This window comes from Nelumbo nucifera, chromosome 4, assembly GCF_055504915.1.
Source record: "Nelumbo nucifera cultivar China Antique chromosome 4, China Antique-T2T, whole genome shotgun sequence".
NCBI lineage: Eukaryota > Viridiplantae > Streptophyta > Magnoliopsida > Proteales > Nelumbonaceae > Nelumbo > Nelumbo nucifera.
This window is the reverse complement of record NC_142652.1, coordinates 88,118,522-88,262,700: the sequence shown is the minus strand read 5'-3', so window position 1 is coordinate 88,262,700 and position 144,179 is coordinate 88,118,522. Positions and strand designations below refer to the sequence as shown.

Genomic DNA, 144,179 nt, shown 5'->3' with positions numbered 1-144,179 from the left:
TATATATGTAGGGGTGGATTCGAGCTCGGTTTGGGCTAGAACCTTGATCTTGAGCTCGACTTGAGTTAAAAGCTCATAAACTCGAGCTCGACTTGATAAAAATGTTTTATAAAAATAATATATATATAATATTTTTTATTTGATATTTAGAAAAGTAAGAATTATAATAATTAGTTATTATTATATATAAAAATAAATATTATATATATTATTTTCTATAATTTTATTATTATTATTATTATTATATGTATGTATGTATGTATGTATGTATGTATGTATGTATGTATGTATGTATGTATGTGTGTATATAGCTATTCGAGTCGGCTCACGAGCCGAGCTTTATTAAGCTTGAGCTCGACTTGAAGCTCGATTGAATCTGAGTCGAGCCAAGCTCGAGTAGCTCGTGAAGAGCTTGATTCGTGGCCACCCCTATATATATGTATATATGTACATATACACCTATATATTAATATTTTAGAAATATGGTTGAATATGTTTGAATCTTTTTTAATAGGATTATAAATTTTAATTATTTTATTTTTATTTTTTTAAATAAAATAAAAAACAAAAGAAAAATGGTTAACATTATAAAAAATCACTGGGAATGGGGATCCCTGTGGGGATAACTTTGTCCCAGTTAACGGGGAGGGGGATGGGGAGAGGCTCTTTGTCCCCGCCCCACCCCATTGCTATTTCTAGTCCCATGACTATTTCTCAGACAATAATACATACAAACAATTCTTAATGGAAGGATGATATGAAGCTTAAATTTGGGCCTCATATTATATATATGCTTTCTTTCATAGCACATGAAACAATAGGAAGAATGCTTTCAGAGAAAAAAAAAAGAAGAAAAAACAAGGAAGAATGATATGAAGAATATCCAAATAAGTAGATGGTCTTGGTAAAAAAACACTTTAGAGAAATACTTAAGTAATTTAAAGATGGGTGTAGATATAACAGAAGAGAATTAGATTAAATGTTTTATTGTGAGGAGAAATCTTTCATTAAGATTGCGTTTGGTTTGTACCGGTTTCCTTACTTTTTCCTTCAAACAGAATATAGCCTAAGAATAAATTATACATAGATGATATATACAGGTTATTAATTTAATATGTTTAGTAATTAATTTGTAAAGTAATGTACTTATAGGTAGTGGTGTAAACGAACTGAGATACTCACAAGGTACTTGAGCTCAATTTGAAGATATTCAAGTTGTACTTATAAAAATATATTCATTTATAATATAAATAAATATTATTTTTTATATTAATTTATTTGTAGCATTAAATAAATACATTTACAAGAAAGTTTCCTAATACATTTTTATTTATAATATTTATAATATAAATTTATTTATACTCAATCCAAGCATGTATAACTCACAAATATCAAGTCCAGTTGAGTTTAAGTAGATGACTCGAAAATCGATCGAGCTCGAATCAAGTTTCAAGCTCTAAGTTTTTGAGTTGTATCAAATTCGAGTATTCAATACTTGATTTGGCTCGATTACACCCCTGTTTTTACTTGTAGGGCCGATTATTATGTCAAATTTGACTAAGGTTGCATTTGAAAATGATGCAAATAAGTGTGAATACAAATATGTAGAGTGTAAAAACAGTTCATATTAATGGCAAAATTGGGTTAGTTTTACACTGACAAGTTTACCTTCTTATCAAACAGACTTTTAGCTATAATGGATGCAAACATGAATTCCAATAAAGCATATGCCTTTTTTTTATTGATGTATTTTTACATCTTATTATCAATGTAAATATGCATTGATCTATCATTTGTCAATGCATAAATATAATGTTGCCAAATACAGGAAAAAATGAACCAGATTGCAAATTTACCCTTAACCAGAATTTACACTCTATTTGCATCATTTCCAAACGCAGCCTAATGAGTCCTACAAGTTCACTAACTTTATTTGAATCACCTCCTTAAACTTCCATCTGTAATTGCAATAAAGTCGAAGGGACCTGCAGAAGAAATTACATAGCTAATAGGTTGCTGTTAATGAAAGAATTTCCTTTTAACTCATGATTATACCTATTTTCCATTTGCGAGACAAAAACACTTGACATCAAAAAGGGAGAATTCAGTAGTCATTCTGCATTAATGGAAGAAAACTAAATGAAAGTGATGGTCTCCCAATTAAAGCATTTTGATAATATTTGACTTTGATGTCCTAAAAAAAAAGGTAATAGAACAATTAGATTCATAATGTAAGGGTTTCATTCACCAGAGGGGAATACACCCCGTACCTCCATCAAAAGAGGTTATCTATTCACCACAAACTCAGGCCATGCTTTCTGGTTCTAGGAATCTAAGATAAAATAGCCTAAGAAAAGGCTTACAGATAGTTAAGGCTTAGGCCAGAAGTCAGACAATCTTATGGCATGATAAGCATATTCTGTATATGGCACTTATGCAGTTGCCGGACAACAAAATAGCCCTATAGCTAACTTGGGCTCTTTATGATTTTTTTTTTTTTTCTTTAAGACTTTCCTTATGACCATAAGAAAAGGAAAAGTGAAAGTGGGAGAAGATGGAAGAGATCGACTTCAGTTCTCACAAGACTGTGCTCACACCATTTGCATAGCCTTTTTCGCCGGGCATTGAAAATATTTCCGTACTTATATGTTTTTTTTTTTGTCATGGAGAGATATTCTCACTAAAAAGCTGCAAAAGACTGTACGAATGGTGTGAACATGGTCTTGTGAGCAGTAAAGCTGATTTCAGATGGAAAAGGCTTCAATGAATTTGAAAAACAACCAAAAATCATCTAAAAAGTAGAAAGATTGAAAGCAATTATACTTTTGGCCATAGAGTTACATCGGAGAAGCTAATATTGTGTGAGGAAATTAAAAGAAATAGATGGGTGATTAAACCTCCAAGGGTTTTGAGGCTTGAAAGTAACTGGATGAGTTGCATAAAATCTCCTCTTCTTGCTATTTTTCTTCTTCTTTTTTTTTTAATTCTATTCATCTAGCAATATTGGAGGAGGGTAATTTTTAAGACCATGGGCCAATAGATTTCAAAAGGAGGCTAATATAGGTTGATTTATTAAGGTCTAAAATTAATTCAAGGTGTTGAGAGTTGACACCTTCCACCTACATATTATTCCTAGTTTAGATTAAGAAACTAATCAAGAAGAGTCATATTATAAACAAGAGCTTTTTTTTTTTCTTTTACTTTTTTTGAGTCCTCCCTGTCCCAAGAGAAGAAGGTGGTAGACAAGGCATGAGACATCCAGAATTTATAATTTTTTTCTTCACTACTTAACCTTGGACAATTTGCATTTGGTGACATAAATTAGGGATTCAAAGGAAAACAATTTATGAGTCAAACATATAGATGAGAAGATCCTTAATTTTCTAAGGAACATGACCTGCTTAGATTGCTATTTTCTTTGTTTGTACTCCAAGTTTCTCTAAAAATATTTGAGAAACTTAGACCAGTTGCAGTAAATAACATTGAATATAATCATGGGTGTTTCAAATTATTTTCCACTGTCCACATGATGGCAGTAGTGTATTCATCAGATGTAGTCAAACCCATCAACTTGAATTTTGATCCCTAAAAGCTATTAGGTAGGACCCATTTTAATTAGTGGTTGGTCTTGATCGTTTATTGCAACATGATCATGTAGCATATGGTAGCCAAGTCAGGAACACCCAGAGTACCAATTATTGCAACATAAGAATATAAATGCGTTCTGAAGTTCATTAAACACATTATATTATGGGGATGGCATTTCTGTAATTCTCATTTATTTTCAAACAAAAACACATCCCAAGTGTAAAACAACATAAAATCCAAAACTGTTATATGAAAAATGTAACAATAGAAATAAGGGAAAGATACTATTCTAAGGTTAAAATTGTAAAATTCCATTTACCCTTAGGAATATTGCAGAAAATTCAGGGTTATGCCTGTGACATAATTCCAAAATGCAAGAAAATGACATCCATTTTTTAATGTTTTCTTGAGCTAATTTCATTATTAGAATTAATTATTTCAATGGGTTTGAGGTTTATTTTCTAAATTGACTTAATGATATTGGATTGGTGTTGAAACACTAAGGCCCCGTTTGGTTTGCAGGAATAGGGGTCTGTAATCGGAATTGGAATGAGCTATTTCGATTTCAATTGTTTAATTGGTTGGGTGGAATTGGAATTCCATTCCCATTCTTGCTGGAATGGCATTCTCTCATTTGGGGGAATGACCATTCCCTGCCTCTCCTTTGGAAACGAAATCTCATTCCTACTGATTTCAATTTTCATTTTCATTCTTGTCTGAACCAAACAGACTTTGGGACTAGACCATTCTGATTTTGATTTTGAAGAAATTCGATTTTAATTCCGATTCTGATTCCAGCTCTGAACCAAATGGACCCTAAGTAGTTACTTTGCTATTTTGATTTATTTGTCTTAAAAAATAGGGTAGGAAGTTTGTTTTAGTTAAAAAAAAAAGAAAATTTTGTTTTACACATTGCTGTGGTAGAGGTAAGTGAGGGAATTCTTATTTATTTTCATAATACAGTTCTGTCCATTACATTACTTTCTTTATGTAGGATATGTAACTGATGATGACTAATGAAGAATGATTTACCGTTCTACTAGTTGTGTCTTGAGGAAGATAGTAGCCATTCAAAATTTTAGTTTTTAGTGCCCATTTGGGTGGGTGGTCTTTCTCATGGCGGCTTTTGGATTTATAAGGTGGGCATCATCATTAATAGTGTCAATGGACCGGTTTTGGATTGGCTGTCCAGTCTAAAATTAATTTGGACAAATTGGATGGTCTAATAAGATATATTGGATTGGATTAATCCGGTATAAAATATTTATTAGATTGGATTGAACCTAGTCCATCTATAACAAATTTATATTGGATTGGGTCGGATTAGGCCAATATCTGATCCATTGATATAAGATAAGAATATATGTGTCAATGAGCCGGATTTCAGTTGAAATCAATCTAAATCAAAATGAATTTGAACAGATTGGATAGTCCAGACAATGAATTGGACCGATCCAAATTGGTCTAAAACATTTATTGGATTGGATTGGACCTGATCCATTTATAATGGATTCACATTGGACTGGATCGGATTGAACCAAATCCAATCCAATTGACACCCCTACTCATCATGCATGATATCTTAAAATTGTGTTTGGTGAAAAACCCGAAATTACCATCTTTCAACGGAAAAATAGGTCTTTCGTCAAAATTCTTTCTAATGCCTGTTTGGAAGGGCTTTCTCATAGCGACTTCTAGCGTTGCAAGATAGGCTACTCCACTTGAAAATTAATTTAATTAGCAAGTTGTATTTGGTGAAAAACCCGAAAAGCCAAAAACATATGCACAAGCTGTCATTTAGCCGAGAACTTGACTTTCTGGTGAAGCTAGCAGTTTTGATAGCTTCTCAAACAATGCAGAGGAGGCCCTTTCAAATGGGTTAATTAATTATATCATCTCCAAAGCAGCTCAGCGAAAGCAACTCAATCCAAGCTTCAGCCTTTCCAAACAAAATGTTATTATAGGGGTAATCGGGGCAAAATCTTGAAACGAAAGTCGGTAAATATTCAATTCGATCGGATAGAACCGATCCATTGGTGTAGTGTCTTGTGCCAACTTTTTTTTCATTAATATACCATGTTAACGGAGACTCCTTTTGAACTCCAAACTATTTTGCCATGTGTCAAATTTCTGGATCTCTAAAACATGCATGAAAACAAGCATTCATGCATGCATGAATGCATTTCTGTGCAAAACATGGGCGAGAGTTCATGTCTTTATCCCTGCCCCATTCAATATGAAAAAGTAGAATTCTGATAAGACACCATCTCAACCACCAACTAGAAGGTGACAAATGGCTCCAGCCAAGGGCAAAGTGGAGAAATTACGGATGGAGAAGAAATAGGAAAGTGAAAGCTTGGATGGTCGCCATAAAAACCGACTCAAATAAGTAAACTTAGCCAAGGAGGGAATTAATTAGATCTAATTACTTGTGTGTATTTTAAATATGAGACTAAACCAAAATAAATATCATCCTACAAATTGTCCCCTCTCCCTCCATAAATAAAAGATAAACCACTAGAGAGAACCTCTGCATCCATAGCTTTCCTAGAGGCAACTTGCTCTTGCAACTTGTTGATGTGTTCCATTGAGGATAAACACACACACCTCAACAAAACCCCTCCAAAAAAACTAATATAGGAAAAAGAATCCAAACTACTTTTGGTTTGACTATTTTTATAATTTGAGATAACTATTTTTCCTTAATCATAGACTGTTTAAATATGATAGGTTCTATATAAATACCCCCTTCCCATCCCACTTAGACCTCGTGTTCTCAGCTTCTCGCTTCAAACTCCAACTTAGTTCCATCGCCTCAATTCCCCCGGGAAATTCTCTCCCTTCCTCGTTCTCTCAGTCCTCAAGTAAGCGTGGTTGCTGCAATATTTTTAAATTATACATATGCACACATAGCTTTACGTGGTGCCGACAGAGATATCAAGTTATTTATTTATTTATTTTTGTTAGAGAGAGAGAGACTCGACCCAATTTTCAGAGCACTCATTTCCATCCCGGCTTTCAGACAGCAGCTTTTCCAGCTTTTCCCTCCTACATCTCTTGCTTTTGCTTTCCTCTGTGAGCGTCAGAAGCTGTACGGGTTCTTTGATTTCTCCTCTGCTCGCCGCGTCCGGGAGATTACATTTACATTCATAGTTTCATACAGTTTTTTTTTTTCTTCTTTTTCGAATTCCAATATGAGGATTTTCATGTCGATGGCCTGTAAGCAAGCTCTTCCCTTTCTAAATTTTCCGGGCGGCGGAATGGGAATGGAGTCGTTCACCGTTCGCCGCCCGAAAGACAAGGTCGTGTTCGTCATGGGAGCGACGGGCACCGGAAAATCGAAGCTCTCGATCGACCTTGCCACTCGCTTCCCTGCCGAGATTGTGAATTCTGATAAAATGCAAGTGTACGAGGGGCTGGATATCGTCACCAACAAGGTTACTGAAGAGGAGCAGCGGGGCATCCCACATCATCTGCTGGGAGTGGTGGATCCTGACGCTGACTTCACAGCATTGGATTTCTGCCGCTCGGCTTCCCACGCCATCGAGTCGATCGTGAGTCGCGACCGGCTTCCCATCATCGTGGGTGGCTCCAACTCGTACATTCATGCGCTCGTCAACGACGATCTTGAGTTCCGGTCGAGGTACGAGTGTTGCTTCCTCTGGGTGGACGTGTGCTTGCCTGTGCTCCACTCGTCTGTGTCCAAGCGAGTGGACCGCATGGTCGAGGCCGGGTTGGTTGACGAGGTGCGGAGGTTCTTTGAACCGGAAGCTGACTATTCTCGAGGAATCAGGCGGGCCATCGGGGTGCCGGAGATGGACAGGTTCCTCCGAGAAGAAGCTTCAGCACTGAAGGACGAAGAAATCCTGGCGATACTCCTCGAGGAGGCGATCGAGGAGATCAAGGTGAACACCTGCACGTTAGCCCGTTGCCAGTTGCAGAAAATTTATCGGCTGAAGGAGCTGCTGCGGGGGAAAATGCACTGCCTCGACGCCACCGAAGTGTTCTTGAAGCACGGCAAGGAAGCGGAGGAGACCTGGGAGAAGCTGGTGGCAGGGCCAGGCACCAACATCGTCAGGCATTTCTTCTACAAAGCCGAAGACCACGCTCCCACCGCCTCCGCCGCTGCGGCAACCATCAAAGCGGCGGTCATGGGGAAGGCAGTGGCAGCTGCGACTCGGTGAGCTAAAAAAGGCTAATCAATAAATGGCTCCCTGGACAATGTTGCCACGTGGCAAGAATCTTTCATGTCACTATCAGGGAGCCAGAGTCGTTATTGCAACCAAAAATTGTGCGGCCGTACGGTTCGGAGAATTTTCCTGAAATTATTTCTCCAACAGTCCGACTGCTGGCTGTTTTCCGGGTAGAGCACTAGAGCTGCTGCTCCCTCCATTCTACATTTTCTACTTCTTATAGCGAGCGAGAATCGGTACCTGGGCCCCACCGTGCGTTGTAGTTTCCTTTTCTTTTAATTCCGTTTAACACCTTATAATTTGAGATATATAATGTATGAGCTGGTATGTTGGTTTAGTGGGAATACAAATATCTATTGAATTCAGCCAGCGAGCAACTCTTCACGGTGCAACTCTCTGAAACATATATGTATGTTTGTCAGTTGTCACTTCTTAGGTGGCGTGGGCCTCTTGCAGAATATAATGGGCCGGGGAATCCAATGCGTCCATGAGGAAGTGGACCTCTAAATCAGTCATTCATTCCTTCATTGTCTCTCACTGTCAAATCTCAAACCTTAACCACTACCATTACCATCCATTGAAGCTAAAGCATTGAAATCCTTTTTTTTTTTTAATTTTTGTCAAGAACTGAAATCTTTGGGTTTTTCTAATTTAAGAAACGAAGTAATGCTTGTAGAAAGATTAGCACATTGCCCACATCCAACGGTTTATCACCGGTCATGTATTGTCTAATGTGGGCCAGGAGTAGACTCCAATATAGACAAAGGGCCCATTTGGGAGGGTTTAAACCGGTATACTCTGTTCTCTTCAAAAAGCCAAAATTATAACTATAATATGAAACTACTCTGAATAACTTATTCAGAAGAACATATTCTGAAATTTAGAGTGGTAAGGTGACCACCGGCCTGGTTCATCCATCCATCCAGAAGCTCTGCTCTTGTCCCTATTCATGCCGCATGATTCCAAGTTCCAACCATAGAAAGAAAAATACAAGAGAGGCTTTATACGCACTCACAGCTCATATAAAAATTCCAAAGGAATCACGCTGAGAAAAGCACTTTTTTGTTTTCTACTCTCCACGCAAAAGCTTTTTTTTTTGTTTTTATTAGAAGAAAACGAAGGCTTAAGGGGAGTCAAAAATCACTTCAGCTCGCAAAGCAGATCGAATAGAAAAGTGAAACAGAAACATCTTTCCTCCACGCGTGGTGTGAATCCCTAACAATTTAACACCTTTCGGCTTTTTGCCCATCTTTCCTCCACGCGTGATGTGCTGCTTAATATGCGGCCGGCCCAGTTTGGGGGCCCAACTAAACCGTGTAAGAACTGAGAATGCTTTCTTTGGTTTTTGCTTTTGCATTTTCTCAATGATTTTACTTCTTTTTAAGAGAAGGTTCGCCTGCTTGGCCATAGAAAACGACTCCAATCTCTGAAGTCCAAATAATCTCAGTTTGGTGGGCTTCCATCTGGCAAAAGTTAGAATTAAATCAGCAATGGTTGAAGCTTTGTAAGATGATTTCTATTTGAAGGTGCCAAACGGCCAATTGACTATCGGTTGGTAAGTTTGCTGGTTTGTTTTAGTGGAGACTTGGGATCGAATTCCACATTCTATAAAGACCAAAACCAAAAATAAAGAACACACAAAGGAGCGTGTACACAAAAAATTTGTTGAAAAATAGTAAAGAAGGCAGAATGAAACTTATCGGTAATCGCTTTCCAAACCTAGAACTTGCGAAATTGTAGCATTAAAGAACTGTGAAACTGAGAACTTGTTGAGAGAATGAGGGTTGAGTCGTGCCACTTGGTCACTCTCCTTAAAACTGCATTTACCCCTTATGGTACAGTCGGGTGATTGAAAATCGGTCGCCAAGATAAAATATCCCACAGGCCACTGGTCGGCATGCACTACCTTACCAGACCTCCGCAAACCACCAAGAATGATCACAAAAACTCGACACTTGACAGAGAGAGAAAGTTGTGTTGTGTGCAATGATCTATGTTCCTAGGCCGACCAACACTCCTTTTATAGAGTGTTCTCAGTCACCCGAATGGACACAAAAGTGTCTTGCCTATTCGAAGAGACACAAAACAGAAAAAGAAAACATTTAAAAAATAAATTTTGAAATTCAAAAGTCAAACGGTTTAAACCGGTCAAAACCAAAACAATTCGGTGAAGTGTGCGTATACACACACCCACGTCCCCGTCCCACCCCGACTCAATTCGATGCGCACGTGTGAAAAGTGAGCCCAACACCCCTCCCCCATATGCATGTGAATATGTATAGTGTTTTCCTCCTATGGGTCCCTATCCATAGAGAAAGCAAATCTTTAGATATATTCCAATTCAACTCCCTTCCCAAACAATGTGGGACAAAGAATCTTCCCATACATTCAAAAGAGAGAAGAGGAAATGACAAAACTCAAAGAGTACAAGGGAGGGAGGCAGGAGAAATTCTTGAAATTTTGAATCTCCCTCCAACAAGCCAAAAGAGAAAAAAGGAGTGCCAATAAAGAACACACAAGGTTTTTAGGGGGTGATGTACAACGTGAATTGTTTTTCTTGTTGTTGATTCAAAAAACAAATCAAAACCATCTTGTTTGAAAATAGATTGTTTCTTAAAATAAGAACACAAGAAACATTTTCTTCGTTGTGTGTGTATGTTTTGTTTTCAAAACCAAAACCAAAAACATGTTCTTAAATCTGGATTCAGAAATATGTTTTCATCCGAACATTTTTGAACAGTATTTTTGTCTTGAGAAGCAAAAATAAGATGGTTTTATTTAAAAAGAAAAACAAAACACATTTTTGAAACCACCAAGATGATGGTTTTTAAAACAAAAGCAATTTTTTAGTACATCTATTATATACAAGATTTGTGAAACATGAAAAATAAAGAACCAGATGCAAACATGTTCTTTAAACTAGAAAGAGAACATGTTTTTCGTTTCAGTTAAAAAAAAAAAAAAACACAGGTATAACTAAGAACATATTTTCTTACGTTTTTTTTTAACCAATTTGTTTTCAATGCAAATGGTTTTGGTTTGTTTTTGAAACATGGAACATGAAAAGCAATTTATACTGAAGAACACCCTAAATGCCCAAGTTAAAATTTCCTCCTCATAGCTAGGGGTGTAAATGGATCGAATTCGAAATAAATCAAGCAATATCTAATAGATATTGAAAATTAATGTTCGGATTCGAATTTGGTTAAATATCCAAGTATTTGATTTGGTCAAATTCGACCAATTAATTATTTTAGGTAATTAGTAAATATATAAAATAAATAGTTAATTTATATAAAATATATAAATATATAAAATGTTTATATAATTTAAATATTATATATATTATATAAAAGATAAATAATCGATTGAATTTGGATATTTATCAAATCAATCAGGTCATATCTGAATTCCATTCGATTATATCGAATCTCAAATTCAAAATCAAATTTTCTAATACCATTGACACCCCTACTTACAACATGTTAAAGTTGCACATTAGAAACATTTCTCGTATTTGTATGTTTTTCATTTATGGGGAGGTGTTTTCAATGCACTGCTGCAAGTGCTCTGAGGTGAGTGTGAGGAGGATTCAATGATGAGGAGGAAACCCCAAATGCAAATGTCCCCAATGATAAATGGATGAATTCTCTGTAATTTATCACAGAACCCTCCCTCTTTCACTGTTGTTTTTGCTTGTAACTTGACTCTTTAGTAAAAACACTTCTCATCAATTTTCAATGCCGCATCTGACTGATGCACTAAAGCATATATCAGCATCCAAGAGTAAAATCACTTACCGGATGTGACAAACAACGCCCTTCTTAGCTCCCTCTACTAGAGCTGGTGCACCCACATTAACACTAATTGGAAGGTTGGTTTGGGATGATAATGGACTGTTTTACTGAAAGCACAGCACTATGAATTGTCCTCTTTACCTTTACAAAAGAAAAATGTTAATGGTAAAATAGAATCTAAGCCGGTGTAATGACTTGATAACAAATAGTAGATCCCACTAAGCTAACATTGGTGATTGATAATAAGGGATGGCCACACAGAGCCATATATCATGTTCAATTGTTCATCACCCAATCGCAGAAACTTTTGAAAAACCAGCTAATACATCTTTCAAATTGGGCTCACACTGATTAACCAGCTGCCTAACTTCTCCCCTTCTTGATCAACATTTTTTCAAAATTTGTTATTTCTTAAATTAGGTTGTGTTTGGATAAGCTTCAAAATCCGTGCTTTCAAAGCTCAAAGCTCAAAAATATATATATAAAACCCCAATTTCGGGCTTAAAACTGTTTTTGCAGGCCAAAATTAAAAAGCAAAAGTTCATCCAAACAGAGTGTTAGTTTTTAGGGCATGAAGTGAATAACATGGTAGGAGTAATTTGAGTGCATCATGATTTATTCAAGTACTCTTTTTAGAGTGTAGCTAGTCATGTTATAATGATGACACAATAGTTCCATTTTTCACATCAGATATGGAAGCCATAATGGAATGTTGCCTCTAAATCACTTTTTTATTTTGAGAAATCACACTATACTTAATATGGATAAAAGGGCTATTGTCAGTGCAATGGTTGACAGAACTTTGATTTTAAACAAAAATAGTTTGTACAATTCGTTTATTTTTGCTAAAACGACAACTGTTCGTCTTAAAATAACAAAACCATACATAACAAACACCCACTATGTAACCCAACCCAAAAATCTTCCATGTGATGACCATTGATTTCAATATCGGATCAGTGAATCTGTCACCATCTTGGTTTGGGTCAACCTGTAATAGATTATGTTAAAAAAAAATGGTTTAGTCAATGCTATGATGAAAACTGGTTGAATTTTTTTATCCTTATAAGCCCTAAATCATTTATAATAATCAATATTTCCAATCTGTTGTTGATCCGAGAAATTGGATCAGTGATTTGATCACAATCACAATCTCAATTGAAATCATCAACACCTAAAAAGCTATGTTATAAGAAAATCGTTGACTTGATCAACAATGTATTGATCCAAACTAAGTTATATGGTTGAACAGTTAATCTGTCTTCTCTATTTAATGGGTTACTGTTCGTTTTGTATTATTTTATATATATATTTTGAATTTTCTATATAGCTAGATGGCATCTTAGATTGTACTATTAACCCAGATGGTTGAATCTCAGACCCATTGACGTAGAGGAAAAGTTGTTCAATATAGGGGGACGCGTTAAAAAGCACAGCTCCCAAAAGCTTTCATTTATTGTCTTTTCGATCCTCTATATTGAAGATATTGTTTTCAATTGTTGTATCGTTAGTGGTACTGAAGGTGAAGGAAAGATTTAAGATACATGTATCTTTTTTCCATCTTTTAAAGTGCTTTTGTCTTATCTTATTTGTATTTTGTTTGCTAAATGGAAACTTATGAACTCTTTTTATTGTAGAAATTGGTTCGTAAAGTTAATGATTGCATTATAGAGATAAATGTGGTCTTGAGGAAAGTGACTAAGTGACATGATTTAGGACTTGCTCGTTTCCTCTTAGGGGGCGTTCTTTTTCTGGATTTTGAGAGAGGGGGAAAGTTGGTCAATGGGATTTGGTTCTCATTGACCAAAAATCCCATGTTCTTTTTTCAGATTTATGTGGAGATCAAGAAAAATTTATTTTCTTTGGTATCACTTACCCACCTTGGGGGCTCTCCTAGGTGGGTTGGGGGAAAATTGCCAACACTTGAAAGAGACAAAAGTGCCCCTTGTAATAATGGATTTTTATGCATAAAATGGTCATTGACTTATTTACATGGGAAATAAAAGAACATGGGTAAATTCACTTATCCGGGTAAATCTTTCCCGGGAACCAATTACCTGGGTAAGTGCATTTACCCAAGTAAATAACTTACCAAAATGTGAATAGGGCCTTAATTCTTATTTCTTAAGAGGAATTTTACAACTTTAAGAGGAAAATGGATGTTCGTTTTATCTTATCTCTTATCTTTTAAAGAAGAATCTTACAATTCTTTTTTTCTTTTCAATGATACCCCCAAAACACAAACAAAAATTCTCATATATGAGATTAAAATGGATATTTGATAATTTTTAGAATTCAGAATAGCATTCTCTGCATTTAGAGTTTCGAGGAAAGAAAAGTTCACTAATACCAATATACCTCTTAATATAATTATTGCACTTTCATATGTCGGACAACAAATGAAGAAGCCCTTAATCTTGTTCATACTTCCATCACTTGTTTGCACCATTACACAACCTGTAGAAATTTGTTTGTAACTTTACCATGTATTTCACACTGTTAGTTGTGTGTTTCACAATTCAACATTGGCTTGGTCAACTTCAAATTAATAAGTTCCATTCTTTTGTTCATCTACTTTTTCAACATCAATTCATAATAATTAAAATAAATTCTCTTATGTGATAATTAAATTTTTAAAAATTTCACTTGAGCCATTAGATGGTGTGCATTAATTGGTTACATGGATATCATAACCCTAGATATGGTAGATTGTTGAAAAATGAACCTAACTTAGCCAATTAAGAAACCATTTTCCTATTCTTCGTTACTTCATTGCAAAGAAAGAAAAATGAAAAAGTTAATATAATCAAGGTTTTAAGGCTCAACTCATGACCCCATATTAACCCAAACAATTGGCTCTCAGAGTAAATAACTTCTCCCTTAGACAAGTGGAGCATCTCAGAAGAGATTATTTCCACTCTCAAACAAAATCTTTCTTTCTTTACCAAAAAAAGAAAAAACAAATGTTATAAGAAAATCGTCAACTTGATTAACAATCTAGTTAATCGATCCAAACTAAGCTAGTTGAATTAGGGATGATCACGATTCGGTTGTGGGGTGACTTTTTAGACCGAACCGACCTGTTCAGTTTTTAAATTTAATTGAACCGAAACCGAACCGATGCAATCGGTTAACCGCGGTTCATTTTTCAGTTTTTTATGCACTGAAAATTAAAAAAAAAAAAGGAAAAAACCTTCCTCTTGCAGAAGAGATTGAGAGAGATGAGTGATTGGGTCTGAGATTGAGAGAGAAGAGACTCAGTGAGTCTGAGTGAGTGTCGAGTGAGAGGGTTTCTCCTCCTTTCAGTCGACCTTCTCTTAGCATCTTTCGATCATGGCGGAACAAACGGAGAAGGCATTCTTGAAGTAGACGAAGGTGTTCTTATATTCGAAGAAAACTAGGAAGGGGAAAAGGCCCAAGAAGGGTGGAAACCGTTTCTGGTGTGGAAAAGCATTTCTGGGTTTCAAGACACCGAGAGAAGTTATTGAAGACTATTCGTGCTCTCTCTCTCTCTCTCTCTCCCTCTCTCCGTCTAAGAAATGGATGCAAGAAAGAAGACAAAATAAAACCAAACAAAAAATATTTTAATTTCCTAATTACTTGTCCCAAATTAGCAAAAAAAACACGCATGCGAGCATTATTTGGTATGTTCTACAAAAGGCACGTCAGACCATCCAAAGTCTTGGTACGTTGGAGCGATCCACTGTTTGAAGTATTGGTACGTTCTCTACACCAACCAATCAGAGCATCCAAAGTCTTGACAAAAGGCATCAAGAAAAGTATTGGTCTGTTCGTATTCTCTTACATTAGAAATTGGAAAGGCGCATCATTCGAAGATTGTCAGAGTCAAATTGAGAGACTGCTAAACAGCCCAGACTGTAGTGATAGGTTCGCTTTTCGAAGAGAAAGGTTGAAAATTGAACATTTTTATTCGATTTTCAAAAAAATTAAAAATATAATATATAATATATATATACAATATTACATAATATCAATCAGTTTGGTTAACCGCCAGTTTTTTTAAATGGTTAATTGAAACCGAATCGACCAGTTCGGTTAACCAATTTTTCGGTTCGATTTTGGTCGGTTCTGTTTTTCGGTTTCTTTTGCTCACCCCTAAGTTGAACAGTTAATCCGTCTTCTCTATTCAATGGGTTATTGTTTATTTCGTATTATTTTATATATATTTTTTAAATTTTCTATATAAATGACATACTAGATTGTCCTATTAATCCAGATGGTTGAATCACAAACCCATTGACCTCGAGGAAAAGGTGTTAGATCTAGGGGGACACGTTTTAAAATACAGCTCCCAAAAGCTTTCATTTATTTTCTTTTTGATCATATATATTGAAGGTAAAGGGAAGAAACAAGATACATGAATCATTTCTCCTCTTTTAAAGTGCTTTTGTCTTATTTGTATTTTATTTGGTAAATGGGTGCATGCTTATTGAAAACTTATGAACTATTTTATCTTGAAAACTGGTTCGCAAAGTTCTAAATTGCACTATAGAGATAAATGCAGTTTCAAAGAGAGTGACCAAGTGACACGACTTAGTCCTATTCAAAGAGAGTGACCATTACACAACCTATAGGAATTTGTTTGCAAGTTAACCATGTGTTTCACACCGTTAGTTGTGTGTTTCACAATTCAACATTGGTTCGATCAACATCAAACTGATAAGTCCCGTTCTCCGTTCATTACTTTTTCAACATCAATTCAAAATAAGTAAAACAAATTCTCTTATGTGAGCATCTTTTAGAAAATTTCACATGAGCCATGAGATGGTGTGGATTAATTGGTTACATGGATATTGTAACCCAAGATATGGTAGGTTGTTGAAAAATGAACCTAATTTAGTCAATTAAGAAACCATTGTCGTATTCTTTGATACGTCATTGTAAAGAGAGGAAAATGAAAAGTAAATATAATCAAGGCTTTAAGGCTCAATTCATGATCCTATACTAACCCAAACAAGTGGCCCTTAGATTTAAGAATTTCTCCTTTAGACAATTGACATCTTAGGCCATGTTTGGTTCACTGCCCTAGGTCTCATTCTCTTAATTCAATGGGCAAGAATGAATAACATTAGAGTGTTTGGATACAAAATTCTTGCCAATAGCCACATTCTTTTTCCTCTCTTTGCCATAGTACAAAAATTGACTACCCTGCAGCATGAAAAATAATCATGCCCCATCTTGCTCATTTCATTCTTTGAGGAAACTCTATCTATAAAACTGTTGTCATGGATGCTTACTTTTGCAAAAGCACTTTTACAAAAGTACTTTTACGAAAGCATTTTTATAAAACTACTTTTTCAAGAAAGCACTTTTATGAAAGTACTTTTATGGAAGTAGTTTTACGAAAGCACTTTTATAAAAACACTTTAACGGATGTACTTTTACGAAAGTACTTTTATAAAAACATTTTTACGAAAGTACCTTTATGAAAACACTTACGAAAGTACTTTTATAAAAGAACTTTGTACTTTTACAAAAGCACTTATATGAAAGTACTTTTATGAAATGAAAACACTTTTATAAAAGCACTTTTATGAAAGTACTTTTACGAAAATACTTTTATGGAAGTACTTTTATGAAAGCACTTTTACTGAAGTACTTTTACAAAAACACTTATAAAAGCATTTTTATGGAAGTATTTTTATAAAAGCACTTCTACGAAAGTACTTTTATAAAAGAATTTTTATGAAAGTACTTTTACAAAACATCTATGACAATTGATAATTATTGACTATTGGAGACCTAGGCTGGCGGTTTGTGAATGCCAATACAATTTTTTGTTTTTTTTTTTTGAAGAATAAAAATGAGGAACATAGGACACTTGTCAATTTGAAGTGAATTCATTTTTAGGAAAAAAGTGTTTGATTCAAAGCAATATTTTCTCATATTACCTATTTTTACCCATTATTTTCCATTTTAGAATTTCATCTTGGGTAAGAATGAGAATTGAACCAAATATAGCCTTATTTTCCTAAGAAAGAGCACCTATGAAGTGATTATTTTCACTCTCAAACAAAAGTTTTATTCTTCATACATATGTCTACCTAATACCCACTCAAATGGAAATTACCTCCGAATCCAAATTCAGTCCTCACAAAACTTGTATTCACATCATCCTCACAACATTTGCAGCCCTCGCCCTGGAACATCTCCCCATGGATGAAAAAAATTATAATAACAAAGATATTCCAAATGCACGGCTGTAAGTGTTGTGAGGACGGTGTGAGTACAAATTCTGTGAAGACTAAATTCCGTCTCCTCTCAAAACAGTTAAGGATAGTTAGCTCCATTAAAAAGAGAAAAATAAAAAACAAAAGCTCATTTCAAATGATGTAGTATCCATAATGCGGGTTATTATTTAAAAATAAAACTTGACTCGATCTCTTAAATTAAAACCAAATTTATACATAAAAATCAAATTACAATAAATTAAATTTACAACATAAAAAAATGATTGCCAAACAAAATTTATTAGAATACAATAAATAAAACAAAATCAGAATATCGGCCCCGTACTTGGTACAGGGTCATTCTCGAATATGAGGACAACAATGAAAATGAAGACGCTCTCAAACTGCCCAAAGGGACGAGCTGAGCATCCATGGCACATGCCCTCCCCTACTTGTAATATAACAAATGTGCTTTTATGCAACAGAGTTGCTCTCAGAACATGGGCGAGATGGGATGAATCCATGGAGATATGATTGAACCACTTGGACCCCTTATCAGCTTCTTTTACAAGTAAAGCCAAAAACAAGCGTCACATATAACAACAAATCAATCGCCGTCTCCTGATTCTTGACAATTAGTCGTGGTTGATCCTCAAAGCATCTATCCCTCTTAATTGGCAAGCTTGTAATATTCACCATCAACAAATCTAGAGCCCTCCTCGGGTACTAGCAAAAGGACAGTACTGTACCGTTTAATGCCATCCATATAAACCAAGTCCGACCAAGCCATGAAAGCTATCGCATTCCATCTTTTGGACTCTCGGAATAAATAAAAAGTGTAGCTAACTGTGGAAGCATTCATTCATTTAGTGTGGAAGTGTGAAGTACTGTAGACTACAATGGAGTGATCGATCGATCTTGTTCTCGTTGCTTTGACCTCTTTATGAGATTCATATGTGCTAAGTTTATTTATCTTTTAATATGGTATTAGAGTAGAATTTATTTAATCAAGTGGTTTAGTGTTCAATCCATGATTTTATTAGATTGATCGATCCCATTTTCGTTGCTTTAACCTCTCATTGAGATTGACATTCTGTTAGAAAATAAAAGGCTATTCAAGATTTTATCTATTTATCTTAAGATTTTAAGCTTAACGGTCTTTCGACATGGTATATTAAAGCTTGTTTGACCAAGTGGTTTTGTGCTTAATCCACTATTATACTACAGTGATTGGTCGTACTCATCCCTTTGACCTCCCTCTAAGGTTGACATGTGTTGAAGAATAAAAACTTATTCAAGACCTGAACTAATAGCTTAGGCTCTTAGGTTGAACCGCCTTTTTAAGATGGTATCAAAATTGTTAATTTGATCATGTGTAGGGGTGGCAACGAGCCGAGCTTTTCATGAGCTACTTGAGCTCGCCTCGTGAAAAGCTTGGCTCGGCTCAGTTTCAGCCGAGTTCGAGCCTATTAGAGCTCGGCTCGTGAAGCTTGCAAGTCGGCTCGAATATATATATATATATGACATTTAATATATAATATATAATAAAATTATAGAAAATAATATATATAATAAAAATATTATAATTCTTAAGTTTTTAAATATAAAATAAAAAAAAATTATATATATAATTTTTATTTTTATAAAATATATAATAAAATATTTTTATAAAATATAAAACGAGTCGAACTCGAGCCTGATACTATTCGGCTCAGCTCGGCTCGACTCAACTCGAATCCACCCCTAATCATGTGGTTTAGTGTTCAATATACTCCTTTTAGAGTGATCGATCTCGTCCTCATTGTTTTGACCTCCCATTAAGGTTGATATATAATAGAGAATTAAAAATTTATTCAAAACTTCACATAATAGCTGGTGTTTCAACATGGTATCAAAGTTTATTTGACCAACTGATTTAGTGTTCAATCTATCTTATTATAATTGATTGAAGGTATGATGATCATAAGATTGAATGATTTTTTTTTTACATGTTGTGGTTTAATTTATTGCGGGTCTTTAGCCTACAAGAGGGAGTCCATTTCTGTGGAGGGATAAAAGCCGATGGAGTGGAACAAAAAAAGAAAATATTCCAATTGTTGACTTCCATTGATTTTCATATAGCCATATTTTATAGACAGGATGAGAAGCTAGGTAGCCCGATTCTCTTCTCGTCTAGCAAATTGAGTGGGCAAAACTTCCTAAACATAGCTGTATAATTCCCTCATTTGACTCTCGAAATTGATTCTTATTCTTGTCATTTTCCTTGGTTTCATGTTGGTCCTTGGCAGCAGCCGGTTCCCATTTATTAGCTCAGGCATTGCCCTACTCCGGATCTGATTCCTGTCCTTTTAATGAAAAAAAAATTCTGACATGCGCTTAGTTCTACTTGCTCCTGGTGAAAACGTTACTAGTTTTAATTGGTTCAAATTTGTCCGGCTATTTTCAAAACTGGTCCCAGATTTAACCAAATCCATGCATGGTTTTCAAAATCGGATTGAACCAGACGGTCAGATCAGAAAATTGGAAATTGGTCATTTGATTGGTTTTGTTTTATTTTATAATTGTTATTTTATCAAAAACCGTTGATTTGATTAATAAATTATTGATTTGGGCGATTGAACCATCCAAACCGTTTGAACCGTCCAATGGATTTAGCTGTTTTTATTTATTTTTTGTCAGAATGATGAATCATCCGTTTGGTTCAAATAGTTGGACAATTCATCCCAGGAGTTGGACCCCTGACCAGTTCGGTTTTAAAAACCTTGGACCCATGTCTAATTTTTTTTTTTCATGGGCTACACAACAGAGACAGGAATCGATCGTAGCTAAGTCTCTATTATAACCAATGAAAGACTTTGCTAACAAGCTAACTGGCATCTTCCGAAGAGGCGGGATTCATAGTTTAATTTGTCACTCAGAATCCCTCCATCCAAAGAGGCATTGGTTCAAAGTTCAAACCCATAGAAGGGCAGGCTCTATATGTATGTAATATTTATCAAAGCAGCATCTCGTGAACCCTTTGTTAATTTGGGTTAATGGGAACTGTAAAATCAGAATGAAGCTCTAGCTCCTTGGCTTTCTATGTCTTCCTTGCAAATCTGAATCGTTACATATATCGCATTTGGTTCAGTTTAATTTGTGTCTGCTTATTTGTAACTATGATTTCTACTGTTAGTTGATATCATGGTTTTTAAAATTAAATCGGATGGTCGGACCGGAAAAATCAGGAACTGTTCAAGTGATTGGTTCCATTTTTTGTTAAAATTGGATTTTGGCCAAAAAAATGTTGATTTGGTCAGTAAACCACTGACTCAGGCAGTTGAAGTGTTTAACAATTTTAACCGTTATTTTATTTTATTTTTTTGTCAGAATGGGTCAACCATTCGGTTCAAACAGTAAGACCATTCGACCCGGGAACCAGGCCCCTGACCAATTTGTTCTCCGAGTCGATTTTAAAAACCTTAATAGATATAAAATTCATACATTTTGTCTCATTTGCATTCATTGGCAATGCAAAATTTTCATCGATGCAAAATTTACACCACTTTCCTCTCTGATTTTTCCCTCATGTTAAGTGGAGGCTCCCATGTTCATCTTCTTTTATATAATTAAAAATAAAATCTTATCCTTTCTTATTTCTCATAAACAAACAATACAAAATTGAAAATGAAACAAAAGTAAACCAAAATTTACACTCAACCCATTTGCACTCCCACGCATTTACACAATTACAAATGAAATTCTCACTACAAACAGCCCTAAGAACCTAAATATATATGCCCAGACGATAACATCTTCCATTTCAAAGATACTCCTGGTGTCCTTGGAGCAGTAAGTAGTTCTGCTTCTGCTTCCTAACTCAGGGTCTAATTAAGGCGTCCGTACTCAACATTTTTCTTCCTCTTCCTCTTCCTCCTCCTTTCTTCGTTTAACTTTATACAAAAAGAAAGATGCAACCACTCTCCTCCTTTCTTCGTTTAACTTTATACAAAAAGAAAGATGCAGCCACTCTAGTCAATTTTTTCTTTATGCACACAGAATAAACAAGCTGTTAATTGAATATATATATTTTACGTGTGTGTTCCGTGCAAATCAATATCGAATTGGAATGACAAACTGATAATTATATTCGCGTGGCAACAAGATTCGAGAACCCACTCTTCCTTCCATTTTCCAAAAGCCATATTTTTCAATTGATTAGTTACTGATTAGTCGTCGACGTCAAATATATATTATTCTTGAAACGTAGAGATAGACAAGCTCCCTAGGAGCCTACTGATCTCTTTCCTGTGCTAGCTGGGTCTCAAGAAATGGCCCAGAATGGTATTGACCTCAGTCCCATCTCTCTTTATTCTGCATCTGTTTAGACTTACTTCAGTCAAAATGAAGTGGTAGCTTTAAGCTTTGTTTGGATATAAAGCCCCTGAAGTATCTTGCATTGAGAGGGGATCTTTCTATTTTGTAATTCTCTTGCATTGGTACGAGTCTGGTCTATGGACTATGGACAGATTCCAATGGCTCTCCATTAATTGGTTTATATGCTCTGGTCATACCCATATATATCTTGCAGTTCGGCCTTGCTGAACTTGTCTAGTCCATCAAGCGTGTATTTTGTTTTGTAGATGTTTCATGATAGGTGTTTATCAAAATGTCGCCATGTTGTCACCAAATCAGCATTTAGCCATCATAGTGATTCATACGTATAAATACTTACATAATTTGGCATTGATTTATGTGTGCACCTATTGTTGGGGGAAGCTTCATTTTAATGCTTCCTCCAACTGTTGGGCGTTTATTCACTGTTTTGTTGATGTGGTATCTACTTGTCATAAACGGTTGATATTATTAATTTTTTCGATTTTAAAGAAAAATCAAATACAAATGTTTATAATTAATAAACGAAAGCTCTACCAAACACATACGAAATTGGAAACAAGCTAAGTAATGAATTTAAAGGGACAAAGTGATTAGTTATTCTTCCCGTAAACTCGAAGCTTGAACCCAGGCATGTACAAAAGAGAAAAGGAGATGCAAATTTGAAACTAATCCAAGGAATGATAATGGGGTGGTGGCCTGGTGGGTAGTGGAGGACCTTGGTCTTTTTTGAACTGATGGCCTGATAATATTTCTCAATGTTTCGTTCAACTTCTAAATTTGTATTGATACTGCAGAGAATTGATTCAGAAAGCATCTGTTCAATTATTGTTTACCTTGACAAAAATTGGGAACAAATATTAGGTTAATTTTTCGGAAAATCTATAGTGTGAACTGTGCATCGCAAATGATCTAATTGGTTGAAAGCGATGGTAAGTAAAGCATAGCTTGTGAAAAGTGAACCAATGAAAAATAAATAGATTAAGGCTCTGTTTGGGAAGACTGAAGAGTGCAAATGTCGGTTCAATGCATATATTCATTCTGGTTCAGTTTGGTATATTTGCTAAGAATGCATTTTTGTATTAAAAGTAGGACAGTTTTCACCAATTTCAAGTCATGTTTGCACCTAAAGGATGTAAACTTTGCACTCAAAGCTGATTAATGTTAAAAGGGTATATTTCAATCCCAAGCCAAGTATATTGGTGGGGGGTCATTGCCCCCCCCCCCCCACACCCACTCAACTAAGTCATGATTACTTAGTTGAGTTGGGCTAAAAACATAATAAAGTGGGTCCTTGCTCCACCCCACCTCCAAAGTTTGAACTAAAATGAAAAGGATCAGTCTCCAAGTTTTTTCTTTTAAAAAAATCTGTAATAGACCCAAGCCTTCTCAGGCCAAACCTTAGTTCTTCTACTCCCTATCTCATTTTCTTGTTTGACTTGCCCCCCACCAAAAAAAAAAAAATTCTTGTCTCCACCATTGATCCCAGGATTTGTGTTTACAAATAGTTTGACAGGAAAGTAAACTTATCAATGCAAAATTAAACCAATTTTACATTTGCATGGACGAAAATGCACTCTACATATTTGTATTTGTTCTATATTTACATTCTTTTCAAATTGAGCCTAAGGTGATTGGTTGAGATCTAGATTTAAGGATAGCAATATTCTGGTTCTATAAAAAAAAAGGTCGATATTAGTTAATGCACCATAGTTACTCTATTTCTTCATCCCGTGTATATCAAGTGGAATGCATTAGCAAATAAGTCGGCACCATAAATACGATAATAGACCCAAGAAGCTGGTTTTCCTTCTGCCCATGGCCAAGTTTCAGGTCCAGGCCCACAGAATGTCTAGAGTGAGTGGGGGCCCAGTTGTTTTAACTTGTTCAGAGGATTTGAATCTCTTACTCGCTGGTCCCACCGGAGTCCATAACTTCTTAAGTTCTTTTCAAGTATCAGCTTAGACAGACAAATCATTTTGGGGATACGAATTAAGTAATGGACCCTAATCCTATAAGCATGGGCCTGGACATTTCTCCAAGTCATATAGCCCAGATCCAAAACTCTCTCTTTACTTATTATTGAGTATGAAGTAGTATAAAGTTTGGAGGGGCACTCCAATAAAAGCACAAATATGAAACAGGTTTTGATGGAATGCCCCTAGGGTTACGAGCGAGGTTTTAAACCTATACAACTGTTACTATTCTGGAGTTTAATTTCTTCTTATGAAATGATGAAGACTCCTTTTTTTTTTTTTGTATTTGGTGATACGCATTACACTAATAATCCCCCTCATCAAAGTGGATGGTTGCGGGAATTGAATCTGCATCTATGTTGAAGCAAACCAGCTAACATAACAACTGAGTCACCCCTAAGTTGGTGATCAAGACTCTATTTGGTTGCATGTAAATTGAAAGAAATAAATGATTGAAAATAGTTAAATGAACCAAAATTATCTTATATACTATCTATGAAATTTACTATTAACTATACAATTGGTCCTTTGGAATAGCAAGAACTGGTTCCAACCCAATTATTAATCAAGACACAATCCACAAAATCAGATCCGATATATTGGGTCGATCAGTTCAGTTCTATCGGGTAAATCCGACCCATCGACAGCTCTATATATGCAACCTATATGGATTAATTTTGTAGTAGAAACAACTGCGACACATTTCATATGAAATTCAAGGCAACCTAAATAAGAGATGAAATGCAACTTGATATGGTTTTAATTTAGCAAATTTTACATAGTGGCCGACCCAAGGGGAGGGGGCTGCATTCCAGAGAAAAGCCAGCTGATTGGATTTCTAACCAACATCAAAAATAGTGTTTTCAAAGAATAGAATCCTTGTTATTTGACTGTTCAGAGAAAAGCTTCAATCTTTAATTATTTGGTTGTGTTATCCAACTGAGTTGATGCTTGTGTTAAAAAATGTTGAAGATAGAGCATTTAATCTGAATCTTTGCATTATTATTACAACTATCGGTAGATATTACATCATTGATAGTAGTAAAACCCAAAGTAATGGCTTTTCCAACAGGTCCAGAAAATTCCTTTCTTTCTTTCTAATCAAAAAGGATAAAATCCTTGGGAAGAACCAAAATCATCATAATTTTGTTCTCCATCACAAAAATCTATCTTTTCCTAATGGTGTATATAGTATTGAAAAGATCAGTTACGGTGGTGGGAAGCCTTGACTCTATTGCATTGGATAACCTATTCTTTTGTCATTTCTAAGAAAATCTATTTTAACATTTTTTTTTATAGAAGTTACTTGAATATCATTAAGAAAACATTGAGCATCATCGACTAAAATAAAATGTGAGAGAATTTTTTACATTAGCAAATAGTTACTTAACTATGTTGCAAGGAAGTGTGATCTGTTGTTAGGTTTTGGGGCAAGGCGGGTTATGTCCTATTTTTCCTTTTGAGTATGGTTGTTGATTAATAAAATTTTAAGGTGATCGCCCCTCCACTTGGAGTAAATTTTGAATTTGTAAAAAAGCTTAATTAACTATGCTAAATACCCATTAACATTTGCATATAAATATATATGAAACGCACAAATTTTGTAATTTTTATACTTTGAATAGTTGAGATAAAGTGTTATAAAAAATTAGTTCCTTGTACAAAAATGACCATCATAACTTATATTTACTTGTCAACAAGAAATGTCCATTTACTTCTCAATGTAGTTGAGTAAAGAAGAAAATTGTGGAAAGAAAAAGAAAGCTCATCTTACTTAGGGGTGCGTCTTGGGTGGGCTTGGGTTGAGATTTTGTAAAAATTTGAATGGGCCTAGCCCAAAAACTTTGGCTTGATGCTAACCCCACCATGTCTCATTCCCCATTTCTTTCACAACCCATCTCTTCTTCCAGCATTATCTTTTGCTTATTATTCATCCATCAGATAAAGAGAAATGTTTGAGTTGATGTGTTATGACTTATGAATATGAAATATGATAATAATCAATGTTAAAAGAAGTTATCAGTCGCAAGGTGCCAACTGGCTAATTGGTAAGGTCTCTTTCTAGTTGTAGCGGAGACTTGAGATTGAGAAATTATCAGTCACAAGGTGGTTGCATCAGGGTTGGAGGGTTATGGGTTTGGGGATGGGCTACCCCCAACGGAGTAAACCCCATGGAGCAAATAAATAAATACATAATCAGCCACAAGGATAGAAAAATATAAAAAAAAAATGATAATCCCATCTCACTAAGCAATGAACAAATTAGAAGCAAATTTGTTAATTTAATTTGCCAATCAATCATGATGCCCATATTGAGAGCGGAACTGTTCCTCACAGTATATACCAGCACACATCGGGAACATCTTCTGTACTCACATGTTATTATTCATGGGAGATTTTCCCATTACACGGTGGGATGTGGCTGTGAGGTCAATCTAAGGAGTGCTCTGTAAGGAGCAGATCCCAATTTGCCATAGGGCAATGCTTCAGGGAAAACTCCAACAAGATGAAACATTTGTGGTTCAAAAAGTTTCAGCATATCTTTTATCATGCATAAAAACCAAGGCTTTTGGACAAAATAAATAGTCTACACAAAAACAATATTAGTTTGGCAGATTGCTAATCACGTGAGGAAGTTGACGAACAAAATCATCCACTGATGATAATCAAATGATTAAAAACAACGAAACCCAAAGAAACTGCTAAAGAGAAATTTTATTCCTGCAAGCAATGCTTCCTCCCAAAGCCATTTTTTTTGTTTTTTACCAAAAGGATAAATTCTTATATATATATATATATTAAAACTAGTCCTGCCATGTCAGCATATCTCCCTTTGAGAGAAGTTATTTATCTATTTTCTTCATTTTTTATATTTTTTCTTATTTTCTTTTCTTTTAAAAATATAAAATAGTAATCATTTAACCAATGAGATGCTCCCATTCCCCAACAATATCTTCTCCTAAAGTTTATCCTAAACTACCTCCCTCACTTTATCCTAAATCATCTCCAATTCCTATTTATCTTCTAACTTATCTCTAATTTACTAGAGAATTTCTCTCCAAATTATCTCTACTTCCTACTTATCCTCTTTAACACTTTTTATCTATATCTATCTAAAGAAATTTTAAATTAAAATTTCAAAAATTACTTAAATATTTAAACAAATTATACAATAACTTTAAAACAATTATTAAAAACACAAAAATAATTATAATAGATTTAATAATATTCATATTATTAATAGTATTATATTTCGACAAAATTCATCACAAAATTATGTACTAACAATATAAATTATGATTTTCTAGATTATTCAAATTAAATGTTATTCAAATAACTTTAAAATAATTATTTCAATATTTCAATAACTAAATATCTTAAATAATAAAATACTAAAAATAGCTAAATAATTATATATAAAATATTTAATTATTTTAATATTTTAATAACTAAATATCTTAAATTCAAATGATGAGTATTTCTTAAATATTTTAGATATTATTTAAATATTTAAATAACTAAATATTTCACATAATTATATTTTAAATAATTAAACTAACAAAGTTATAAAATAATCATAACATAATACTCAAATTAATAATAACTTATATTTCTACAAAATTAATAATGAAATTATGTAATAATAGTATAAACTTTAAAATAATTATTAAAAACACAAAAAAACAATTCTAATTGATTTAATAATATTCATATTATTAATAACCTTATATTTTTACAAAAGTCATCATGAAATTATGTACTAACAATATAAATTATGATTTTCTAGATTATTCAAATTAAATGTTATTCAAATAGTAGAATTTAACATTAAAAAATCAAATATTGTTTCAATATTAAAATAACTAAATATCATAAATTCAAATAATTTGTATTTTTATTTATTTTATATATTACTTAAATATTTAAATAACTAAAATATTTAAATAACGAAATATTTAACATAACTATTTTTTAAATAGTTATAATAAAGAAACTATGCAATAAAAACATAATATTCAAATTTATAATAATTTAATATTTTTAAAAATTAATAATGAAATTATGTTGAAGTTCGGTTTTTCCGATCCAATCCGATTTTTAAAACCTTGATATAAATCAAATGATATAAATAGGTTAAGGTTAAGCAATCAAAAAATTATTAATTTAAAAATCTACTAAAATTTCAATAAAAATAAATATTAACAATACTTAATAAATATAAAAAATGTGTTTCAATTCCATTTAAAAATCTAGCTTAACAAACACATAAAAATAAGAAATTTAACTATAAAAATATTAATTAATAGCTTTAATAATATTATTAGATAACTTATGATTTGTGACCTTAATAAATGCTAATAAAAAATCCAAAAAAAATTGAAAAATCTAAACATAATTAAAATACTAAAAATAATTAAAAAATATTGAAAATTAATAATATTTTATATTAATAAGGCCATTTACTGAAAATCCGAAATTATTGAAAAATATTGAGAATTAGTTGTATTATTATTAACTATGGTATTTATTTAGTTATTTAATTTATTTTTACTGAAAGCAAATGCAAATTAATTTTGTAGTGACTAATACGCAAAAATAAATGATGAAAATACTGAAAAATATTGAAAAATACTTATATGCAAAAATTACTAAATAATAATGAAAAAACACCATAGATTAATTAAAATTTCAAAAATTCTGAAAAACCTAAAGCTTAATTAAAATACTAAAAAGAATTAAAAAATTAAGTTAATTGTATTTTATTACAAAAAAATACTAAATAATAATGAAAAAAATAATGCATTTTAATTATTAATAGTAATATAATTAACAATAATTATTTTTAAATAGTTGAAAATTACATTTAATTACCAAAAAGTTATATTTAATTATTAGAAAATTACATTTAATTTGTTTTAGCCAAGAAATTAGCAATATTTCTGAAAATATGAGAATTTCCAGAAGTTATTGTATTTTAAATAAATACAATAATTTAGTAATTACAATATTTTAATAGATAAAATTATTTTAATAATTAATAAAAGGTAACAAATCGTTATCAAAGATATGCATCATGCCCACACATATCAAGGATAATTAGGTTCAAAGTCTAATTGGGTATTAAACTTTTGGGGTCCAATGATGGTTTTAGTGGATAGGGCACAAGCTAAACAACCCCTAATAAGCTCAACTTGGAAGTTATATGCATATATGGTAAATATTATTATATAATATTTGAATAACAAATTTTATATTAATATATATAGAAATATTATATATTCATTTATACTAGACTAGAATTAAATAAAAAATTTAATTTGTTAAAAATCATTGTTTTATAATTAACACAGGCCTCTTAATCAATAGAAAATGTGCAACCCCAAGCCCAAGCCTGGCCCGACCATCGGGCCTAGATCTTGAGTTCGAGCCTAGCCCTTATATAAAGTATGAAGTTGGAGCCCGAGCTCGAAGCCCAATTTGTAGACAAAATGTCTTATTTTCAGTATACTTTTATAAACTAATATTACATTAATTTAGTAATAATTTAATAAATTAATAAACTAATTTTTACTTCCAAATAGTAAATTGATATTTATTAATAATTTAAGAAGCATATATATATATATATTATTTATTATATATAAGTACTTTTTTATATATGTAATAGTATCTGGCCAGGCTCAGGCTTGGGCTCAAGCCAAGCTAATTTGAGAAAAGGTCGAGCTCGAGCCCACGGGCATGAAATTTTGTCCAAGCCTGAAAAATAACGAGTCAGGCCAAGTCGGGCGTCGAGCTACCCGACCCATCAAAAATCATATGAAATAAAAATTTAAACATCTTTTTCATTTTTTTTTAAAAAATGGACCTCTCACAGCTTGGCCCGGTTTGCGCCTGGCTTGGCCCATGGCACAGCTCGGGTCGTGGACCATGCTGAACCAACCCCCTAAATTATCCCAAGGGAGGGAGGCACGACCCGCACTTTGTGTGGGCCGCATGTCGGTTATGTCGTGCTGACCCAACACGACCCGATTTACACCTCTACTTGAAATCACCCAATACTGGGGACGGGGCGAGGAAGTTTGAGGATTCCTCAACCTTGATGAGGAGTGGGGTGCCTTGCCCCTGAACTCACCCAACATTAAGGAGTGGTTGCCTTGCCCTAAACCCGCATGACACTGGGGATGGGGGTAGGGGATGCGGTAGAGTGCTATGGGGCAAGGATAGGGATGGGGCGGCCGGCCTTGAACCCACCCCGTTGTCATTCCTATATAATTGTTAATTATTAGTGAAATTAATAAAAACGTTAGCTTTGTAATTATTTTTATTTATTTAAAGTTAATCAAAATTTTATTAAAACATAATAGGGAGAATGATGGTTCAACCCAACATATAGTTGGGGTAGATGCCAACTCGGTATGGATGCCAATTCACAGGCAGGTATTGGTGCATCGGGAGGGGGAATTCGCATTTTAAAATGTTGTAGATCTAAAGTGGAAATCAGAATTTTGCAGTGGGCTTATCCGTACTTTTCCGAAAATAATAAAAATAATAACAATTACTAAAATTAATATAAATTATTAATAGAACTAAATTTATTAAAATATTTATTCATTTAAGTTAACAATAATTATTTTCTGTAAATCAACATTAAATGAAAAATATAATTATTAAAATTTTAGATATTAACAATAACTTTGAATACTTTTAGTTAATTAACAACACATTTTTATTATTAATTTAATATTAATTAAAAGTAAATGAAATAATTAAATCTTTCAAAATTTTTCATGCATCGCACGGGTCCCCGCTAGTATTAATTAAACAAAGGATCTATGTACTAAAAGCAAAGAGTTTGAAACATAGGATATGAATTTAATAGGACTCATAAATCAGAACCAAGGAATACTTGGGCAAAGTTTGAAAGTGCTTATTTGAAAAATAAGTGTTTGTTCTAATAAGCAAGAGCATTTGGTGAAAAAGCACTTATTTCAAATAGGGGAAGTATTGGTATTTTCAAAATGACGTGGTGGATTAAGATAGGCTAAAAAGGAAATAAGTTTTTATTGAATAAACATTTAAAAATAAGTCAGAATTTTAGACTTCTCCAATAAGTATTTATTTTTGAACACTCCCAAACTTGGCCTTGATTGAGAGGCTTGAGAAAAAAGAAAAAGAAAAGAAAACTTTTGCATGACAGAAAGCTTTTCATGGACCAAAGTAAAGTTTTTTAGTATCAAAACGATAATGCAAGTATAGGACTCATAAACCAGAACCAGGGAATAATGTTTCATTGAAAGCTTGGGAAAAAAAACTTTTGCATCACAGAAAGTTTTTCAATGACGAAAGTAATCAAAACGATACTGTAAGTATAGCACCCATAAAGCAAAACCAAGGAATACTTAATTGAAAGCTTGAGAATGAAAAAAAAAAAAAAAACACTTTTGCATCACCGAAAGTTTTTCATGGACCAAAGAAATCAAAATGATACTGAAAGTCTTTCAGTATCAAAACGACACGGAAAACCAAAACCAAAGAATATTTAGGGTCTGTTTGCTTTACAGTCAGAATTGGAATCGAAATAGGCCAATTATACATTGCATTGAAACTTAATTAATTATAATGGGGTGGTGAAAATCGAACACTAGACGACTTGGTCAAAGTGGCTTTGATACTATCTCAATGAACCATTCAACTTAAAAGCTTAAACTGTTAAGTGAGATCCTTGTGATATGGTCAAGTTCTCAGCAAAGGGAAAGAGAGATTCAGAGTAGTAGGATAAGGAGAAGAGAGAGGGAATTCGGTTGTAAGAAAAGCCAATGCCTTTATTCCATTCTTCAGGCTATATTTATAGTCTTATTGTGCAACAAACTAGGAGTTAAGATAGGAACTGCCGCCCCATGATCTTAGGAGCTTACCAACAAGAAACATAATGAACTTATCTACTAAAACAGAAATGAAGACTTATCTACTAAACAGAATTGAAACAGAATGGCTAAGGCTTATCCAATAACTAAGAACTACTATGACCGAGTCTCCTGCTGCTATCAATTTTGACCGGGTCTTCAGCTGCTGTGCCGCCTAGTGCATGCATGCACATGCATGTATCATTTCCTCCCCCCCTGAAGGATCCTGGTCCACAAGGAAGTCGGGATATGATTTGGTGAAGCGCCATTCATTTTCCCAGGTTGCGTCCTCGGCTGGTACCCCTACCCGTTTGACCAAGATTTCAGATTTTGGACGGTATTTGCCTTTGTGAATAATACAACGATCTAAGATTGCTTCCGGTTGGGGTAGGATGGTTGAAGTACCCGAGATTGGGGATAGCTGGGTGGAAGTTGGGGTGATTGGTGCCAAATGCTTCCGTAGTAAACTGACATGGAACACATTGTGGATCTGAGAGCCAGGAGGCAAGGCTAATCGATAGGCCACTGAACCGATCTTCTCAATGATTGGGTATGGCCCAAAGTACAGTGGGGCGAGCTTCATAGAACGCCGAAACGCCACCAAAGTCTGCCGGTAAGGCTGCAACTTCGCATACACGTAGTCACCTGCGACGAATGAGACTTCACGTCGGTGTTGGTCCGCTTGACATTTCATCCAGTTCCGAGCTACCTGAAGGTTATGTTGTAACTCGCGTAGGATGATGTCCCGGTCACGCAAGTATTCATCAACTGCCCCTACTCTAGCAGTACCTGGTACATAGGTCAGCAGACTTGGGGGTGGGATACCGTAGACCGCTTCGAAGGGGGTCATTTTGGTGGAAGAGTGAGTGGATGTGTTGTAGCTGTACTCTGCCCAAGGAATCCACTCTAACCATTTCCGCGACTGGTCACCTGCAAAGCATCGTAGGTATTGCTCCAACGTTCGGTTAACAACTTCGGTTTGCCCGTCGGTTTGGGGGTAGTAACTTGAGCTCATACACAATTTTGTCCCATGCATTTGGAAAAGCGTTTGCCAAAATGAGTTGATAAATACCTTGTCACAGTTGCTAACAATGGATGTCGGATTTCCGTGTAGGCGGACAACGTTGGCAACAAATGCCTTAGCGACTGTCGTGGCAGTGAATGGGTGTTTTAAGGGGATGAAGTGGGCATATTTTGTCAACCGATCCACAATTACCATGATAACCGTATACCCATTGGAAAGAGGCAACCCTTCGATAAAGCCCATCGAGATATCTGTCCACATTTGAGTGGGTATCGGTAGCGACTGAAGCAATCCCGTTGGCCTCATGCAATCTGTTTTGAATCGCTAACACACGTCACATTGCTGCAATAATTCCTTCACCGCCCGATGCATGTTAGGCCAAAGGAAGTTGTGCTTGATACGAGAGAGGGTTTTATGAAACCCAAAGTGCCCTCCTACTGGGGATGAGTGGCAGTCCGCCATTACCTTAGAAATCAAGGTGGAGGCGGGGCTCAAATAAATTTTGTCCCCCTTGAACCACACTCCATCTCATTGAAGCAACTTGTGGGAAGGTCGCTTCTTCATCAATTCTTCATAAAATGTGTCTTGTTTGACCTCTTTTTGTAGCATCGGCCACCAATCTGCATGTGGTAAAGAGATTGACAGAAATTGAAATTTGGCCATACGCGACAAGGAATCCGCACCTTGATTTTCAACTCCTTTTTTATACTCGATCTCGTAATCATACCCCAGTATCTTTGGCAACCACCGCGTTTGTGCCAGTGTAGCTATCCATTGCTCGAGTAAATACTTAAGACTTTTTTGGTCGGTGCGGACTGTAAAAGGTTTCCTAAGCAGATATGGGCGCCATTTCTTAATGGCTTTGACAATAGCTAACATCTCCTTCTCATAGGTGGATAGTGCCAAGGCTGAACCCTTCAATGCTTCACTAAAATAGGCCACCGGTCGGTTTTGTTGCGTAAGGATTGCTCCAATCCCAGTTCCACTCGCATCGCATTCAATCACAAATCGTTGGGAAAAATCTGGAAGACATAGGATTGGTGGTGAAGTGAGCGCTTTCTTCAACTGTTGGAAGGCCAGCTCCGCTGTCTCGTTCCATTGAAATCCCCCCTTGGTCAATAGTTGGGTCAAGGGAGCTGCTATGCTTCCAAAGTTGCGGATGAACTTCAGGTAGTATCCTGCTAACCCGAGAAAGCCACGGACCCCCTTTGCCGATGTCGGTGTAGGCCATTTGAGAACGGCTTGTATTTTTGTTGGATCAACTAACACGCCTTGCTCTGAAATTATATGACCCAAGTACTCGACCTGCGAAACACCAAATCGACATTTTGACATTTTTTCAAATAATTTGTTAGAGGATAATATTGTTAGAACAATTCGCAAATGAGATATATGGGCTTCCCATGATTTCGAATAAACCAGAATGTCGTCGAAGAAGACCAAAATAAATTTTTGGAGGTATGGACGGAAGAGGTCATTCATGAGGCTTTGAAAGGTTGCAGGCGCATTCACCAAGCCAAACGACATCACTAAGAACTCGTAATGCCCTTCATGCGTTCGAAAGGCTGTTTTAGGGATGTCTTCTTCTCGCACCCGAATCTGATGGTACCCGGACCGTAGATCTAGTTTGGAGTAGAACTTGGTCCCGTGGAGCTCATCTAATAGTTCATCAATCACCAGAATGGGGTACTTGTTTTTTACTGTGATGTCATTCAGCGCTCGGTAATCCACGCAAAATCGCCAAGCTCCATCAACCTTCTTCACTAACAAAACCGGTGATGAAAATGGGCTGTTGCTTGGCCTTATCAATCCTGACTGCAGAAGTTCCTTCACCATTTCTTCTATTTCCGTCTTCTGGTAATATGGGTACCGATATGGCCTCCCACTAACTGGTCCCTTTTCGGGAAGAAGCAGAATTTGATGTTCATGTGGTCGTTTAGGTGGCAGGTTGGTGGGCGGCTCAAATACATGAGAAAACTCAGTTAGGACGTGGTTCATCTCAGGCAGATAGCAACTGGGTTGGCTGCTGTAGTTGGAAGGAACTATTTGGAAGAGGAACCTTGTACCTTGTAATCCGTTGCACTCTTTGTCGGTCAAGGCTTCGATGCTGGCGCGTCCCACTCCCTGGAAGGTGCAAGAGACTCCTCCCTTCTTGAACGTCAAGGTTAGCCGTTTATAATCCATCTCGATGGGTCCAAGAGTTTCTAGCCATTGCACTCCTAATACCAGCTGTCATGCCGCAACTGGGAGAACGCAGTAGTCAGCAGTAATGGGATGCCCTTGGATGGTGAGAGTGAGAGCCTGGCACTGCCCCACACATTCTATCTTTTTCTGGTTGGCGACCATAACTTGGAATTTTCTATCCCGGTTCACTGGTAACCCGAACTTAGAGACTATGGCTTGATCAATGAAGTTGTGGGTACTACCGCCATCAATAAGCACCGTCACGTTCTTGTTTTTCAGCTTACCTAGAACGCGTATGGTTTGTGGGTGCTCAGCTCCTGCAATCACATGGAAGGAGATCTCAGGAATCGCTTCTTGGTTCTCTGCCTTTGCCTCGTCATTCTCCGTGCCCGCCTGTATGGGATCCTCAATCATGAATAACTGTGGACGTTCGCAATGATGGCCAGCGGTGAACCTCTCATCACAGTAGTAGCATAATCCCTTCTCGCTCCTCCTGGTTGGTGAGCCGCCGGAACATTGCTGGTGGAGCGTTGGGAACCTGGTTCGTGCGCTGAGTTGGTGGAGACCCGAGAACACCTGCCATTGGGTTGGGTGACCCTCTCTGGGATACTACGGCTGGTTGGGATCGAACCTGCTAGTTTGATTTCCGCTGTAGTAGGTTCCTCTCCTCAATCAGTCGAGCAACTTCGATCGTGTCTATCAAGGTTCTATGCTGCTTAATTTTCACATCTATACGGATGTCATCGCGAAGTTCTGCAATAAAACAGCCAATGAGAAAACTCTCGGGCAGGTCGTCAACTTGATGGGAGAGTCGTTCAAAGGCTTCTTGATAAGCTGCCACCGTTGTAGTTTGCTTGAGGCGAGTTAAAGCTTCCGACGGATCCTCATAGTCGGTTGGACCAAATTGTTGTAGCACAGCCTTGGAGAATTCTTCCCATGTAAGTGGTCCGCGATGTTTTGTCAGCCACCGATGCCATTGCAAGGCGATGCCTTCCAAATGAAAGGAAGCTAGTTGCACTTGTTGGTCTGATACAATATTTTGGAAATCAAAATATTGCTTTGCCTTGTAAATCCAGCCGCTTGGGTCATCCCCATTAAATTTCGGGAATGACAATTTGACATGCTGATGAGGGTGATCATGGACGGAGTTGGAACGGGAAGTATGTGGGTGTGAGGCTTCTTCATGAGCGAAGGGGTTGGTCTCGGGAGTGGTTCATGAGGCTCGGAAGGCTTGGAGTTCGGTTAACACTGCTTGTAAGACAATGTTCACCTGGTCGAAGCTTGACTCATGCCGGGCCAAGGTCTCGTTGACCTCATTGCGGAATTCCGCATTGGTTTTGCCACGAGTGTCCATGGTCGTAACCGGCTCTAATACCAACTGATATAGTCAAGTTCTCAGCAAAGGGAAAGAGAGATTCAGAGTAGGATAAGGAGAAGAGAGAGGGAATTTGGTTGTAGGAAAAGCCAATGCCTTTATTCCATTCTTCAGGCTATATTTATAGCCTTATAGTGCTACAAACTAGGAGTTAAGATAGGAACTGCCGCCCCATGATCTTAGGAGCTTATCAACAAGAAACAGAATGAACTTATCTACTAAAACAGAAATGAAGACTTATCTACTAAACAGAATTGAAATAGAATGGCTAAGGCTTATCCAATAACTAAGAACTACTATGACCGAGTCTCCTGCTGCTATCAACTTTGACCGGGTCTTCAACTTCTGTGCCGCCTAGTGCATGCATGCACATGCACGTATCACCTTGAATAGGTTTTATTCTCTAAGATAGGAAATGGCCATTCCCTCAAATGAAAAAATGCTCATTTCAACAGAAATGAAAATGGAATTTTAACAAACAGTTGCATCACAAAAAGTTTTTCATGGACCAAAGTAATCAAAATGATAATAAAAAGCATGAGTTGCCTCGAAATTAGTTTATAGATGTATATCAAGGCCCATTTTCCAATCTGGATGTATTAACACCGTGCTTGGATATGCTACTCACAGGCCCATTTACCTTCTTTTGGTCTGAAAATTTGTGATAAGTTCTTAAAGGCTTCAGCAACTATAGATTTATCCTTGTTTCTTAAAGCATAGAAGTCGACTGTACCACATAACACATAATCCCATGATACAGCTACCTCTATACATACATATATAAATTTGGGATTAAGATTTATTTTTTCTTGATTTTTAACAATTTATAGATCTTTTGATTAAATTATCATGTAGTACCTTATTTATTATTTTTCATACCATACTTATATCCATTTGAGACTTAAAGTTAGTGTTAGATGATTTTTAAGATTTATGTGAGTTTGATATATAACATATTGATGCATATATTAATTTTTTCACCATATACATATGTTTTCAAAGTGTATCATGCGTTTTTTTAAATAGCCTTTTCTTAGGAGATTTTTTGGATTCTTTGAAGTTTGAACCTCAAATAACGATTGACACATGCAATGAAAGAAGAATACAGAGAATAATTAATTCCTCTTTTTGAATTGAGTTAGGTTTTGGAGAGACAGCCCATAAGTAATGGTTCGTTTGGTTTATAATCGGAATTGGAATTGAAATTGAAACCAAAATCCTTGAAATCAGAATTCCCATAGTCTGTTTGATTCGATAAGAATCAGAATCAGAATTGTAATAAGCTGAAATGGGATTTTATTCTCAAGGAAGAGGGAAGGAATGCCCATTCCCTCAAATGAGGAATGTCATTCAAGTAGGAATGGGAATGGGACTCTGATTTTGCCCAACCAATTCCAATTCTAGACCCTTATTCCTGTGAACCAAATGGGCCCAAAATTTATTTTCCTAACTAATAACCAAAGGTGTGTGGAATTGGGTTTTACTAGTCCAATAAGTTATTGAATTAGGGCCCATTTTGTTTATAGTCTAAATCAGAATTGGAATTGGAACAAAAATCCTTTTGGAATCAAAATCAAAATGGTATGTTGCCATAGTTTATTTGGTTCAGATAGGAATCTAATTCAGAATTGGAATAAGCTGGAGTAGGATTTCATTCCCAAAGGATGAGCTAGGGAATGACCATTCCCTCAAATGGTGGAATGGCATTTCAATAGGAATGAAAATGGAATTTCAATTTCGCTCAACCAAACAATTAAAATATTCCGATTCCAAACCCCTATTTCTATGAACCAAACAGACCGTTAGACAGTTAATTGACTAAAGACTTCCACAATCACTGAAGCTGAAACCATGCATAGACTTGAACTAGTATCAACATTTTACAGCCCTTACCGCCCAGTCTCACAAAATCACAAGTACATTTAACCATATATATCTGTAGTAGTAGTGCTAATAGTATCACCAACCTTACTAATAGTTAATGTCCCAATTAATCTAAGCCTAAACAAGAATTTATTAAGCAACAGCACTGTCACGCTCTCCCTGGGCACTCAAACTTCACTTGGCACGAGTCTTCCACCCTCACCGTATAGGTGTGCGGCGACCTCCTCAGGAACAAAGGCAGCTGAACCATCAACTGACACACACACGTCGAATCCAGCTCCCTCACCCATCTGCAGCACTCGGCGTTTGCCCCGTGATGGTGGTGGTGCCTGTGGCGATGGGCCTGATGGCGATGATGCTCATGATCGCGGTCGTGGTCGTGGTCGTGCCGGTGCTCGTGGTCGTGGTCGTGGTCGTGCCGGTGCTCGTGGTCGTGGTCGTGGTCGTGGTCGTGCCGGTGCTCGTGGTCGTGGTCGTGGCCGTGCCGGTGCTCGTGTTCATGCTCATTAACCATTTGCTGTTGATTTTCCTGATGATGAGTCCCATTCATATCTGCAGCAAGATGATGTTCGAGAGGCACGAATGCACAGGCATGGTTTGCCAGGGCGAACTGGGACATGCAGAGTGGGCGGGGGGCCGGCACAGACATGGTTTTGGTTGCTAGCACCAGCAAAAGCAGGATTAACATCGTTGTTCGAATACTTGTTGCTCTCTCCATGCTTGCTCAGTTGCGCTCTCTCTCTCTCTCTCTCTCTCTCTCTGGTGCTGGGGACCGACGGTCATCAGCTGGGATTCCTAGCTAGGTAACGGAGATGGGTCATCCTACCTTTACTTATAATACTTGACCGTGCACATTCTTTCTGCTTCCCCATTTTCTCATTGCGAGCTCGGGATCAAACTTGAATGATGAAACAAATGAGGTTAATTTATAATTAGATCGTAATGGGAGACCACTTCTCTAAGGAGTAGAGGCGTCTCATTCTCTTTGTGTGAAGTTTATTATTAGTTGTTAGGTGATATACAGTTACTCTTCGCATGTGTGCGTCTGGTGCAATTTCAGTAATATTTTGTATAATGAATCAACTTGTCTTTGACCCGGGCTAGTTGTGAAGGTTCAAATTATCATGGTTTTTGAACTATCATTGACCCGAGGCGATCAGTCTGTTTGGCCTAAAAACCGTTCAAGCAATAGTTTTTAATTTGTGAATTGTCAACCCATTCAGACAACAGTTTTGGCCGTTTTTTATTCTAACTATTTTTTTACTTTTTACTTTTTTTAAACTGCTGACCCGGTGGCTTCGGATCGGTTTTTAAATCATTAGAAATTATGGCAGTGTATCCTACTGCTTGCTAAGAATGCAAAAGGCTTATATATCCATATAAGTGCAAATTTGGTTTGGTTTTGGACAGATAAATTTTGTTTTGTGTTTGATTGTAAAATTTAAACTAGAATCTACCTGATCAACTTTGAATGCAAAAGATTACTCCCAAAAATTGAGGCAAACTTTGCTCTATTTTGAATGCAAAAGCGTAAAAAAAAAATTAATTTTATTTTATTTTGCATACAAAATTGCACTCTTGCCAAACAAGAGTCCGGATTCAGTGGACCCTTGGGTTCATGGAGCATGTGAACCCTCTAATGAGAAACGCGCACGTCGACACTTTTGAACTAACCTCATTATAACGGACATTTGCCATTATCAACTATCCGTCCGGTTGAACCGGACACTAAAAGATAAAAAAAAATGAAAAATCTTATTTTAAAATTTAGGCCCAGCTCCTGTACCAGTCCTGCAGTCCAGCAGTCCTATACCAGTCCGACAGTCCCGCCATTGCTTTGGTCATAACCATACCCTCCATCCGGCATGTAGGCAACTTGGCACCACCACCCATACCTCCAGGCATGTCACCTCCACCAACTGATTCTTCTCAAGCCAGTCCATCGTCTCATCATCAATTGCCTTCTCCATCTTCTGCTTATCTGTAGGGTTCAATTTCCCAGTAAACTTCTCATCCCTGATCGTATCCTTCATGCTATACGCATAGCTCTCTAATGCGGTAGAAATAGGCCGGATGTCGAAGTCCTCACCCCCGAATCAAACATGAAAACGTTCTTTTCATCAGACCTCAAAGCCTTCTTATTCAAACCATAAGCAATGGCTTCGGCATCCTTCGTCGCCTGCCTCTACGAATCGTTGAAATAGGCCGGCACAATGATGACAGCATTCTTGACTGTCTAACCCAAATATGCCTCCGCAGTCTCCCTCATCTTGGTCAAGGCCATGGACGAAATCTCCTCAGCGGCGAAATGTTTCTCTTCGCCCTTGAATTGAACAACAATCATGGGCTTGTCACTGGGGCCAGGAATAACCTTGAAGGGCCAGAGCTTCATGCCACTCTGTACAGACGGATTAGAAAACCGCCGACCAATGAGTCGCTTGGCATCAAACACTATGTTGGAGGGTTTCATGGCGACTTGCTTCTTGGCAGCATCACCAATCAACCTCTCGGTATCAGTGAATGCGACATACGAAGGCGTAGTCCTATTACCCTGATCATTGGCGATGATCTCGACCCTGTCATTTAGCCTCACTCCGACGAAGCTGTAGGTGGTACCCAAATCGATACCAATCGCCTTGCCTTCAGTTTTAGCCACCATCGTCGAGGCTTGTAGCCTTGAAATGGAAATGCGCTAGATGGGTTGCTTGTCTCTACTAAGGATCAACTAAACAAAGTGATTCAGAAGAAAACTACAGAAATTTACAAAGCGCTTGTGTTAAATTGATTTGGAGTTCTTGATTCCAGTCTGAGTTTTGTGAGAAAGGTTGTGAGGAATTTAAAAGCCTGTTGAGGAGATTGTTCTATTAATGTTGAATGCTCAAGAATTTTGTGGATACGTCAAAATCAATTCTCTAATTTAGAGGGTGTTTGACTTTCACACGGTTGCATTTTATGACCAACTTGCCACATCATCATTTGTGCTTAAATGGTCATAGAGGATCGATATGATGATGTGGTAATTTGGTCATAAAATGCAACCATGTCAAACAGTCAAAGTCGAAACCCTTAAATTAGAGAATTATTTGGGGGTGGCCTTCACCAAAAGCCCGCCCACAAATAGGCCTTAGGCTAATGGGTAATCAAGGGCTTCTCACATTCTACTTAAGTGGGTACATGATAAAGATGATATCAAACAAATGGGTACCCGGTCCGTTATTAATATACCTGGGCCCAAAACTATTGGGTCCAATTCAGGTCCATGTGTGAGTGGCTGAATAAGTTGCGAGATCTGTTGGAATAGGGCTGCAAGTCGGGCCGGCTTAGATTGGGTTGAGGCCAATCCTAGCCCAACCCTAATCTTAACCCAATCTGGCCTTCAACCCGACCAACCTAATCTTAACCCTAACCCAACCCAACCCAACTCAAAGCCAATTTCGGGTTGGGTTGGGCCCAATCCAACCTTCTTCCCATCCCTTAAAACCTCATAGAATTTCTCGATTTTAGATCTTAACTCAATTTTCACTACATATGTTAATCCTATGTTTCATTAGTATTTGTTTGTCGACGTTTTTTCTGTTCTTTTGATACAAAAATTCAGAAAATCAAGTGTTATAAATGACTATAGTTTATTATGAGTTATGACTTACGATAGATCCTTCTTGGGTAGCAAACAACAAAGAGGAGATGAAGAATAAAATTTTCAAAAAAAAAAGACATAAAATAATGTTATTAAGGTTTTAGTGTTTCTGATTAGGATTAAGTGAAGTGATTTATCTTAAAAGAAATACATGATGCTATGTGGTGGGGGCTATGCGAATATCATGCATCTAAACAAATCAATGTATATTATATATTACATATAACATATATTTATACATTACAAGTACTATAGAGTCGGGTTCGGGTTGGCTAAGGGGTCAATCCTAACCCAACCCGAAGTAAAGTCAGGTTCATGAATTTCAACCCTAGCACTAACCCGAACATCAACCCAACTTTTTTAGGTTGGGTTCGGGCCAACCCGACCCAAGTTGCAACCTTAGATATCTGGTAGCCTGGTTAGTTAGTAGGTAAAGTAACTATTGATTCCATTGGTCATTCTCTATTAACAAATTTGATATTTTTTTCTTTTTGTTATTTTGATTAATAAAGAAGGATAGAATTATATCAACTCTCAACAAAATTTGTGGAGATTGACGGGTATGTTTTCACTCAAGTTCTCCTACCCACATGGCCACATGACAATATCACTTTATATTTGCAACATCTCCCAACAATGTTTTCGAATGGTAGTTGATCCAAACGGTCAGACCATTCAGTTTGGGAACTGCCCAAATAATTGGTTCCATTTTATCTTAAATCCGGTTATTGGCCAAAAAACGTTGAATTGGTCAATGATTTGTTGATTCGGATGGTCGAACTGTCAACCCATTCAAGAGGTCGTCTGTTCGAACCGGACGATCAAACTGTCATCAGAACGGTTTCGATTCTAGGCCAGTTTTTAAAACATTGTCTCCCAATGGATGATCACCCTAGATCTCCTAAACTCTTACCTACAAACATTTCCCACATCCTTACCCATAGAGGTGAGCAAGAAAAACAGAACCAACAAGATTGAACAAAAAATTATGGTTTATTGAACAAATTGGTTCGGTATTTTTGAAAATTTGATGGTTAATTGGACCAACCGATATATATATATATATATATATATATATATATTATACAAATATATTATTTAATATCTTATGTATATTTCTAATTTTTTATTACATATGCATATATAAAAGCCAAAAAACTGAACCGACAACCAATTAATCAGTTGACTTTGGTTTAGTTTCAATTACCAGTTTTCCAAAACCCAGTACTACCAGTTAGGTTTGGAAATTAGGCCCACGATTCGATTGACCAAACCAACAACCAATTAACCAATTGACTTTGGTTCAGTTTCTATTACTGGTTTGGTTTGGAAATTAAGCCCACGGTTCGGTTCCCCTACCTACCCACAAGCCACTGATGCTATGTATTAGGAACATCTTTCTATGAATGACAATGACAAAGGAGACATTTCCAAAATGTGCATGTAATGTTCTTGTGGGTAGAGATGTGGGAAGCATTTGTGGATAGGAGAGTTTGTGGGCAAGGATGTGGGAACATCTCTCCATGTAGTGTGCATATAGTGTCGTGTGGGTAGGGATATGGGGAGAGTTTATAGGTAAAAAATGTCTAGTATGTTTAAGCCTTTAAGGTGGTTCTGGGCCAAGAATGATAAGCACATCTTGGGCCAACAGTTGGATTTCCTCATGTGGGTGAATGAAATTCAAATTAGCCCCCCACAAGATTGCTCCTCGCAACATCCTACAAATACATCTTTACCGTGTATTGAGAATATTTCTAGATAATAACATTACTATTTCTGATACTATTATCGGGAGATGTTTCCAATACACAGCAGAAATATGCTGTGGGAGGTTGTGGGGTGCAGTCTTATGGGGCTGATTTGATCCCGGGTGAAATGTGACCTGCAATGTATTGTGGTCAACAAATCCGGACTCGTCAACACTAGCCATGCAATATAGGTATAGGTCCAGTCCAGAGTAATGAGACCACCACCGCTAGATGAGTCTCACCCAATCTAGTTAATTCTCGCACCAAATATAGCCACGCCACGATCCGATGAATTTCAACCATCTGTTGGTTCCACTATTTTTTTTTTTTTCATTTTGTAATTTTTCATGGTTTAATCAAAATCTTTTCCACCAAATAAAGGGAAACGAGAGAAAAAGGGTTCGACTATGGACGTCCAAGACTCCAATCCACTCCCACCGAACGAGCGCATGTGGCTGTGAATGAGATTAATGGGGCCCAAGCCCATATCAAAGCCCATTACAAGCATTTCTTGTACAGTTGTACCACGTTTCCCGGTACCATTTTCAAACTCGAGTATTTAAGATCTATCCCCTCGATTCGAGTTTCGTGGTTGCTGAAATTAGGGATTTCCAATGGCTCTTGCATCCTCGTGTGTCCTATTACATCACAGATCTTTTGCATTCTCCAGATCCTCGATTTCGAAAACTCCAATTCGAAGGACAATCGTCCCTATCACATTCAAAATAGAATCAGTGAATCGTTGCAATTCGGCTCTTCCGAACATCCGATGCTGCTCGAGTTCTGGTTCTTCAGTCGAAGCCGAGAAATATTCTTCAACGAGGATCTTCATCAAAGGTAATTATTCGATCTTCATCAGATCGAACTCATTGTACGAAATTCGCTTAATGTATGCGTAATTGGACTGTTTAGTACTTTAGTTTGCACGAAGTTCGGTACTATTGTTGAAGTCTAGTGAGTAAAGTGAGCAGTAGTATGGTTGAAAGCTTTTACATTTCGCTCAGTCGGCCCCTCTAAGGATGCAATAGGGATGAGTTTCTTTATGTATGTTCATTTGCTGTTTGTTGCAAACAAGTAATGATATGGAATTTCAATTCTTGCTTTTTCTTGGCGAATGTTCTGTTTGATTCTCCACTAGGTCGGATAATTTGGTCAAATAGTTTTCTTTTTTTTTTTTTTCCGATTGTTCTCCTAAACAACCTGCTGATTCTGTTTCTGCAAGAGGCTGTTTGACGAGTCGTCAATTCTAAATTTAGTCATATCGACAGAGATCGTTGAACAAGAAGGTCCAGTGTAATTTCTGTTTGGCATGGCTATCTTAAAATTTATCATGTTGAGCTTGCTAGAACATTACAAGTCATACCCCACGTTACCTTGTAACCATATTACCATATACCTGATAACCTCTGCCAGCTGTATTCCTTAACTACCTCTGTATTGTTGGGATAATAAATCCCTTTGTAAAATCCATGTAAGCTGAGACAGTTCAATATAATGTTTCAAAAAACCAACACATATGAACTACTTCCTTTTTTCCACTATGGACAAGATATCACGCACTTACTTGTAAGCACTTTACATTTGAGGCCCTTTTCTGATTAAGGCGGCTTGAAATCCTAGGGCGTCTTGGGTTAAAATTCTCAAAGACTATTTTGGCCTCACGACTCCATGTTGTCTTAAGGATCCTCCATGGAATTGCATGGATTGGAGAGGTTTTTATCTATGTAAACTATTTACATAATAAGATTTTGTCATGGAAGTTCTATTCATTTTCCCAATTTACGATTTAGCTGGTGCTGTGGTCCTTTAAGAGTTTTGCAGCTTTTGTTCCATATGAGGATAATGATGATCTTTTTTGGCCATTTATCAAAGCAAATAGGGAAAGGTTTCAGACGTTCAATTTTGTGTATTTCTTATGCAGTGATGTTGAAGAAGACACTTGACCACTTTTTTTTGTCCTTTTTAATCCTTTGAAATTTGAAAGGAATGTATATTTTTGGAAACTTAGAAAATAATGGCCCTTTTCAAAGAAAAGGTCGCTAGGTTAAGCATGGATGGTTACAAATAGGAAAATTCTGTTGGTTTGAGTTGGTGAATTTGACATATAATAGGGACTAAAGTTCCATGTGTACTCTAGCATGGCATGATTGAAAAAAGAAGGATCTTATAAATTGCAAAGATAGGTTAATTGTGTGCTTCTCATAAAATACCACTACAGGTTCTACTGCACTAATGAAGATTTAGATATAGGCAATTACTGATGGGGGTCATTGAGGTAAAGTGGTAAACTTGCGACTGGGTTTGTAGTCAAAATATTATGCCTATCCTTGTGACAATAAAAAAGAAGCAAAGTTAATTCTATATGAAGTCAAAATTCCATGGCTAGAAACAGTTTAAAGGGAACTAGAAGAAATTGGAACTTGTGATAAATCATGAATAAACTAGTGGCTTCAAATAATATGGTGGTTTTAAATCAGGGATATGTAGTGGCAAACAAAGTAGCAAGTTGAATCGTAGTAGATGGTAAATGAACGTGAAAGATTTCGAGATTATATGATCATTAAAGACTACTTGAGAAAATTTGATGTTGACATTGTAATGATGCAAGAGCCCAATATTCACAAATTCATAGTTAAGGAGTATTTGGGTAGTGATAATTTGTGCTGTGTACTGGCATCGATGCTTTAGATGATATTGTTTTCTTGGATATTATGACGCTAGGAAGAACTACGAAGAAACTTCCATGTATTCTTAGGATTTCAAATTATCGAGGATAATTTTGAATGATGTCGCACATCAGTGTATGCCTCTAGGGTCAACTCCCTTACTTTGACAATCAGTAAATAGAAAGATAGCTCAATATTTGGGGACAAGTGGTGTAGTTGGATTTTTGGGTGTATCAGTACTTGTCACTACTCTATTCTGGTAAATGGTATGGTGAGGGATTTTTTTTCCAGCTTGCAGGGGTGTCAGGCAAGGGATCCATTCTCACCCTTCCTTTTTACCTTAGTAGCTGATGTGATTAATAGGATAATTACTAAGGCTGACAGTGAAGATGCCATTAGGGGTTGGAGAATAGGGAGACACCAAGTCCCTGTCACCCACCTTCAGTTTGCAGATGACCTAATGATCTTTTGTGAAGGAGGTTTTAGCGAAAAGGTAGCAAACCTAAAGGAGCTAATAAAAGGATTTGAAAGTATTTCTAATTTGAGAATAAATTTGGAAAAGAGCTGCATAGCGGGATAAATTTGGAGGTAGGGGAGGTCGAGGCTATTGTGGAGTGTCTTGAGTGTTCCACCTCTGCTTGGCCTATGTCATATTTAGGGCTTCCTTTAGGGGCAAATCCTAGGGAGAGTAGATTTTGGATCCCAGTGATAGAAAAGTTTGAGAAGAGATTAACCTCATTGAAGAGGAATTATATCTCTTTAGGAGGGAGAATTACCCTAATAAGAGCTACCTTGGCTAACTTACCTACATATTTTTTGTCTGTTTTTAGGATACCAGTTAGGGAAGCTAGGAAACTAGAGAAGTTGATGAGAGATTTCTTATGGGAGCCGGGACAAGAAAAAAAGGATCACTTGGTTAATTGGGAAATTGTGTGCAGAAGTAAAGAAGAGGGGGGTTTGGGACTTGGGAGGGTAACTAGAAAAAATCAAGCTCTGTTAGGGAAATGGTTGCGGTGATGGCCATTGGAAAGAGAGAGATTGTGGCATGAGATGGTGGGAAGCATTCATGGGAGGTTAGAGAATTGATGGGATGCTGGTGTATCAAGGCAAGCTAACCTAGCAGCTCCTTGGAAGGCTATTCACAACACCCTTCCTCAATTCCTCAATTTTATCAGGTATGAAGTTTGTTCTGGCAACTCTATCCATTTTTGGGAGGATATTTGGGTAGGAGACACCTTTAAAGGATTTGTTCCCTTCGCTATTTTCTGTTTCTTTGTACAAAAAAGAGGTGGTCTCAAAATTTGTCTCACCTTTGGGAACACCCTTAGATCCTACTTGGGATTTTGGGTTTCGCAGATGACTTAGGGATGATGAAATTGATTATCTTTCTGTTTTGCTTGGTTGTCTTAATCAGGTTTGTTTGGATCCCTCCAAGCCAGATAAGAGGGTTTGGACTCCTAGACCCAATGGAACATTCACTTGTGCTTCTTTCTTCAAGTCCATCTCTCAACTTTCTACTCACCAACCCTTTCCGTTAAAAGAGATTTGGTGCAGGCCAGTTCCCCCCAAAATTATGGCGTTTTGTTGGGAAGTATTCCATGGGAAAGTAAACACTCTAGATAACCTACAAAAGAGAAGACCTTTCCTCTATATTTCTCCTAATTGGTGTATCCTCTGTAGAGCTCACGGTGAGGATTGTTACCACCTATTAATATCTTGTCCCTTTTCTGTAGACCTTTGGGCTTGGCTACTTTCGTTGTTTGGGGGTAGTTGGAGTCTACCAGCAGAAGTTCACATGCTCTTCAACCATTCTACCTTTTATTGGCCTACAACAATAGGGAGAATTATGTGGAGATGTGCTCGTGCTGCCTTGATTTGGACTCTTTGGGAAGAAAGGAATATTAGAATTTTTCAAGAAAAGGAAAGGAGCAGTCAGGATTTGAAAGACTGTGTGTTAAATAGGGCAATACCTTGGATGAAGACCTTGGAAATCTTTCATCAATTCTCCTTTAATGACCTTTGGAGAAATTGGTCAGCAGTAGTGAGGTGTTCATCTCTAAAGGACAAATCAATTACAAGCTGGTCTCCTCCATCCGAAGGCTCACTAAAGTTGAACTTTGATGGAAGTAGCATGGGTAATCCAGGATTATCCGGAATGGGGGGTGCTTTGAGAAATGAGAAGGGAGAGATTTTGTTGCTCTACTCAGGTCCCTTGGGAATTGGGGACTCCATCAGGGTAGAACTTTTAGTTGTTGTACAAGGGGTGCAATTTGCAAACCAGTTGGGGGTACAACACCTAATAATTGAGGGGGATTCCAAAGTGGTGGTGGGTTGGTTGAAAAATCCTGAAGAGGCTATGTGGCGTTACAAGAATGAAATGAAGAAATTTAGTTGGTTGACAAGGAATATGTTGGTCACTGTACAATGGGTGGGGAGATTAGAAAATACTTTGTCAAATGTGTTAGGTAAGCAAGGGGTAAATAGGGAAGAATTATTTTGGGCTCAGTTGTGATTCTTGCTTTTCTTTCCTAGTTTACTTGTAAGATTCAAGGAGGGGCTGCAGCTCGTGCCTCTCGCTGGGATGTTGTATGAACTCACTCTAAATTTTCTTATGAATTAAAAAATGTATTATCATTCATAAAAAAAATGTAGAGCAATGAGTACCCTCCAATAAAACACGACTTACTATTAACCAAATGAAAAACTAAATCACCTAGCGAGTGCTTGCTTGGGTGATTTGGTTTCAATGCGTTCACATGGTCACAACGCTTACTTGCAACTCTCTAATAAAACACAAACATGCTATTAATCAAACAAAAAAAAAACAAATTATCTAGTGAATGCTACCCTGAATGACACACTAACAATTTGCCAAGTCGCCAACATATGAAAAAAAATAGAAATTGCCTCTAGGGTCTACTACCTTACTATGACAATTTAGAAATATCAAAGTAGCTAACATGTCAAGTGATTAGTTCAAATGACCATGACAATTTCATGCAACCCTCCAATAAAACACAAACATGCTATCAATCAAACGAAAAACCAAATCATCTAGTGAGTGCATTCCTAGGTGGTTTCGATTCGATGAGTTCAAATGGTCGCAACACTTTCTTGCAACCTTAGAATAAAACACAAAAATGCCAACAATCAGATGAAAAATCAAATCACCTAGTGAATGCATTCCTTTTTCCTACCCCAAATGATCAATAACAACATGCTAACATATGAAAAAGTAGAAACTACCTCTAGGGTCTACCTCCTAATTATAACAATCAAGAATTGTCTAGGCAGCCTAATATGTGTTGTGATTTGTTTACATGGTCACAATACTTTCTTGTAACTCTCCAATAAAACACTAACATGCTATCAATCAAAAGAAAAACCAAATCACCCAATGAGTGCATGCTTGGGTGATTTGATTTCTATGAGTTCACATGATTACAACACTTTCTTGTGACCCTCCATTAAGTTATAAGCATACTAATAATCAAATTTAAAACCAAATCACCTTTGGTTTTGATTAGTCCACATAGTCGCACCACTTTTTTGCAACCCTCCAATAAAACATAGGCATCCTATCAATTAGATGAATGACAAAATTACCCGGTGATTGCATAGTTGTTATTGCTATCCTAAGTGATACATGAACTACCTTATATCATATGATAAAATGGTGACTACCTCTAGGATCCACTACCTTACTAGGAATATCAATTACTCAATGAGTGCATGGTTGTTGTTTTTTTTTTTTGGAAAAGGTAAAGTAATATTTAATGATAAGAAATTTCACACAGGAGGCTGAGATTAGTCCCAGAACAGGCTGACTGATCAAATCAGCAAATACACTTTCCATCAAGAGCTAGAAAGAAATACATCTGACACATTACAGTTTCTCAAATCCGCAGCCACAGACACCCAAGAAATCAGCTTGCCCACTGATTTATGAATTAACTCTTCCAGACTTAGAATCTTGTTACTGAAAATCCTTCTATTCCTCTCGGTCCAGATGGACCAAATTACAGCAATTGGAACCATCTTCTAGACAGTCTTCTTTTTCTTGCTCAAACCCATAAGCTTCCAGCAACACAACAGCTCTTTTACCGACCTCAGCATCACCCAACATACCTTCAAGGAGCTGAGGAAATGGTTCCACAACTGAGCAGAATACGGACAACGGATACACAAATGATCAGTAGATTCAGCACTGCTCCCACATAGACTGCAAGACAAGTCTGAAACCTGAATTCCCCTTCTCACTAGATTCTCCTTAGAAAGACATTTATTAAGAGCCATAGTCCAAACTAGGAAGTTGGCTTTTTTTGGGCTGTTGGGGTTCCACACTTGCTGATCTGGGAAATCAAGGACACCCCACCTACCGAGATTAGCAGCCAAAGATTTAATAGAGAACACCCCATCAGAGTTCCACTTCCAATGCCACTTATCCTCCGATTCAAAACCTTTTCCACCTCCCAATCAAAAAGATTCCTTCGAAATGAGGGAGTCCTAAGAACTGAACCACCAGAAATACTATAGCACTCTGCAACTGAGGCCTCTTGATCCGAAGCACATTGGAAGAGGAGGAAGGACTCAGCAAGAGGTTCATCTGAGCACCAAGGGTCCTTCCAGAATTTGGTCCTGTTACCATTACCAACCCTAACTGAGACCCCCGCGCCAGAGTGGAAAAGTTCTTCATTATCCCTTTCCACAGAGAGTTACCCCAGTTGGGAGGAGGGTCCCTAGTTCGCCAATTGCCCCAATTCACACCATATTTGTTGGCAATGAGAGATCTCCACCATGCGTCATTTTATGCAGCAAATCTCCAAATCCACTTACAGAGGAGAGCAGAATTAAAAGATTTCAGCTTCCTTCTACCTAACCCCCCTTCAACTTTGGGGAGGCAAACTTGCTCCCAACTCACCAAGTGCACTTTTTTCTCCTCCTCCCATCTGAAGCTTTTCAATCTGATTTGCAACCTTGTTAGGAATAGAGAATAGAGACAGGAAGTAGGTAGGTAAATTGGAGAGAGTACTCTTAATCAAAGTCACCCTACCCCCAAATGAGAGGTATTTTGCCTTCAAGAGGCCGGCTTGCTTTCCAATCTCTCAATAACCGGGTCCCAAATTGCAGAAGAACCACCACTCACCCCTAGAGGGAGTCCCAAATATTTGACTGGAAGGGACTCAATTTGACAAGCCAAAATACTAGCACACTCTGCTAAGTTGGAGACATGGCCTACTGGGATGATTTGGCTCTTGTTCCAATTAACTTTAAGACCTGTTGTCACTTCAAACCAAGACAAGATCCCAAGGATTAACTCCACCTGAGGGGGAGAGGCATCCACAAAGCACAACGTATCATCTGCAAATTGAGGAATATTCACCTTCTCTCCCCCCGACACGATTGCAAAACCTTCCCACTCACCTGAAACTACAACCTTCTTACATAACAGAATGAGGATCTCCATTACACATATAAATAGAAAAGGAGACAAGGGGTCTCCCTGTCTAAAACCTCTGGAACTATCAAAGAAACCTGCGGACTGTCCATTAACCAAGATTGAAACTTTGGAGAGGTGATACAGACTTTAACCCAATTCCTCCATTTCTGCCCAAAATTCATTTGATGTAACACAAGATCAACACATCTCCAGTTAACATGATCATAGGCCTTTTCAATATCAAGTTTACAAATCAACCCTGGGGAACCTTCTTTTTTCCTGGAATGAATGAGCTCATTGGCAATGAGAACAGAGTCTAGCATCTGCCTACCCGGAACAATAAAATGATGACTACCTCTATGTTCCACTACTTTACTAGGAATATCAAGAAATACGAAGTAGTTTAACATGTGAAGCGATGAGTTCACATAATCATAACACTTTCTTGTGGACTCTAAAATAACCCAAACATGCTATAAGTCAAAGGGTAAACCAAATCACCTAGTGAGTGCATGCCTGGCTTTGGTTTTCATGAATTCACATGGTCACAACAATTTCTTACGACCATCCATTAAAACACAAACATGCTGTTATCAATCAAATGAGAAATGAAATAACCCAACAAAGGCATGTCTGTTATTGCTACACCAAATGATATAATAACAACCCATTATCATATAAAATAGAGATTACCTCTAGGATATGCTACCTAACTTCAACAATTAGGTAATACCATGGTAGCTTAACATGTAGAGTGACGCCTCAGCAATAAGGTGCTAATGGAGGGTTCAATCAAGATACTAGTTCTTTTTATTTTTTTCTTATTTGTTAGGGTTCAATCAAGATATATACTGCACTTATAAAAAAAATCAAGATATATACTGTCTTGAACCCTTGAAGACTTCAAAATCTAAACTAATAAGCATGTAAGAACTCAAAATTTTGTCCAATCAACACATATTCATCCTTTCTTTTTCTTTTCTTCTTTTCCTAAGACAAAAAAAAAGAGGCATTTTCTGAAAAGTCCCACCACCTAGATGACTAGGCGACAAGCAGACAAGGTGCCCCCTATCACCTAGCCTCGCCTTGGCACCTTGAAAACCTTGCACCCAAAAGAAAAACTTGAGAAACTTGACTTTCCCAATGGCTTTATAGGGCTCCAAGGTGACTGGTGACCAATATAAGAGGTTTTGACTGAAATTTTGCTGGATTTTGCCCATTTCCAGCATCTTGAGTCCTCTAATTTCATGTCTATGTGCTGGTTCTGAAGCAAAGAAAGAAGTTCTGTCACCTGGTCCAACTACCAATCATTGGAGTTTCTCCTGAATACAGGAGATCAAACTATTCTATCACCATCCAACACAAAACAGTTTGCAACAGAGGCCTGTTTATTTTCAGCCACATTAAACAGGGAAGGGAATCTTTTCTTTTAAAGGACTGTCATTGTTCCATGGGTCTTGCCAGAACATCAACCCACTTCTATTTTCTGCCTCGTATGATATTCCTTTGATGAAATGGGGATAGGCTTTGTATATGCCTTTCTGGATGCTGCAGCTGTATGTCAAATGAGCATGACCTGCATCCCAACCATTGGTGTTAAACCCACACTTTTCAGCCATTATTTTTCTTTTTGATAAATGAGTGCAATTTTATTAATCAAAGAAAGAGTGCACAATCAGCCTAAGAGGAGGCACAAGATACCTCCCCTTGGAGCTAAGCAATATTGCAAATAAACACACACTAGCCTGAATTACAATTCTAAGGTAGCCCAAAACAGGTCACCCCTTGATACCCCTTGTTTAGCCAAAGAATCAACCATTGCATTTGTCGATCTGCTAACCCACTGAAACCTAACTGCCCTATTTCTTGTCAGCCAGTTACTTTCTTCAAAAGATCCCTGTAACCCCAAAAGACTTTCTAGATTTGTCAACCAGCCCACCACCACCTTGTAGTCCCCCTCAACTATCAAGTTTTCAACTCCAAGTTGACTAGCAACCTGTATGCTTTGTACCACTGCTAGTATCTCACCCCTTATAGAATCGCCAACACCCACTGTTTTTGAGAATAAAGAAAGATGTTGTCTTTATCTCTCAGAATCCCTCCTATGCCTGAGGGTCCTGGATTGCCTAGACTGCTTTTTGTCACAATTTAATTTTACCATTCCTTCTGGAGGGGGCTTCCATTCTACTTGTAGTCTGTTCTTTGTGGAGGCTGTGGATGCCACTGCTGCCAATTTCTCCTTAAATCATCAAAAGAGTAATACACAAACAAGTTTGAAGTTTTCATCCAAGAGGTTGTCCTTATCATTATACACTCCTTTACTTCAACAAGGCTTCTTTCCTTCTCTTAAAAATTCTAGCATTCCTCTCCTCCCATAAAGTCCACAAGCTAGCTGCTCTGATACACTTCCACATTAGCTTCCCTCTCTTTGTCAATCTCCCAAAGGTAGACAGAACAAACAGCAGATTTACTTGAGAGGAGAGGGTAGAACAGAGGGATTTAAACAAAGATGCACAATTGAAGGAGCCAACCCGGGTTAGAGACCAAATCCTTTTATCAAGTCTGGGGGGTCCAAACACACAGACCAATCCTTTTATCAATCTCCATAACTCCTGTAGTTCATTAGAAAATCTCCAGAATTATCTCCCCAGTAGTGCTATATTAAACAATTTCATCTTCCCAATTCCCAGCCCTCCTTGAGATATAGGTTTGCATATCTCTTCCCAATTCACCAAATGGTATTTAGACAATACACCTCTGAGGGCATTAGAAAAAGTGGCAAATAATAAGCTGGAAGGCTGGGTGGCATACTCTTAACTAGAATCACCTTTCCTCGTTTGGGAAGATATCTACCTTTCTATGTTGTGGATGCTTTTATTGGGAAGAAATACAGCCGCAAACAGCAGCAGTAATGGGTGCAAGATTCAGTGTTCCTATCCTATCTGTTAGCTAGATACAGCGTCCCTATCCTATCTTATCTGTTAGCTAGATTCAGTGTTCTTATCTTATTTGTTTCTATTTTAGCTAGATTCAGTATTCTTATTAATTAGGCAGTAGTATAGATAAAGGTTATTAGGAAGTCTTCCTAAAGTAGGACTCTTATCTTCTTGTAATCTCCTATTTAAAGGAGCAGATGATATTCAATGAAATTATCGAAATTTTTAGTCAAGAAAGAGCAGAGGAGAGTTGGTGATCTCTTTAACAAATCACCATTAAGGCGCCAAGATAGGTTCCTCAAGAAAAGGGAGGAACAAGGGAAAACAAGAGGTTTTCCCCGTTGACCGACCTGTGACGAGATCCTATTCGCGGGCCTTTAACATTCTAAGAAGCCAATTTCCTGTCAATTCTCTCTAGAGGGCTCCATATGCTTCTTGAGTTGCACTTTGCCCCTAAAGGTAAGCCCAAGTATTTTGTAGGGTAGCTACCTATATTGCATCCAACACTTCTGCCAGGTCTTGCAAATTAGGAACATCTCCAACTGCTATCATCTCACTTTTGGATAAGTTAACTTTCGAACTAGATGCCACTTCGAACCAAAATAGCTCACATATTGAAAACTTGTTCCCCGCTAAATTCATTTGGATGGTTCCTGCACTCTAGGATTAAGGTACTTACTTGAATGTGGCCCACAGAAATGCCAACATGTAGGGCATGCTTCAAGAAAGGTGTACATATTGTGGAGATGTTTTAACACATTCCTTTCTGGGGCTATATTTATGTCATTCTCTTGCCTGATTAAACACTAAATAGATGAACATCCTTCCCTTCTTCATGGTCTCAGTTTTCCTCCCCAAATCATGAGAGGTTTGTGGTGGAAAGGTACTTTAATGTTGCAACTGGTCCATTTAGTTGTCTTTCAGATCTTTCATGGCAACTATCTCATTTCATTTTAGAAGAGTTGGCCCTACCTTCCAGGTTGGAGGTTCCATTTAGCGATTTAAACGGCACGCCTTGGTGCACAAGCGAGGAGTATTTTATGGTATGTGTCTCGCCCAGCTCTTAGGCCTTGCGCCTCAGCCCAGGCGTGCGCCTTTTCAAAATTCTGCGCTTTTTTCCTATTTTTTAACCTAGCGGCTAGGTTGGGGGCTCTACCCTCGGACCACCAACTACCCTCCTCGAGGAATCCTGAACAAATCCATGTTAGGGTCTTAAATTTTTATTTCTCACATGAAAAATAATGATTTTATAAGTTTGACTGCCTTTTAAGAAGATATTTTATTGTTCATTCATTCATCCTAATAAAATATCTTCTTAAAAGGCAATTAAAATTATAAAATCATTATTTTTATGTGAGAATTAAGAATTTAAAACCCTAACATGGACTTGTTCGGGCTTGCCTCGAGGGGCGTGGTACAAAGGCGACTCGTAGAATCAAGAATGCTATATGTTTTACATCACATTAACTACTTGAAGTAATGCAATTGAGGAAAAAAAGAGATTGTGGGTTTTACATGCTTGAAAATGCCTTATATGTTTGCTTTTATTTTTATGTTTTCATTTGAATACGCTTTACATGTTATGCTTATGTATATATTTTTTATTAATATTATGTTTAACTTTTCTGGCATTTTTTGAATTTTCTGACAATTTTTCATTTTCAGCTTTTTTTTTTTTTGTATTTTTGCATCTTGCTTCAAAAAGGTGCAAGCCTTGCCTTGCGCCTTGCACCTCACACCTCAGGCGCAAATTGGCCCTTGTGCTTACACTGGTTCCATTCCAGTGGATGTCTTTTCCTTTGAATGCTGAAGAGTTAGCCAAAAGTGGGGTCAGTGGGACAGAACTGTATTGAGGTTCCTCATTATTAGTCTATCCCTGTTTATTTTGTTCTGTCCAATTTAACATGTGGTCTCAGTTCTCTTCTAAACCTATGGAGCCCATGGTATCATACCTCTCTTTTTATATGTGTCGGGGGTGGGAATGTGGATATGAGCAATTGCTCTATGTTGTTAGTTAAAAGATTTGTTACTTTTAGGCTATGTTTGGTTTGATGGAAAAGGTAATCAAGGAAAGGGAAAGGTAGGGAAATATATACAAGGTTTATAAAGGTTTTCCTATCTTTTTCTACTTTTTCCTTCAAACCAAACACAACCTTAGAGAAGAAAATGAGAAAGAAAAATACATCCAACACTTTCAATTAATTTTCTTTTCTGCTCAGTGAATCAAGTGACTTTTTTTGTGGCTCGAAAAGGCATGCATACACACATACAGTTTTTCATGTAGATGTAATCACATACTATATATACCAATATATGTACAGTAATTGAAAAGTCAGCTTTTCTTTTCCTCTCAAATTTTTGAGTGAGTTACTCTTTTTTCGTCCCAATACAAACTTCTCCATTTTCATTTACAGAAATAACCTTATTTCTAATTCCTCCCTGATTATTGGTGCAGGACTTCCATTATCAATGTCTGAAGGATGTTTGATGAAGTCATTTTCCTGCTATGGTGAAGTAAGAAAAGGTGAAAATACTACTCATCTTATTTAATAACATTTTTGCTTGTTTTTTAGGGATTAGTGTAAAGGTGCTATTTTATTTTTTTATTGGATATTTGTGCTTTACTTTATTGAATCAAATAAATAAATAAGTAAAAGATATGAATTGAACCGTTTTACTTGTTTTTTGTCTTATTTTTCTCTGTTATCTTGCAGTAAAAATTATAACAGATAGAAAATCTAGACAGTCTTTGGGATTAGCATATGTTTGGTTTGCCAGTGAAGAGTCTGCCCAGTTGGCTGTTGCAGAAATGGATGGAAAGGTTGTCATCTTAAACTCTTTTTCTTCTTATCAATAATTTTAAGTGCACAAAGATGCCTCTTCTTCACTTGGGAGGTGTTTAGTTTTTTGGTGGCAGGTTCATTGCCGTTACAATTGCAAAGCCTGAATCTCCTACAAGTAAGGTAAGGACCGTGTCATATAAATTTTAATCAGCACATACTCTCCTTGCTTATAGCTTAAATCTCCTAAATTGAGGTTAAGGTGAAGCCCGTTTGGATTAATTGTTGAAGAAGTATAACATATATTGAGGTGGTCAGGTGCTTTATTCATACAGACCTAGTCCACATCTTGCCCACTGTAAATCCGTAACAAAAACGAATGCAACACTTAGTTGAAATTTTGTTGATAAAAGAAAAGGACATTCTTTAAGTTGGCCATATTGGATTATCTAGGGTATTTTTGCCAATGTATATGATTTTGTTTTTCAAAACAAAAAACAGCCAATCAAAAGGTATAATAAAAGAGGTGATCAGTCAAGTGGTGTTCATCAAAATTCATGGGATGCTTTGATTGGTCAATTACCACGTTTTTCTGGTATCATAGATTTTTCCCAGAAATAAAACCATACAGGTTCAAAATTTCAATACTACACATCAGGCATATCTTATTGTATAAGGCAGGCCCTTGATGCTCTAAATAAAGGACTTTTAGGGTTTTGACCATTTTCAGGGGCTAGGCAGGCCTAAGACCGACCCTCTTACCAATTTTGAAAAGAAAAAAAAATGTTAAGTGGCTTGGAAACACCCGATATGCATGTTCTTGCCCATCAGATGTATCCAAACATTTTAACAAATGATGCCACAACAATATCCTTCTAGTAGGGCCCTACTTGTACAATATCGGGACTTTGACCTTTGTCCTGCTGCTTATGGCACATATCCACTGTATATCGACCTTTGTCCATGTTTCACTTTGCGCCTAATACTTGGCTTGATTACAGTCCTATTTAAGGGTAATTCAAATTCGATCCATTTATAATTGGATTAGACATGGATCAATTTCAATCGATTAGATCTTTTAGTAATGTTGGTTTGAATGTTGTATTTTTACTAGAGTCATTGGTTCAAGTCTTATAAAATTTATTTTCAATGTGTTTTTTGGTAAAATATGAAATACTTATTTCCAATATGTTTGGTTTAGTTTAATTTATTGATAGTCAATAACCAACTGCAATCTGAATTCAATTTGAATCTAGTATAAATCTGATAGGTAAGATACGATTTTCAATCTGAATATATAAACAAGGGTTTTTCCACTTCAGAAATTTTTATGAATTTGTACAGTTAAGAACAGTGATATTTGGGGGAATTTATTAGGGAGTACTATAGAATAGGTGGAGAGTTGGGATAATACATTAAAAAAATCAATAAAATTTCTGAGGGTGAATAAACTATCAATTCCCAATAAAATAAATCAAATTTGGTTTATCCATTTATATGGATTTAATGCGCATTCAAACCCAAAGTTTGTTGAACGGTTTTCTCGCCCTCAACCACCTTTGTATCTTATACGTATGTTGGCGTCCGACCAGTAGAGTGATTTTTGTGTTGATGGCTGATGACTCGATTACTTGACATTGTGGGTTTTTGTTATTAATACGCAATGCAACCCTGGCCATGTATCGTGGGTCTAAACCATAATGTTCAACATCATTCCATTTTAAGGGAAGCAACTAATCCCCTTATCCCCCTCATTTGGAACAATGAAATTAAAGATGATTGGGCATTTTATAAGAAGTGGTTGAACGGTCGCAGTCATTTAAGCTATACGCAATAATGGCTATTGGTGAACGTAAATCATCTCACCAAACATCTATTAACGTTTACACGACATCTAGAAAAGGCTACAGCATTCCACGGAATGGTTTGGCCCCTAAAAACGGTACTTGATATCCGGGGCTGATTAACTGGGCCAAAAGTCAGGTTTTGGCTATCATCAGATCCATGTTTTTGTGAATTTAACCTCTTTCTGTGAACTTAATGCATTTTATGAATGATGTGTGGGGGTTATCATTGTTTTCTCAACCTGTTGAATAGCTATTGTGTTAATATAATTCTATCCCATTATTTATATGGTGGGAAAATGGCGATCAGTTGAAAACTTGAAATGTGACCTCGGCCCTAACTGGCTCGGTCATACCCTAAAATTGGAAATCACAAAAAACTATTAAAAAACTGTTGAGCTAGTCAATTGAGGTGTTCTTTTTTTTTCATTTTGGGTAACATTTGAGAGCTACATGTTTGCCTTGTTCCACTATTTTTGCCAAAAATGCCTTCTTTTGTCTTAAACCTTAATTTTTTAATATAAAAAATTAAAACTAAAATAAATAAATAAATATGTTCCTGTAATTGTGCGTGTATAGTTTAAACCCTTGCCTCATTATGCAAATTATCTGTTTCAACTGTCAATTTATGAGGGAATAATTTTACCCATCCAATTCAGTGGTATAGTTGATATTTCCTATCATTTGTGCTCTTTTAAGCAAATAGTGCATTTAATACCATTGTGTTTATCAGTCGATTAATTATTCTATTCCTGAATTAGTGTCATAATAAATAGCTCATTAAATGATATTACTTATAAACTATGATGTGCTCCATTTGGAAGGGTGGAGGGCTTAAAATAGTATTGAAAAATTATACCAGTCAGTTGTTGCATTTCTAACAATGAAAGGCATATCTCAGCCAAAAAAAAAAAAAAAAACGAACTGATGGTGATAGTTAATAGGATTGCTGACTTGATATAACACAGACTTGGGATTTTGGTTTGAAGGAAACAGTAGGGAAAGGAAGGGGAAGGTAAGGAAACCTTTACAAACCTTGTATAAGTTTTTCCACCTTTTCCCTACTTTTTCCTTATGGGCTACCCCCCATTATGTAGCACCATGAAAAAATAAAGGGTAAAAAGGCTTAAACCTCCCCTGAGTTTTTTTGTAAATACTGTTCTCTCTTTTTTTAAATTGGACTAAGACCTCTGTGAGAATTATATCTAATGGAATCATTAAAAAGTCTTATTTCTCCTTACTCTTTAATACTTCCAAAACAAGGGAATCTCTCTTGCCATTTATTTGGTTGTCTTGTCTTGACCCACCCAAGAACTTTTCCAACCAATATTTCAAAGAGCTTGAAATTAAAAAAAAAAAGAGATTAAAATAGAGGTTTCCTATAGAATAAAAAGAAGAATTATTAAACTTTAAAACCAATAAATGTGATCAAGTATGGGATTTTCCTTGGGGAGAACGGAACAAGATTTCTTGGGGCGTTGCTTAGTATTGATCCAGAAGAAGCCATTTGTGACTGAAAATAGAGCAGTTAAAAAAACAGATTTAAATTAGATAGAAAGAAGGGATTTGGTTTATTTACATAAGAATTAATATATGCATCTTTGCAACGATACGGGGTGTTCTTTTTCTAGTGTTTAATCCTTGCTCAAATAACATAAATAATTATTCAAATAAAAAAAAAACTGAATTTATTCAAACCCATCATCTCATTGAACCTAAGTACACCGTAGTCCCTTTTATCACACCTGATATCATTGACACCTTGAGAAGACGTCAATTCCTGCCTATTCTTCTCACCTAACACAACCAACTTAAAACCACTTGTCAAATCGAATCCCAATACTAACAACTTTAAGACCCTGATCTCAATTGGTTCCTCCATCACTATCCCAACTAAGAAAATAAGCCCAGAGTCTAGAACTTTGAATTCAATGATGCAAAGAACGGCTTTGAGCACAGTGCCCTTATTATTTGTGATAAAAGAAGAGAAACAGACCCAACTCATTATAGAAGTCTTGGAGATGAAACTTGTGCTTATTGGGGAGTTAAAAAACAGCATCATAGAAAGTGATGAGAGAGAGAGAGGGGGGGGGAGAGAGAGATTTGAATTGGTAAAAGGGATCATAAAGGGCAAAATTGGGTTTTTGAAAAAAATTAACTCACATATGATCTCACATTTGAACAGATTTTGATGAATTACTCTAGATGGGAGGTTTTTGTCCCTTGAAATCACTTAATATTGGAGGTCTTAGACTCTTAGTCCAATTTGAAAAAAGAGGGGGTGTTTTAGTTAGTATTTGTGAAAAAAATCAGGGGAGGTTTAAGTGCCCAAAAATGAATAAGTAAACTCCCCTAGAGAGATTCTCGCATTGCAGAATCATGTTTGGATACTGAAGCCTCAATTCAATAGCAGATTCAGAGCATTGCTGGAGCAGCAAAGAGTAGAAATAACATACGCGCTGTGACCTCTCAGATTTGTTTTATAAGAAAAAGTAGAATAATGAGAACAAATCAAAAAAATTACTTTTGAAGCATAATTATGCAGATCAAATGGACTGCCAACTGTACACCAGGGGTGCAATTTGGGTGGGCTCGGGTTGGGGTTTTGTCAAAATTTGAATGAGTCTGGCCCGAAATGGCGGACCCAATGCAATATAAAATCTTAATGTCAGGTATCCAACTTGCACCCATACTGCACACAAAGTTTGATCAGCTTCTATCATTGAAATCCTTCCATGTCTATGATTTCTAAAGCCCATTTGGGAGTGCTTTCATGTGGTGGCTTCTGGCTTTGCAAGGTAGGATCCAAATGGAAAACCTCTAAGTTATGTTTGGTGAAAGGCCTGTAAATCCCAAATACACTTTTCATTCAGTCAATAAATTGACTTTTCAATGAAACTAAGTTTAGTAGCTTCTTTAAAGTGGTTCAGTGAAAGCAGTTTAAACCAAAACTGAAACCTCTCAAAGAGGCCCCTAATCAGGAGTTCAATGTGAGTTCTGATCTGCTCGCAATAAGGCACTAGAGTTGGACATTGGGAACATCTCCCTTGTCATTCATGATGTTCTTGCTGTGCCGCTGTATTGTCTTGTTGGAAGAATTTGTTGGTAGCAAGTATGGTTTAACATCCTTGTTTCTTGAGTTAGCACTAGGAATTGATTTTTGTTCAACTTTGTCAATGTTTTGTTGTATGAAGTATAAGCCTTAAAGGCTTGGAAATCTGTTTTCTTTTAGGTTGGGTGGGGTGGGGGAAACTGGAAAATTATCTATTTGGAGATTTGCAAATCAACCTTGTAGATTTTGGATTATGTATTTAAAAATCAATTTTGCTTTTCAATGTGGAACAATGAAAATGATAAGATAGTGGCATCTATGGTTTTTGCTATTTTGTAAAATAATGAGGTTGTAGTTTTGTCTTATCTCACATCTCCACAGGCAAATAGTTCCACAAATTTAATTCGTTATGGGGTCTTCTCCAACATGGAAGAGCAAGTTGTAACTGGGCCTGTCTGCTCTGATCTAATAAGACTCTATCATAATTGTCAACTAAGTTTTAAACTTTTAATTTGACATTAAACTCAAGGTTATAATTATCGATACACCCAATACAATACACCTGTAGAGGCATATAAGACAGTATCAGTTGTTTTTTAGTTTTTTTTTTTTTTAATCTGGTTCAAAGGAGTTGGTTTAAAGCCCGCCCATCCCTTGAACGGTCAAAACCCCGATACACTCTCTATAGGGCACATATCGGGAAGCTCCTGATAGGGGGTGGCAACAAGCCGAGCTTTTCACAAGCTGTTCGAGCTCGGCTCGGCTCAGATTCAGCCTAGTTTGAGCCCAATTCAGTGGCTTGATTATTAAACAAGTCGAGTTCGAGCCTAATAGAGCTCGGCTTGTGAGGCTCACAAGCCGACTCGAATATATATATATATATATATATATATAATAAAAATATTATAGTTCTTAATTTTTAAAATATAAAATAAAGTTTTTTATATAATTTTTATTTTTATAAAATATAAAATGAGCTGAGCTCGAGCCTGGTATTATTTGGCTCGGTTCGAATCCACCCCTAACTCTTGATACGATATATATATGCCGATACGGGTCGATACATGTCGATTTTTTTAACCCTGATTAAACTTATTCTTTTCTTAAATTGACACAGTTGGGCATCATACTTCATACGATGATAATGTTACAAGTATAAGTAGAGAAAATAAGTACGAGTTTGGAATAACTCTGTAACTAGAGAAAATAAGTATACCCGCTACAACGTACAATGTGATTATTGTATATGAATGGACCCTTTGTCGAACAGAACAAGGGAATGAGACGTAATCAACATAGGATCAGAACAGAATCATGAAAATTGGAGTGTTGATGTGTTTTGCGAGGGGGACTTTCTGAGATAGGAAAAGAAGGCTTATTTAAATAACATAACAAGTTCTATTTTTTTCTTTTGCTGTAGGAGTTCATTATTGACGAGCACAGCCCAAAAGAACCATTGAAGTCCGAACATAAAAACGAATTGTGTAATTCAAGAATCCATGGCTCCATTTTTTTTTCAACTTTCCATTTTTATTTTTTCAAACAAAGAAAAGATTTTCTCACAAAAGAGAGAAAATATGCCAATAATCATCTACATAATTATATAAACAATTACAAATATGGTCAATTTGGACCTTAATGTGGAACAACCAAAATCTATCATAGTCCCATTATAATTGGGACTCATAATGCAGACCCAGCCCTATATAATTGGATTGGTTTATTCTGGTCTGTCAGGTCTGCCTATCCCCCATTGACTACTGTAAACATGAAACGGGATGGATTCCCCACAGAGTGGAGTTGAGATATTCTGCAAACATAACACGTTCCAACTCTTTATCAATTTGATCTAACACCACGCATCTCATCTCAAGATTGAAACCCACCATAAAGTGGGATCTACCATGTATAAGATGTGTAGTGCTAGATTGAGTTGGTAAAAGGGTTGGAACGTGTTTTATTGGCAGAAGATCCGGACTCCACACTGCATTTTTTTTTCCTTAGAAAAAAAAAAGAACAATACATTCATTGGGACATGGTATGTTCCCAGAAACAAGCACACTATGGTATTGAACACCCCTTGAAGATCCTGTTTGAGACCATTTTTAATCTGATTAAAAAAAAAAAACATTTGTCTTCAAAAATCAACAAGGAGATACTTTAAAAAACATGATCATATTTTTCAAACAAGAAATATAAACATACACTCATTTGATAAGCGCTGATTTTTGCTACCATTTGGTGTGTGCTACCGCTTTCCATGTGGTTGGTAAACATGATTTCGGCTACCGTTTTGTGAACATAATTTCCATGTGGTGAATGAATATAATTTACATGTCCAAATTATATGATTTAAAATATATATTATTTTAATTATAATATTATGGGTTGACTCATTTGATCTCAGAAAATTGAATTGTTTATTTATCATCTAAATTGAGAAAGGGTTTATTTTTTGTTGTAGTCTAAAAAAAGGTTTTATATTGTTAAAAAGTATTTGGCATTGATTTATATAGGATTCAATGAAAGAGAATGGGAGTTGACACCTTGAATATAAGATTTAATCATTTAATGAAAGGGAATTAAACTATGTGAAGCCTAGTAATTTATAGGGAAAATTCCTGATTACTTGAGTGACAATTTGGTCATCAAATGTGACAATCCGGTACCTGAACATTCAAAATGTGACAATCCAGTATTTGTCGCTAATCAGCCATTAAATGACATTTGAAGAGTAAAAAATGCCCTATGAATGCCATCTAATTCTCTTATCAATCATCCAAACATTGACAATAAAATGAATAGTCGCAAATTCTAGATTCTTCTAAATAGTCATAAACTTTTTTTAATAGAAGATGCTAGGTTTTGGGACTCTTTAGATTTTTGTCAACGTTTGGATGGTTGATAAAAAGATTTAGATGGCATTTGAAGGGCATTTTTGACTTTTCAAATATCACTTAATGTTTGATTAACGAACTAATTAATGGCATGTACTGGATTGTTACACTTTAAAAGTTTGAGTATTGGATTGTCACATTTTGAAAGTTTATGTATTGAATTATTGCATTTTAAAGTTTGGGGACCAAATTGCCACTCCAGCCAAGAATTTTCCCTAATTTATATTAATATTTGAGCTCTCACAATACTCAGAAAGAAAAATGTATTTTAGTAAAAAAAGTTTTACACCTCTATTTTGATATATTGTGAAATAAAAGTTCAAACATTATATTTCTCCTTTGACTAAGCAAATCACAGACGTTTTGACTGTGAAAATAGTAACTTATGAAGAAAAATTCTTTAACAAAATTTGTGAAAATTTTCTGAAATTTTGTCTGTTTCTCACTTATTTCTTTTATCAAACCAAACACAGCGTAAGATCACCCTTACAAACGTAATATCTTGCATCATCCCACCCTTAAAAAAAAAGTATTAATGCCAAGTGTACCCAATATTCCCTGATGTATGGAAACACGTGGTTGTTATTCACCTGCCACATGCGATAAATTGGAAGCAAACAAATCCCGATCTTCGACTGAAGAAGAAGAAATACGAAGAAAAGTGAGACAACACTGTCATACACAGTACCAGTGTTTTGGACAAATGTACACGATCTTCCATACTCTCTAGTGGCTTCCGTCTTGTATCGGAGATTCAAGCGTACATAAAAGTCGGAAGAACATCACTGCTCTGTTTCTCTCTCGCTCTCTCTGGTTTTCTATTCTTCTCTCTCCGTTTCTGCACTTACGAGGAGCGACAGATGTTGGTTATAAATGCTTTAGCCCTAGTTCGAATGTCGACGAGAGCTTTCCTTGTGGTGGAAAGCGATGACATCGCATTCGGATCCTTCTGGTGGTACACATACGCAGGGATCTCATGCGTCCTTGTTCTCTTCGGAGGAATCATGTCCGGCCTCACGTTAGGATTGATGTCCCTCGGTCACGTCGAGCTTGAAATCCTTCAGAGAAGCGGAACCTCCACGGAGAAGAAGCAAGCAGGTCTCTCTCCCTCTCTCTCTCTCTCTCTCTTCTTTTCAATTCTAATGGCCTTCATTTTTTTATTATTTGTTTGATCGTCTGCTTTTGATCGATGAAGAAGTGGAGCAAATTGAGAAATGGAGCATAGGTTGTATATATATATATATCACTAGAATTTGGGCGAGCCTCGCAGTAGTTCTGTTTTGGTTGCAGTTTGTCTCGGAAAAAATAAATGAGAGGAAGAATCCTGAATCCGGTTTGTTTATTTAAAAAAGTTGAAAAATGATCGTTTCTTATTTAACCTTCAATTCGAGTTTATTTCAATCCTGATATTTGTTGGTTTATTCTTTCCGTTAGTGGTTAACACTCGGTAGAACCTGGTGCATTTCACGAGATGGGGGTTGGGGTGTTTTGCTGGTGTGGTGTGAAATCTTATAAATTTATATCCCTTTATCCTATGGTTGAACAGCTTGGCTAAGTATCAGCCTTTATGAAGCTTATGGACTATGGTTTGTTATTCGTGCGGCTCATTTTGATTATCCATTTTTTATTCAGCTGCTATCCTTCCAGTCGTTCAAAAGCAACACCAGCTTCTTGTGACTCTGCTTCTATGTAATGCTTGCGCCATGGAGGTAATTGCTGAATTATATTTGTTCCTCTTTCTGATTATTTATGCTGGCATAGTCTGTGTTTGAATATTTTATTTTTTATTTGTGTTCTTCTTTTCTTTCTTTTCTTTTTTTTTTTTTTTTTTTTTTTTTTTTTTTTGCGGGGGGGGGGGATTGAGAAGCCGCAAGGAATCCACGATTTGGTGGATTCCAGTTCCAGAACGACTGGCTCCTTATTCATTTTATTATCCATACTCCGTGCAGCTCGGTTTCAGAGCTGAACAGCATAACATTAAAAAAAATTAAAAAAACTAGCTGATTCAGGACTACTTTTCCATTTCCACCCTATTCCAAACACAAGAAGCGTTTATTTGTTGTTTGACAATTTCTTTGAAATCGTATATGTAGTATTCCTCTTCCTGTAACTTGTAGTCCTCGGTATACTCGGATAACTAGGACGTGATGACGCTCTTGTAGCAACTATCATACAGTCAACACAGAGCAATTAATACATCCCAACTATTTGGATCAAGCTACATGAATTTGCTTCGCTATTCCCCCGTACATGGAGCTATTATCTTCTACTAAATGTTATACCCAATTTTCACAAACAGAAATCATATAAAATAAGGGAGAAATGAATCCTTACAGGAAAACAGAACAAAGAGAGAGAGAAAGAGCCAGAAAGAGGCTCCTTTGAGTATCAAAAACAAAATAAGAAAAAATTGTAAAAAGATATAAGAGCAACTAAAAATGAAGCCAATTCTTTAAATGTCGGATGTTATAAAATACACGAGTGTGAAATATAATGATATGATTCTCATTTCATACTATCACCATATATGTGGACTGTGGAGTACAACTTAGATAGATCATTTAAATGGAAGCTATGGAACCCTTGGTTCAGATTTTAACTTGCTTCTTCTAGGCTCTTGCAGGGGCTGCAAGTTAGACGCCTAACTTGAAGAACTTCAACTACATCAGGTTCGGGGTTTGGGTTAGGTTTTGGGCCCATTGAAAATTTTCAAGTTCCCAACCTAATCCGACCCACATTGCACCCCCTACTTGCAGCTATTAGAAGTTCTCTTGAGAGCATTTGGTTCCATAATCTACTGTGCATTGACTTGATATTGCATCACTACAATTTTTTTTTTCATCTATGACTTGCTACCTGCAGGCCCTTCCTATATATTTGGATAAGATCTTCCATCCGTTTGTAGCTGTTGTTCTTTCCGTAACCTTTGTTCTAGCTTTTGGAGAGGTAATTGCTATATTTTTATATTTTTATAGCTTCAGAATATTCATATAGTTTATGTAAGAAGAACTGAAGTACGTCTTGCCCTCTTGTATCAGATTATTCCACAAGCAATATGCTCAAGATATGGACTTGCTGTAGGTGCAAATTTTGTTTGGCTTGTTCGTATTTTGATGATAGTCTGCTATCCAATAGCTTATCCTATTGGGAAGGTAATATCTGTTAGTACAAGAACTGAAGAAAGAAATATTTGACTTTACTCTATTTTACTTCTCAAAGGAAGAAAGGTATAATGCTTTTCATTCTCATCACCATTTCATTTGTAAGAGACTGAAGGGGGATGTTGCATAGTGGAGATATTGTCTGTTGTTTAGTTTCTATCCATTATTCATTTACTTGGTTTCCTTGTATTCCTAACATGTTGTGCACATGATATCATACTTCAAAAACCTAGGTACTTATGGAGTGTCATCCATAATAAGATGTTGATATGTTTTTCAGGTTTTGGACTGGGTATTGGGACATAATGAAGCACTATTCAGGCGGGCTCAGTTAAAAGCCCTTGTCTCTATTCACAGCCAAGAGGTACGCTTATTTGGAACTGAAAATAGAGGTGTTAGAAAATAATGCTTGGTAACAGTTTGTTAATATCTTTAGGAATGATAGCAATGTGAAAATATGCATTAAAGTTTTTTTGCCTCTTCAATGCACCATGTTATGATTTTAGGCTGGTAAGGGAGGTGAACTCACACATGATGAAACAACGATTATTAGTGGAGCTCTAGATTTAACTGAAAAGGTAAGAATTGCAATGGAGTTAGATTTTGAATTTATCTTGCATTTCCCCTTTTGACTAAATATTTTCTTTTCTACAATAAAAAAAAAAAATCAATGTTTTGAGAAATTTGTTTGCATAAGGTATAGATATGAAATTCAGTTATAAATATGATAATGTTATACTTGTGCCATGTGATCTGCATATTTGTTTGTGTGGAGTGTAGAAATCAATGATATTATTTTTTTTAGAAAAGATAACTCCTATTAGAAAAAGAAAAAGGAGTACATGAGAGGATGTACAGCAGAAAAAACAGGCAAACTCCTTAGAGATTACAAAGGTATGGCCCAGTCACTATACAAAGTATCAAAATGAGCACCAAATTTTGCTAGACCACCGTCATTTGCCAGACAGTGAACAAGCCTCCAAGGACCACTGTCATTTACTCCTAGCATTTTGATTGTATTTTCAGAATCACCTCCAATGGCTAAAGTTGAGATGCCCAAATCTCTAGCTATTTGAATCCCGGTGAGAGCTGCCATGACCTCAGTCTTTGTAGAATCTGCAATTCCAATTGGGCCACTAAAAGCCCAGCACAAGTTACCATCTCTCCCTTTGATTACCCCCTCCTATTCCAGCAACACCTGGTTTACTTGAAGCACTCCCATCAAAATTTAATTTCATTATCCCCTCCGATCTTGTTCCAAAACCTCAGGGGAGGATTAGCTCATTGGATAGGAGTGAAGAAAATTATAACCACTTCTTTGTAGGTCAGTCAGGGAGATTCCTTTGAAAGCCTCAAAATTTACAGCCCACAAATTACAAAGGTAGGAAATGTGAGAAATTAGGTCTTCAGCAGATCTAGCCTTATTGTCAAAGGTCAGTTTTTTCTTTCTTCTCACACCCCCACATCCCCCCAAATCAATGATATTGTTTTATTTCTGCTTTATGGTGTTTCTGTTTGGCATGGCAAGTAGGGGTGCAATAAACCCGAGTCTAGATGAACTTCTATGTCTTGGCTTGGTTCGACTAAAGTACTGTTAAGCTCGAATTCGAGTTCGAGTTTGGCTCAAAAGCTCAAAAATGAATATATTTTTATATTTTATGAATATATATATATATAAATTATTAAATATTAAACATAGTATATTCTTATATTATATAGAATATAAAAATATATTTTCATAATATATTATAAAATATATTTATATGTTCTATAATATATATGTATGCATGCATATGTTAATCGAGCCAGGCTCACGAGCTTTCGGTATTAGTTGAGCTAGAGTTCGAATAACCAATCGAGCTTGCCTTGAGATTCAAACTCAATTTGAACTCTATTAGAAAAGAACTCGAATCGAGCTTAATCGAACTTGAGCATGAACTTTTCTTTGGTGCATTTTAGGAAGTTCAAGTTGGAGGGGTGTTGCATGGTATGATAAATTTAGTAATTCAACTACTAAGACCATTTTAAGTGGTAATGCAACAGTATCTGCAGTATCAAAATATGGTTAATGAAGTTGGTTGCGAGAAAGCTTTTTAGAGAGTTGGAGGAGAGAAGTGTCGTGGAAGATAACTCGAAGAATAATAAAGATGGTTTTAATTTAGGTGTCAAGGCGTTTCAATTGAATTTTAGTTCATCTACAGTTGCAGATGAATGTGGATAAAGAGGACAATGAGACAGGCTGAGCAGATCTTTGAGAAGAATGTAGTGTTAGAGGTAGAGAGAGTAAATGCAAGTCATAAGAATTTTAAGGATCTCGAGAAAGTTCTCAATGCTGAAGGTGTCTCAGGAGGCAGAAAAATGTTTGAGCAGTGCAGGTTTCTGAAGTTTTTGCAAGACTAAAAGGGGGTCTTTTCTGTGTGGATCTCATAAAAAAGGTGAAGAAATCAAAAAGTTCTATGAGAGGAGCAGTGAGGTTTTCCGGTTAAGCAGTTGAAAGAGCTAAATAATGGAGTTGAGTCTCTTTTGATTTGGTGGGTTTGTGGCCTTTTTGAGTTTGGTGTTTTCATAGTGTGGTAGAGTGTGGCTATTGTTTTTGTAAGGTTATATGGGGGTTGTTTGTTCTTTGTGTTTGGCTGTGCTTGCGGTGTAGGGTTGAGTTTGTCGGAGTTTTGTTCTGTTCTCTTTCTTCTTTCGAATGAATTGTCATCAGTTGTAACTTTTAATATTTGTGTTCCTTGTCTGAAGCTTTAGTTGCCAGTTTGTGTCATGGGATGAATCTAAGGCTCTAATAATTTCTTTCTATGAACAGACTGCTGAGGAAGCCATGACACCTATCGAGTCAACATTTTCATTGGATGTTAATTCAAAACTGGATTGGTGAGTCCACATCTCAAGTGTTCTCTGATGTTTTTGTTTAGAGTTTTCTATTATTAATATTCCTTGATTTTATCTTTATCATATGGCTGAAGGCAGCATTCATATTTCTTGTTTTTTACATTTGCATGCAAACTACATTTTCTTTCTTTTTTCTTTTTGATCAATAACTGAAACAAATTCATTAAAATAAAAGCAAGGAAGTACAAGGATGAAGACAGCAAGAGATAAACTCTCTCAGCTCTCCCTTAATTAGATATATGATTACAACAAAGCCCAAAACAGTTGGTTTCTTCCCATCCCTTGTTTACCTAAAGAATCAACAAAGGAATTAGCATCTCTTTTCACCCATCGTAGAATAACCTCCACATCTTGTAGCAGCCTTCTAATTCTCCTTCTCTCATAAATGTAAACCTATCAACCAGTATCCTCCTCCTTTTGCAACCAATTTATAACCAACTTTGAATCCCCTTCAATCACCAATTTACGGATATGCAATCCTTAGCTATAACACCTTCCAAAACAGCCATTAATTCAGCCCTCAATGAGTCACCCACACCCACACCAATTGGACCAGAGAATAGAGCAAAAATTCTTCCTTCGTCATCCCTATACACTCCTCCAATACCTGAAGGTCCCAGATTCAAGAACAAGCCACTCCAAACCACTTCCTCGTCAAGTCACTAGCAGGAAAATCCTCAAAAAGTTTCAAGGACTTCACCAGTGGACCACTCTAATGGTAATAATTTCAATTAGAGCACCCCTGTTCCTCTCATTCATTGAAAAGGTTCTCTAATTCCTTTCTTCCCAAATCATCCAACATATAACTGCCCTTGTACACCTCTAAAGAATTCTTCCCCTCTTCTACGGCTAACTAACAAAGGTAGAGGCAAACAGGTTTTGTACATTACCATTCCCAAATTGAATAAGTGAAGGGGTAGGAGATCAATAAGTGATAGCAAGTCTCACCCTTGGCCTTACAGAGAGAACACTAGTGGGTGGATAGGTACCAATTAGGTATTTTTCTTTGGAGTAAATCACAAGTTTTAATTCTTTCCAGAAAAATCTCCTATCCTAGGTGGAATGTGTTTGCTCCAAACCTCCTTACGAGGAAAAAATACTCCAAAACTATCACTAGGTTGTATTAGGACCTAAAGAATGATCGCAAGTGAAAGAACCAAAGGAAGAATACCCCTTAAAGACTTTGGAGCAATGACAAAACATTGCTTATTCAAACTCATGGAGGCCTCTTTTAAAATCCAAGTCCCAATCAAACCCAAACCTGGAGTTAGAAGAAACCAAGAAAAAGAAATAGGCTTTCTCCTACGGTTGGAAAGGGCGAAGAAAGATGGGAATTGTTCCTTCAATGGTTAATTGCCTAGCTAAACACGTTCCCAGAATTTGACAATATTTCCATAAAAGAAGGTAGGATGGCATGAATGGATTTCCATGGGAAATCTCTTGTAGCCCTAGTATGAACTCTAGTGTCCTAGCAACCTAGCCTTCATTGGCAAGTCCCAATCAAACCCAAACCTGGAGTTAGAAGAAACCAAGAAAAAGAAATAGGCTTTCTCCTACGGTTGGAAAGGGCGAAGAGAGATGGGAATTGTTCCTTCAATGGTTAATTGCCTAGCTAAACACGTTCCCAGAATTTGACAATATTTCCATAAAAGAAGGTAGGATGGCATGAATGGATTTCCATGGGAAATCTCTTGTAGCCCTAGTATGAACTCTAGTGTCCTAGTGACCTAGCCTTCATCGGCAAGCCCATGAATGCTAATGAGCAATATTCCTTTGCCCACAATTTGTCTCTATCATTTGGCAATCTCCACAACCATTTACCCAAAAGAGCAATATTCCTTTCCTGAATATTCCCAATACCTAGGCCAACATGCTTTTTACTCCTACAAACCACCCCCAAACTTACTCTATGATCCTTTTTTTCCTCCCCTGACTCCTATAAAAAATCCCTCATCAACTTTTCTGATCTTTTTTTTTTATTTTTATAAGTGAGAATAGATTTTATTAATTCTAAAGATATAAGCATTACAAGCATCCCTTATCCCTTAGAGAGGCATGAGATGCTATCTCTCTATAAACAAAACAGAACAGAAATTATTACAAGAATATTACAGGTGAGCCCAAAACAAAGATTGTCTATTCACCCCTTGTTTGGCTAGAGTATCAGTTAACCCATTTTCTGATCTCCTCACCCATTCTATCCTCAAGTTCATATAGTTTGTGATCTATAAAAACTTTTTTTATCTCATCCCTGTAGCACCATATTGCAGATTCTGGATCGTTTAACCAACCCACCACCAGTTTTGAGTCCCCTTCAATCACCAAATTGGTTATGTTCAGTTCGTTAGCAATTTGCACTCCTTGTAAGGCAGCAAGTAGTTCTGCCTTGAGAGAGTCCCCAATCCCCACTGGGCCAGAGAACAAGGCTAACAGTTTGCCATCCCTGTCTCTCACAACCCCTCCTATACCAGCAGGTCCTGGATTCCCCCTGCTGCTCCCATCAAAATTCAGCTTCACATAGTTTTCAGGTAGGGGTAACCATACAGCCTTTATCCTTTCCCTTCTGGAATAACTTCTTGCCACTTCTTCCCAATTTCTCCACAGAATCATCAGGAGAAATTTGAGAAAAGAGCATATTGTTTAATGTGTACTTAATCAATGTGATCCTTCCTCCCAAATGTTAATAACTACTCTTCCAAGAAGCCAATTTCTTTGTGAACCTTTCAACCACTAGGTTCTAGAAGTTTCTAACCTCTCGGATTATCCCCCAAAGGTAAACCCAAGTAAGTCATAGGCCATTGAGAAACCACACAATCCAAAATTCTTGCTCACATTGAGAAACCACAATACAACTTTTGTCAAAATTGATTTTCAAATTGGATATTTGCTCAAAATTTTGTACAATCTACTTTAAGTTTCTCACTCGTCTCAAATCACCTCCTTCACAAAAAAGGAATGTATCATCAGCAAATTGCAGGTGAGTGATTGGAACCTCATCCCTATCTACTCTCCAACCCCTTATTAAGTTTCTAGAATTGGCCCTAGAAATTAGTCTTCCGAGCACATCAACAATTAGAGTGAAAAGGAAGGGAGAGAGGGGGCCCCTTGCCTTAATCCTTTGAGGGCTGGAAAATTACCCACCACCATATCGTTCACCAAAATCGAATAGTGGCAAGTCCTAATACAACCCAATATACATTTACACCACCCATCAACAAAACCAAAGTTTTTCCTTTCAACCACTCCTTGCAAGTCCACATGGTAGGGATTTTATGCCACATGCAGGGCTGACCTGGAAAATCCACTTTTAGGGATTGTAAGCCTTTTAGATTCAATTTATGACATATTAACAAGGCTTTAAAAGAATGGTTGCCATCTGACAGAGCTTTCAAGGTAAAACTTACCACAGAGGGTGAAGCACACAAACAAGTTTTCTGTTTCTGGGTTGTCACTACAACTGTCATGTATCAAATGGCAATCATTCTTTTACATCCTTGTTAATGTGTCATAAATTGAAGAAATTTAATCTAAAAGGCTCGCAAGCCCTAAAAGTGGATTTTCCAGGTCAGTCTGCATGTGGCATAAAACCCCTGCCCTGTGGACTGACAATCATTCTTACCTGTTTGTCTAGATGGAAAAATAGCTTGTTTTTATTAATATACTTAGTTTAGTGGATCCTGACTAGAAAATTTGTACTGATGCTTAAAGATCATGTTATTAGTTTTGATAGAGTTCTGAGGTCAGATTGGTTTATAGTCAAATATCTCTCTGTATATAGTTTAAGAGTTTCTAGAGGAAGTAAAACTAAAATGATATTTAATAAAAAACTTATGTTTTGTAAGAAAAGATGGTTTTTCTTTCTTCTTCGGCAAAGGGAGCCCTAGACACCTCTAATATATATTTTGGTTCAAAAGGAAGGTCAACTTCTAAGCATTATCCAAATTGTCTTTTTCCCCTAAATTGTCATATTTGTTAGTAGAAGCTATGGAAGAAAGATTATTGAAGCATGTAAGTTCATGAATACTCAGGGAAGCAATTGGGAAAATTCTTGCTCGGGGCCATAGTCGAGTTCCTGTCTACTCCGGGAATCCAAAAAACATTATTGGACTTCTACTGGTGAGTCTGAGAATATTAAAAAAAAGAAAAAAGAAAAAGAACACTTCTGGCTCCGGTTCACTATGTGGTTGCTAGTATTAATTGATTATGCAGTTGGTCATTCGCTTTTCCTTTTCCTTTTTCAAACTGTTTTTGTTAGGTGAAAAGTCTTCTCACTGTACGAGCTGAAACAGAGACCCCAGTCAGTGCTGTTTCTATCCGGAGGATACCAAGGTGTGCTTATTGAACCACTTTATTTTTATTTCTTTTTCTAACTCACATATTTAGAATTAAAATATTAATATCTGAAGCATTTCCCAGGGTTCCTGCAGATATGCCTCTATATGATATTCTGAATGAATTTCAGAAGGGAAGCAGTCATATGGCAGCTGTTGTGAAGGTTAAAGGGAAAAACAAGAGTCTCCCTCTTATTGGTGATGGAGAAAAAACTGAAGAAAACAAAGCCATTAGTGATGATTCCAAATTAACTGTTCCATTGCTACCTAGGCAGGAAGAAAAATCAGAAAGCATAACTGTAGATATTGAAAAGGTTCCCTTGACAGTCACTTTAAACAGGCAAACCCCTCATCACCAAACTGATGCAGCAACCAATGGCATGCCCCGTCTGCCAGAAGATATTGAAGATGGAGAAGTCATTGGTATCATCACCCTGGAGGATGTATTCGAAGAGCTTCTCCAAGTAATCCACATATTGTTCTGGTTACCTACTGCATGTCTCTACCTACGTACTGTTTCTTCTAGATCATTCTTTTGATGTTTCACCTCTTCAATAGTATGTTGTCAAAAGAGTGAAAATAGATAAAGAATGGAGTATTCATTTTTCAGTTTAGATCATCTGAGTAGTGGACCTTTCTTAGATTTGTAACATAAAGACTTTCTATCCAAAAAAAAAAGAAAAAAAAAGGTTTTTCCATCATGGAGGGTTGTTATAATATGATAGCCTCAATGTCAAACACTCACTTGCTTATGTATTTTTAACTTTTATTTATTTTAATTTTATGGATTAACTATTTTGTAATTTTTTTATTTACTATCTCAGGAGGAGATTGTAGATGAGACAGATGAATATGTTGATGTACATAGAAGGTACCACAAAATTAAAGTTTTAGATATTTTTTGCTTTTACTTGCATTTATGAGTTGCCCATGAAAGTTAGTATGTTATGTTTACAGTCTCTCTCTCTCTCTCTCTCTGGCAGGATACGTGTTGCTGCAGCAGCTGCTGCCTCATCAGTGGCACGTGCTCCATCAACTCGGAGATTAGCTGGTCAGAAGGGAATAGTAAGTAGTTTACTATCTCTATCCTGTCGATGTTGTTGCTGTCCTTGTGTTTTTGTTGGATGGTATCCTAACAGCATTTGCTTAAGGGAGGATCACTTAAAGCTCCTAATGTTGACATTCAAAATTGAGGAGCAACCAAAATTGGAACAGGGTTGCATGCTCATGATGCCATCCAAGAAAAAAAAAACAATGGGTTGCATGCTCCTGATGCCATCCAAGAAAAAAAAAATATTAATACCCATATTTTACAAGGGAGAAATTCTCCCTTGCTCCATCTGCTCCATCCTACTTGGAATAAATCCAACTTGGTTTAATGTCCACATTTTGTTGAGTGCAATGCTATTATGCCAGCATTTTGGAATTTCAATGGATAAATTAAAGTATTCTTTCTTTGATCAAAGCAATCCTTAATCTCAATTCTGTTGTTCCTACTGCACAAAACTTATTGCAGAATTTCCCAAATACGGAGAGAGAAACTGGAGGCCTTAAGGTATATGCTTATGAGACACCATGATTTCTGAGACAAAAATCACAAAGAGAAGGGAAAAGTTCTCCTTCACTCCAGCCTACTAAACTTGGCTTACCATCCATGTATCATTGAGGCCACTATGTCAAGATTTTTTTATACTTCTGGAGAACTTGAAACATTCCTTCTTTGGTTAAAAGCAATCCTTGATCTCAAACCTTCTGTTGTTCTGACTTCACAAAACTCATTAAAAAATTTCCAAATACGGAAAAAAACCAGAGGCCTTTTCCTCCATCCCCATCCACCTCATTCTTTTTATTATTATCACCATCACCTAAGCCTTATCCCAACTATATGGTGTCAGCTATATGAATCCTGCTTCACCATTCTGTTCTGTTCAGTGCCATATCCATCATTAAATTATGGGTGCTTAAATCTTTTCTTATAACCTCCACCCAATTCCTTTTTGGTCTGCCTCTAGCTCTTCTAATCCCTTCAATTTGTAACAGTGCACTTTTGCTAATAGGTGCTGTAGATGGTCTTCTGTGCACATGACCACACCATCTCAATCTACTTTCTCTCATTTTATCACTTATTGGAGCTACTCCTAGGTTCCTTTGTATGACTTCATTTCTGACCCTGTCCTTCCTATCCTTACCACTTGTTCATCTAAGCATTCACATTTCTGCCACTCATTTTTTGGACATTGATGTTTCTTAACTGCCCAACACTGCTCCATACAACATGGCTGGTGTTACAACTGTTTTATAGAATTTTCCTTTTAGCCAAACTCAGTATTTGCCTCTCCCATCACTCTAGATGCACCCCTCCATTTTGCCCATCCTGCTCTAATTCTATCGGTGTCATCCTCCTCAATCTCCCCTTTGTTATGAATTACTGAACCAAGGCATTAAAAGAGGCCATTGAGTTATTTCTTGGTCTCGAATCTCAAGTGTACCCTGGTTTACATTCCTATTATTATTAAATTTGCATTGCATATATTCTGCTTTAGTCTTATTTTAAAACCTTTTGTTTCCAATGCAGTTGTCCATAAACCTAATTTTTCATTTAATCCCTCACTAGTTTCATCAATTAATACTATGTTATCAACAAACATCAGGCACATTCACCTCTATTTTTATGTGGATTATTTGTTTATTCCTTTTTTGCTTTAACCTAGAATGTTGTTATGCAAAGAAGTTTAAGTTTTTTGTCAAAGTGCACTTTGTAGCCAGGTACAGAATGTTCTTCTTTGATTGATAAAGGTGAAGAGAATTTGCCTGCATAAAGAGAACAAACAACTAAAAAATACAACAATCAGATTACAATATCCAAACTTTTCCAAAAAAATCCCTCCTAAAACATTATACTCTTTCCACATTGGAGAAGAAGAAAAGGAAAAAAGAAAACATCTTCCAACTTATCAATTTACTCATTGATACAAAAAAAAAAAAAAACAAAAACTTTGCTAATTTACTCAAAGAAGCAGTACAATTGATGCTATAGAAGTCATGCAATGGTCTTCTGCTCATTCAAGCCCCCATGTGCATGGTTAACCTACTCCACAGTTGGCACATGTTTAGTTACATTATAACCATAGATCTTTTCTTGTATGCCGCTTCATAGAGCTTCAGTTACATTCAGATATAGTAGTAATAGTAACGGTTTCTACCCCAAAAGCATTAAAATGCTGTTAAGAACAGTGACAGGATCATTGTCAAAATCATGAATTTTGGCTGCAAGGGTTATAAACTCTGTAGCTTCTGAGGTGCTTCAACACGTAGAAGCCATATGTTGTAATGTAATACTGTGTCCATATTTTTCTTTCATATTCTGACTTCTCTCCATGAGTACAAATACCAACTACAGAAAATGGGTCATATATTGGAACAGCAAGAAATCAGCGTCCATCATGGAAGGATGATTTTAAATGTTCATAAATGGTACTTTATTGTACCAGAATAATGAAATGCTCGTAAAATAGAAGCAAACTTTTTAACTAATTAATTTTTGGCTAGTTTTGATTGGTGGATTTTACATTTTTTCATGGATGATTGGTGGGTTTTACATTCATTACATCAAAAGGATACAGGTGGGAATGAACCTTGTTGCAAGCTGCACTGCACCGTCAAAGAGTGTCTCACTAGTGTACAAAGATTCATTTCAATTCTTGGTAATCAGGTAGAAAGAACTTCAGTGATTAAAAGCCTAGTTGAAGTATAAATTACATTCATGGTTCAAAGTAATCGAGAGCTTCCAACAGTGTCCAACCATCGATACTCTTTTATTTTCTTTACTTCGATAATTTAGATATAGGTATATTAAGTCTCCACTGGGCTGCCCTATATAAATTAAGATGGATATTAATGTTTAAACCTATTAAAAGGACCTAACTCTCAGTATTTAGCGTTTCAGTGACCCTTAAAACACGATAAGTATCAATACTTTGAACTGAGTACATTTTCTGGATATGGTCTAGCCTTGTTGATGATTGATGAACCTTGCAATGTTGTACTCGTTCCTGACTATGTGTATACGTAGCTAAAGCTTTGTTTTTTAATGGTCTCTTCTTCTTCCTCAGGGAGGTCAAAGTAGGCAAGGGCAAACTCCAAAGAATTTTGCAGATGATGATTCCGACGTGACAAGATTACAAGAACCTCTTCTTGCGAACAAGTGATGCAATGTTTGCCCACAAGTTCAACTGAACGTCTGAACCAAACCATCACAGAGGGAGGTAACATCTCCTCAAAGAAAGAGCTTCTGTAATTTGGTGTGGTATTAGAACTTAAGGTGAAATTTTTATGCACGTAAGTTTTTGTTATTTTTCTCCTCTTTTCCCCCTCTGCATCAGTATGGAACCCCATAAATGAGAAATACTGATTTTCTACAAAAAAAAAAAGAAAATAACTTAGTCAAAATACCTGTATTAATCGTCTACCAGAGAAATACCTGTACTGTTCACTCCTTAGAGATAAAAAGAAAGTAAATTATTTATTATTCTTTAGAAAAGGTGGATAACTGGATATATCCATATTCTTTGTAGAAAGTGGAGAACACGATATATAAATGTGTTTGGAGAGGGCCCATATTCTTCTTATGTAATCTGTTCTTTTAGTTGAAATAATTAAAGTGTTTCTTTACTACTAGTCAAGAAACATACATGACTTCTGTCTTGTATATTAAGGTCTAATTCTAAAGGAGCCCAATTTGGTCAGCTACTATTTTTACTTTTTTCCCTCTCTTTTTTCTTTTTATGTTGTTTAGTTCAGCTCTTACTGTCTCTTGGTCCCCTTTTTGAAATCCTTCTGAAAGTTGGACCATCTTATATCTAAATTCTTCACTCATTGATGAAATCCTCTTGATTGTTGTCAATGAAAAGCATAAACGCAGTCAGAATTTGCTGAGAAGTAGGTTCTTTTATGCTTACATCTGCAAGTCCCATCCATGATTGCCATTGTTGAACTCATAAAGATAAAGCTCCCAAAGATCAAGAGAGGAGGATGAGAACAACCAGAACAGGAGGTACACCTGATAAATCTGTAAGTCCATATTAGATGCTCTGGTACATTATGTAGCTTGGTAAGAATTTTCATTTTGCAATTTGTTCAAGACATTCGATCATTTCATTTGGAAGCCATCATAATACTTCTATGTAATCTTTTCTTCAGAAAATTTATAGATTTTTTAAGACGTCAGTGTTTTAGAATTTAGTGGATTTTTCATTTTTATGGACACTTTTACTATTTTTTGGTAAATAGGGAATTTTCGTTTTTTACTTTTGGATATTTTGCTTCGAGTAACATTGCAGAAAAATTCAGAGCTAAAATTCAAGATTTTTAACTCTTAACTGTTGATTCACAAATTTAACAAGGGATCAAGGCCCAGATAATAGATTGTGTGTGCCAAAATTTATGTTGACCAGACCAGATGACTACGGCTGAGTTATGGATATGTACCAATGTTGCAGTGTTCGTGTTTCCTATTTTCCTAGCTTTTGAACTCGAGCTAAGTTTACATAATTACATTCACTCTCCTTGTTGTTTAGGTTTATCTGGGTACTATTTTAATTCTCCTAGGAATCTTTTCCAAGAAAGGTTTTCAAGCATCGTCATAGACTCATAGACTCGTAGAAAACAAGAGCAGTCATGGAATATGTTGGTTAGTGAAAACCCCTAAATTTATTTACCATCCAAATGAGATTGATTTGTCCTTTTGATTTGAAATGCATTAGGACGACACGAAGACAACAGAAAATGAAGAGAATGGATAATTTTTTTCTCGATCATTTTTAGTCATCCAGACAAAACCAATGTTTTCAACCGTTGATTTTGCCGGTTGAACTGTTTGAAGTTTGAACAGTCACTTGGCCGTGATTATGGGTCCAGTTTTACTAAAACCTGAGAATTGATAAAAAATCTGGTTAAAAATTGTTTGACCTGGGTTGTTGGACCATTGACCCGTTTGATTAGGTGAGCGGGTCATGGCACGGGTTTCACACTAAATGTATTGTAAACTTTTAAGCCATAACTTTGTGCACTGAATTGTAACTTTTTTTGGCTTCAAATTCTAGTTTTTAAATTTTTTGTAAATATAAAAAAGGTAAAAACTGAATTAAAAATATCAATTAAATATAAAATAATTATTATATATTATATTTTGAGCCATGCAATTAATGTCTACCGGAGCTCTCTACTCTCCTACACCAAAAAATTAATTCTAAGTCTCTCTCGTGTTCCAACAGAAACCTTCGTCATCATACTCATAGCCCGTTATAAAGGATGACAAACTATTTTTACTTTTTAGGGGGTTTGTTTTGGCGAGTCCGGATCACCTGCTCACGATAACTCTATCCACGCCTACCCACAATATAGGCAGAGATGTATGACTCCGATGAATGTGGGCAGAGTTCTCGTGGACTCCGATTCGGACTCTGTTTTGGCTTCATGGGATTTTCAACAGGCTACGAAAGTCCAGATATATCCCGGATTTGGATTTAACGCCCCATCCTGAATCGAGATTCGCACCTCCCAGCACATCCAACATGTATTGGGAGGGAATATCTCCCCCATGAATAATAATGGAGATGTTTTCGATATACAGCTGGGAGGTGTTGTGATGAGTATTCTGTGAGGAGCAGATCTTGATTCTTCCATTCCAATTTTGATTTTTGATGAAAAAAATATATTAATTTTCACATATATGTAATTATGCATTGATAGATTTAATATATATAATTAATTATAATACAGCGGGATTTGATCCTAGGCTTTCACTTCAATGAGTCAAAGGCTCAGAGCCACTTGATAGATTTAGAATTGATTTGGATCCACATGTTTGATAATTGTATTGATTCTACAATCAGCCAAGGTATTGAGCTAGTTGACAGTTGGTACCGTCAACGCACTGGAAGCTTGCTTTGGAGAGGATGATCATGTTAGAGCAGGCAAGAGAAAACTTAAGGCTCTTCACGAGCTCTTTCCAAATGATACATTCGTCCACGTGGCCATGCCTCCAACTGTCTCTAACACTATTACTATTGCATAGAGTCCATACAGATTAATATGTTAGCCCTGTGGACAGCATAGGCTGTTAAATGTGGACAGCCAAATTTTTTCTACGCAAAGCATGCATGTGATAGATATAAGGCAAATTGAAAAAGGACTTAGGTGTAATTTGTAAAGTTCAAAATATTGCAATGTAATGTATTAGTAAACAATGATACGTACCAATTTTTTGGGTCATCGGTAGAGTTTGGTGAGGTTAATAGATATTAATAGTAGTGGTTATCATACCTTGCCTATTTGCAAACTATTAGATTTTTAATATATATATATATATATATATATATATATATATATATATATATATATATAGTTTCTAGCTCAAGTTCAACTCAGAAATAGGGATATCAGTCGGTCAGGTTAAACTGTAAGCCTGGCTCGACCCAATCCTATGCAGGTTTGGGTTTTGACTGACCCGCCCTACCAGGTCATAATGCCCTGCACATATACAAAATATTCTTGTAATTTTTTACAATTTCATTCCTTAGGTTATGTTTGGTTTGAAGGAAAAGGTAGGGAAAGGAAGGGAAATGTAGGGAAACTTTTACAAACTTTGTATATGTTTCTCTGCATTTCCCCTTCTTTCCCTATATTTTCCTTCAAACCAAACACAACTTTAAAGTTTAGGATTTATTTAGATGCTGATTTTGGTTTTCTTTTTCTTTTTTTTAATAGAAAAAATGACATCTTAGAATCTATAAAACAAAATCCTAACTTAAATTAATGGTCATGATTTATAAAACCGAACCAGTGATCAAACCGGTCAGGGGTTTGGTTACTGGTTCAAACGGTTTGACCGTTCGACCTGAACGGTCAACCCATTTAACAAAAAAATAAAAATAATTAAAAAAAACTAAAAATTTGAAAAACGGTCAAAACTGTTCAAACGGTTAACCAGCCGATTCAGCGGTTTTGGGGAAAATGGAACCGGTCAGGTGATCGATTCCCGGTTTTTTTGGTTCAACCATCTGGTCCGGTCTGGTTTTGAAAACCATGGTTTTTAGGTTTAAAAAATATAATTGAAATGGTATAAGTCAAGTTGAATCAGTATCAAGTTATATCTTATAAAGTTGGGTTGGGTTTGGAATTTTTTCTTTTTTTTTTTTTTTGAGTGAGACAAAGGCAGGTTCAAGTTGGTGAATAAAAAAAAAAAGTCAGGTTCAAGTTGGGACGCTAGAGGATTGGGTTTGGGTTGAGGCAAATCCGTGCTGAATCCAATCTGTTGACATCCTTACTCAAAAACATAGAGCTTGAAATTTGACTGGAGCTCAATCGAGATTCAAGTTTTTGGCTCGAACTTGATTCAAGTTGATACTTGTGAGTTACTTGAGCTGATTATTAATAAATTAACATTGAAAATTATAAATAAATTAATATTAAGCATATTAAAATATAAAAAATTATAGATAAATTAATATCATTGATAGCATAAATAAAAATATATTATGAAAATCAATTATAAATTTATTTATTTTTATAAATTAATTAATGTTAGAATAATTTTATTTATAATATAAATACAAATATATCAAAAAATAGTATTTTATTATGAGCTCAATTAGGCTTGCGAGCCACTTGAGCTGGATATTACGTCAAACTCGGTTTGACTAACAACTCAACTCAAACTCGATTACTTCGAACTGAGTTCAATTATTTACGGAGCCACACCCAAATAGCTCGCAAGTAGGCTCAATTCACATACACCCCTACTTTGAGTCTTGCTTGAGGTGAAATAGTAAGAAAAGACTTAAGTGCCTATGATTTTAGGATATGACATTGAATAGAATGGAATGGCGAAATAGTATTAATATCATTTTTATGTTTATTTCTATGTAAATTTGTTTGTAAATGTGCTTCAATAATGAAGGTTAAAGCAGAAATCTTCATTCAAAAGAAAACATTTTACACAATTACTTCATTGTTAGGGATAATTTTGTCAAAAAAAATCCACTCAAGGGTGTTCATGGTACTGTTCAATGCAAATTGGAGAAGATTTCAATTCAAATCAATCAAATACAGTTTGAGAACTTCTCAAACCAAACCAAACTGTTATATTATACAGTTTGGGCCATTATATTGAGTATGGGTGTTCATTCGATTGTTTCAGTCCGATTCTAACCAACATTTTGGTTTAGGTATTCTAACAAACTGAACTTGTTGTCATAACTGAATCAAACCGAACCGGATTCAATTTAGTTTGGGGCCTTGGGCACATTAATAAGCCCGACAAATTAATAAATAATGTTATATGTATTAATAAATAATAATATTATTAATATAATATATTATTTTATATTTATACATTATGAACCAAACCAAACCACAAAGTTCAGTTTGATAGTTTGGACTGTATGGTGAATACCCCTATCAGAGGGTGTTCACCAATATGTATGAATTTGTTGATATGGCAGTTGTTATTGTTTTAAAAAACAAGATCATATACACATTGGCGACCTTTATTTTATAAACATTATCAATTTTGTTAACTAACAAAATTTTTATTTATTTATGCTAAACTTCAATCCTCTACTTTAGTTTTTCTTCCCTTCTCTCTCTCTTTTTTTTTTTAATTTAATTTCTTTAGTCATTATCTCATCTTACCTATAAGTTTTCATTTTTGTCTATGCATATCCAAATTTCGTGATGCTTCTTGCAAAGTGTTGCATAGTTTCTTTTTACCATATGGTAGGCTTTTTTTTTTTTTTGTTCAGTTAAAAAAAGGGTTGTAAGAGTAAAGAGGTTCACCTCAGATATTGGCTCCAAAAGTATTATTTATTTTTTAAAAGTCAAATTTTAATTTTTTAAAAATAAAGATATTTTTTCTTAAGATCATCACCAGGATTATTTGCCCAAAACTAAAACGGGATCTGCCAACAATACACTACAGCCACAGGGAACATCTCCCCACGAATCAATGAATGAATGAAAAGGGAGAAATTCCCTATGTGCAGCGGTTGGATGCTTATTGGGAGCAGATCTAAACCAGCCCAAACCTAGAAAAACTTCACTGAATCAACTTGCCCCACAGAACACACCATACACCAACCTCACAATGTTTTCAACTGTGCATTGAGAAGATCTCCCGTATTGTTGTCATTCATAGGAAGATGTTCCCAATTCTTGACTGCGATGTGTAGTGAGGTTGGTGTGAGGAGCAAATCCAATTTCCAATACACCATAGAAACTCGCATCTACAACTGGCTACAAACCCAATCAGAAATAAACATGTCAGTTTTTGGTCTAATAATATAATCTGGATCTCCTACCCACAAGACATACAGCTGTATAGTGAGAACATCTTCCATGAATAATAACATGTAAATTCCAAAGATGTTTCTAATGTACAACTCTAATGTCTTGTGGGTCCGAGCTCCTAACAATATATATAGTTTCATCAGCAAAATGAGCCCAAATTTGTTTTTAGCAAAAGAATGTTAACACAATAACACTCTTTTTAACATGACAATCCAATCCCCTATGAAGAACATTTCTCATAAATGACAGCATACAAATAGTAAATCCAAACACTGCCTTGTTTTGTTGGACTTGTACGTGAAACCAAGGAAACAACGCACATATGGTGGATTAACAGATTATCTCAACATTTGGGAAAGCTAGCTGTGCCACTGGAAACTTCAACGAAGTTTCACTGACAATATGTCAAATATGAATTAGAAAGAAAGAAAGGAAAACCCAGGTATACGTCATGGTCTTCCATGATTTGTTCTGCTATACATGATTTATTATGTTAGGTTAGTATTGCGTCTTCCATTGACATTCAGCCCAATTCAGTAGACCTTTGGTAATTCATTTGAAATTTTGAATATCATATTTTACACCGGATTCAATATATATAGCATTCAAACAGAACTTATTAATATATAGGTATGGCGATATTTACCCTATTCCATGAGCATGGTTTTGAAAATCGGATCGGAATGCAACAGTTTTGACCATTAGTTTTTGACTCAAGTGGTCTGAAAACAGGTTTTAGGGCAAGGACAGGTTTTTGGATTTTACAACCTGTATGGGTACCATAGGGCATGGTATTAGACTATGCCTGACACTCTTCGCCCCGCATGAAGACATGAATTTATGTATATCAAGTGTTGAATTTAGATGGTGTTTGGAAGCATAGGCGTTTTTTGGGATCGATTTAGAAACAAAAAAAAAAAAAAACACTTATGCTTGCTAGACCTGTTCTTCACAAAAAAAAAAAAAAAAACACCTTGATATATTTGAGAGTGTTTCTGTCACGTAGGCAATGAGCAACACTATGCTGTTTGATAAGATGATTTTCATCACCAATTTTCATGTATGTGCTAACAGGTAAGCGCTGCATAGAATACATGTAATCACCAATCAATCAACATTTGGGGGCAATGGTTCATCGAAGCATGAAACACCAAATTTAATGTTTCATGCAATAGTTGGGTCCCAATTTACGAGACATGCCCGTTTTTCAAAAAACTCTTAAACCAAATATTCATGTATGTGATCGTTTTTGGAATCGCCTATATAAATCCAACGTGGCACCGTTTTTCAGAAAAACGGTCACACTTCCAAACATCCCCTTAATAATCAAATAATTGAGCATTTTAATGTTTGTTCAAATTATTTTACTTATTCATTACTTATATATAATAGGAAATTGGATACAATTTATGAATCCAACCCGTCAAACCGACCCACTCCACCCTAAATGTAGAGAGGGTATGGGTTGGGACTTGAGAGGTCTAGCCGTCTAGGGAAGCAAATAAGGTATAGAATTTATAAAATGCTCCTCAACCCACCAAGTTGACTTCCCTATTAAAACATGCAATATTAACTTTACCTAAATAAATAAATCGGATCGGGTTGGAGTGTATCCATACTTGATCCGGTTATAAACGGATTTGCCTTAACCGAATTGGATTCGTATGCATTATGCAGATACAGACAAAACTATATTTATATGTGCAATTTAACTGGATGGCGTTAGTGTATATGGTAGAAGATGACTGACCTATCCGATCACGGCTCGGTTCCCGATTCTACCGTCTTGAACGAACTTCGTTATCTGCCGATTCATCTTCCGAATCGGATGACTACAAATACGAAGCGTCCATCGTCTCCCCCTATACCCCACCAAAACCCCTCTCTGTTTCTCTCTTTCGTTTCCAAGAGCTGAGAAAAACACTCGCAAGTCCTAGGAGAGAAGACGAGACGGAAGCCCCCCAACGAAGGTTCGCGTTTCTTTGTCTTTCCTTCATCTAGGGTTTTCTACTTCTCCTTTGTGTTTATTTATTTCTTTAGTCTGAGAATTAAGCACGAATTTTGCTTGTTTTCTCCCCACGCCATTTTTCGCATGCTCATTGCGTTTGCTGATTTTTCTATCATAGTTTCGCCGTGAATCAATTGTTGTTCTTCGCGTTTGCTTCGACCCAGGTTTGAATTTTGTTTGTTTTCCCTTCGTGTTGTGTGCTTATTTTTCCTTTAGATAGATTGTCTTAGTTGGGTTAATCAGATCAATTTTGATGGATTTTATTTAGTTTCTGAATGATCTTGAGCATTTCATCGGTAATGAATTAGCCTGTTTTCGATAGTTAGGTTTAGAGGTTAGAAATGAGCGGCCTCTTTGAATGTTCTTGCGATAATTTGGCTCTAGGTTTGAAATTTTTTTCCTAACGATCCACTTCACTGTGCGATTGTCTGTTAATCTTCATTTCTAATGTATGAAAGATACAACTTTTTCTCTTTGGAGTTCATACACTTGTTCTTTTTTGAAACTTACTTTTCCTTGCAAAACAAGGAAAGTGCTTATATGGTACTTAAATTTACTAATTTCATGCAGAATTTGATTGATCTTTAATATGGGCTTCAATTCAGTCTTTCGTGCTCTGCAGGAGGTATTTCCCCAGGTAAGGTTATTTATTCTCCAATTTCCCCCTAAGAATACGAAATTGTTTGTTCTTTTTCCCCTTTCTGTTAACTGTTGAGAAATTAGAAATTTTATAATCAATTGGTTACTTTTATCTTCACTCAAGATTAGTTCCATATAGAACATCACGGGCCTGTTGTGCTTTGATTTTTTTTTTGGAATATAGGGATGCTATTTTTGAAGGATTCTCCTATTCTGGATGTAATGTGGATTTGATTTTTAACAGCTGAGGGCCTTTTTTTGGTGGATTTTTTATGTTATATTATATAATTTACAAATTACGAAAAAGTTTTTTGTATGATATCTTTAGATATCAAATAGAGGGAAAATTGGTGATTAATCTATAATTCTATAGAAATAAGGTGTCACACAGATAAGTCGTATTTACATATCTGGTAATCTAGTTCTCAAGAATATTAAGAGATGGAAAATGATCTCATTTTTTTTTGTTTTATTTTGTTTTTCTACTTGACATTTTTGTTTTCAAATCGTTTTGGGATTTTGGTTCTTTATTAAGAAATCTTAGTCATTTCTAATATGATGATTGTTGGATTAAATCTTGAGTCCAACTAAAGTCACGTTTTCAACATTATATAACACAGGTTGATCTTCGCATACTAAGGGCAGTTGCTATTGAACATTCGAAAGATGCAGATGCAGCTGTTGAATTTATTCTTTCTGAAGTTCTTCCTTTTACATCTAGTCCATCACAGGCACCTGTTGCTCCAAATGATGACCAGGAAGTTGGACTTTTGTCAGCTCCAGGAGGTAGTACTTTTCAATCCTTGTTTTGACCCCTATTGTTTGGGACTTCAATTCAAATTCGTTCCTCTTTTAGGCATCATTTAGAGATTGCTCCTACAATGTCCTGTGGATTCCTAGATTGAGAAGCCTTTTCTGAAGTTTTTGTAGCAGATAGTAATTGAAACACTGGACTGTATTTATTACTGAAACTGGAACCAATTCTATCTAGGTGAAGACACCAAAATCTCATTTTGGCTTTTGGCTTCTACAGGAAGCAGATATTAGATAATGCATAAAGAAGATTAACTTTAAGAATTAAGATTCTTATTAATTGCAAAATGTTCATGTAACTTTGGCATTAATTTTCTGAAATCATCAGTATATCCATCAAAGTTTGTCTGTTTCCAGAAGCTATATATATATATATATATATATATATATATATATATATATATATATATGAACAAGACCTTCATTATATGGGTGCTTCCTTGAAGGGCTTCCAAGAATTGTTTTTAATCTTCTGAGCAATGCAAGTACTAGGGATATTCCCTTGTTCTCAATCTCAGGCATGATGTCAGTAAACTCGTTATGCTGTTTGGTTTTTCATGATTTCTTTTAGTTTATATATATTGGTAATTGCTTTGATTGATTTATGTCTGATGAGTGATTATTTATTGTATATGGAGTTCAATCAGAGGACCATAGTTCTCTGCAGAAGCATGAAGAAGAGGCTGAAGAATCAAATGCAGGTCCTTCAACTGTAGAATATGTGGGAGATGAAGGTGACAAGGGCATTGATCATACCAATGATTTGTTTTCTGTCGATCCAGCATGTGTAAATGAAGGAATTACTACTTCTGCAATTTCAGATCTTTGTGATGGAAATAATGTTCAACAGTCAGGTGCAAATGCTGAAAATGAAGTATTGATTTCTTTGGCAAAGCAACAAGATGTTTCTATTGTGTTAGATCTGGTTTCACAGGTGCCGTGTAGCCCTCTGATGGATGAAGATACTAGTGTCCCCGATCATTGTACGGTTGCTCGTCATGTTGATCTTCAAGATTTGAATGCACCAGTAACTTATGATCCGCATTCAGTTACTTCTGGAGAGATTTGCCATGATCAATTATGTCTAGATGCTAATTCACTGGATGCACAGAACCTATTAGCTGCAGATACCTGTCTAGTTATTTCATCATCTTTTAACGAAGCATCAGAGTCTGCTGCTTTTGGAATTATGCTGGAAAATGATGCCATGGCTTCTCTTAGTGAATGTGAGAAACAAGGGGCAAGTGGTTTGTTGGAGAGTGCTTCTGAACAAGTGATCTTTGATGCAGAAATGGGTGATGCTGAAGATGCATCCTCTGCTGCAGCTGTGGTTACTAGATCTGGCCAAATTTGTAGAATTGATCATCTTGAAGATATTATTAGTGATGCCAAAAATAACAAGGTAATCTAGGGGTTTTAAATTCAGTTTATTGTACTGTCTCCCCCAGCACTCCACATATCCATTACCTTGTCTATCCAGGATTGCAATTTTGTTAGTTGGGGGGGTCGAATTTTAGTTTATTTTGCTTCTACAAGTACATCATTCAAACAATTTTTACCTTGTTCAAAAAAAAGTCATTCAAACAATTTTTGGTTCCCTCCCTCTTTTCATTTGGATTTAAGAGAATTTGCAGTTCTATGAACCATTTAGGCTATGCTTGTTTGCAGTGCAAAAGTGTACCTGGTATAAATTTTTCACCAGTTCACTTATTTCCTTGTTTCCACCTCTTGGAAGGTAAATTTTCTGCTAGGATCTCATCATTTGCATCTTCATTGTTCATTCTCTCTCATATAAGGTGGGGAGGACAGCAATTTACCTCCCGTTTTACTGTCCACAAATAAAATAAAGTAAAACATGTACCAGAAGTAAAACAGAACTCACTCATGCATTTGCAACAAATACAATTTGCACTTGAAACAATTACAGCAGCTTTAGGGTTTGGCCTCTTTCAGAATGATGGAAAGGGTCAGTGTTTCTAAAATTACATTTCCAATTTATGATAAGGCTACATGTTAGATAGACTAACTTTCTAATTCTCAGTTCAAATTATGGTGCAGAAAACCTTGTTTTCAGCCATGGAATCAGTAATGCGGATGATGAGAGAGGTGGATCTTCATGAGGAAGCAGCAGAACAGGCCAAACAGGAGGCTTCTAAGGGAGGTTTAGATATCCTTGCTAAGGTTGAAGACCTTAAAGAGATGCTACGCCATGCAAAAGAAGCAAATGATATGGTTGGTTACTTGTTATAGATTATGTATTGCTTTTTTATGCAATGCTTGTTCTTCAAGATACAAAAATAAAATCCTGGTTTCTCGATTTTGTAGCATGCAGGAGAAGTCTTTGCAGAAAAGGCCATTTTAGCGACCGAAGTGCGGGAACTTCAGTCTCGTCTTCTTAATTTGTCAGAGGAAAGGGACAAATCTCTGGCAATTCTGGATGAGGTGCAATTCTAAGGCTTTTTGTTCTCCATTATGCTGTTTACAGTCAATGCTCTGAAAATCTGATCAAACATAAAGAAGATTGAATTGAATCAAAATGTGAATCGTATCATCTTAGAAATTTATCAAAAATAAAATATATACCTAAATGCATACAGGAAATGATTCTACTCCGTTTTTAATCCATATATACCACAGAATTTACTACCATACGCTTGAAACATAAGAAGATATAATCAAGTTTGATGTAGAAAGTTTATTAACCCCTATGTAATAGCTCTTTAACAGTTTAACCTACATAGGCCAGAAAAACAATATCAATTAGTTTTTTAAATAGGTCTTAAATAACCTATGTCTTATTCTAGTAAGGTTTTAAAATAAAAGCCCCTAGAAAAAATCATAAAAAAGGAATTTCAAAGTAAAGAATGAGTTCACATCTGCGCCCCACAATGCCCCACAGCACATCCCCACCTTGTATTGGGACCATCTCCCAATAACAAGTATGGGATATGTTCCCAATACAAGGTGGGGATGTGCTGTGGGGCATTGTGGGGTGCCTCCTTGTGGGTCGCAGATGTGAACTCATAAAGAACTAGGTCGCAGTTCAATTTATTCACATCACATGAATTGTGAATTGTATGGTTTAAAAAGTAACATTTTTTTTTTTTTTTATAATTGGACTCAGATGTAACATTAGAATTGGAACCCTTGTGATTCAAATTTTTAATCTTGAATTGTATCCTAAATGTTAAGATTTTAACTAACTCTTGTTACACTTACCTTCTTCTCACTGATGCATTTGAAATCCTTACATGGCAATTTTAATTATGTCATGCTAAAGGATCTGTGTTTAAATAAAATTCTGGAGGCTTAGAACAATGCACATCTCATGCACACCTTATGTTATTATCTAACATAATTAATATAATGGTGACAGTTACCTTCCTTTGATAGGTCGAGCAAACTGCAAACTATCATTAAAATTCTGGTTTCCTTTCCTCCCACACAGTCCATAATACCACCGCTGTAAGACATCTCCATATAGTTTTTTCCTCTCTTGGTTGGAGAGAGTTTGGTTTCCCCAGTTCATATTCATCCTGAGACCTTGGTCTAGATTGCATTCAGATGTCAATAATCTGTGCCCTGTATACCCATTTTCTAGCTAGAGAATCAACCAATAGTTTGCAATTCTCCTGACCTATTGAATGAGGTATTCATAGCTTGGATCGGATGTTTTGCTTCTATGATTATTTGCCCATATTTCCAGGAGAGTCCCTTACCCCCCCTCCTGATCATCGTTTTTGAGTTGCATTTCCACATCCAATCAACAAGGATAATGAAGTGGCAAGCTCCAGTACAGAGAAATGATAGTTGCCCAGTTCTTATTGGATCCTTTCAAATTGGACCCGAATAACCTTGGAATAGTTTCTGACTTTCTTCATGATTTCAAACTACACCACCTATACCCTGGTAGAGGCATATCGGCGGTGGTTTTTTTAGTTTTTTTTTCAAATCTGGTTCAGAGGGCCCGGTTTAAGGTCTGTCCACCCCCTGAACCGGTCAAAACCCCAATACACCCTCTGTAGGGGCATATAGGGAAGCTCCCGATACGATATGTATTGGCCGATACGGGCTATTTTGAACCTTGATACCTGTTCATACCAATTTGTCTAGGCAGCAACCATCATCATTTAGTTTAATGGTGTGTCAATAAGGGACCACATTGTTTCGGCTATGGTGTTGTTGTAATTCTAATGCGATGCTCAAAATTTCATCAACTCCCACCTTGATGAGAAGAAAATTAACAAAATACAAGTCCCATCAAGCAGTGATTTAAAAGTCCCCCAATTTGGTAATGTTGTTCATTCATTCATCCTAATAAAATGCCTTCTTAAAAAGCAATTAAAACTATAGAATCATTATTTTTTGTGTGAAAACTAAGAATTCAAGACCTAACGTGGACTTGTTTCGGCTTGCCTTGAGGGGCATGGCACAAAGCCGGCTCATAAGAATCAGGAATGTAATATGTTTTACATTACATTAGCTATGTGAAGTATTGCAATTGAGTGAAAAAAAAGAGATTAGAGGTTTTACATGCTTGAAAATGTTTTATATGTTTGATTTTTTTTTTTTAAATTCTCATTTGAATATGCTTTACATCTTATGTTTATGTATTTTAATTTTAGATAATAGGTTTTTTAAAACATTTATTTTAAACTTTTCGTTTATATATATATTTTTAATATTATGTTTAATATTTTTTGAATTTTTTGAATTTTCTGACTTTTTTATTTTTATTTTTTTGCCTTTCTTCAAAAAGGCGTGCACCTCACCTTGCGTCTTGCGCCTCAGGCGCAAATTGACCCCTGTTCCTTTTTTGCACCTTGTGCTTTTAAAACACTGTCATCAAGTTACAATCCAATGGTTGGCAGACCATCCTCCAATCCAACGATTTTCACACCATTCTTGGTAGTTGGTACTTCAATAGGCTTTTAAGTTTTAAATCATCTGAAAAGTCCAATGAAAGATGTTTCATGTCTTGATGAGCCCTTTCTTACTTTAGCATGCAAGTCCTTTGCAGATGCATCAGGCTCTTGAAGCACGACTAGCTGCTGCAGAGGAAGAGCGAAGAGCAGCTGAGCAGGAGAAATTGGAAAAGGAAAAATTTGCACAGGAGGCCCTTGCTGAGCAAGAACTTGCCATGGAGAAGGTGGTTCAGGAGTCGAAGAAGCTACAGCTAGAAGCAGAGGAGAATTCTAAGGTGGTAATAATAGACCAGTTCTAGATTCTGCTTATTATGATAGTCTAATTTGAACATTTCTAGGTAGTCTGCATTCTTTTCCCAAATGACAAAATTCAGGTTAAGCTGAACTCCTTTGAATGATATTTCAATGCTGCAGTTACGGGACTTTCTCATTGACCGTGGCCACATTGTCGATATACTTCAGTAAGCCTTCATCCTCATTTTTTTTTATGCAATCTATAGCTTGAAACAACATTTGCTCTTCCAGGGCCTTGCATTACCTGCAATTGTTAATGCACAAATGCGTTTTGAGATGTTCTATTTTATAAACCCGCTCATTTATGAGTTCAATTTGGTCATGATGTTGTGTAGATGTAGCCTTGGGTTATATGTCATCCTGTCTATGTTTTAAGAGAATCTAGAACTTTGAATATTAGGAGTATGGAAGAGTGTAGAATGTAGTGATGTGGTTAATTTTGATGGGCAAATGTAGCCAATGGCCTACACAGTCACTGCAGCCAAACTAAAATCCTTGGAAGGCTGTGGTAAAAATTTGATGGGGCCAACTGCCTGAGATTATTTCCTATTGACAATGAATAAAATTATCATGCCAATTCTATAATATCAGTTAATATTGTTTTTAGCAATTTACCATCATTAGTTGAATGGCCCAGGTTCATTAGTTAATGCTGGGTAAAAAAGCCCCTCCTTCCCACAAGAAACCAATCAATGTTGTGTCTCTCAGCCTTAATGCTTTATGATTATATGGGTTTCTAAATTATATGATAAAACCCTGCATACATTTTTTTGATTAGCGTGAAATTGTTTGAATGCATTTGTAACTATAGACTTTTTTGCATATCCCAAAAGCATTGGTTAAGGGCAGGTTTTATCTGGGAATCTAGTAATAAATGTATTCCTAAAAAGATCGTTTTCTTATAAAATGTTTGTCATGGCCATTTTTGTTTTTGTTGCAAACATTGATTAGGAATTTTAGCTGTTGTCTCTAAACTACCCGTCTATATTCAATCCTCTCACTCCAAAATGATTGTCTAGGATCCATCTATTGTGGCCAGGCATAAAATCTTACCCATTTAACCCTGTAACTAGGTTCTAGCAAACAAAACCTTTCTGCCACGTTTTTCCTAGTACCTGTATTGTACTGTTTAATGTACTGGTCCTAGTCACCAGGTCTATGTTGAGTGAGATTCTCTGGTAGCTGAAATATTAAACCAAAATCAGAACAAAGTTCCCTTTGATATGCCTTCAATGGTCATTATTGAGAGAGATTCTCTGGTAGGCGTTTAATGATAATCAAAAGGTGAAAGGAGGTGCTCGTGCTGGGATGAAGGAAAAAAGTTTTAGTTAGTGTTATCTCAGAACATAGAAGCATTCAAAGTTAATTGCTGGTTGCTATCACAAGATATATCTCAGAAGTCACAATATAGTGCAAAACCAAGTATTGATAATTTAGATGAATCAGCTTGTGTTGAAGAAGTGGGTAGAAAGATGCTGGGAGAGAGAAAAGGAAGATCAAAATAAGGGAGGTAATGGAAGAGTAGTCTGAAGAGTTTTTGTTTCGAATTGATAAAAGTTAAGAAAATAAAACCCAAGAAGGTGATTGGCAAGAAATTGGGGGTGCTCCTTTTAGAGGTGAGGTTATGGCTACAGAAATATTTAGGAAGCTAGAGGAAATGGAGGGAATGAAGAACCTCAAGAACCAACTTTATCATTTTATGAAGAGTTTAAGGAATCCAGTTAAAAATTTCAGATGGAGTGCGGGGAAAAGGGAGGGAGGTTGGAGGCGTTCTTAGAGGTGGTTGTGGGTGGATGAGGTGGTGGATTGGTCTGACTTTTTTTATTTTGTTAAATAACAGCATGAATTCAATCATAAAAATGTCTTACTACCCAAAAAGCTGGACAGTAGCAAAGAATACAAAGCTGGGTATTGATTTGTAAGTCTTGTATTCTCTTTTTTGTTTTAATACATTTTTTCTTTTACTATCAAATAAAAAACACTCTGAAATATTCCTTAGGGCTTTGACATTTTTTTTGGATCAATAACAGTAATTTTATTAAAGCAAAGAATACAAAGCTGGGTACTGATTTGTAAGTCTTGTATTCTGTTTTTTGTTTTAATACATTTTTTCTTTTACTATCAAATAAAAAACACTCTGAAATATTCCTTAGGGCTTTGACATTTTTTTTGGATCAATAACAGTAATTTTATTAAAGCAAAGAATACAAAGCTGGGTACTGATTTGTAAGTCTTGTATTCTCTTTTTTGTTTTAATACATTTTTTCTTTTACTATCAAATAAAAAACACTCTGAAATATTCTTTAGGGTTTTGACATTTTTTTTGGATCAATAACAATAATTTTATTAAAGGAGAGATGAAAATTACAACCAGAATGGAGGGGTAAAAAGTCTTAACCCTCCCTATCAAAACTGAAAACACATGTTACAAGATAGCCCAAAAGAGATTTGTTCTTCCCACCCCCTGTTTAGCCAAAGTGTCAGCCATGGAGTTGGTACTCCTCTTGGCCCATTGAACTCTTACAATCATGTTCTGAGTTAGCTGATTAATTTTCTTTCTTTCATTTGAGAACTTCCACAGGCTGGACACTTCCCTTCTGCAACCATCTAATAGTCAGCTGAGAGTCACCTTCCACCAGCAACTTATTAATATTCAACTGCTTAGCTCTTTTAAATCCTTCTAGAGCTGCCAGGATTTCAGCTCTCAGTGAACCCCCCCAACCTATAGGTCTTGAGAACATAGCAATGATTCGACCTTCCTCATCCCTGAAAATATCAACTATACCTGAATGGCCAAGATTTCCTTCACTGCTACCATCAAAGTTCAATTTCTAATGATGTCTCCTACTGAATGGCCAACTATACCTGAATCTGGTGGAGTCCAAACAGGTCTAAGAGCAGTGGACATGGGAGCTGATCGAGCCACTTCTTCCCAATTTCTAATGATGTCTCCTACTGAATAGTCTTCAAAGAGCTTCGAAGACTTGACCCAAAGAGCTTCATGAAATAATCTTTGATTTCTTTCTTCCCAGACTGTCCAACAAACAGCAGCTCTAGTACATCTCCACAATATTTTACCTTTCTTTTTTAAATCCCTCACTGATGTGGAGCTAAACAAGCTTTGCACACTTGAAGGGGAGGTCCACCTGCAACCATTAGAAATATCTGAAACAAAAGGGCAAGAAACTAACAAGTGATAACAGCTTTCACCATTCTTCTTACATAAGATGCATCAGTGCGGGGATAAACACCAATTAGGCCTTTTGCATAAACACCAATTAGGCCTTTTGCATAAACACCAATTAGGGCTTTGACAATTTGCATGAATTTCTGAAACTAAGATGGTTAGAAAACACAGCTGTTAATGGTGAACTATCATTTCTTCTTAAGAGATCTGGGGTTGCTCCCAAAACTTGATTAATGGTTCAACTAAAGCATTCATTGGACTATCTTCTGCTTGATTACTGTTCGAAGGAAATTTAAGTTCTTTAAGTTCCATGAAATTCCAAGTTCATAGCTTTGGCCCATTAAACATGAGGAATTGCTTTTTCCCCTCTTTTTGGTTGCAGAGGAGAAATAGCTGTTATTTGTCAGGACGTGAAGTTGCTCAAGGAGAAGTTTGATGAGCGTGTCCCAATCAGTAAGTCACTATCATCAAGCCAAACAAGTTGCATCTTAGCCTCTTCAAGTTCATCTTTTAAGAGCCTCACAACTGAAACCTTGGAGAATACAAACTCAACACCATCAACTGATGGCATATCACAGAAGACCAGCCGTGAAGAAACAGTTGTCAATGGTAATCCTAAGGTGCTTTTGGATGATGAGTGGGATCTTTTTGACGAGGCTGAATTGTACAGCCCTGCTGCAAAAAGCCTGATATGACAGAGCAAGTGATTCTAAATTCCTAAAATTTTAAGTTCTGTTCATAGTACATGCTATATTTATTTTAGGCAAAATAACGTCAGAGCAGGAATATTTGAACTTCATAGTTTCAGTTGCAGAAGAACTCTTCATGAGAGGATTGGCTTGGTTTTCCTATCACTATGTTCAGATATCTTTTGTACAGTGATAATATAATTGAGTATAGAGATTCCTCTACCTGAGTTCTTATGTTTATATCCAGGTATCTTTTGTATAATATAACTAGTTTGTAATGCTTAGTGATTACGCATTACAGAGCTTCATGTATTCACTTCTTTTATTCTTTTGGTTCTTTTTTTTTAATCTTTTATCTGCTTCTTCTGTTATGGTACATAGGGGCTCAATAATAGTCTAGGCTTTTGGGTCATAAGAGTATTAAATGTGCTGAGATCCATGTGTTAAACAGTTTAGTTGCATATTTACAAAGTCAGCCTTCAGCTTTTTCTATCGGATGTGCGTGTGCCCATAGAAATAGATTGCTCCTGGAGGTAAATCTTTTGCATCATTTTCAGCCCCAGGTCTGCCATGGATAGTGCTTTTCAGTTCGCGGGGTAGGACTGCAAATTAATGGGGTTTTAATCTGATCTGGTTACTATCAAATCGAATTCCAATCAGCATTTGTGATTCGTTTACTTGGATCAAATTCGTCGGCTAGACACCAATGCGACCCATTATGTTTTTTATAAAAGACAATCCCAAATCTCCTTATATCTTCTTCACTCTTAGTGAAGGGTTAGGGTTTTTCTATCTTGCTTTCACTCTGTTTATTTGAATTCCTCCTCTTGAAATTGTACTCCATCTTATCTCCCATGTGCCCATACATCACCAAAACACCTTGAAGACCAACCCAGGAAGCCCAGGCCCATGTCACTCAGCAGGCGGGGGTCATCATCACCCATGCGACGACTCCGCTGCAGTTTGTTTGTAGAAGGAAGCCACGTCGCCCAAGTTAGTTATCCATCACAGTCTCAGCTATGTGCAGGTGTATAAATAATTAAATACTATGCAATCCGATCTCCATGGCATGAAGTAAGAAACCCTATTATCCCCTCTCTTCTCTTCCCTCTTTCTCTTCTCCTTCCCTCTTACTCTGTTTTAGGATGGTGAGATCCCTCGAACCAGCTCTTTGTTTCGACTTTCGACATTGAAGTTGATTTATCATAAGGATACTGAGTACCCTTCCATTTTACTATGAACTTATCATTTTTTATTCTTGATTTTTGTATAAGTTGGTAGGAGTTGGAGGTGATTAGTATAAAATTCTTTGTTAGGCCTTATTTTGGGGTTTTCGTTTGTTTGATAATAATATCCCCAGTTCCAACTAACCATTTTTTTATTCCTGATTTGTGTAGAAGTTGGTAGGAATTGGAGATGGTTAGTATAAAATTCTTTGTTAAACCTTATTTTGGGGTTTTCGTTTGTTTGTCGCCAGTTCCCCCGCTTTGTATTGTGATATATTCCTGCACCTATCACCGTTCACCTGACACCGATTAATAGGTCTCTTTCCACTGTTTGATTTATTGAGGCTCTGAAAACCTATGAAATCATTGGGATTTGAGACGGTTCTTCAAACGCTTCACAAGAGTTCCAAGTAGTTTTGGGATATTGGCAGTATTGCCCTTGCCCACGGCTTTGCATCAATTAGAAATGAACTAGTAATTTATGGAAATTGATTCTATCAGCAAAGAACGAATAGTATTGATGGTTTACCAGCTTGCTCCCAAGAATCAGATGCTTCCTGAATTATTTAACATGGTACAATCTATTATCCCAGATTACTCTGAAGAAACTAATACTTGCACAAGAAACTACTGGAGTCTTCAATCTCTTTTGAATGTTTTTTGCCAGTGTCATATTTGGGCCCTTTTCGTTCGTTTGTCGGTATTTAGTATGGGGTAAATCGGTCAACCGATAAATTGACGGCAATACATACATTCATTTGCTTCTATATTAAGCCCCACGGTAAACAGTTTACCCACCCGTTTGTTGAAGTTAATAAGCACTCTCTCCCTCTCACCTCTCTCTCTTTATCCCTGGCAGCATACAAGAATGCTAGAAACTTGCTTGTCCAGACAAGTTTTACCTGGAAAACACTTGCCCTGACACGAACGGGGCCTTACTAGCCCGATAGAAGTTTTTTCACCAATGCTGTTATCTGGTCTCCTAAGTTCCATTTCTTTTCCTTCATTTTCTGTGACTATGCAATATAAAACATGCATAATCCAAGCTAAACAATAAATTTGTTGAAAATTCCTGATCAGTGGTTACTGATTTTGATCTAGTGGCTATGACTATTACATCACAGAGTTGCATCTGTTGTAGGTCATGTGCAGATCCCTTTTATGCCTTTATGGCTTGTTGAGCCTTGTTCTACCGTTCTACGCACTACTACATCAATGAGCTTTATAGTTGCTGTACTGCTTCACTAACGAATTTGATTCTTAGACCGATCCACTGTGAATGTAACAACTGTAGAATGCGTTAACAATTTTTTCTGGCTATAGCTTTCAATAACTCTTTGTTCTAAGTTTGTGCTGTACCCATCTCATGTCCTCCACCTGGTAAACAATGAAATCTAGTCAGTGTGGTTAAAAAAAATAAAAATAAGTAAAAGAGAAACTGGCAAAATTGTGATTCATGAACTCTGTTTCATAGTTAGTAATCAATGTTTTAAAAAATGATCCGGAACTGGAATGTTTTGGTCACCGGTTTTAAGGTTGACAGTTCAAATGGATGGCCTGTTATGACAAAAAAAATTAAAAAAAATAATTAAATTAAAAATGATCAAAACCATTGAACCGATCAACGGTTCAACTGTCTGGGCCAATGGTTCGTTAACCAATTCAACGGTTTTTGGTCAGACACCAGGTTTGGGGTAAAACGAAACCAATTGCCTAAATGGTTCTGAAGCGGCCGAACAATCTAACCATCCGGTCAACGGCGATTAAAAAACATTGGTTAGGATTTAATACCCGTTTGGGAGGGCTTTCACAGAAGCGGCTTCTGTCCGGAAAGTCAAAAATAAGCTTTACATGAGCTACAAAATCAGGTGAAATTACTGGCTTTGGGAACTTTATCAACTTGAACTTTTGGACCTCTTGACTTCCTGTAATCCTGTTTTCTTCTTTTTCTGGGTTAAATCTATAACTTCCTATCCAGCTCCAGTCCTCCACCGGTGGCCCCAAGCACGGATACAGGAGAATTATAACGGAATTTTGCACGGATATAGGAGAACTTTCTCTGCCAAGCATCAGAGAGAAGTTCCCTGATTCACTGTGTCCTTCTGCACATGCTAAATATTCAGCCAGTTAAAAAGGCTTTCAATGATCCGCTACATCCGATGTCAAAGCCTTGGGCTACAACCTGAAATAATGGCTTTGGATGTATTTTTGGAGGCCCACCTTCACGTCACTTCATCCAATTCAAGGTGGGGCCACATCAATGCATGTACGGCTGTGGTTCACAGCTTTAGCCCAAGGCTATGCTGTTAGTAGATATTTTTCCCTCAATGGGTCAAATACCGGATTTAATCAAAGAATTCTGATTTTCTCCTCACACCCACCTTACAGCAAGTTGCAGCCATACATCAGAACATCTCGCCTACTTGTATGCTTTCATTTATAGAGAATATTTTCAATGCATGGCTGTAAGTGCTGTGAGGACCAAAGACCATTCTGTGAGGAGGAAATCCAAATTCCAATTCAAGATAGCTGGATATGAACCCTATTACAGATTCATGGGATTAGACCTATTTCTTAAATGTGGCTCTGTTTATAATCAAATATAACTTGGATATACTCCAATCTGATCCTCTCTGTTTCATGCTTTTTTACCCCAATCTGTTCTTCTGTGTCTCTTGAGTTATGTTGAACTCCTATATCATACTCTTGCCATAATAACCTCAAACAAATATTTGATAGCTTACTTAGTTATGGCCATAAAATTTTTAAGAGAATGAGAGTTATGTTCCACTTTTTTATTCAAAATTTTCAAGGCCAATTTGAAATCAAGAAAATAGAGAATGTCTTCACTTGCACAAAAATGCTAACTAAAGTAAGCTATGCTGTACAACACTCTCCAATTCAACCTTCATCTGAATTTCCTGAAACACTTGGTTCAATGAAGAGATTCTAAAACTTCTTGCACAACAAAACACCAATTGAACCTCGGCATTTATGTTATAATTCAGTCACACGCACTCAGATCATAAGCTCAGTCTTCTATAAACATGCAAGTCATCACAAGCTGCCAGAAATCCTTGGCTTCAGCTGCCTCCTCCTTTGGCCAGAGTAATTAATTGATGCAGTTCAATGCAGTAATCAGCTTCAAGACAAATGATCTAGGCTCAGCTGCCATGTCAGTGTGTTACCTCTAGCGTTGCAGAGACTAAAGACTGACTTCAAAGGTTAATCCTCCACCCCACCATGCGCCACTCTGTGTGCTACAATCCCAGTGTGCTACAATCCCACAAGCACCACGGCTGCTCAGTCATTCCAGAAAATTATCATCACCAGCTGCCATGTCAGTGTTTGCAGAGACCGACTTCACAGGTTAATCCTCCACCCACAAGCATGAAGCATCATGGCTGCTCGGTCATTCCACCATGGTTGCTCAATCATTCAAGCAAATTAGCATCAGCAGCTTCCATGTCAGTGTGTTACGTACCTCTAGCGTTGCAGAGACTGAGTTCACAGGTTAATACTCCACCCCACCAAGCCCACAAGCACCATGGTCCTCCATGGCTGCTCAGTCAGTCATTCCAGCAAATTAGCATCACAGTGCACCTCCATATGATATAGAGGCGTGCTCGCTGCTCCCGGATATGCCTCGACCACCGTTGCCATGAACGGACTTTTGGGTTCCTGAGAGACAGTGAATGTACAGCCATATTCATGCAGAGAAAGTGAGGATTTGGGGAGGAAACACAGGTACAGGAATTCTTGGGTTGTCAGATTTTTGGGTGAGTCAAGGGACTGCTGGGAATGGGGCATTTATAGGGATATAAAGTTGAGATGCCGAGAGGCAATATGTGATGGGTAACAATTGTTAGCTTCTGGCTGGTAGGGCTGGAGCGCGTTTGGCAATGTGATAGTAAGATGACAAGGTCGGTCTACTAGCTTGTCTTCTCGCCAATGCATGGATAATGACCTGCTACCGTGCTTTCCATTTTGTGGGCCATCATTGTCTCAACCCTTTCTAAAAACTTTTTGGTGGTCATTGAAATCCATTAATTATTAAATGTAATATATACATTGTTATAGGCTAATTTTCACTTTTTTAAGTATCATCATCATCATCGTCATCATACGAGCCTTATCCCACCTAAATGGGGTCGGCTATATGATTCCTAGCTACTACCCATATTCATTGTTTAAATCATTTTTAATTGTCTCAATCTATATAATTTTTATTTGTTTGGAGTCTTTTAGTCCTTCCAACTTGTAATAAATCATTTCTTATATATATTCTTTTGAGATTAATTATTAATATAAAATATATAAATAAATTTATCAATTAAGACTTACATATGTCGTGGTTTTAAAAAACCTGAAAATGGAACTATTTTGTCCACTGGTTTCCTGCTCGATGGTTCAATAGTCTAATTCGAATGGATGACCCATTTTGATAACAAAAATAAAAAATGATCAAAATCATTGAACGGGTTGATGGCTTGACTGCAATCAATTCAACAGTTTTTTGCCAGGGATTGGATTTGGGGTAAAACGGAACCGACTGCTTGGATGGTTCTTATGCCGAATGGTCCGACCATCTAAGTCAATGGCGGTTCAAAAACCATGGTACCAATACACCTCTGCCGATACACAAAGATGTATCAATACTTTGAACCATGGTTGTATGTACATCTTAGAGTGCTCACTCTCTTTTCTCACTTAAAGGCCTTGCCCTAAACCAAACTGTATTAGAGGGTCCGGCCATAGGAGAAACTGTTTGTGGAAATGGATATTTTCTATGGAGATCTTGAGGTCGGATTAATAGAATTTGTTGTGGAAGCTAAGCTTCAATTTAACCAATACACTCATTTGATTGGTTAGAACTTGTACAATGAGGAATTTGTCATGTAACCAAACTATGAGACTAGTAAAATTGGTTTAGAGGTCTTAAACTTGAATTCCAGCATTCACACTAAAAACACTCGAGGGGCGCCTTGAGAGTTCAAATTACATGTTAGATTGGTATTTCTGTAGCAGATTTCATGGAAGCATTTATAGCTGACCAAGAGAGAAATTAGGGAGGATGTAGCCCATGGAATTAGAGTTGGATGGGCAAAATGGAGGGGGTACATCTAGAGATTTAGGTGATAGAAAAATATCGGTTACATTAAGGGGCGTTTTTTTTTTGGATTTTGAGAGGGGAAAAAGTTGGTCAATGGGATTTTGGTTCCTATTGACCAAGAAACCCGTGTTCATTTTTCAGATTTATGTGTAGACCGGTAAAAGTTTATTTTCCTGGGTATCACTTACCCATCTCCTAGGTGGATAAATTAACTTTCCCATCTAAGGGAAATTTGGCAATACTTGGATAGGACAAAAATGTCCATTTTAATAATGGAATTTTTATGTCTAAGATTATCATTACCTTATTTACATGGGAAATAAAAGAGCATAATTAAATGCATTTATCCGGGTAAATCTTTCCTAGGAAACACTTACCCAGGTAAGAGCATTTACCCGGGTAAGTGACTTACCGAAAAATGAACGGAGCATAAAAGAAAATTTTAAAGAATGGTTATAGAGCCAATAATGTTACATGGATCGGAAAATTTTAAAGAATGGTTATAGAGCCAACAATGTTACATGGATCGGTTTATTGGGCAGTCAAAGTACAAAAACAAGTGTAGTAGAAATGTGAATGTCAAGATGAATGAATGGAAAAACTAGAAAGGATAAGACTAGAAATGAACTTATTCAAAAGAACGTAGGAATGGATACAATATATGCATGATAAAATGAGGGAAAGTAAATCAAGATTGTTTAGGCATGTGCAAAGTAGACCATCTACAATGCCAATAAGACTAGGGGCAAGTCAGAAAAAAATGATTTAAGGACCCACAATTTAACAATGGATATGATGTTGAACAGGACAAGAGGGAGAATAGAATTAATGTAGCTGACCCCATATAATTAAGACAAAGCTTAGATGATGATGATGATGTATGGTTGACTGTTGACTGGGTTTCATGTTAATTAAACAATATTACATTTACCGTTTACCCATGTATTGCAATTTGATAAGGACATAATCACTCAATTCATTTGATAAACATTAAGAAAAATCCCATACCACATTCCTCTTTTTATTCCCTTCTTGGACAATATATTTATCCATTTTGTTTCTCATCAACCATGGATTAAACATCATTACACACACACTGCTTGGTCATTTTGGACTCCAACAATACAAAATATACACACATGGAGGAACAAAAGACATTAGAGACAGTAGTGGAAGCAGCTGGAAGAATGTAAGGGTTCTAACCCTTAAAGGAAACAGGGCATTTTCAGCTTCTAAGACTACTTGTACCAATATAGGAGTAGAGAGATACAAATCCTCATTGTATAAAGCTTTCCTCTTAATTTGTTGTCTCCCCATCCTCTTCCACTTGGTAGATATGTCCTATTCATGCTTCACATAATCACATTTGATTGTCTTTAGGACTTCAAAGCTTCAATGAACAAGGCCAGGTTTGTCATTTGCCTAGTCATAATAATGCCCAAAGATACTACATAGTGATCTCAATCAAAGGCCCCACAATTCTCTTTAAACCTTTGTCACGGGCACCCTGTCCTCTAGATTCAATTCAAACTTTTTATTTTATTTTTGTAAAACAATTCAAACTTCTTTCCTTTAAGAGTGCCGACCACTGATCATTGCCCTCGTGAGAAACCTATTTGAAGTCATTGACGTGCTTCTTATCTTCTCTGGAGGCCAATCCCTAAATTTCTCATCGTTTATGAGGACAGAAAGGGGTGGGGGTGGGGGGACCCTGAACACCTTGCAACAACTTCACGTGGTCTCTACTTGACCTCTTTAGGAGACACTATGAGGAGACCCCCTATGGCTTATTGGGTTTAGGGTGTGACAAGTGTCCTCATAGGTCATCATCTGAGGCGAATAAGATTCCGCTGTGGGTCCCATCCCACGTGTTAAACCAATGCTCAATGTCGGCCCCACCCATCCCAAACCCATCATAAATAAAGAAAGGTCTTGGATAAGGCCCTTTAGGGTTTAGAATTTGTGGAGTAGAACCAATGTATGACCATCCAGCTAATGTGAGCTTAATTTGAATGATTTAGGCTGCATTCGGCATTCCACTTATCTCTTTTTTGCAGTTAAAATGATTCACGCTGCAGTTTTTAACTGAAAAACTGAAAAAAGTCCTTACAATGAGGAATATCAAATGCAGTCTTAATGAGTTTCATGGAATTAATCTGCAGCAGTAGGAATTGTATACATCAGAATCAGGATTTGCTCCTCACAGAGTATTAGACTGATCTTACAGCACATTCTGTTGTGTATTAAAAACATCTCTTCATGAATAATAACACACAAATTTGGGAGATGTTCACAATATGCGGCTAAGATGTATTGTGAGATTGGTGTGAGATGCGCTCTGTGTGGAGTAGATCTAGACTCTATACATCAAGATTGTCCGACAGTATAGCATGCACATATGTGGGGAGAGCAGTAGGAGGAAGGTGTTGGCGGCACAAAGACAACTTATTTCGACCATTAGAATAATGAACTCCTCAGACCTTAAAAAGAGAATAGATCCATGGAAGCCTCATTGGTCATATTTGTGTGAATTGAGGAAGTAAGAACAGGTCAAGTTGACGAATGATGATCTACAACACGAATGTTTTTGCTTTCATTTATTTTTGAAATTGCCATATCAACAAAAAAAATAAAAAATAAAAAATAAGTTGTTTTGTTTAAAAAAATAATACATATTTTTTGAATCAATAAAGTAAGGTGTTTGACAACATGGTTAGTTTTGTTTTTGAAAACAAAAAACTTCCATGTCAAAAAAATCTATTTGTTTTTTATGACATGGCAGTTTTTTCTTTCAAAAATAAAACCAACTATGTTGTCGTACATAGAGGTGTGAATTGAACTGATCCAGTCCAATGTGAATCCATTACAAATTGATCAGGTCCAATCCAATCCAATTAATATTTTGGACTAGTTCAATTCAGTGTCTGAAACGTCCAATCTGTTCAAGTTTGTTTTAATTTAGATTGGTTCCTTTCCAAACCGGGTCCATTGACACTTATATTCTTATCTTCTATCAATGGACCAGATATTGGCTTGACCTACCCAATCTAATATAAATTCATTATGGATGGACCAGGTCCAATCCAATCTGATGGTGCACGATCTGGAAGCTCCTAGCTGGAAGACTACCTGGACACTGGTCGCATAGCGAGCTGGACCAAGCTGCAAGACAAAGGATTAGAGAACCCGGGGTGGCTAACCTAGTGAGGTCACTCCGATGCTTAAGTTAGTATTGTACTCTGGTTGCGAGCTGAAAGTTTGAATAAAAGTAAGCTAGTGAGCAAGTAATCGCATGTACTTGAGTCTTGTGGGTTGATGCCCTTATATAGCTGGGCTGCCGTGGGTCTCGCAAAATGCTTTTGGAATCCTCAGTCTGTGATGTAGGGATCTGTTCCGCTTTGAAAGTTATACGTGCATGCATGCACTAGGCCGCAACAGCAGCAAGAGACTCAGTCAAAATCAACAACAGCAGGAGACTCGACCACAATAGTTTCTTAGTTGAAGTATTTTGGATAAGCCTTAGCCATTTCTGTTTCATTTCTGTTTTAGTAGATAAGTCATTTCTGTTTTTTTGTTGATAAGCTCCTAAGATCATGGGGCGGTAGTTCCTATCTTAATTCCTAGTTTGTAGCACAATAAGGCTATAAATATAGCTTGGAGAAAAGGAATAAAGTCATTAGCTTTCCTATAATCGGATTCCCCCCTCTCTCTTCTCCTTCTACTCTCCCTCTCTCCCTCAAGCTCAAACATATAATTGGTATCAGAGCCGGTTCCGACCATGGAAACTCGCGGCAAAACCAATGTGGAATTCTGCAATGAAGTCAACGACCATGGGCACTCCGTTCGACCAAGTGAACGCTGTTTTGCAAGTAGTGTTAACCGAACTCCAAGCCTTTCGAGCCTCACGAACCACTCCTGAGACCAACTCTTTTGCACACGAAGAGTCTTCACACCCGCACACTTCCCGTTCCAGCTCCACTCATGATCACCCTCGTCAGCATGTCAAATTGTCGTTTATGAAATTTAATGGGGACGATCCGAGCGGCTGGATTTACAAGGTAGAGCAATATTTTGACTTCCAAAATATTGTACCGGACCAACAAGTGAATCTAGCTTCCTTCCATCTAGAAGGCATTGCCTTACAATGGCACAGGTGGCTGATGAAACATCGCAGACCGCTCACATGGGAAGAATTCTCTAAGGCAATGCTACGACGATTTGGTCCAACCGACTACGAGGATCCGTCGGAAGCTTTAACTCGCCTCAAGCAAACTACAACTGTGACAGCTTACTAAGAAGCCTTTGAACGGCTCTCCCATCGAGTTGACGACGTATCCGAGAGTTTTCTCATTGGCTGTTTTATTGCAGGACTTCGCAATGACATTTGTATAGATGTGAAGATTAAGCAGCCTAGAACCTTGATAGATACGATCGGAGTTGCTCGATTAATTGAAGAACGGAACCAACTACAACGGAAATCGAACCAGCAAGTTCGATCCCAACCAGCCGTAGTATCCCAGAGGGGTCACCTAACCCAATGGCGGGTGTGCTTGGGCCTCCACCAACCCAGCGCACGAACCAAGTTCCCAGCGCTCCACCAGCAACATTCCGGCGATTCACCAACCAGGAGGCACGAAAACGTCGCGAGAAGGGATTATGTTATTACTGTGATGAGAGGTTCACCGTTGGCTACCATTGCGAACGACCACAATTATTCATGATCGAGGATCCCGTACAGGCGGACACGGAGAATGTCGAGTCAGAGGCAAAGAACCAAGAAGTGATTCCTGAGATCTCCTTCCATGCAATTGTAGGAGCTGAGCACTCGCAAACCATACGCGTTCTAGGTAAGCTGAAAAACAAGAACGTGACGGTGCTTATTGATGGCGACAGCACCCACAACTTCATTGATCAAGCCATAGTCTCTAAGTTCGGGTTACCAGTGAACTGAGACAGAAAATTCCAAGTTATGGTCACCAACCGGGAAAAGATAGAATGTGTGGGACAGTGCTGGGCTCTCACTCTCGCCATCCAAGGGCATCCCATTACTACTGACTACTATGTTCTCCTAGTTGTAGCATGCCAGTTGGTATTAGGAGTACAATGGCTAGAAACTCTTGGACCCATCGAGATGGATTACAAACAACTGACCTTGACGTTTAAGAAGGGAGGAGTCTCTTGCACCTTCCAGGGAGTGGGACGAGCCAGTATCGAAGCCTTAATCAACAAGGAGTGCAATGGATTACAAGGTACGGGGTTTCTTTTTCAAATAGTTTCTTCAAACTACAGCAGCCAATCCAGTTGCTATCCACCTGAGATGGACCACCTCCTAATCGAGTTTTCTCATGTATTTGAGCCGCCCACCAACCTGCCTCCTAAACGACCACATGACCATCAAATTCCGCTCCTTCCCGACAAGGGACCAGTTAGTGTGAGGCCATATCGGTAACTATATTATCAGAAGACGAAAATAGAAGAAATGGTGAAGGAGCTTCTGCAGTCAGGATTGATAAGGCCAAGCAACAACCCATTTTCATCACCGGTTTTGTTAGTGAAGAAGGCTGATGGAGCTTGGCGATTTTGCGTGGATTACCAAGCACTGAACGACACCACAGTTAAAAACAAGTACCCCAATCCTGTGATTGATGAACTATTAGACGTGCTCCACGGGACCAAATTCTACTCCAAACTAGATCTACGATCTGGGTACCATCAGATTCGGGTGCGAGAAAAAGACATTCCTAAAACAGCCTTCCGGACGCATGAAGGGCATTATGAGTTCTTAGTGATGCCGTTTGGTTTGGCGAATGCACCGGAAACCTTTCAAAGCCTCATGAACGACCTCTTCCGTCCATACCTCCGGAAATTTATTTTGGTCTTCTTCGATGACATTCTGGTTTATTCGAAATCATGGGAAGACCATATATCTCATTTGCGAATTGTTCTAAAAATATTGTCCTCTAACCTATTATTTGCAAAAATGTCAAAATGTCGATTTGGTGTTTCGCATGTCGAGTACTTGGGTCATATAATTTTGGAGCAAGGCGTGTTGGTTGATCCAACCAAAATACAAGCTGTTATCGAATGGCCTACACCGACATCGACAAAAGGGGTCCGTGGCTTTCTCAGTTTAGCAGGTTACTACTGGAAGTTCATCCGTAACTTCGGAAGCATAGCAGCTCCCTTGACCCAACTATTAACCAAGGGAGGATTTCAATGGAACGAGACAGCAGAGCTGGCCTTCCAGCAGTTGAAGAAAGCACTCACTTCACCACCAATCCTATGTCTTCCGGATTTTTCCCAACGATTCGTGATTGAGTGCGATGCGAGTGGAACTGGGATTGGCGCAATCCTTACGCAGCAAAACCGACCGATGGCCTATTTTAGTGAAGCATTGAAGGGTTCGACCTTGGCACTATCCACCTATGAGAAGGAGATGTTAGCTATTGTCAAAGCCCTTAAGAAATGGCGCCCATATCTTCTTGGGAAACCTTTTACAGTCCGCACCGACCAAAAAAGTCTTTAGTATTTACTCGAGCAACAGATAACTACACCAGCACAAACGCGGTGGCTGCCAAAGATACTTGGTTATGACTACGAGATCGAGTATAAGAAAGGCATTGAAAATCAAGGTGCGGATTCCTTGTTGCGTATAGTTGAATTTCAATTTCTGTCCATCTCTATACCACATGCAGATTGGTGGCCGACGCTACAAAAAGAGGTCGAACAAGACACATTTTATGAAGAATTGATGAAGAAGTGACCCTCCCACATGTTGCTTCAACGAGATGGAGTGTGGTTCAAGGGGGACAAAATTTATTTGAGCCCCGCCTCCACCTTGATTTCACAGGTAATGGTGGACTGCCACTCATCCTTAGTAGGAGGAAACTTTGGGTTTCATAAAACCCTCTCTCGTATCAAGCATAGTTTCCTTTGGCCTAACATGCGTTGGGCGGTGAAGGAATTCTTGCAACAGTGCGACGTGTGTCAGCGCTTCAAGACAGATTGCATGAGGCCAACGGGGTTGCTCCAACTGCTATCGGTTCCCACTCAAATGTGGACAGATATCTCGATGGACTTTATCGAAGGGTTACCACCTTCCAATGAGTATACAGTTATCATGGTAATTGTGGATTGGTTGACAAAATATGCCCACTTCATCCCCTTAAAACACCCATTCACCACCACGACAGTCGCTAAGGCATTTGTCGCCAACGTTGTCCGCCTACACGGAATTCTGACATCCATTGTTAGCGACCGCGACAAGGTGTTTATCAGCTCATTTTGGCAAACACTTTTTCAAATGCATGGAATGAAGTTATGTATGAGCTCAAGTTTCCACCCCGAAACTGACGGGCAAACCGAAGTCGTTAACCGAACATTGGAGCAATACTTACGATGCTTTGCAGGCGACCAACCCCGGAAATGGTTAGAGTGGATTCCTTGGGCAGAGTATAGTTACAACACATCCACTCACTCTTCCACCATGATGACACCCTTCGAAGCAGTCTACGGTATCCCACCCCAAGTCTGTTAACTTATGTACCAGGCACTGCTCGAGTAGGGGCAATTGATGAGTACCCACGTGACCGGGACATCATCCTACGCGAGTTGCAACACAACCTTCAGGTAGCTCAGAATCGGATGAAATGTCAAGCAGACCAACACTGATGTGAAGCCTTACCGACAGACTTCTGTGGCGTTTCGGCGTTCTATGAAGCTCGCCCCACGGTACTTTGGGCCATACCCAATCATTGAGAAGATCGGTTCGGTGGCCTATCGATTAGCCTTGCCTCCTGGCTCTCAGATCCATAATGTGTTCCATGTCAGTTTACTACGGAAGCATTTGGGACCAATCACCCCAACTTCCACCCAGCTACCCCCAATCTCGGATACTTCGACTATCCTTTCACAACCGAAAGCTATCTTAGATCGTCGTATTATTTGCAAGGGCAAATATCGTCCAAAATTTGAAAATTTGGTCAAATGGGTAGGTGCACCAGCCGAGGACGCCACCTGGGAAAATGAATGGCGCTTCACCAAATCATATCCTGACTTCCTTGTGGACAAGGATCCTTTAGGGGGGGAGAAAATGATACGTGCATGCATGCACTAGGCCGCAATAGCAGTAGGAGACTCAGTCAAAATCGACAGCAGCAGGAGACTCAGTCACAGTAGTTTCTTAGTTGAAGTATTTTGGATAAGCCTTAACCATTTCTGTTTCATTTCTGTTTTAGTAGATAAGTCATTTCTGTTTTTTTTGTTGATAAGCTCCTAAGATCATGGGGCGGTAGTTCCTATCTTAATTCCTAGTTTTTAGCACAATAAGGCTATAAATATAGTCTGGAGAAAAGGAATAAAGTCATTAGCTTTCCTATAATCGGATTCCCCCCTCTCTTCTCCTTCTCCTACTCTCCCTCTCTCCCTCAAGCTCAAACATATCAGAAAGGAGGGTAACATACCAGTTAATAAGGCTTATTGTTTCCCTTCGATTTGGGCGGGGTGAGGATAAGGCCTACAATTACGCGACGTGATCCTGAGAAGTTCGTAGACAACTAGCAGGCATCTAGGTTCGGTTATGTGGCATCTCGGCGTACGTGAGTACCAAGGTGCTTTGGCTTTGAAGTGACCGAGCACCCGAGGTCCCCTGATCTGCTGATGTGGCACCACATGCTGAGTTGTCATTTGGATGGTAGGCCGCATCCACATGTCCTTTACTTATTATGCCAGGCCAAATCACCCCTCATCACAATCCAATAAATACTTTGGACCATTAAGTCTAGACTGATCCATTTCAATATGTCTTGTTGGTCTGTCCAATCCGTTCAAATTGATTTTGTTTGGATGGGGTCCAACGCAAAACTGATTCATTGACACCTCTAGTAAAATACCCCCTAATGGTTTTTAAAACAAAAACAAATTTTCTAGTATAGAAACTATATGTTTATGAAATATGATGTTAAATAATTAGATGAAAGCATGCTTTTAAAATCAAATTCAAAAACATGTTTCTAGTTTCAGTTTTTGAAAACAAAAAACATATACACAATCAATAACTTTTTTTTTATTTTTTAAGAAACAATCTATTTTTAAACCAGGTGATTTGTGATTTTAATTTGTTTTTGAATCAGACAACAGAAAAAAAAAAAACAATTCACATTCTAGAAAGCCCCTTATATTACCCACGTGTCTTTACTTCTTAAACCCTACGGAAAGAAATCACGTGCAGGACATGTGACTTCACGTGGCCTTTAAGATTTAAACATAAAAAAAGAGGGAGGAAACCAATTCATGTGATTTGAGGGGAACGGGGGTCTATAATCCTGCAAGTAGAGACTTGTAAACAAGAAAGATACAACCAAAATAAGGTTGATGCCATTGATGATTGATTGGATCTCGCTTTTTATCTGTTTTATGGCCGGCCACAGCCACAGGAAGCAACCACCAGCTACTGGGTGGCTGCCTTCTAAAATGAAACAAAACATAGCTTGCCGTACTTGCATTATACTTGCATATGCCCTGGACAGTACTTTAGACTATGGCCTACTAGCCATACAGCTTGTGCCATGATTTTCAAAATCGGATCGGACGGGACGATTGGACGAGAAAAACCGAGAAGTAGTTAGGTGATTGGTTCTATTTTATTCAGAATTGTTATTTTCTCAAAAATCATTGGTTTGGTTAGTAAATTGTTGATTTGGGTGGTCGAACCGTTCAATGATTTGACCAGTTTTTATTTATTTTTTATTTTTTGTCAGAACAGGTCATTCATTCAGTTCGAATAGTCGAAACATTTGACCCAAGAACTAGATCCATGACCGGTTCATTGTCCGATTCAATTTTAAAAACCTTGACTTGTGCTGTCTTTAAAGGAACCCGATTAGCTGAACTTTGATGGGTGTGTTTCTAGCTGTGTTATCAATAGTAATGCATGCTCCCAAGTGAGAGATTGGGTGATTGTGGGGCATATACATTTTATGGTTGACATGGGGTATTATTATTAGTTATACAGCCATGAAGTTTAGGGTGGGTTTTACCTATAATGATACCCCACATTGGCTATGTATGAGATAGTATACATAAAATTATGATTACTTTACTACTAACAGGCCGGGGAAGTTATTATTGGTTACACAGCCCCTAAGACAGCTATCAAGTTCACAAGCCTCTCATGCATGATATAGTGAGATAGTATTCATCAAATGATTGATTTTTTTTTTAAGAAAAAGAAGAATTTATTAATATGTAAAGAAAGGGGGGAGGGCATGAAACCTTACCCTTGAAATAAAGAAATAAGAGATGAAGCTCGACACAAAGGAAAAATAAAACAAAAGAATAAGAGTAACTTAAGAATAACCGGGTGATAGCCTTTACTTATTCTAGAGGATCTATGAACATTTCTTGAGTGATACGCCTTCTAGATCTTCTTGGATTTAGCATTTTTTTTTTCTTCTTCTTGCTTTCCACCGTCACCCAATCTTGTTTTGAGCCATTTGCCTCCGTGGATATAATACTACTAATTGGTTTCTCACCCAAAGGATCACATTTCTTTACAGGGGTGGCTATAGGAGCAGAAATTTGATGAGCTCCTCAAATTTAGAGGTGCAAGTTGAGCAGGCTGTGATACTCAAAGCCCAGACCAAGCCCAACCCATATAGAAATTTGATGCATTCAGGTTGAGTTTGAGTTGGTTAATTATCTCACACTAAAATTTAATATAAATGAATGTGTATATATATGCATGTATACATATATGTATGGTTTAAAAAAATATATACATGTGTATATATGCATGCGAGTCAAGATCAAATTGGGATAAGATTGGCTCAGGTGCAGGCTATTAAGGGTTGGAAAGTTGGATTATATCTTAAAACAAAACAAATATAATTTTAATACCAAGTATAAAAGCTTTTAAGAATTTAACAATGGCAAACATAATTTAGCATCCTAAATCACATAAGAAGCTCTATCAAATAAAAACTCAGCCCAAATTATTCAAGAGTTATAGTGTGGATAATGCACGGAGATAAAATAAGATAATACAATAAAGGGGGAGGAGTAGTACTGGACACATGAACAAATAAGCATAGTTTTCGAACCGCCGTTGATCTGGTCAATCGGACCATTTGGTTTGGGAACCATTCAAGCAATCAGTTATGTTTTGCCCTAAACCTGGTCCTTTGCCAAAAACCATTGAATTGGTCAACAATCTGTTGACCCGGGCAATCGAACCATCAACCAGTCAATCCATTCAACAGTTTTTTGACTGTTTTTATTTTTAATTATTTTTATTTTTTGTTGTCAGAATGGGTAATCTGTTTGAACTGGATGGCCGAACCATCGACCCGGAAACTGGTGGTCAGAATGGTTCCTGATGCGGCATGATCCGAGCACTCCTAGCTGGATGCTGACTGGCTCCTAGCTAGCAACGGACGGCACCTGAGAGGAAGAAGATGAAGGATTCCCGGGGGATTTGCCCAGCGGGAATACTCCGAAGCTTAAGTTAGAACGCTAGGGGAGAAAGCAAAGAGTGTAAAGAGGCTAAGAGTGTAGGTCGCGCTGAATCACTAAGTTCTCAAAATTAGCTCGAGAGCAAGTAAATTTCAGATAGGATCTCAGATGTTCCAGAGAGAGCTTCCCTTTAACTAGGGAGCTCTTATATAGGCGTTCTTGTCAAATCGGGCGCAACTGCCACTGGGCTTCTGTCGCAACCGTTACCTGCCAGGGCTGCGCAGGTGACCGTTGCAGAGTACTATCCAATTGGATGGGTGACACGTCTCGGGAGGACAGACACACCACCATCTATCGAGAGACGTGGGTACAGTCTGCCGAATAGATAGGAACCGCGCCGTTAGTCAAGAGACGTGGCGCAGTCTGATGGGTATGGTCTTGTCAGATAGAAGTTTCCTTGAGAGCATCACGTTGCTTAGTCACGAGCTACCTTGTAGCGAGCTACCCTATCACGCAGCGAGCTATTTTGTCGCGAGCTACTTCGTAGCGAGCTCCCAGGGGTACTTCGAGGTGACCCTCATTGGGATTGCCTTTGGGCAGTCTTTCTGCCTAAGTGTTGGAGCGAGCTGGTTACCCTAGCTCGCGAGTTGGGATAGCCTTTGAGTATTCCCTTTCGGTAGCTCGGGGGACCTCGAGCTCACGTTGTAACGAGCTCCCCCTATAGCAAGCTATGACGTAGCGAACTGTCTTGCAGGCTCGTTACTTAGTCACGGTCAGGCTGCAGTGCTGAGCTGTTGCTCGTGCTGAATCAGGTCCACATGTCATTGTCTCAAAGGATTGGGTCAAATCATTCTCCATCAGTTCCATTTCCGGGTTGTTTTTTTAAACCATGCAAATAAGAAGCAATTAATAGCATTTTTTATTTTTATCTGTATGTACTTACGTTCCAGGGATCCGAATCATGGTGATTCCAAATTAAAAATAATCTCTTAGTGCTTTCTAATTGTGTCTTTCTCCATTCAAACCAAAGAGTTCTTTTTGTAATCAAACCAAAGAATCAAAGAACAACAATGTCAGAAGTTGTCAGAATCGTGAAATTGCATTTCACTATATAGTTCATGATTTGTTTTTCATCCACATGAATCTTTTTTTTATTTTTTATTTTATGATTAGCTACAATTTGATTCGTGAATCTTTTGATTCATATAATTCAAATAATCCATGTCCTTAAAATAAGGAATGCCCTTTGAACATTGAGTTTTTAATTACAAAAAGGAGATAAGTCCTTAGAATAAGAAATGCCAAATGCAGCCTTAATTCCCTACTTTGTCATTCTTTGTTTCTTTTGATTTTTTTAATGGGGGCCTTGTCTTAAAAGCCCTTAGTGGAATATAATTTATTTAGGTTGTTTAAAACCTTTTTTGGATTTATATGTTAATGGATTATTTGAGACTTTCAAGTCAATGTAGTTGATCAAATCATCTTAGGTTTTTAGTGCATAGGTGGTAAGTTCTATTATTTTAAGTGAGCATATGGTGTATATGTGGTTTAAAAGTGTAAAACCCCCATAACTTACAAGTTAGGGTTTTGGTAAGCTCTAAGGGATCTTCTCACACTCAACCTTGATTGTACTCAATGTAGTGGTATTGCTCTTGTTTTGTGAATGAAATGCACGTGTGGGGGATGTCAACAGATGCTATCTAATAATTGTGGTGGAACTTGCTAACAATGACTCAAATTCATCATCTTTTCAAAATCCCCCCTTGATTGTGATATAGATGATATGGAAAGAAAGATGCTGTCGAAGATTTGAAGGAAAAGGGGTCCCCACATCAACAATCATTAGAAGAAACCAACTGATGGTGTCTCAATTGGTTGGATCTTTGATTTGTTGTAAGAGAGATCCAAGATCATCCCATGAAGCCAAAAAAAATCATCAAGGCCCCGTTTACATTTCGGTAAGTTATTTATCCGGGTAAATGCACTTACCCAGGTAATTAATTGTTTCCCAGGAAAGATTTACCAGGGTAAGTGTATTTACCCATGTTCTTTTATTTTCCATATAAATAAGGCAATGGCCACTTTATCCATAAAAATCCATTATTGCAAGGGACATTTTTGTCCCTTTTAAGTATTGGCAACTTTCCCCCAAGGTGGGAAAGTTATTTACCCACCTAGGAGATGGGTATACCCAGGAAAATAAAATTTCTCTGGTACTCACATACATCTGAAAAAAGAACATAGGATTTTTGGTCAACGGGAATCAAAATCCCATTGACCAACTTTTCTCCTCTCAAAATCCAAAAAAAGAACACCTCTTAAAAAAAGAAACAAGTGGCTTATGGATTTACCCGTCGCCTCAAAGCAACACATTTATCTTAAATGCTCTTCATATTCCTACCTACCAAGTAAAAAGGACCACTGTTCATTGGATTTGTTGGCAGTCCCCATCTATCCATTAAATGTTGATGGTACTTGTGGAAATTCAGATGAAAGGTGTTGTGAGAAATAGCTCCACTGCATTTTGTTTTGGTTTCCATAACTATTATGGTGATGGTATTCCCATTGTTGCTGAAATTTCGGCTCTTTGTTATGGGCTTAACTTATGTCTCTCTAGAGGTATAAGGGAGATAGAAGTGGAGAGCAATGATAAATGTTTAGTGGAAATCCTTCTTGGTAAAATCACTACCCCTCCATGTAAAATAGCTTATATCTTGTGTGAAGTTAAAAAGAATGAACTTTGCTGCTACGAATATCTCTTTTTTGTTTGTGCTCAGAGAAGGGAACTGTGCAGATTTTTTGGCCAACGAAGGATTTGATTTAAAGGGTTTCACTTCTTACAACTCCTTTGCGAAGTATTCCATGTGAGATCATGATTCTCCTAAGAGAAGACTATCAAAGGCTTTTTGTGTTATGTATAGGTTAGTTTTCATTGCTTTTGAATGTATTGCACTCTTTGCTTTTCTTTTGGGGATGGGTTGAAATAGCGAGATTATGTGCTTTGTATTTTGGTTATGGGGCAAGGGGGGCTATATATTCACCTATGTTAAGATTCTTCCCATTTGACATTGGTTAATAAAATTTAAGGTGGCCACCCCTCTACTTGGAGTAAACTTAGGAGTCTTTAAAAACAAGAAATTACCAGCAGATCCAAACTTAGGAGTCTTAACAACAACAAATTGAAGCTAAAACCAAGTTTTAGAAAATGCAATCTCATATTGCAATCTAAGGGGGTGTTTTGTTGCATTGAATAGGGAAGGAAATTTTCCATGTAAAACCGGGGCCCTACCCCCAATGGGGCAGGTTTTCTCCAATCTTAAACGAGAGGGTTTGCATATAATTCTCCGAACTTGGTGGTAAATTAGTAAAATATTCTTAGGTTTAATATTAATTTCTAAAATACCTCTAAGTTTCCCACAAATTTCTAAAACCCTAGGATCCCATAATTTCTTTTTTATAATATGTTCAAATTGCCATAATCTAATTCCTAAAATGCCCCAAATTTTCATAATCCTATTTCTAAAATACCTCTAAATTACATGAATTTCTAGATAGTTGTCTTGAGGCGGAGAAAATCAAGGATTCCCCATCCCTGGTGAGGAAGGGAAAGGATTAGGTATCTTGATTACAAGGCAGGGACAAGGAGGGGGGGCCCCACCCCGAACCCACCCCATTACCATTCTTAACATTGAATGGACCTCTAAGCTCTAAGAAAATTATTTTTTAGAGGCTAAAGTTCATTTGATGCAACCTCTGAGTTTTTAAAATGTCTTTTTAGAGGCTGATTTTTTTTTTCAAAATTGTCCATATTCACACTTTGTTATGACAAACATGTCATGTTTCACTTCTTACCCAAAACCAACTCTCTCATGCATCTCCCTTTGCTTTTGCTTGTTGGAGAGTACTATGGTGGCGGCTCATGAATTGTAAGCATTTTCCTTTAATTTTTTTTTTTATCTCCCACCATTATATGTCTAAAAAACCGATGTATTTCTTTGTGTGTGTTTTCATTACTACCAATTACAGCCTTTCGATTTATCAAACAATTACATTTAGGGGGGTAAATATCAAACGACTACATTTAGAGGGGTAAATTTGTTAAGCATTCTATTTTGTGGTATTGCAACATTCAAATATCCAAATAGTTCAATTGCACTTAGACAGAAAAATATATAAAAAGGTAAATTCTAACTAAGAAAAATTGCACTCAAATCCATTTTGCTTTTTAGAAATCATAATTCCAGTTCATAAGGCGCTGTGTTAAGTTCTATAATAACAAAAGAGAACTCATCAAAATTCACTAGGAATTGATTGTTCAAAGCCTTTTACGCATCATGGATTTTTCCTTCGATTGATTTAACTCTCAAAAGTGAGAGTGGTTAGTAATGATAGTGGAAGATTTCAGACCATCCCTTGAATTTTGATGAATATTCATTGATCTCGAACTGGTTTGAAAAAAACACAAGAGTGAGGCATTTTTTTATAGGGTAAAACTGTAAAAGACTTAACATACCTTGAGTTTTTATTAATTGACTTAAACATATCCCAAATTTTTCAAAAAGACTTAAATGTACCTTGTGGGCTAACCCCACAAGACTTAAACATACTCTCCACATATGAGGTCATTTAAAATTTTAAAAATCCTAATTTGTCCTTTTCATAAGAAGAAGAAGAAGAAGGTGGGAAGAGAAAAAACAAATCACTTAGTCTTAGAGAGTTTTTGGGTTCCACGTGAAATGGAATTAATTATTGCAATTTCGTGATTGGCATAGCATTTCAATCACAATCACAAGGTCATTAACTAAGGTGATGTCATTTATTTGATAAATTGTATTCAATCATTAAAACTTAATTTATATAAGTTCTGCAAAATGAATGTGTCTTAAGTTTCAGATTTTTTTTTTTTTTGGTTTTTAGAAATACATATATCTTATGTACTGACAAAACTGACCATTTTGTAAGATTTAGAAGGATAAAAGAGTTTGCAAAATCTAAGGGTATATTTCAAAATTTTAAATGAAAAGGAAGGATAAAAGAGTCATAAGGTATATTTAAGTCTTTTTTAAAATCTTAGGATATGTTTAAATCAATTTAAGAAAATTCAGGGTATGTTTAAGTCTTTTACCATTTTATATGTTGCAGTGAAATTATCAAGGCATACATGCTACATTCAAGTATACACCGTTTTCGACCAATGTTTTCAACCTGTCGTTGATCTAGACAACTGAATCATCTAAACCATCACCCAACCCCTTTTTAGATCTGCTTCCTAAAACCTGCAAATTCTTCAAAAACAACTTTCTTGGTTAGAGATCCACCAACACGGGCAGTTAAACCATCAACCCATTAAACCTGGTCACCCGGTCATGGATTAGACACTATAATGTATTGAAACTTCTAGAGACCACAACTTTGCAATGGATTGTTGGGTTAGGGTAATCTTTTTTATTTTGGATAACTTTTCCAGATCTATGTTAAAAATGGGTTGTCCCTTATCCCACTTTTTTCTCAAAAAAAAAAAAAAACCTCTTTTCTAACCTCAAATTTCAAAGTTCATCTTTTATACTTATAAAAAAATAAAAAGTGGAAAAATATAAATTAGACCTAAAATAAATCATTTAATATATGAGAATATAATTATATATTATTTAATTAATATAATACATGTTTGAACTCGATTATGCAAGTGCATCAACAATTAAACATGGAAGACAATGGATTTGTGAATAAGTTGAATAGCATTTATGTAATAAAACCAAAACTAGTAATAACAATAATAACATATTACAAAGAACAAAAGAATTAAACAGGGAGAAGGCAACCCCTTGATATATAATTCAAAATTTCTGTTTCTTCAATCTCATCTGCCTGTAACCTTTCCTTTAACCAAACACGATTCCTCAAGCATCCTCACAAGAGCCCTTAAATCCTTTAATTTACATTCCATCTTTCTATCTTTGCATCTCAAATACTGAGTGGGCTTCTCAAGGAACTCGCTAACGATCTCCCGACTCATAGTTTCCACAGTTTGTTTCTCCTCGGACGTCAGTTCTCCTCCCATTTTAGCCATCAATTTCTCCATCTCCCGTATTCTGACTTCCTCCACTACTCTCTCTAATCTCTGCATCAACACCTCAAATTCCTCCACCGCCAGCACTTCATCCCTGAAGAGTACTGGAGTAGGATAAACCCACTTCTTTTCCGCCTCTGAAGTTTCAATCTGATTACGATTTCTTGTGTCGGGAACATTTGAGACCGACCAATGTGACCTGGGAGCTAGCTCTTCTGCCATGTATTTTCGAACCAGGGGACATCTAGGTGGGTTCTTGATTTGGAACGCTGGAAATTGCAAATCAACATTGCTCCTTGCAGTGACGAGATTATACCATAAAATTGAGAGTTTGGGGGAAAGAATCAAGGAGGATGACGACAAGGAGACGAGATTCTTCGGCATTCTCTTCGTTCTGATCTTCTTCTTCGACAGGATCGTTGAGAGAGGAAAGAGAAAGAGGTGACTGAGAAACAATCGGGAGTTGATAAATGGAAGAAGAATGGTCGAAGCTTGATTGGGTAGTTCAAGTCTGACCATTTAGAGTTGGCAAATGTTGACTTATTACGCGCTTTGACAGAGCCGGTGTTTGTTGGAGTTTGGAATTGGAATTGGAATTGGACTTGGCTTCTATAATAAAATTTCGGCCTCGATGCCTAGTGAACGCGAGGTCTTGACTTCTACAGTGGCCGTGTAGATCTATATCTATGCAGTCTAATGGTCTCGGTGGTGGGACTGTAGCAGCACTCAATGTTTTCAATCCGCCGTTGATCTGGCCGGTCGAACCATTTGAACTGTCATTCAGTCAAGATTTTGGTTTGGTTCAGTCAAAACCTGTTAGATGGTCAAAATTGTTGATTTGGTCAAGAATCATTTAATCCGGTTGGTTCGATCATTGACTTGTTTGACCCAATGATCGGGTTACAAGTTGCACATTCAATATATGCAAACTTTTGAAGGTCATAACTTTGTACTCCGATGTCCAATTAAGATAATTTTTTTTATTTTGGGTAATTTTTTGAAATCTATTAATTAATTTAAAAATAAATATAAAATATAATTTAAATATAAAATAATACATATAACATATATACACACAGAATATATATATATATATATATATATATATATATTGTTCAACTCAATCGGTCAAACCAGTGACCCACGACCCAGAGGCAAAATCGGTTCGGCCTCTGGGTTGGTTTTTAAAACATTGGTGGCACTCTCAGCGCAAGGATTACAAGTTGCATATTCAATATATGCAAACTTTTGAAGGTCATAACTTTGTAGTCCGATGTCCAATTAAGATAATTTTTTTTATTTTGGGTAATTTTTTGAAATCTATTAATTAATTTAAAAATAAATAAAAAATATAAATTAATACATATAACATATATACACACAGAAATATATATATATATATATATATATATATAAAGTATATACATATTGTTCAACTCAATCGGTCAAACCAGTGACCCACGACCCAGAGGCAAAATCGGTTCGGCCTCTGGGTTGGTTTTTAAAACATTGGTGGCACTCTCACCGCAAGGATCAAACCTTGCGTTATGTTCGATTTGATAAAAAATAAGAGATAAAGAAAAAGCTGAGGGAAATTTCTCTTTTATCTCGCACGAGAGTGTTGGGTTTCTCTCTTCACGTGGAGGTTGGACCCACTCGTGTGGGATTCTTTGGCCAACACATGGTATCTTAAGTAGGGCTGTCAGTCAGGCCTAGGTAGAATTAGTCCAGAACAGATTATTAATCATAACAAAATCATAAACCTAGAATAGATCTATTGAGACAATTTAAACCTAAAATAGATAAAAATTATAAGAAAAAAGTGGTAACCATATTTATCAAAATTCATGGGGCTTAATTGATCAAGTTTTTTCCTATATTATACCTTTTTAGCATCATAGATATTGCTAATTGTAAAATTGAGTTGTCCACACTCTTATTGCAGTTCAACTTAAGCCCAACTGTTGCTTAGGCTCCATTTGGAAGGAGTGCAAATACAAATATGTACAGGGCAAAACCTTATATTTTGTATGAATTTATATTGTACATATTTATATTTATTTATTTGTACTCTTTTAGAATTGAACCTTAGGCTTTGTTTGGCTGCAATGCAAATAAATTTATACTGATGCAAAATTATGGCAGTGCAAATGATTCGAGTGTCAATTTTGACTTATTTTTGTTTTAAGTTTTAGCTTATTTTATTTGATTGCAATACAAATGAAGTATATTAAGACATGAAGCAAAACAAAGTAAAATCCAAAGCAAAATTAAACAATAATTTATATTTTTTACATTTACACTTCCATGCATTTATACTAGTACAAATAAATTAGCACTGCAATCAAACACAGCCTTATAGTCTTTATTTAAAAGGAGTACAAATACAAATTTATAAAATACAAAACCTTGTATTTTATATTATTTTGTATGCATTTTTACTATACAATATTTGTATTTGTACTCTTTTCAAACTGCGCTTTAGCAATAAAATAAATGTCAATGTAAGGGTACATGTTTAAGTATTTGATTTGAAGAATTTACACGGCCCATTCAAATTTTAACAAATTCTCGATGAAGACCAAATTATACCTCCCTAGTGAATGAATAACATATTAGGCCCAATGGTAGCCCATTATTGGGACATGAGAATTGAGGAGGCATAATGGGAAGCCCACTTATGTCTAGTGCAAATAATGGGAAGCCCACTTATGTCTGTAATTAATAGTATTAATTAATTAATACTGTTAAATATTAAAAAATATGAAAAACAATGCAATTATAAATACTGTAATTAATAATGTATTTTTACAATACTGTATTACAATCACATATTAATATTATATTGTAATTAAAATAATACAAAAATACTACAATTAATGAAATATATACTATATAAATTAAAACTATATTTATTAATTAAATGAAATACTGTATTATTCTAATACTGTTAATCATCATCATCATCATTATTATTATTATTATTATTATTATTATTATTATTATTATTATTATTACTATTATTTTGTTTTTATGAATATAAAATTGCAACAACAAATTGAAAATAGAAAAATAAAATTCAATTACACATCAATCACATAAATAAAGCAAACATTTTCAAATAAATGGCAACAACAAAAACAAAAATAACCAACACCATTTTCAAATAAATAAACCAAGCATTTTAAGCACAAAATGTTAATAAATAAATGTTGTAATTAATAATGTTAATTAAATAATACAGCTAATTGTCAAAAATACTGTAATTATGAAAAAATAATATTAATTAATAATACTGTTTTTCAATAAATACTGTATTTATTTAAACTACATTAATTTCTGGAAATTTTCATATTTTGAGAAATATATTGGTAATTTCTTGGCTAAAACTAATTAAATGTAATTATTTGGTAATTATTGTTTAAAAATAATTTAGTTACAGCTTAAAAATAAATACTGTGAATTATATTACTGTTAATTAATAATTAGTGTTAATTAATGTTAAATGTAATTTTCTGCTAATTAAATGTAATTTTTTGCTATTTATAGCTTAAATTATAATCACTGTTAATTACAGTTTAAAAATCATTTATAGCTTGTAATTTTATGCTATTTATAGCATAATAGACATCACTAATGTATTTTACATTATTTATCGCATAATAGCATAAAATTACATTTAATTACAGTTTCAATACTTTGAAATATTAACAGTATTTGTATAATTGATGGATATTTTTACTATGTTTTGGTTACTTATGCTAAATTCTATCACTAAATTACATTTAATACTGCACTCTAGTAAATACTGTAATTATTTAAAAACCAAATTATTAATAATACTGTAATTATTAAATTACTGTATTTATTGAAAAAAATATATTTACCGTTAAATATAGTTGAAAAATAATTATTTAGTTACATTTTAAAAAAATCATTGTCAATTGGTGTTAATTAATACTATTTTTTTATAAATATTGTTAATTAACAATATTGTATTTATTGAGAATACTGTTAATTATTAAAAATACTGTAAATATGAAGAATACTGTTAATTATTAATAAAATACTATATTTATTGAGAATACTGTTAATTATTAGCAATATTGTAATTATGAAAAATACTATTAATTAATAATATTGTTTTTCAATAAATACTGTAATTATTGTATTACTGTATTTATTTCAAATACATCAATTTCTAGAAATTATCCTATTTTCAGAAATACATTGGTAATTTCTTGGCTAAAACTAATTAAATGTAGTTTGGTAATTACAGTTTAAAAATAATTTAGTTATAGCTTCAAAATAAGTACTGTGAATTATATTACTGTTAATTAATTACTGTTAATTAATGTGAAATGTAATTTTGTGCTATTTGTAGCTTAACTTATAATTACTATTAATTACAGTTTAAAAATCATTTATAGCTTGTAATTTTATGCTATTTATAGCTTAACTTTTAATTACTGTTAATTAATGTTAAATGTTATTAAATGTAATTTTATGCTACTTTAAATATAATTAAAAATAGTTAGTGTTAATTACTACTAATTACTATTAATTAAAAAATATATTATTTTTTTAAAATAACGTATGTATTCATTATTTTTTAATGTAATTACTATGAGATACAGTTTAAAAATAATTACATTTAATTATATTACTGTTAATTAATCAATACATTATTTATAAAATATTTATCAATATTGCTTTTTAGTAAATATTGTAATTATTAAAATACTAAACTATTAATAATACTGTAGTTATTGAAAAAAATATAATTACTATTAAATACAGTTGGAAAATAATTATTTAGTTACAGTTAAAAATAAAAAAGTAGATTTATAAACAATTATCGAAAGCATATTTATAAAAATAATAAATAATTACTGAAAATAAAATAATATTAATTAGAGTATATATAAATATATAATGAATATACACTATTATTATAAAATTATTACTAATAAATATAATTTTGTTGATACTTATTTTCTATAATTATTAATCGACATAAGTGAAATTAGTTATTTACAATATTGTTTAGTTATTGAAATAATATTGTTACTTAAATTCTTAAAATATTAATTATTTATTGAATTTAATAGTCCATAAAATTATAATTGTACTATTGTTACATAATTCGTTATTAGTTTTGTAAAATATTAAACTATTATTATTATTGTTATGAATTCTATTATAATTATTTTTCTACATTTAAGATTTTTTTAAATTTATTACATAATTCCATTATTTTAACTATTTAAAATTTTTCATGTTTAATATTTTGTTATTTAATTATTTAAATAATATGAAAAATATTTAAAAATTTTCATTATTTGAATTTTATTTATTTTAATGTTATTACGTAATGTTAAATATTTTGTTATATTATTTAGCTTTTTTAATTTTTTTATTTAAGATTTTTAGTTATTGAAATATTTAATTAATGTTAAATTTTTGTTATAATTTATATTTTTACTACATAATTTCATGATGAATTTTGTAAAAATATTGAATTATTAATAATATGAATATTATTAAATCTATTAATTTTTTTGTTTTAAATAAATATTTTAAAGTTAGTATATAATTTACTTATAACATTTTAATTGTTCCAAATTTTTTTAATTAAAACTTTCTTCAGATAGATATAGATAAAAAGTTGGGGAGAGGATAAATAGGAATTAGAGGTAGTTTAGGAGAGAATCTCTCTACTAAATTAGAGATAATTTAAGAGATAAATGAGAGTTAGAGATAATTTAGGAGATAAATAGGAATTAGAAACAAGTTAGGAGGAAGTGGGGGAAAGTGGTGCCACTTGGTTAAACATTAGAAAAGCAAATCCTTCTTTCTTTATGGTTCTTATAAATAGTTAAGCATACATGATTTCCTTATTGGTTTAATGGGTAATTATGTGGAATTAAAAAAATAAGAAAAATAAAAAAAAACAGAAAATTAGAATGGGGGGTTACCTGAAAGGAGAGCTATTCTTTTTTATGAATTTTTTATTTTTTTATTATAAGTCATTTTTTAAACAACCAATGAGATGTTTTTCTCTCTCCCTCTCCCCATACACACACTCCTAAAGTATCTCTAATTCGTACTTATCTCCTAAATTATCTCTAATTCATATTTTTACTCTCTCCAACTTTTTATCTATATCTATTTAAAGAAAGTTTGGATTAAAAAAGGTAAGAAAATATCCTAACAAAATTATATAACAACTTTAAAATATTTATTAAAAACACAAAAAAAGTAATTATAATAGATTTAATAATATTCATATTATTAATACTTTTTATTTAAAAAATTCATCACAAAATTATGTACTAACAATATAAATTATGATTTTATGATCATTTTGATTATTCAATTTAAATGTTATTCAAATAAATAAAATTTAACAATAAAAAATAAAATATTATTTAAATATTTCAATAACTGAATATCTTAAATTATAAAATATTAAAAATAGCTAAATAATTATATAACAAAATATTTAATATTATATAATAACTTTAAAATAAATAAAATTCAAATTTAAAAATAAATGAAATATTTAACATAACTAGATTTTAAATAGTTAAAATAACGAAATTATGTAATAAATTTTAAAAAAATTATTAAAAATAGAAAAATAATTACAACATCATACTCAAATTAATAATAATTTAATATTTTACAAAATTAATACCGAAATCATGTAATAGTTGTATAAATTAAAATTTGATGGATTATTAAATTCAATAAATAATTAAGATTTTAAATTTAAATAATGATATTATATAAATAACAAAATAATATTTTAAATAATGAATTTCATTTATATCAATTAATAATTATAGAAAATACTTTTCAAAAAAATGGCATTTATTAATAATAATGTTAAAATTTTAATCTATAATTATTATATATTTATATATATACTAAAATTAACGTTTATTATATTTTTAGTAATCATTTATTTTTTTGTGATAAATATATCAATAATTATATATTAATATACTTTTGTTTTTTTTGTTTAATAGAATTGTTTAATAATTATTGGAGATTAAACAACTGTTATTTAAATTTTGTTATAATTTATTGATTAATATTTATTAAATTTATTGTATTTTTGTTATAATTTATTGATTAATATTTATTAGAGATTAAACTATTTTTTGATATTTTAGTATTTATTGACCAATTTAGTATATTTATTAGTATTTATTTTATTTTTGTAATTATTTTATTTATTATATTTTTATTAATTATTTATTATGTTTTCATTAGCAATATATTTTTAATACTTGTGTATTTTTGCTAAAAATTTAATAATTATTGAAGATTAAACTATTGTTATTTATTAGAAACTAAACTATTAATTTAGTTGAAATTAGGAGTGTTCATGGGTTGGTTCAATTTGGTTGTAGGTTGTTTGGTCAACCAAATTGACTTGGTCAGGTTGGGGAGTTGGTCACCCAAAACCGACTAACCATTAATGAAAACTAGCCAATTTGGGTTATATCGGTCTGGGTCAACTTTCTGTTTTGTTAGTTAGTTCAAAAGATTTAAACTTAAAAATTAAATTTAAATTAAAAAATAAAGTGGCATTATTAAACAAATAAATTTAAAAATTAAATTTATAATATAAAAATTATACCATAAATTATATTTAACATATAAAATATTACTATATATCTATGGTCGGGTCATTCAATTTTGGTCAATTTACAAATGGCTAAAGCGAAATTGCTCCAACTTGGTCAGGTTGGGAAATTGTTGAACCAAAGCCAATTGAAAATACTAGAAAACTGACCTGGTTGGATTTGTCGATTTCATTAGTTTGACGAATCACCCTAGATGAAATTAATTACTATTATTTTTATATTGTAAAAATCTTATTAAAAGTAGTACATAAAATATAAATAATTATTAAATATTTAAAAAATTAAAAATATAAAACAATTGTATACTCTTATATGTTTCTATTGTTTAGCTTTCACTTAACAAATAGCGTGCATCGCACGAGTCCCACTAGTATTCTTTCATGACGGAATATTAAATTACAAATCAAAACTAATGTAGATGGTGGAACCCAAATAAAGATAAAAAAAATAACAAAGCACATAGGTACAAACGTATAGCGGTGGCAATTGGGCAGGTTGGGTTGAGCTTCAACCCAATCCATCTAACCTGCCAACCCACTAATGACCCAATTATATTAAATTAAATGGGTTGGGTTCAACCCAAACTTGCTTTAGCCCAATCCAACCCGCCCAAACCCATTAATCTTATATTTATGGACTTAAAAAACAAACAAACTCTCTCTTAACAAATAAATTGGTCATAGTGTGGTGGTAATTGTAGTTATTATTTACACAAGTGGTGAAGGTTCAAATCACATTACATGCATATTATTTTTACACAAGTGGCGAAGCCATTTGCCTATGTTTGGATTTCATGTTTGATCAAACCACTTAGGTTCAAACCGGTCAAACCAACTTTAACTATTTAATTGGATTATCTTCAAGCTAATCACATCAAGGGTGGTTGAACCGTTTAGATCTGGATCAGCCTAGTCAAACCGGACCAGACCGGTTCATTCAATAGTGGATTGACTTGGACCGGACCATATCAGGTTTGTGTATAGGTTTGGGACTGAACCAACTGACCCGAAGTGGGTCAACGTAAGTAAATCGGATCAGGTTGTGTGGATATTGGTCGGGCAGCCGGCCCAGACTGGGCAAAGCACGCTAACACCAAATCATCCTGCCCGAATCCGTTTCAGATTCAGGTTGACAAGATAAGCTTGTATCGGATGAGGTCGGGCTGTGTGAATACTGGTTGGACCGGACAACCCAAATCGGGCAGAGCAAGCAGAACTGAACCATCTCGCCTAGGGTCTATTTCGAATTTGGGTCAACCCCGGATTGGGTCAAACCGCATTGAATTGGTTCGGACTTGGGTAAAATTGATTTGGATTTATGTTGGGTGAAGTGTGTTGATTCAAGACAAAACTAAATTTAGTCAATAATTAATAGAAAATTAATGCATTAATTATAAATTATTTAATTCAAATGAAGAAAATGATTAACCCATTTAAATGGGTGGGTTGGGTGACGGGTTGATCAGACAACCCGTCAAGTAAATGGGCGGGTTGGGTGGGTTAGATACTAAGTGGGTTCAACGGATTGGGTGAAAAATTGCCACCCCTACGTAATTATCCCATACTAAATATAGGGTGGTCATTAATTAATTAATGTAGTTATTATATTGATTGCATTAGGTGGATGTGGGTGGATGGAATAGCATTTAAGTTGACATGCCTCTCTCTTCCTTCTCAATAAAAATAAAAAAGAAAAAGAAAAAGAAAAGAAAAGAAAAGGTTGGTATGCCTCTTTTGAATTTTTTTCTAGTATTTTATTTCCACTCAAGGTTGGCTTATTCTGAATTTCCTTTGACTTATTCTAGTGCCCCCAGCTTGTGGAATGGAGAGCCCCAACTTAGGGAGTGGAGAAATATGGAGGTTTAGATCCTCTGTACACCTATGTACTCCATGAAGAATGAGATTTTAGGTAAGCTAGCTCATGTAACACTTAAAGCATCTATTTTGTGATGCTTCCTTTGGCTTATTCTAGTGCCCTTTATCTTATTCTAGTGCCCCCAGCCTGTGGAATGGAGAACTATGGAGGTTTGAATCCTTCGTACACCTCTGTACTCCATGAAGAATGAGATTTTAAGGAATTAAGTTCATGTAACACTTAAAACATCTATTTTGTGATGCTTCCTTTGACTTATTCTAGTGCCCCTAGCCTGTGGAATGGAGAAGTACGAAGGTTTAGATCCCAGCCGATGGAATGGAGTGCCTCAGGCTGTGGAATGGAGAAGTGCAGAGGTTTAGATCCACCGTACTCCATGAAGAATAAGATTTAAGGGAAGCATGCTCATGTAACACTTAAAGCGTCTATTTTATGATGCTTCCTTTGGCTTATTCTCGTGCCCCCAGCCTATGGAATGGAGAGCCCCAGCTTGGGGAATGGAGAAGTATGGAGGTTTAAATTCTCTGTACACCTTCGTACTCCATGAAGAATGAGATTTTAGGGAAGCAGGTTCATGTAACACTTAAAGCATCTATTTTGTGATGCTTCCTTGCCCTTTGGCTTTTTCTAGTGCCCCCAGCCTGTGGAATGGAGAAGTTCGGAAGTTTAGATTCATCGTACTCTATGAATAATGAGATTTTAGGGAAGCATACTCATATAACACTTAAAGCATCTATTTTGTGATGCTTCATTGCCCTTTAGCTTATTCTAGTGCTCCCAGCCCGTGGAATGGAGAAGTATGTAAATTTAGATCCCAGCCTATAGAATGGAGTGCCCCAGGCTGTGGAATGGAGAAGTATGGAGGTTTAGATCCACCGTACTCCATGAAGTATGAGATTTTAGGGAAGCGTGCTCATGTAACACTTAAAGAAAGCATCTATTTTGTGCTCATGTAACTCTAATCCACTTATCGGAGAATTTGGCCATCCACTTATCAAATTAGGTAACTTATCTTTAAGACTCCCCACTCCTTCCAACACTTCAGCAATCTAGAAACACATAAAGAGAATCAATTTAGAAAAGTAAAATCGAAAATCTGAAAAGAACTTCTCAAAAGAAGCATACCTTTTGAGGCACCTTACAAGCATCAACAACAACTAGAACTGTTTTTCCAACCTGTTCTATTTAAAGCCATCTCCACAAAGTCCACAATTGAAAGTGTTTTTACAGTTTCACTTCACTTAGTTTAGGTTCATAGACCCAAGACTATACTTACAAAGTTTTTTTTTTTTTTTTTTTTCAGATGCTAACTTCATTTGCAGCATGATACTTGGTAACCATGTCCACCAGTTCTTTTAGTTTCTCATGAAAAAAGTTTTAGGTATCATTAATGATACATTGTAGCATAATTAAGGGAGACTCATGCATTTCATTTGGTTCTTCAACTCTATGGCCTACTAAAATTCACTTGCATTATTTATCAAGAAAAAGTTCAGCTACATTAGATGGTTCTAATGTTTTGATAAAAGGAAAGCGTCCTTATTTTATAATTAGGTTCATCTATATTAATTCCATAACACAGGCACTAGGCAACTTAACAAGTGTCTGTTATTTATGGGATGCTTGATATTTTTTTAAGAACCATGAAATGATACAAGCTATGGATTCACATTATAAGTTTATTGTTCATGATGAATTATTGCATATTGTACCTGATCATGCGCAATCCAGCCGGTCTTAGCTGTCAACGACCTTGCCTCTGAACTGAGTAGCAGGGAACCTAAAACGGAGGAGATGAGGAAGCTCCGGGGAGAACCCGGTGTAAAGGCTTCGAAGCTTAAGTTAGAATCCTTCAAAGGCACGATAAAACCAGATAGCGCAAAGTTTGCATACCTCCTCGAGGGGAGTTCGGTCGATTGGTCTCTTCCCTTTGGTGTTTTGTACCCTCGGTATGCTGTTTTAAGTGCCGAGGTACTTGCTTTTTTGCCAGGTGGCGTGATTTGCGAGGTCGGGCCAAATCTTCCTTCATCAATTGCCCCCCACTCCTCGTGCTAAGGGAGTTTGCTAGGTGTCAGGTAGATTTGCCCTGCACTTTGAATCTTGGTTCTGCCGGCGCGAGGTGCGTTGTCAGGGTTCCTTGGGCTTCTTTGAGCGTCCATTAGGCGGGAAGTGCGACGGCCTGCTTAAACGCTGATAGATTTGGCGGCGCGCGCTTTATTTCAAAATTTCAAAAAAGCGCGCCACTTGAGGGGCGCGATAGCGGGCGTCTTTTCAAATTTGAAAAAGACGTGCCGCTGCCGTTTTTATTGAGGGGACGTGCGCTGGCGTTCCGTCAGTTTCGAAAAGATGTGCGCCAGCGCTCTGTCAGTTTCAGAAAGACATGCGCCAATCATGTCTCGATCTCGGGGGACGTGCTGTCAGTGCGACTGTAGGCCTTCGGATTGGTTTTGATCTAAGCCATTGCCTTTCGGTCACTGTGAGTATAAATAGAGGGGGGGACCCTAGTTGTTGTCACTTCCGTATTTCTCTCGAGCTCGCGTCTGAGTATTAGTTCGCATCCAGTTCGCGTCCAGATTTTTTCAGTTCGCGCTCAAGGTCTTCCGCTCGTTCGAGCTCCTGTGGTCTACAGTCTTTGTCCGGGTGAGTACTTTCCTAGATCTCATCTCACTCCCCGATGTCTAGCTCGGATGGCTCGGATAGTCCTTTCAGCGGGTCTGATGCAGGTTCTACGAACCGAATTGCATCTCCCGATAGCCCTAGCAAACCGGAGGTAGAGCTCGAGGAAGAGTTCGAGCTCGTAGGCCGAGGTGCTTCGGGTAGTTTGGCGTCCACCTCTCATCGGGGTCGGATGTTAGACAAGTTCGGTCCTTCGACCATGACGCCCGAGGGGCTCCAATCCCTCATTACTTACTATAACTTGCCCGGGGAATACGCTTATTTCATACCTTCGGGTAGCTTTCCTTGGGAACACAGTCCTGATGAGATCGTGATATTCCGGGAGCAGCTCGCCGCGGGGCTACGATTGCCTTTCCATCCCCTCTTTATCGAAGTCTTGAACCACTTCGGCGTGACAGTTGGCCAGCTTCACCCGAATTCCATTCGAAACATGGTGGGGACAATCTCCTTATTTTGCGATGAGAGCTTTCCGTTGGACCTGGAGATTTTTTCTTCAATCTTGATGCTTAAGAAGCAAGCGGGTCCCCTCCCCGGGCGTAGGCGGGCTTACTACTTGTCTCCTCGCCTGGGCTTTAAGCTTTTACACGAGCTCCCCAACAAGGTCCCAGCATGGAAGTGAGACTATTTCGGGGTGCGAAGTATGCTGGGGTGGCCATTTCAGACCGGGTGGGGGATGGCCGCTCCTGACTCCGGGGTCACGCTTGACAAAGAAACGGCGAAGGGCCTCCAGCAATGGGTGTGGCTTGGGCTGAAGTGTCAACAGTATCTGACGGAGGCCAAGCTCATTGCGGCTGGCCTGAGTTCGGGTAGGTTCTTTACTTAGAGATTCTTATCTTGCTGTCTTTCTTGCTTTTTACTGATGGTGAACTTCTTTTCGCAGGTGCGATGGATTCTCGAGAGACCCGGGGTGGGCACTTGTTTCAAGGTATGAAGAGGAGAAAGCGGGTTGCCAAGCGAACTCGCGCCGAAATGCCCCGGGATGCGGAGCCCGAGGTGCCGGACTATCAGCCAGAAGATCTGCCCAGGGAGCCCGAGATGGTCCCTCCAATGCAGGAGCGGGCAGGGGGCCCTTATGCTGAGACTACCTACACAGGGGCTCCTACATACTCTGGTGCTCCTGCTTACTCTGGGTCTGCTCATACGCGAGCTGGGCCCTCGGGCTCGGGGGCCCCGGGGGATTTCAGGAGTGTGCTGTCGCCGACCCATGCTCTTCAAAAGAGTAAGGAGGCTATTTTTCCCGAGGAGGTCGCGGCATGGACTGATCTCCCTCTGCATCAAGTGGCTTGTCGTGCCATTACCCATGCCATGGTGGTAAGTGTTCTCCCTTCTTTAGAGCTCTTCGGTTTTTGTTTTGTTGGTTCTTTTGATCTCTCGGTCCCTTTTGGTAGGTGAATTCTTCTATTCACGCCTTGGCGGCTCAGGTGGAGAGGAGCTCGAGGCAGGCGGGAGCTGCCGAAGAGGCTCGTCGTGCTGCCGAGGAGGCTGCTCGTGCTGTCGAGGTGGCTGCTCGTGCTGCCGAAGAGACTGCTCGTTTTTCACGGATCAGGCAGGCGAGGTCTCAGAGAGATGCCGAGGCCATGGGAGTGGTGGTGAAGCACATGGCAGACTTGAGGCTGGATCTGCAACATCAGGTCGAGTATCTTCAGGAGGACATCAGGGAGAGGACGCAGATCTTTTCGCAAGGTATCGAAGATGCCAAGAAGAAGGTTGTCGATGAGTACATTGCTTCGCCGGGCTTTGATGATCTGATGGTGGATTCATATAGGAGGGGTTTTAAACTAAGCCAGTTGATGATCCGGAATACGTACGCCGAGCTCGATATTAGCGCCATATCCACTTCGCGCATAACTCAGGAGATGGCCAATTCTGCTGACGCTGGGCCAGACTCCGAGGGCGAGGCAGGGCCTTCGGGTATTGTTGAAGTGCCTTCTGATAATGGAGAAATAGCTCTGGGCTTGTAAATTTTTTTTGTGTGTACTATCTTAATTTTGAAATGGAATGACTTTTGCTTAAGTGCTGGTTGTTTTTTTTTCTCCCGAACTGAGCATATTTGTCGAACTAATCATACGTCCGATCTGTTTTCTGTCCGGGCTACCGCACTTGCGCGGCTTGTTTTGGTGGTGATTTTATCCACTTTGTTTGGCGGTCTATAGGTAGTATCGCCTTAGGTTGACAATGTTCCATGCTCGGGGTACTTGTTTTCCCTCTAAGGTTTCGGGCTCGTATGCTCCCCCGAGTGCTTTCTTTACTATGTAGGGTCCTTCCCAATTTGGTCCGAGTTTTCCTACGTCGGGTTCGGGTACCATGATCTTACGGAGAACCAGGTCGCCGACGCGGAAGCTCCTCTTCTTTACTCTGGCGTTATAGTACCGAGCTACCTTTTGCTGGTAGGCCACAGTTCGGATGTGCGCGAGCTCTCTCACTTCGTCCAGTAGGTCGAGGTTGGTGCGTAACTCGTCTTCGTTTGTCTGCTCGTCATATGCTTCTAGTCGCAGCGTAGGTACTTCGATTTCTGCCGGGATTACCGCTTCGGTGCCGTAGGTGAGGTTAAAGGGGGTCTCTCTTGTGGCGGTTATTTCCGTGGTTCGGTGAGCCCATAGAACACTTTGTAGCTTGTCCGCCCACAACCCTTTAGCTCGGTCTAGTTGCGCCTTCAATCCGCGGATGATGGCTCTGTTCATTACTTCTGTTTGACCGTTTGCCTGCGGGTGTGCGACCGACGTGAAGTTCTGACTAATTCCCATACTTTGGCACCATTCTTGGAACTTGATATCCTCGAACTGTTTGCCGTTGTCGGAGATCAGTACCTGAGGTAGCCCGAAGAGACATACTATGTTCTTTCGAAAGAAGTTCTGTATGTTTCGGGCTGTAACTATTGCCAGAGGTTCAGCTTCTATCCACTTTTTGAAGTAATCTACTGCCACCACTACGAATTTTCTCCCACTTGTTGCTAACGGGAATGGCCCGAGAAGGTCGATGCCCCATTGTGCAAAGGGCCATGGATTGGTGAGGTACTTGAGGTCGGCAGCAGGCTAATGGTGGATATTGGCATGCTTCTGACACTTGTCACATTTTCTGACGAGCTCGACGGCCTCTGTCTTCATCGTTGGCCAGTAGTATCCTTGTCGAAGTGCCTTTTGAGCGAGGGCTCTGCCCCACAGGTGTCTGCCGCACAAGCCTTCATGAGTGTCGCGGAGTACGAGCTCGGCTTCGGTAGGTCGCAAGCATCGCAGGTAGGGGAGCGTGTAGGATCGTCGGTACAACCGTTTGTCTATTATGACGTATTTGGCTGCCTGGCGCTGCACCCTCTTGGCTGCATTGCGGTCCGCAGGGAGGGTTTCATATAGCAGGAAGCTCGCGAGTGGGTCGATCCAGCTCGGCTCTGCTTCAAAGACGGGAGCGACCTCTTCTGCCCCTTCGAGAATGCTGGGCCGAGGTAAGTCCTCTATGTACACGGTTCTCATGGCATTGTGACTCGTGCTGGCTAGCCGAGACAGGGCATCGACCTCAGTGTTCTCTGACCTCGGGATTTGCCTGATGAAGTGTGACTAGAAGTTGAGCAGAGCCTCCTTTACTTTTGCCAAGTATGCAATCATAGTGAGCTCGCGTGCTTCGTACTCGCCTGTAACTTGGTTGACCACGAGCTGGGAATCACTGCAGATAACAACGTGCTTTGCTCCGACCTTTTGTGCTAGGTTCAGCCCGGCTATCAGTGCCTCGTACTCTGCTTCATTGTTGGATGCCGTGAACTCCAAGCGTAGTGCGTATTCCAACTTTGTTCCGCTCGAGCCGCGTAGCACTATTCCAGCCCTGCTGCCCTACTAGTTCGAGGAGCCATCTACGTGAAGGATCCAGGGCTCCTCATCCTAGTTCGTGTTTGGTCTAACCAGGAGAGATGCTACACTGGCTGCTACTTCACTGGGTTCAGACTTTATTGGCTTGGGAGCTCCGAGCTCGCCCGAACTGGGGATCTCGAGCTCGACCGACTCAGGGGCTTCGAGGCTAAACGTGCACTCGACGATAAAATCTGCCAAGGCTTGGGCCTTAATAGCAGTTCTTGGTTTGTACTGGAGGTCGTACTCGCTGAGTTCAATGACCCATTTTGTTAGTCGACCGGAAACCTCGGGTTTGAGTAAAACTTGTCTCAGAGGTTTGTTAGTCAGGACGATGACGGTGTGAGCCTGGAAGTACGGGCGGAGTTTCCAAGCTGCTATCACCAGTGCGTATGCTAGCTTTTTTATCTGTGGGTACCTTGTCTCTGCTCCCTGCAAAATTTTACTAACATAATAGATGGGTCGCTAGACCCGGTCTGTTTCTTTTATTAGTACCGAACTGACCACCTCGTCGCTTGCCAAGAGGTACAGTTCTAAGACCTCGCCCTCCTCGGGCCGAGCTAAGGTTGGCACACTAGCGAGGTAACCTTTTAGCTCATCAAACGCAAGCTGGCAGTCTTGGGTCCACTCGAACCCTTTGCCTTTGATTGCTTTGAATAAAAGTAGGCAGCGGTTTACTAATTTGGACATGAAATGGCTTAGAGCGGCTATGCGGCCGTTTAGCCTCTGAACTTCTTTTACTTTCCGAGGTGGTCTCATATCTAGGAAGGCTTTTATCTTGTCCGGGTTGGCCTCAATACTGCGCCGATTGACAATGTAGCCTAGGAAATTGCCTGAGGTGACGCCGATTGACAATGTAGTCTTGTATTAATTCTTGTGAAAACTGTGTCTTGACGACCATGTCGTTTACATAACATTCTACCTTCGTGCCAATCAGGGGTCGAAACAGTCTATTTACAAGTCTTTGGAAGGTCGCCCCAACATTTTTTAATCCGAAGGGCATGACCTTGTAGCAGTACAGGCCAAACTCGGTTATGAAGCTGGTTTTGTCCTCATCGGACTGGTCCATCCGGATTTGGTTGTAGCCTGAGTAGGCGTCCTGGAAGCTTAGCAACTCATGTCCCGAGGTTGTGTCCACTAGGCGGTCAATTCTTGGGAGGGGGAAGCAATCTTTTGGGCAATCTTGGTTCAGGTCGGTGTAGTCGACGCACATGCACCACTTGCCGTTCGCCTTTTTTACCAGCACTGGGTTGGCCACCCAGCTCGGGTAATGGACTTCCCTTATGAAGTCTGCTGCGAGGAGTTTCTAGACCTCCTCGTCGACCGCCCTTCAACGCTCTGGGGCTAAGTTGCGTTTCTTCTGTCTAACGGGTCTGACTACAGGGTTAGTATTAAGTTTGTGAGTTATCAGGCCGGGGCTAATGCCGGTTATGTCGGCCGCAGACAAGGCAAAAATATCTAAATTTTGAAGTAAAAAACTCACCAGTTCGGTTCAAAGGGGTTCCTCGACGGAAGCACCGATCTGAAGTGTGCGAGCTGGGTCCGTAGCCGAAGTAGGGACTGCGACCGTTTCCTCTATGGGCGAAGCTCATTCCTCGCCTTGCTCCGCAGGCCGCTCCAGTTCGAGGTCGTCGGCCACCTTGGTTTTTCCCTTCAGGGTGGCAACATAACACTTGCGGGACTCGAGCTGGTCACCCCGCGCTACCCCCACACCGAAGTCCGTAGGGAACTTCATGGCCAAATAGTAGGTGGAGACCACTGCCCGTAGGATATGCGTGACTGGCCGCCATATTATGGTGTTGTATGGGGAGGAGGTCACGACCACCAGGAAACCATGGTTGAGTTTGACCGCACAAGGCCATGTGCCGACTTCCACAGGTACTGTAATTTTTCCGAGGGGCCTGACTTCCTCTCCGCTGAAACCCATCAGAGGAGTGTTCGCGGGCTTCAGCTCGCTCCTCTGTAACTGTAGCTGGTCAAATGCTGATTTAAAGAGGATGTCCACTGACCTGCACGAATCTACGAGTACGCGTCTGACCTCGAAGTCGCTGATCCTTAGTTTAATGACAAGCACGTCATCGTGGGGATAGTGGACCCCTCGCGCGTCATCCTCCATGAAGAAGATTGGTTCTTCGGTCTTTGGTCTTTTTGGGGGGTTCCGTTCCTCGAGGGCCGCTTCGCGAACTGAAGTCCGGGCTGCTGTCGAGGTACACCCTGCTACCACCGATCCCCCCACAATTACATGGATGGTTCCCCGAACTGGCCTCTCTTCCGGAGGCTGTCACTACAACGGTTCGGCAGGTCTGCTGCTAGATTCGGGGGCATCCTTTTCGTGCTCCCCTTGCCGACCTGCCTTATTGTTATTATTGTTGTGCTGTACAAAATTTCTTAAGTATCCGCGACGGATGAGCCCCTCTTCCTCATCCCGGAGATTATTACACTGCTCGGTACTATGACCATGGTCTCTATGGAAACTACAATACAAATTCTTATTTCTCTCGTTCGGATTTCCCTTTAGGCGAGGTGGCCACTTCACATATGGGGTGTCCTTGATCGTCATTAAGATCTTGGTCTGTCTTGTGTTTAACGGCATGTAATCCGTCCGAACTGCTAGGGGAGCTCGGAACGACTGGTTCGGCTTCGGCTCCCGGGCCGGGTTTTTCCGATCGACTGGGTTGGAGGGCTCGCCTTCCCTCTTTCTTTTCTCGTTCCCGCCTTCAGTTCGTTGGTTGATTTCTTCCTCTGTCCTCATGAACTTGTTCACGAGCTTGAGGAATTCGGCCACGGTTGCGGGCTGGTTAGCTACCATGTGCCATTTGAACTCTTTGTGCGTTACCCCTCTTTTGGCCGCCGCGAGCTTCACCGCGGTATCTGCAAGCATGCTTCATTGAATCGTTTGATGTAGCCCCGGATGGATTCTCCTTCCCTTTGGACTACTCCGAAGATGCTTTCCTCTGTTCTGGGGCACCGTTTGCTGGTGACAAAGTGTGCGGTGAAGACCTGCACGAACTGGGCCCAACACTTTATCAACCCGGGGGCTAGGTTCCTATACCAAGTGCGGGCTACCCCCCTGAAGGTGGTGGTGAAGGCCACGCACATGCACGATTCGCTGGCCCTGGCGAGGTGCATTTGGGACTGGAAAGCGTCAACGTGGTCGTTGGGGTCGAAGGACCCGTCATACTTGTCCAGAGGTGGGAGCTTGAAATCTCTGGGTAAGGGGACCGCCAGGAGTTCTGACGCAAGGGGGGAAGGAACAGAGAGAATTGGGGCAGCTCCTACTTCATCCGAGCTCGTCTCTTCTTTGCCTCTAAGCTCTGACAAGAAACGGGTGGCGGTTCGGCGACTTCGTCGACGCCTTCGTTGTTGAGTGGGCCTTGTACTGGCGCTGCTGGCCTCCGTGTTGGCGAGCTCGATGGGGCCGGAATGCTGGTAGTCTGCTGCCAGGGCGCCGAACCGGTTTTCCATGAGCGGGAACTCGGGCTTGGAGCGTCGAGGTGCCGATCTTGCGGGCGAGGTTCCCGACCCCCCTGCGAGCTGCGAGGCGGGGATGATTTTTCTCTCTCTTCCGCCTGGGGACGAGGCCTGGCTGTTAGGGGGTTCTGGGGCCGGGAGGCCTTTCCTTGGTGGGGGCGTCCATCCTGCGGGGAGGCCTTAACCGGCCTCGGAGCAGGGTGCCGAGGTGGAAGTAGTGGTTGATTCAGCGGCAGTTGGGGGAACTGCTGTTGATAGTGATACTGGGAGATGTTGTGCAGTACTTGGTGCTGGTGAAGTTGGTGTTGCTGGAACTGTTGCATTTGGGCTTGCATTGCCCGCATGCACTGCATCAGGTCGTCCAACCGGCTTTGGTTGGCTACCAGGGGGACGGCAATCGGTTCAGTAAAGCTCGTCTCAATAGGGGGAGGAAAGAGGATGCTCGTGGCAGGAAGGTTTACGGGCGCCACTGCTTGTGGCGCATTCAAGCTGGGGATCCCATCCACCGAAAGGGGGATGGTGAACTGTCCAACGCACACCACGGGGACTTGAAGTTGTTCCCCGGTGGTGTTTGTCTCCATGCCACGTCCAGCGTTGCTGGAAGAGGCTATGAGTGTTGGGTTTTTTTGAGGAAAAGGGGTTATGAGAGTTAGGAGGGAGTCTTTTTGAAGCGTTTCCCACAGACGGCGCCAATTGATGATGCGCAATCCGGCCGGTCTTAGCTGTCAACGACCTTGCCTCTGAACTGAGTAGTAGGGAACCTGAAACGGAGGAGATGAGGAAGCTCTGGGGAGAACCCGGTGTAAAGGCTTCGAAGCTTAAGTTAGAATCCTTCAAAGGCACGATAAAACCAGATAGCGCAAAGTTTGCATACCTCCTCTTTGGGGGGTCGAGAGCCTTTTATAACCACCTCGCGCACTCACTCCTAGACTTCTGTCAGGTCGGGAATGATTACTTCTGTGCTTCTGCCAGTTCGGGCGTCATTGCCTCTGCTGGGGCAGAACCGTCACTGCTTTTTTTGTCGGAGCCGTCTCTGTAACTGGAGATGGTGGTGACAGGTGACGGTGGCAGGTGGCCTTTTGAAGTGCGGCTACCAAGCATCAGATCCCAAGTCAGTCAGGTGCACCGCCCCTAGATACGGACTCCTTCGGTGTCAGGTACGATGTGGTTCATCCAGTTCAATGCTCTGGAGGCGAAGTGCCTGGAGCGGTGCGCGAGGCGAGGTCTTGAGTTCGGATAGGGGGGGTGTCCCGAACTTTCATAAGACGGGCCAGTTTGGGTCTCTGCTTTGTGTGACTCGGGGACAAAGGGAGAGTTCGGGCTCCTCGTAGGGAGTTCAAGCTCTAAGTAGGGAGTTCGGGCCCCTTGTAGGGAGTTCGGGCTCCTCACAGGGAGTTGGTCTCCTCGAGGGGAGTTCGGTCTCCTCGAGGGGAGTTCGGACCGCTGGTCTCTTCCCTTTGGTGTTTTGTACCCTCAGTATGTTGTTTTAAGTGCCGAGCTACTTGCTTTTTTGCCATGTGGCATGATTTGCGAGGTCGGGCCAAATCTTCCTTCATCAATACCCTTTATATTACAACCAAATGCATTAAACTGTAATCATTATCCCCTAATAAACCAGCAAAAAACTAGTCTATCCTTTCTATTTTCCTTTCTTTTTTCCCTAATAAACTTAAATTACACATGGTAATTAGTCTCGACACAAATGTTCGCATGCAGCAACTTCCTGGAATATTTAATTGGAATTTCTTTGATAAGTAGTTTGATGCAACCAATATTTTGTCTTGGCTTTGATTTTTTTCTAAAAATGACAATCGGAGATTTACTTTTTTAGTCTTAACTTGCTTTTAGGTACTGATGGTGCGCAATCCGGCCGGTCCTAGCTATCAATGACCTTGCCTCGGACTGGAGCAACAGGGGGCCTGAAATGGAGAAGATTGTGGAGAATCTCCGGGGAGGAACCCGGTGAGATTGCTCCGAAAATCAAGTTAGTATTCTCTCAAAGGCAAGATAAAACCAAATGGCGCAAAGTT

The 144,179-nt window shown here is 37.3% G+C and overlaps 4 protein-coding genes and 2 pseudogenes across 21 annotated transcripts; 4 read left to right on the top strand and 2 right to left on the bottom strand.

Annotated features, from left to right (window-relative positions):
* The first annotated feature begins 6,324 nt into the window (after positions 1 to 6,324).
* Positions 6,325 to 8,154, top strand: LOC104612639 (adenylate isopentenyltransferase 5, chloroplastic). Its single transcript, XM_010280144.3, has one exon. The coding sequence runs from the start codon at positions 6,783 to 6,785 to the stop codon at positions 7,770 to 7,772; it is 990 nt and encodes a 329-aa protein (XP_010278446.2). The 5' UTR covers positions 6,325 to 6,782; the 3' UTR covers positions 7,773 to 8,154.
* A 32,572-nt stretch (positions 8,155 to 40,726) lies between these two features.
* Positions 40,727 to 41,149, bottom strand: LOC104586785 (heat shock cognate 70 kDa protein pseudogene; annotated as a pseudogene).
* Positions 41,150 to 44,417: 3,268 nt separating this feature from the next.
* LOC104612647 (glycine-rich RNA-binding protein 4, mitochondrial) lies at positions 44,418 to 58,133 on the top strand. 2 transcript variants are annotated; one of them, XM_010280166.2, is made up of 4 exons: positions 44,418 to 44,712; positions 57,373 to 57,441; positions 57,632 to 57,738; positions 57,835 to 58,133. In XM_010280166.2, exons 1-4 carry the CDS (start codon positions 44,490 to 44,492, stop codon positions 57,862 to 57,864), a joined length of 429 nt encoding a protein of 142 aa, XP_010278468.1. In that variant the 5' UTR covers positions 44,418 to 44,489; the 3' UTR covers positions 57,865 to 58,133. The 2 variants fall into 2 exon arrangements, with proteins under 2 accessions (XP_010278468.1, XP_010278458.1); XM_010280156.2 differs by having other exon boundaries at positions 44,422 to 44,712; positions 57,821 to 58,133.
* Positions 58,134 to 66,127: 7,994 nt separating this feature from the next.
* LOC104612657 (DUF21 domain-containing protein At4g14240-like) lies at positions 66,128 to 81,188 on the top strand. Of its 7 annotated transcripts, none has more exons than XR_737835.3 (14): positions 66,128 to 66,588; positions 67,123 to 67,199; positions 68,353 to 68,436; positions 68,529 to 68,642; positions 68,932 to 69,015; positions 69,158 to 69,229; positions 71,461 to 71,528; positions 75,575 to 75,662; positions 75,802 to 75,875; positions 75,963 to 76,341; positions 76,702 to 76,748; positions 76,861 to 76,942; positions 79,990 to 80,142; positions 80,788 to 81,188. XR_737835.3 is itself a non-coding variant. In XM_010280182.3 (13 exons), exons 1-13 carry the CDS (start codon positions 66,351 to 66,353, stop codon positions 80,083 to 80,085), a joined length of 1,503 nt encoding a protein of 500 aa, XP_010278484.1. In that variant the 5' UTR covers positions 66,130 to 66,350; the 3' UTR covers positions 80,086 to 80,152. The 7 variants fall into 7 exon arrangements, 2 of the variants coding, with proteins under 2 accessions (XP_010278484.1, XP_088759533.1); XR_016085573.1 differs by having other exon boundaries at positions 66,130 to 66,588; positions 75,963 to 76,387; XR_737838.3 differs by having other exon boundaries at positions 66,130 to 66,588; positions 80,799 to 80,935.
* Positions 81,189 to 87,950: 6,762 nt separating this feature from the next.
* Positions 87,951 to 99,104, top strand: LOC104612678 (uncharacterized). Of its 11 annotated transcripts, XM_088903277.1 has the most exons (11): positions 88,097 to 88,194; positions 88,351 to 88,396; positions 88,803 to 88,869; positions 89,492 to 89,657; positions 90,332 to 90,418; positions 90,506 to 91,086; positions 91,743 to 91,916; positions 92,010 to 92,126; positions 94,705 to 94,884; positions 95,024 to 95,070; positions 98,473 to 99,104. In XM_088903277.1, the coding sequence occupies exons 3-11, from the start codon at positions 88,822 to 88,824 to the stop codon at positions 98,783 to 98,785; spliced, it is 1,713 nt and encodes a 570-aa protein (XP_088759403.1). In that variant the 5' UTR covers positions 88,097 to 88,194; positions 88,351 to 88,396; positions 88,803 to 88,821; the 3' UTR covers positions 98,786 to 99,104. The 11 variants fall into 11 exon arrangements, with proteins under 11 accessions (XP_010278520.2, XP_088759397.1, XP_088759402.1 ...); XM_088903276.1 differs by lacking the exon at positions 88,351 to 88,396 and having other exon boundaries at positions 87,981 to 88,194; XM_088903275.1 differs by lacking the exon at positions 88,351 to 88,396 and having other exon boundaries at positions 87,981 to 88,194; positions 94,687 to 94,884.
* Positions 99,105 to 103,433: 4,329 nt separating this feature from the next.
* On the bottom strand, positions 103,434 to 103,801 carry LOC104612699 (small polypeptide DEVIL 14 pseudogene; annotated as a pseudogene).
* Positions 103,802 to 144,179: the final 40,378 nt, after the last annotated feature.

Excerpts from the sequence above, each read along its gene's own strand:
- LOC104612639 (XM_010280144.3), top strand. The coding sequence starts at position 6,783 with ATGAGGATTTTCATGTCGATGGCCTGTAAGCAAGCTCTTCCCTTTCTA.
- LOC104612647 (XM_010280156.2), top strand. The coding sequence starts at position 44,490 with ATGGCTCTTGCATCCTCGTGTGTCCTATTACATCACAGATCTTTTGCA. Across the intron at positions 57,442-57,631 it reads CTATGGTGAAGTAAGAAAAG|TAAAAATTATAACAGATAGA; the intron begins GTGAAAATACTA and ends GTTATCTTGCAG. Across the intron at positions 57,739-57,820 it reads TTGCAGAAATGGATGGAAAG|TTTTTTGGTGGCAGGTTCAT; the intron begins GTTGTCATCTTA and ends GGAGGTGTTTAG.
- LOC104612657 (XM_010280182.3), top strand. The coding sequence starts at position 66,351 with ATGTTGGTTATAAATGCTTTAGCCCTAGTTCGAATGTCGACGAGAGCT. Across the intron at positions 68,643-68,931 it reads TAGCTTATCCTATTGGGAAG|GTTTTGGACTGGGTATTGGG; the intron begins GTAATATCTGTT and ends TATGTTTTTCAG. Across the intron at positions 71,529-75,574 it reads GTTAATTCAAAACTGGATTG|GGAAGCAATTGGGAAAATTC; the intron begins GTGAGTCCACAT and ends ATGAATACTCAG.
- LOC104612678 (XM_088903269.1), top strand. The coding sequence starts at position 88,822 with ATGGGCTTCAATTCAGTCTTTCGTGCTCTGCAGGAGGTATTTCCCCAG. Across the intron at positions 91,087-91,742 it reads GTGATGCCAAAAATAACAAG|AAAACCTTGTTTTCAGCCAT; the intron begins GTAATCTAGGGG and ends ATTATGGTGCAG. Across the intron at positions 94,885-95,023 it reads AAGCAGAGGAGAATTCTAAG|TTACGGGACTTTCTCATTGA; the intron begins GTGGTAATAATA and ends TCAATGCTGCAG.